At 37.2% G+C, this 121896-nt stretch overlaps 2 protein-coding genes across 4 annotated transcripts in view; both read left to right on the top strand.

Annotated features, from left to right (window-relative positions):
- Window positions 1-8444: 8444 nt before the first annotated feature.
- LOC124232985 (kelch-like protein 5) lies at window positions 8445-83157 on the top strand. Of its 3 annotated transcripts, XM_046649966.1 has the most exons (12): window positions 10368-10473; window positions 30010-30481; window positions 43533-43715; window positions 46567-46703; window positions 47248-47444; window positions 51551-51763; window positions 59471-59657; window positions 65785-66009; window positions 69442-69604; window positions 75995-76207; window positions 77766-77937; window positions 81805-83157. In XM_046649966.1, the coding sequence occupies exons 2-12, from the start codon at window positions 30099-30101 to the stop codon at window positions 81859-81861; spliced, it is 2130 nt and encodes a 709-aa protein (XP_046505922.1). In that variant the 5' UTR covers window positions 10368-10473; window positions 30010-30098; the 3' UTR covers window positions 81862-83157. The 3 variants fall into 3 exon arrangements, with proteins under 3 accessions (XP_046505923.1, XP_046505924.1, XP_046505922.1); XM_046649967.1 differs by lacking the exons at window positions 10368-10473; window positions 30010-30481 and adding an exon at window positions 8445-8488; XM_046649968.1 differs by lacking the exon at window positions 30010-30481 and having other exon boundaries at window positions 10206-10473.
- A 37512-nt stretch (window positions 83158-120669) lies between these two features.
- LOC124232939 (WD repeat-containing protein 19) overlaps window positions 120670-121896 on the top strand; it is a 91726-nt gene continuing 90499 nt past the window's right edge. The window contains exon 1 of the mRNA XM_046649884.1: window positions 120670-120756. Coding sequence (XP_046505840.1) covers window positions 120751-120756 — 6 coding nt within the window. The 5' untranslated portion in view covers window positions 120670-120750. The remainder of the gene's footprint in view (window positions 120757-121896) is intronic.

The following is a 121896-nucleotide window of genomic DNA, read 5'->3' as shown; positions in this document are numbered from 1 at the left end:
GGAGGCAGGGAACAAGGTCATGCTGTGACTATATTGTGAATATAAATTAACCATCTTTTCTTCTGATTGGGTGCAGTGATTTGATAGACAGATGGGAATCATGGGTTAAGAGATCTTAGGACCCGGCCGTAAGAACAGTCAAAAGGGGAGCAGGACTTTAAACATAAGACTTATTTTATAAACACCATCAAGGGTCTCTTTGAGGAAAAGAGGTATTGATGAGAGTCATGGCCTGTGCCACTTGCTGTGGACTGAGACATATTGGAACATAGGTCAGACAGCATCTTCAGTAGAGATGCTGGTGGGGAGGAGTGGCAGACCCTGTTCCCTAATTCTTCCCCATCTTACAAGTGTCACTAAGTGGTCAGTAGACCTTCTATGCCCCATTTTGAGCCTGTTTTGATTCCCTCAGACATTCTAACTCCTATTTAGGAATACAAACATTCCAACCATAATTTTACCAATGGAGATGAAATTAATCAAGAAAGTTTTTACCTGATGTAACACCATTAAGTCTGTTTAATTCCTTGATCTATTTTCTTAAAAAGGCAGTTAAACCACTTCTATATTTTTCCACTTCAATTTTAATCTTACTGAAATTAGTGTTGTTAGTATCTATTCCTTTCTATGAACAACAATGCTTTGTTTCATTTATTAATTCTTTTGTCCAAATCAAATTTTACTGATTTGTAAGTTTTATTTTTGGTAGTATTTCTTGCTCTTGCAGACCTGCTTCTCCCCTCCCCACTTCATACCCTCTAATATGACCTCAGGCTGGTTATCCTATTCTTGAGCACCTGGAAGACAAACTTCCCTAGCAGCTCCAAGTGTCCTTTGTCGATGATGGGTTGACTCATGTTCTCTGAAGCTGGCTTCTCTGGTGCTATACAGATGGTGGATGTCAGGAGACCAGTCCAGGGACCCTAAATCCCAGGCCACTGCCTGGCTGCTCTGAGGATATAGGGGATCAGTATCTCACAGCTGGCCTGTAATCCACTTGCTGGACACGAGTGTGTCATCTCTGATTCAGCAAATCATGAAAAAATTGTGATATGCCCTCAGATATTTCAGGAATCTTTTACTGTCCACAATTGTCCTACTATGTATTAATCTAATTTTTATAAAAACTTTTGGTCATTCTGCCTACAGTTACTAACCGCTTAAACTGTTAGCAAAACAACAGCCAGCGACAAATTCCAACTCTCTCCTTGGTCAAATCCTCCAAGATTCAATGGCAAGGTCTAAAATTAAAGGGTCAAAATATCTTTCTTTTTCTGACTGTCAAAATTCACCCACTAAAATGTCTTATAACTGAAATTGCTACACAAAGTATATCATTAAATACTTGCATTTTACACGCCAGGAATCACTAAAATTTAAGAATTCAGCTGCAGTTTCTTGTAGATAATTCAACTTAAAATGAGCATGCCTTAGAATCAATAAACACAGGTTGTGCTAACTCTTGATCTTATTTAGTTTTTAATTTTATTTTGAACATAGAATTGAAGCAACAGAAAAGTTGGAAACAGACAAGCCTAGAGGAGCCGTGCGCCTAGTGGTGTGTAAGAAACAGTGCTTTATTGAATGTTTTCCATGGATCGTTCCAGTCAATCCTCAGCAACCCTATGGAGGAGTTGCTATTGTTATTCCGATTTTATAGGCAAAGAATATACTGTATAGAGAAATCAAGTAATGTGCTCAAAAGCGAATTGTTAGGAAACTGGAAAGCTGGGCTTCAAACCCAGAGAGTCTGACGGCAGACTTAATGCTCTCAACCACCATGCTAGACCTCCAGCCTAGGACTGTGTGAGAACGTTTGTCAAGAAGGGTCACTTGGAAAATAATAATAATAGCAAACAGAAATATAGCCCTTACTGTGTGCCAGACACTGCTCAAAACCAAGGTTTCTCGGGGCTGGCCCTGTGGCCGAGTGGTTAAGTCTGTGCGCTCCGCTGCAGGCAGCCCAGTGTTTCATTGGTTCGAATCCTGGGCACGGACATGGCACTGCTCATCAAACCACGCTGAGGCAGCGTCCCACATGCTACAGCTAGAAGGACCCACAACGAAGAATATACAACTATATACTGGGGGGCTTTGGGGAGAAAAAGGAAAAAATAAAATCTTAAAAAAAAAAAACAAAAAACAAGTTTTCTCACTGGTGACACTACTGACATTCTGGACTGGCTAATCCTTTGCAGAGGGCTGTCCAGTGCATCCTGCAATGTTGAGCAGCAGATGTGAGTAGCAACCGTCCCCAGACCAGTTATGACAACAAAAAAAATGTCTCCAGACATTACCAGATGTCCCTGGGGGCGGGCAAAATGACTCCCAGTTGAGAACCACTGCAGTAAACACTTCACTTACATTAAGTCATTTAATCCTCATAACAAGCCTATGAGAGTTGCTATCATTGTTTCCATGTTACTCACTTCAGATCAGTTCTATTCTGGGTAATCTAGTCATCCAGAAAGTGAATTCAAAAGATAATTCATAATCTGGATCAGCCTAATTACTTCTAATTGTGTTACTTGCAGATAAACCACCTACTTTGGCGATACAGCAATGCTTGGGTTAACACATTTTGTGGGGGAAAATAATCTCTTATTAACCAAGTTGGCCTAAGTACGGAGAGGGTTTGGGGACGTTCCAATGTCCTGATTCCTTTTGCAGTTTGTTCAACAAATATTTGCTGAACACCTATGCAATGTCAGGCAGCGTTCTGACCCTGGAGACGAAGCAGCAAAGGAGGCCAAGTCCTTGGCCTCACATTCTAGTGGGGGTGTGCATCCCAGTGACAGACAATCATCAAATAATGTCAATAGTTTATTTTCAGATAATGTTAAGTGTTAATGATATGCTAACAGAGAGTTGGGCAGGGCACATGTTGGTTTAAATAAGGATGTTAAAGAAAGCCTTGTATGATTCCATTTATATGACACTAGGCAGAAGGCGAAACTCAAGGGACAGAAAACACATCAATGTTGCCAGAGGCTGGAGGTAGAGGGAGGGGCTGACTACAAGGGGGCAGGAGGGAATTTTGAGGGTGATGGCAATGTTCTATGTCTCAATCATATCTTCATGATAGTGGTGGTTACACAACAGTATACATTAGCCAAGACTAGAGCTGTACACTAAAAAGGGTGGATTTTACTACATGTAAATTGTAACTCAGTAAACATGATTCTCTCTCTCTACACAGGCTTTTTGCTGTTTTAGAAACAGACATTATTGAGAAAGGGGCTGGGATGTTGTTTCTGAAGCTGAGAGTATGGGCCAGGCCTTGAAGTTCATTGAAGAGAAATCCAGAGACAACTTCAGGTCAGGCCGGCAGGAGGCCACAGCATTGCCTCTGCTTGCCTTGTTACCCTCAGTGGCTGTGGTGAGGTTGTTGCAAAGAAACCCAGGGCATGAGGGCACACAGATGGTCACCATAGGCAGCCGGATAAGCCATGCCAACCTTGGAAGTACAGCTGGCTCCTCAGAGAACCAGAAAAGGTGCTCAGCATTGCTTAGACTACAGGCTGTGGTTTACTCACCTGCCTTCTTTTTGTTCACCTGCTCTCTGGGGAAGACCTGGTTTGATCTGCCACCGTGTTTAGAACACTCAAGACTGAGCAGAGTTCACCAGAGGCCTTCACACAGGCTTCCTCAGAGGTGTCTGACCTTCTCATGCCCAGCCCATACATGGCTGCTTTGCCTACATTGTTCCCACCCCAATCATCTGTGGCAGGAAAGAGTCTGTTTTCACTAACAAAACCCACTGCACTGAGATAGCAGCCTATGCAGCAGGAAAGAATCTGTTGGGGCCACTTCCCTTAAAAGGATTATGAGGCAGCCTTTTCTGCGCAGCCAGTACACTCAGAGAGGGGAGGCAAGAAGGCAAAACCATTCAGAACGGACTCCTAGGACTGCTGGTAGTATTTCAGCCTCTGGGAAGTTTCTGGCAACGAAGTTGACAGTGAAATGCATTATCATGTTAATTACATATATAAAGAGACAGAGAAGCACACTTAAAACCTTCTTCATGATGCTAGAGTATAACAACCTCTGACTCTTTAGGAAACAGAGTAAAATCAATTGCTCAGTCTGAAAGTATTAGGTTCGATAGATCCAGTCTCAGATAAAGAGAACTGTCTGCAACAAGAGGGCATTTCCCTGTCAAATTATGAATGCATTTCATTTTCCTTTCCCCTGTCCCCAAGAAAATCAAGAAATAGTATTACTTAGACTCAGAAGAGTCCTCTTGTTGCAGTCAGTTCTTTTTATCTGAGACTAGACGTATTGGACCTATTACTTTCAGACTGAGCAATTGATTTTTCTCTACTTCCTGAAGAGTCAAAGGTTGCTATATTCTGGCATCATGAAGACTGTTTCTATTGTGCTTTTCTGTCTCTTTATATGTGTAATCTATAAGTAATACTATTTCTTGATTTTCTTGGGGATGGAGGGGAAGAGAATGAAATGCTTGTCTTCTTGCCTCTTTGTATTGCTTAGACCACTGCCTCTGAGAATGTCTTCAAATGTGTACAGCGCGCGCCACCTTCTATTCACCCACTGATTTTGAATCTCAGGTCAGCTGCTTGTTACTCAGCCAGAATCTTTCCTCAAGAATTCCGTGCTAAGTATAGTCACTGAATACAGAATGCAACTGTGAACGCAGACGGATGTGTGCTTTTAAAAAGATGAACAAAATGGAGGAGGAAGAGGAAGCATGATATTGATAAGAACTTTTCAGTTTACATATCTGTGTAATTCATCTTTGTTTATTCTCTCCCCCATGACAAGTAGCACAGTGTCTTCTATGCTGTAGGTCTTTTTGTAATATCTTGTGAGTGTTGCTGAATGAATATGCCATAAGCAAATTATCAGCACAGTGACAAACCTAAATGCTTAACCTTGTATAGTGGTTAGCAACTTATTCTCTGAGAACATTAAAATGGAAGCCAGATGGAGTGATTCTTGTGTGTTAGACAGTGAATCAGGAAGTAATATATCCAGATATGAAGATGCATCCTGGAACATTTTTTAACTCATAAGAAATCAACATTAATTAGCAGTCTTGGAACTTTTATTTTTAAAAAGTAAAACAAGTATATTGAGATGCAGGAGGAATTTTTTTTTAATGCATGGAAATAAATACAAGTCCTTTGTGTTCATTCCCTTGCCTTGTAAGTTTATGGAATCCTAAATTAAGGACCTTCTAAAGTTTCATGAAACTGGTAGTATAACACTATAAATTAGAGGAAAGGTCCTGTCTGTTATGTTATAGTGCTCAGGGGGGAAAATGGCCATACTCTAATAAGTTGCTACTTCTCAAGACTTCACAGGCAAGGGGTGTTTTCTCATTCATTTATTCAACAAATATTTATGAGTGCCTACCATCATAGATCTCTCAGCAAGTCAGGGAGACAGACAAGCTAGCCAACGTTCACAGGCCATCAAGTTCCTACTACAACAGAGGGTCACACAGGGTATTGAAGGTGAGCAAAATACACCAAGCCAAAATATGGCTCTTTGTCATAAAGATTATTTTAGGCTGATTATTTTTAAGAAACAGCAGACACAGGAAAAGCTCTGAAAACCAAGTAGAAGCTACCCTTTTAAAAGAGACATTTAAATTTATAAGGGAAATTTCCATAGTAAGGATGTCTTCCTCTTGTACCAAGAAGAAGAGGATGAATAAATCTCTAGAAACTTGTCAATGGAGAAGGCAATTGACTTAAATCTGCACAACAACCATACCCTTGTTTACTGTGCTTTGCCTGGTAACCTCCCATAACTGGCACCCCCCACTCTCCTACACCCTGTAGCCAACATCTTCTGTCTTTAGCTGGTAATAACATTTAAGGTGGTGACTTGGGCCATTTGGAGGAGTTACTCAGTTTTCCTGGGTATCTCCCATGTATATAGGAGATATACATGTTATTAAACTTTTCTTTGTTTTTCTCCTATTAATATGTCTTTTATTACAGGAGTGTCTCAACCAAGAACCTAGAAGGGTAGAAGAAAAATTATTTTTCTTCCCCTACAGTATTATGGGAAAACAGAGGAGAAACATGCTCAGCCTGGAGAGTTGAGGGTAAAGACTGCCAGAGGGCAGTGACTCTGGAGTTGAGTTTTGAGGTACTTAGGCAAGCAGAGATTGGAAAGACAAGGCATTCTAGATGAAGGAAACAAACTTAAAGATATAATTGTGGGAGAAATGATACATTCTGGGCACTGCAAAACATTCAGAATGGGCAGAGACCTGGAGAGGAAGAGAGGGGTTAGATTATGAAGGATCTTACATCCATGCAAAGAATTTTGAACTTTATCTTGATGCGGGGGAGACTGGAAGGAAATGTTGAAGGTTGTTTTTCAAAAACCTTTTTTTCCCATCAGAGAGTATGGCCTGATTGTAGGAGGCCTACTTATGAATGGGTGGATGCAAACATGTGCATGAAAGAATGCATATTCCGCCCCAGGTCCCCAGCACTGTGGAGCGCAGTTCTGGGGACTGAAAGGAGTGGCCAGACAGTGGGATGGGAATGACCTTTCCTCTAAGAGTAAAGAGAGACCCACCTAAAGAAGGAGCTCATACATTGTGTCAGTCCCCGAAGTCCTGTGATTGTACTGGGACTATGCCATGTCCCTCTGGCCAGAAGTAAGAATTGAACAGGAATAGAAGTGAAGCTTTTAGCCTTGGTTGTGAGCGGGACAAGCCTGATGGCTCCCATGTGAAAGAGGAAAAAATGACCTTAACCATGCAGAGAAAAGAAGGCAGCCAACAGGGAAGGAAATGAGGCAGATCACCTGTAAATTTATAGCTGCCCTTTGGGGTGGAAGTTTGTTCCTGGAAGGATGGAAACTGTGGGAGAGGAGCTAAACAAATGAATGGAGTTATGGGTGTTGCTTATATTTTCCATACTAACTTCATTTTTACCACTTGGGATTTTAGTAAAGCTCATTTTGAAAATTCTAGACTGGCTTGACTGTGGTAAAGAAGGCCAAGGAAACTTTTCTTGGGGGTGGGGAGGGGAATGGAAACAAGTTAAAAGAGGGAATGAACTACCCTAAGGAACCAAGAGAAACCAGAGTGAGAATCTGAGGTGAACTTCAGGGGGACAAATTTTGGGTTGAGATTGCTTGGCCACCTATTTCTCCCAACCTGGAGATTCTCCTTCCAGGGATATCATCTGCTCATACCTTTTAAAGCTCTGTATTTTAATAGAAGGCTGTTTCACATCAAAACATGGATAGCAGTGGTACTGTTACAAGTAGTCCTAAATCCTCTGAAAGAGATCTCGTTCCTGGGATCTAGATTTTAAACACAGACACTGTGTATAATGATATTTAAGCCTTTAATCCTTTCCCACCCATACAACTTGTAATCAGGGCAGAAGATGAAAAGTCAAATCATTTCTTTATTAAAGGCATCTACACGCTAAGATTAAGTTCTATTTGCTATCAGTACTGTCCTTTAACCAGATGGGAACATTAATTGTTAACCTCATCACCATGATTATCAACTAAATCATTTGAGCACTCACAGAGGACGTTGTATTAGCACCATCTATCAAGTTACTAGCAGAGTTAATCAAATTTTAGGTTCAATTATTCCATTTCTAATCCCTGCTATATTGTTTCATCTCAGGAAAAAATATTAAGAGTTTGACCACATTTATTGATCCATCATTACTCTCTGATTCTATGGATCCATTTATGAGCCAAGTTGTAAGATCTCAGCATAAATTCTTAGGTCTGAATGCTTCTTCAAATCTTGTTCCTTAGTGTATTGCCAGAATGAGACATTAAAAATGGCCATTTCAAATTCTAATTTTAAATAGGGTAAAACTGGGTTGTATTTTAGACCTTGTTAATATGTCTAAGTCATATAACTCAGTTATAAGATAAGTTGCACCAAAGCCCTTTGGCCATTACAAGAGGGAATACAAGCTATCTTTCTTATATTAAGTCATTCATTCATTCAAAAAATGTTTGAGTATCTACTATGTGACGGACATAGTAAGTAACAGACAGTGGAGATGTAATGGTAAACTAAACAGGCAAGGTTCTGTTCTCATGGAGCTTACGTTCTAGTGGGAGTAGAAAGACAGATACATGTCAGTTTGCACTAAGGAGTGAGAAATGAGGAGACGAAGGGGCTGTGGTTTGCAGGTTTACACAGGATAGTCAGGAAAGGTCATATGAAGGAAAAGTGAGACAGTTGTGTGAATAGCTAAGAGCCTTCCAGACAGAGGGACATGCAAAGGCGTCACTGCCAAGTGCCTGGTGTGTTGGCAGAAGAGGAAGGAGTCCAGTGTGGGGAGAAGCCTGAGAGGAAGCATGGCAGGAGTTGAGGACAGCAGCAGGGCGTCAGATCATGAGAGATATCTGATTTGATTTGCTTTTGGGGGGTAGTGGAGCAAAGAAACTGAAAATACAGATTAGTCATTAAAGAGAATACATTTCAGGACAGAATGGACAACATAGTCAACATGAAAAAAAGGTGAGGCTATATGGGAATTCCTCTTTCTTAAATTATGATTCTTTTTTTACTGCAATTGCAATCTGATTTGATTGCAATACTTTTCTAGTCTTTCTCACTATAAACCCAAAGTAAAAAGACAACTAAAATTCCAAAACTGAACAACAAATAACTATGAGAGAAAAAAAAAAACTATGAGAAGAATGTCATTTGCTGTTAATGTGCACAAATGTTAACACTGAAAAATAGTTCCAAATTCTAAAAATTCAGAATATGGGTTTACACAACTGTCTTTTGTACTTAAAGACAATGCTACTAAAGTAATTTTTATCTGTGCATGTAGGTTTGATGGCAAAGGGGGAGTAGGAAGACTTTTCCACAGTGGCTCTGATAAAAATTTTATCCTGTGCTTTGTGGTTGGAGCCCTCACTGGCAGATTTTGTGATGTATCACTTTTCTGGTTGTAACAGTTTTAAATGGCGCATCCGCTTCCCTTTGAACTAGCAGTCCATGTCAATGCTTCATTGTTTCACATTATGTTGCTTTTCCTAACCACTTCCCCAAGTGGGAGTGTACTAAATAGATCCCTAAATAGATCCAACCACCCCAGGCTGCAGCCACAATTTGGCTGTTATTCTGTTAGTGATTTGATCCATCAGTTTTCTGGACCACTTGCTTGCATTGGATTTTCATTGTGGAGACACGTTGAAGATCTCCTGAGCAAATAAATATCATTTGGGGGGAATGACCACTTTCAACGCTCACAGACAGGAGCAGCACTTAATCTGCAAATAATGCAAATTTGCATTACTTTGAGAACGGAAAGGAGATGGACATTTCGTTTACACATCACTCTGAGCCAAACTAAAGAAACCCTTCCCTCTCTATCCACCATGAGCTCTACGAGGGCAGTGACCTTAGCCGTTTTGCTTAGCCGTTTTGCTCGACTGGTTATGAGTTAACATTTGTAAAGAGCCTTAGATTTGTGTTTGGCATATAGGAGCTGAATAAATTAGTTATTGTTATTCTCACCACCTAGCATATACTAGAAGTTTAATATAGAAGTTGGCCTTTAATACTAGAAGTTGGCCTGAGGAATGAATAAGGAACCTACTTTTGTGGAATTACTATTATTCCACCATTGGAAAACAGCGATTATGGCCACGGAGTTAAGGATCATAACTGCTATGGCACAAACACACTACGTGGAGCACAAGAATTATCAGATTGTTGCAAGCGGAAGGGTTGCAGGGGCTGGAGAAGAAAGGCAACTCTTGGTGAGTTCCCCCAAAGCTCTAGGACAATACAGCCCTGTTCTCCAAAGAATCAAAAATCACAGGCCCGCTCTCTGATCGCCTTCCAGCCCCGCAGAGGGACCTCTTCCTAAACTTCCGCCCCCAGGAATTTCCCTGATCAAGGGGCGGGGAACAACCGGAATCTTTGTCAGGTCCGCCGCAGCCCGCCCCCTCCCCTAGAGCCCCGCCCAGCCTGACCTCCCCCTCCCCCCACGAACTCCCCTCCCCTCTCCTCCCCTTCCTCTTTCCCTCTTTCCCTCTTCCCCCTGCCCTGCCCAGGCCGTCGGCGCGCAACGCACTGGGGGGAAGAGAAACCGCCATCCGGGCTGCGGCGGCGGCGGTCTCCCGGGGCGCCCGGCCCGGCGCGGAGGGGGCGGGGCCTGGCCGCAGGGGGCGGGGCGGGCGGCCGCTCGCGCCGCGCCGGGACTGACTGACGAGCCGGTCCCCGACCCCCACCCGCTCGCCCGCCCGCCCCCTCCGGGGTTGCCCGACGAGTTTGTGTCCCGCGGCCTGGTGCAGCCTGACGGAGGGGGAGCGGCCCGCTGCGGGCCGGCCGGCCCCGGGGGTGAGGCTACCGGGAAGGGTTTGGGGGCGCCCGAGGGGCCGAGCATCCTTCGCCTCCGCGCGTCGGCCCCCGCCCCCCGCCTGCCCTCCTCACGCCTGGCCGCCCCTCCCCGCCTTGACCCCCGGCCGCCTCCGGAGCCCGACGCGGTAAGTGCGACTTCCTCCTCGGCGTCGGGGAGGGGGCGGCGGCGGGCTGGCCGCGCCACCAGGCCGCCTCCCCGCCCCCACGCCGCCCCCTGCCGGGCCCTCCGCCAGGCGGCTCCCGGGCACCTCCGCCGGGAGGGCCGGGCCGAGCGGGGGCCTCCGCGCCGCGCGCGGGGCTCGAACCCGGGGCCGGCCTGCCCGCCGCGCAGCCCTCGAGTCGGGCGAAGTTGTGCCCGAGGCGCGTGCGGCCGCCTCGAGGCGTGGCTGTCGTCCCGAAGCGTTGCTGCTTCCCCGTGCTCATCTGCTAATAAAACAAACTGGAAAACATTCGGGATTTTTTTTTTCATTGTTACCCGCAGGCCGTCAGAATCTTAAGTTTTTATTTTAAATAATTGCCTCCCCCTCGGAGTGTGGAGCCTCAGAAAGGGACTTGATTTCGATACAAACTGGCGCTTTCGTTGCAACTTTTTCATTTAGGCGTTTCAGTGCCTGCTCTGGGACCAAAAGCTGACGAAGAAAGTTTGCTGTATCAAAGAGTAAAGCATTACTGCCATCTTTATTATCGTTCCATTTGATTTTTGAAAATACTTTTGAATAGTTGATATGTCACAAAATTCAAAAGGTGCAAATAGGCATTGTATAAAGGATACCATAAGTTCAAAAGGGATATACAAAGTCTCCCCACCCACCCCTGCACTCCCAAGCCAACCAATATTACCAGTTTTTTGTGCATCCTTCTGGAGGTTATGGATACGCAAGTGCCCTTGCTTCTTTCTTTAAAAAATGAAACGTGTCTATTAAGTGCCTAGCAGTTACTGGTACCCAATAAATGGTAATTCTCCTTCCGTTTAGAAAACAGTTTATGTCTTTTTGGTTATTAGACCACTGAAGAAACAATGACTTTTTTCCTCGTGTTAAGCATTTGCAGATTTGACTTGTGAATACATGTTCTGTTAGCTTGTCTTAATTATGTGAATAGTTTTACACAAAGGTGAATACACTGATATTTCTGGGTAATGGGGCAGTTAGGGAGAAATCGCTATGAAATTGTAAGAAGATAGGACTTAATAAATACAATATATAGTTCCAAAAATGATTTGAAGCAACTTAGTGTCCATATAGTACAATAGGGTAAAGCAAAACTAAATGAGGAAATTGAGACAGAGCAGGAAATAAAAAGAATACAAAGTCAAGAGGAAACATAATACCAGTGCCAGTATGAGATCCTGTGCTAGAAATGAGTCGCAGTTTTGGCTCTGGGGCTTCCTAGCAGCCAGGGAAAAAAAGAGAGAGATAGGAACAAAGTAAGTTTCAGTGTGATTCTATTCCAAGATAAAAACAAACCAGTTCTTCTGCCTAAACGAGGCATTTTCTAGTAATGAGGCCTGGGAGGAACATTTTCTCATGGGCCCCTAATAAAAAGGGGGATTGTGTGATGCAGTGGACAACATCTTTAAAATATCCCTATGTAAAATTATGAATTTTGGACAACAATGTTCTTCAATATAGGGCAATAATAAAACTCTAAAGAGAAGTTCTCTGAAGCCTTGCCTGGATCCATTCATAACCATGTAGAGTTACCTACAGCGGTATTTCCAAAACTGTGTTCTAAGAAGTAAGAAATCAGTAGTTTATTTCTTGAAATAAGATTCTGAGCTCAAATAAGTTTGAGAGAGCTGGGTTAAATTTCACTAGTTTTTCACTCAATTTCTTGGCTAATGTTCAATTTTACTCTTTTAAAGGGGGATATATTTTGTGACCTTTTCCAAACTTATTTGACTATAGAACACAAGTTGAGAACCACTAAATCGATAGAAATGAATGAGTTGCCAATCCTTTTGGCAGTTCTTCAGGAGTAGCTCTTATAACTGAGGTTTGATAAGAATTGGAGAGCAAAGAGTTTGAGGTTAGCTGATATGGTAAGAACCAAAGTGAAGATAATCTAAAAGTCAGAATTATATACATACTATACATCAAAGGAAAAGGTTACTTTCCCCCTGAGTTCTTTCCTGGTTCTTCATTGTTTTGCCAGTTGCCTGCGGGACCAAGTGATCTCTAGGAATTCCTTCCCTTCTGTGCTTCAGGGTACTCAGGGTCTTGAATTAGACTATATTTAGGCAAGTAGAATTCCTTAAAGAATGAGTCTAATTATTCTTAGATGTAACTATGTGATTATCGTGTTCTTTTTGTCACAATGTTGATACTATTAATTTACTATCAAATCCTGAAATTCTGTAGATGTAAGAGACCCTAGAAAGCATGGTACATAGTGGAAAGGGCAAGGGATTTGAAGAGAGAAAATCTGGGATTGTGCCACTAAAGTACAAGGTTGTTTCCACCAAGTTTGTGAACCTCTCTGAATCTGTTTCCTTATGTGTAAAATTAAAATGATGACAGCACACGATTCAGTCAATAGATGTTGAAAGTCTAATAGGTACTGGGTAGTAGAAAAACAGCTTTAAGGGCACAAATGAAATAATGTATCAAGAATGTTTTAGTCTCAATATTTTCCATTCCTGAGTGCAGATGGCAAGAGTTTGGAGGGCAAGGAATATCACCTTATCCAAATGTATTTGGTCCCTGAGTTTTGGATAGGAAATAGAGTTGAGAGAATGAGGAATTGGTCCAAAAATTTATCTGACTCCATTCAGTTCCTATGTTTGGGATTTGAGAATTTGGATAATGAAGGATGCTTCTGTAAGAAAGTATTCTATAGAGTGCTATACAAAAGTTACCATTCTGAAGACAAATTGAGGGCCAGAGCTATTCATCCTTTTCACCCCATTTATGACAGAGGGGTTTGCTAAGTGTAGCAGGTAGGGTAAATTATGTTGTACCAAAGACCCTCACATCTTAGTGGTTTAAGACAACAAAGGTTTATTTCTTAGTCACACTACATGTGCAATTAGCGTCAACAGGAGAGCTCTGTTCCAGGTAGGCCTTTGGAGCCCCAGGTTGTCAGAGGCTCCATCTGGATGCATACTTCCACAATTGTTAGGGCACGGGAAAGGATGTGATGAGTCACACATTGGCATTAAGGCTTCTACCTGGAAGTCACACAGGTAACTTCTGCTGCGGTTTCATTGACCAAACAAGTCATATGACTGCACCCAACTTCAAGGAGGCAGGGAAATGCAGTTCTATCAGGTGCACAGAGGGAGGAGAACTGGAATAGTTTATGAACACTCTTAAATCCAAATTATGTTTTTCAGTATTTAGAGAATAGAAAATAGCAATTTTTTGTGTATGTATGTTTAATCATAGAATTATGCTAGTGAGAATTGTAAAGAACATCTTTTATTAATTGGAAATGAAATGTTTTTGAAAACTCCACAATTAGACATGCTATTTTGACCAAGTGGATTTCATTCTTTTTGAATTATAGGTCAATTCAATAAACATTTGTTAAATGTGATGTATATAAGGCACTGTGTTAGATCCTGTGCGAATAAAAAGATGAATGGGGAGTTTACAACCCCAATAGAAAATAGCTATAACTGAGTTCTCTCTCTTTCCCTTTCCCTTTCCCACGTCATTAACAGACTCTTTCGGTATGATAAACCCTGATTATGTCTATACCCTGTTACACTTTGCCCCTAACCACCTTTTTTGGTTTTAGGGACTTTTTGGTGATAAATTACTTTAAACTATCTTAAACAAAAAAGAGTGTTTTGTTAGAAGAGGGATATAGCTTTGTGTCACAGAGTCCGGGGGTGGGAGTGCAGCTGAGTCTCCGAGGCACTTGGCGTCAATAACAAAGTGAGGAGCTGGGCTGCTTTCCCTCTCCAGGTCTGTATGATTTCCTGCCAGGGTCTCTCTGCACATACACTCCATTCCTCTTTTTCTCTGACTGGTTGACTGGTTTTCTCTGTTTTGCTATTAAATGAGTGCTTTAGCCTAAGAGTTCACACACTTAAAGGAAACTAAGTAGAGCCTTTAGCAATTCCAGAAGACCTAAGTTTTTTCTAAGTACCGCATCTTGGTTAGTTCTTAAATTAACCACTGTCAGAGTTTGGAAATAGTGGAGTTGGCCCTGAAGAATAAGAAGTTAGAGTAATTGACAACTTTGTAATAGAGAAAGGAGGCAGTTCTCTAATAGTTTGGGACTGAAGAAACCTGGGATGCCATTGAAAATTCTACTACACAATTAACATCAGTTTGCAGATTCTAGTGGGATGAGCAGATTAGGATAATCCATGAGAAGGTTGAACTGGAGCTGACTTGTAGCAACAATACCCCCTCCCTGAACACTGAAAACGCGTGTCCATTGTAATCCTTCCATCCATCCCTTCTCCCTCTCCCAAGATACAGATTACTCAATTGTCTAAACTTTATAACATCTGCTTTTGATGCTGGTACAGGGCTCCCTGGCTTCTCCTCATGCCTAATAATGCAGGAAGAAGGGAGCATTTAATATACTGCCTTGCTCTGTTCTTTTCTACTATCCAAATTGGTCTAGACACTCTATCTGGACATTTTACACTTTAATATGCTATTGCCATATCTCTCCACCAACTTAACCTATTTTTATTCTCAGTATATTTCCATTCTTTTTCTGTAAGCTGTGTATACTTAGCTTTTTTTAGCAAAATTTTCTTGCTTTCTTTACCTATGCAATATCTCCTTTCTTTCTGGTTGAAAAATATCCATAGCTTCACCTCAGCAGATGGCTGAAGGAATGGACAATGGGGAGGTAGTATATGTTACCTGGAAGAGGGGATCCCCAGAAAAAGAAAACGACAGAGGAAGGTGAGTAAAAGCTGTGTATAAGATTAGGTGGGATTTCTCAGGGATGTATGTGAGGCTAAAAGAGCAGACAAAAGGCAGAAGGGATTTGTTCTACAAGTTGTAGAACATCTGGAATGTCATTCTAAGACCTTCTTATACTCTTGCTGCTGTGCAAAATGAACAGCTCTTCTTAGGGTCAACTAAACGTTCAGACTCACAAAACTACCAAAGGCTTGTTTACTCAGAAGGCTATCAGACAGGAAGCGCAGCTTGCCAGCAAGGCAGCATGAAATGTTCCTCAGCAGTGGCTGTGATCCTCACAGCAGGCCCTATTAACAGTCATATAGCCATCTGGGAGACATTGCTCCAAGTGAAAGCTCAGGTGCAAGGAGATAAAGTTCACATCAGGTAGGTGTAGGAGCTGCCTTGGCTTAAAAAATCTCATGTCCCACAGGAGACAATATCTGTTGTCCAACTCCTTAGACTGAGCTGCTAGGGTCCCTGCAATGGATAAGCCAACTACAAGAGCCATCACACTCAGGGAAGTCAAAGCTATGGCTTCCTATAAGGTGTATATATTTCATTTATAGTTCTTCTGAGTCCAGATGGAAGTTTACTAATCATTTTTACTATAAGCAATGTTGCCTAGTAACATAGTTGACATACCTACTTCTGTTAGATTGCCAGAGGAACAGAGCTAAGAGAGTTAACTGAAGGTTAAATGCAGAAGGGAAAAAGATTTTAACTCTACTCTCACTAGTATTATCCACAGTGCCTGCCATAATTCTTTCCATTTGGGAAGTATTCAAAAATATTCATTTTGCTTCCTTTGATGTATTGTGTTTTAACTTTTTATGATGGAAAAAATATGAAATAGGCAGAGAGGTTGAAAGGAAGGTAAGGCTGGAAAGCTAAGCCAGGCTTGAAAGGACTACTGATTGTTAAAAACACTGAGTTCTATCTAAAGATCTTGGCTTTTATTTATCTTGTAGGTGATCAAAAACAAAAAAATAAAAGTTTTCAATAAGAGTGATTTGGTCCAGAATTGTACTGGGAAGGTTGCTTTGGCTGTAGTGTGGAGAATGGATTAGACGAGATTTAAATTTGAGCCTGGTTAGTTCATTTCTACTTAATATTTGCCTTTCTTTGAGGAGATATTTCTCTGATAAGCAGAAAGAAAGAAGACCCTATTCTGTGCTCTCCAGGAATTTAGAACTGCTGGATAGGTTCAGCACTGTCCTTTGCAGGCCCCTGAAACTTTGCCCTCAATTTGTCAACACCGCTGCCTTGCTGGGAACCTGGGAGATAGGAGGGACTACTCGGAACTGCCTCCTAAGAAGACTGGATTAACACTAATAGTTCTAACCTTCCCTGGTCTCCCCTGATCCCCATTCGACTCACTAGCATGCCTTATTTTGCTTTTGGCTGGAGTTAAGTTATAGAACAGTCTTTTAGTGGTTTTTTTTTTTTTCTCAGTCTAGTTGCAGGGCAAGCCAGAGAGTTTCTTTAAAGGTTGACTGGTTTAATTAACATTTGTAGTGATTACTATTTCTTGTTACGAGCAGCTGAGAAGCAGAGTGCTTCACATTTTTCTCCTCTCTGTTGCTTACTTTGTCTTTTACTACCCTTTCCTTATCCAACTTTCACTGTACAGTTTATAAAACAGATGGGTCCTGCAGCAGAATCAAGTTGATTTGTGATTGGCTCATTATGTGTTCAGAGAACCCAGGCAATTTTGCTTGATTATATCTGTGTCTAGAGAGTACTGATTACTTTTTTCTCCTCCATCATCAAAAAGCCACACAGAAGACAAACACTTACTGGATTTGGTTCAGGTCAGTAAAAGACAAAATTATGGTTATCCGGATTATTACTTCTTATGGCACGTAAGACAGTTGGGTGTCTCAGCACATGCCACACATAAAGGATCAGACAGGAATTTAGCAGTGGTTTGCCATCATCCTTATGGTATTACAGTTTTCATCCTTGTGCCACAGCAAATATATACTTGAGTTCACAAAATATAAGAAGTGGGTGGCAAGGAAATCTTTCTTTTTTTTACCTGTCGTCAAGTCGAAGGGCTATTTTAAAAAGTAAATATTTTGTTATAATCGTGCAGTGGTCTTCATTGTATCAACTGTGATAACTTTTATAGATAAGTTAGGGGATAAAAAGGCCATGTATTATTAATTTAGCTGATTTTTAAAATCTTGCTTGCACTGCTACCAGATAGTAGTACCAATAGGCAGTTGAGGGATGAAAAGATATTTTTGATGTTAATGTGGGTCAGCACTTTGCTCTATAAAAAATAGTGACAGAAACTGGGAGGGAGCCAAGTAAGGAGCAATCTGTGAGGCACTTGTACTTGGTGACTAAATGCCATTTTGACATTTAATTGCAATTATGATGAACTTAACAGTATTTTTGTTATGTTAAGAATGATATGTTCTTTAAGTACTCTGTTTTTTTTTCTTTTTTAGTGCCTTATTTGCTTTTAGTTAGGTGAGATCGTATTGGTAAAGGATTTAAGTCTGCTCTGCTACTCTCTCCTAGATATCTAACTTTGTACAAATCAACTATTTGTACAGTAGTTGTACAAATATTGCAAATAAGAATTTGCAGATTGCAAATGAGAATATTTTAAAAGCTAGAAGCAGTGTGGTATGCTTGAAAGTATATGGCCTTTAGAGTCTGTCCTGGATTCAGATTGAACCCTGCTACTCACCAGATAGATGTAACCTCACTTCACTTCAGTGTCCTCATCTGTAATAGGGACAGGGGAATGACCCCTGTTTGCCAGAGTTTTTGTGAAAACTAAATGTCCCATTCAGTGTCAAGTATTTCACATATTATTGTGCACATTCAGGCACTCAGGAAATAATAGCTGCTGTTACAAATTCAGATCTTTACTCAATACTTGCACATGCTACTTCCTTAATCCCATTTTACTGAAGATCAAGAAGGTGAAGTGATTTGCCCAAATTATACAGCAAGCTGGTGAGTGGCTTAGCTATTGACTCAGGCTCTTTCTGCTACATCACTTAGGGCACCATTAACAAGTGATAATGTGGGAAAATAACAGCAGAAGAACCCTCGACCGACTACCTGTGAACTGACTCATAACTTTAGCCTGCTGCACTCTCTTCCCTCTGTAAAATGTACTTACTGATCCCAAGGGCCGACTGAATGCTCATGGCCCAGTGGGCTGCTCCATAGTAGACCTGCACACCCCTGTGCTTACCTGTTGAGTTGCGTACTTACCAAAAGTTGGTTTTGTCTATTCACAAGCCTGTTTTTAACAGTTATGCTTGTTATAATAACTATAAAACATTAATGGACATGTAAATTAATGAGAGTATAAGGAAAAGAGAATTCTTTCTTTGAAAATTAAGTTGAATGCTTTGGCACATCTCAAAATAATGAGTTATTTAACAAATTTGCTATCAAATTTGATGAAGGCTGGATAACTGTAAAAGACAGGAGGGGAAGCCATCAAAGTCTAAAGCTGTGCCTGTCAAAGTCCATGGACCAGCTAACTGGTCTTTAGACTATTCATGGTTCTCAGGGAAATAAGGAACTCACACCGGAATGTAAATTAACTACGTCACTAAGCGCACTGTTTGGTTCAGCTGACTTTTTTTTGTGGTGAGACTTTCTCCTCGAAGGAAACAGTGTATTAATTTATATTCTGCCACAGCTATTTGTCTCCTGGTGGACAGGCCACTGGCCTAACTGATTCTGTATTCACATTCTTTCGGAAGTGCTTTTAAGTTGTCTCTCCATTTATAGAAACCACAGAGGAAATCATAGATGGTGGATCATTGTGGGCACGGCTTATGCAAGAAAGAGGGCCCAAACTCAGTAGAAGTCTCATATCAAATATATGGCATTAACCTTATATGAAAAGATTTGTGAGGGAATATGCATTTATGTGTTTAAGTTAAAATAAAATCTTTAGGGATATATAAATATAATTTTTATGATTACTGATGTTTTTGTTTCATGGACCAGCTATAGGTTTCATCTGACAAGGGGGATTTTACTATACTCAGAGTTCCAGTTTGACTGGAAATATATCTTTGACCTCTACAGCTATCATAGCATCCTATGCATGCTGCTGTATATCTTTACCATGCTGTAGTGCAATTTTTCTTAAATTTCTTTTTTGGTAAGGAAGATTGGCCCTGAGCTAACATCTGTGCCCATCTTCCTCTATTTTGTATGTGGGATGCCACCACAGCATGGCTTGATGAGCTGTGCCTAGGCCAATGCCAGGGATCCAAACGCATGAACCCCGGGCCACTGAAGCAGAACCTGCAAACTTAACCACTATGCCACTGGGCAGACCCTGCAATTTTTAAATTGAGTGTCAGCTGTTGTATTAGAAGTGCCTCAAAAGCCATAGTCCTTTCTGTAACCTTCATAGAGTTTCCAGTCCAGGGGAGCAGGCAGACATTATGTAAGTAATTTCAATGAGATTATTGAGTTATCTGAGCACGTAGTTTGTGATGCTGTGTGGTCATATAGCAAGGAGACATAATTTAGTTTAAAGGTCAAGATTTACCCCGCTTACTTTTTTCACCTTGATCTTATATAAGAATATATCACAGTGCTTTTAGAATATGCAAATAAATAAAACCGCTGTATTAGATGGCTTTTACCATGAACTTGTACTTCAATTTTCATTGTATATCAGAGTTCTCGACTGCTGACTTTTCAATCTACTATATAGCTTACAAAACTAGGTCTCTTAGCTTGTTACAGCTGAATTTAAAGTTGATATTTATTTTTAATTTTTGTTTACTGATTAAATCAGAGATATTTCCTGATTATTTCTAACAAAGTATGAGATTTAACATTGTGCTAGAAACCTAATTTTGGATTTCAAAGTGTAGTCTAAGTTTTTTTTCATTACAAAAGAAGTTTTGATGCCCTGTGTTTGTGGTAACTGGTAGGAAGAATGCAAAGATAACCAGTGTTAACAACCTAGGATTCATCTATCCACGCTTTAAATTTCTGATCTTTTAAATAGATTGGTTTTTAACTATAAGCTAGGTATGGCTTTAGACCCCTATTCCTAGCTATTTGGTTGCTAGATACACAATTTAAGCCAAATTTGTCTAAGGCTACATCCAATCCTTTTGAAACTGTATCCTCCTTACTTCCTTATTTGTGTTAATCTTACCATTCCTCTTCCAGCTACCCAGGTTTGAAAATGCTGTCATCTTTGACTTCTTCCTGTCCATTTGCCACAGACATTGTGTAAGGTCTGTCTCTGAAATATCTTTAACATCTATCCCCCTTCAGATCTCTTTGCTCCCAGCCAAGGTTAAACTATACCTCTCACCTTGAAGAGTTTTCTAACTGGTTTCCCTACTGATAGTATCTTCCTTTACAAATCCATTCTTCACTGTTACCAAATTAATTTTTTTGAGGTATACCTCTAAATCCTCAACTCAAGAACCTCATCTTCTCCCAAATGAAGGACATACTTACTTCTTGATAATTCAGTACGGGTTTCATTCAAGACTCTCTTCTGCTAGATTTTAAGATCTTTCGAATCAAGGGCTGTGCCATTAATTTATTCCTTTATTCTTTGACTTAAATTCATTAAATATTTGAATGCTCTTCACTATAGAGGTTGTTAGGAATATAGTGGTCCCTGCCCTGATGGATTTTACTGCCTATTTTCTCACTTTTGTGTTCTTTCTGCACCTAGTGATTCTGTGTGCAGCAGAGTAGAACCCTGCCTGGTTTTTTTGCACCATCCTCTCACTTTCCAGTGTTTAATCAGACAATGCTCTGCTGCTATTCATAGGGTTTTCATGGCCAGTTTTTTCAGAAGTGTGACCAGGTCCTTCTTCCTAGTCTGTAAGTCTGGAAACTCCACTGAAACCTGTCCACCTTAACTGACTCTGCTGGTACCAGTGGCATAGCTTTCAGTATCACAGCAACATGCAGCCACCAGAAGTGGTGTAATTCCCGGACCGGGATATGAACCCCAGCCATGGGAGTGAGAGCACTGGATCTCATCCCCTAGACCACTAGGGCTGGCTTCTTTTTGCATACAGCACAAACATTTGTTGAATTTACATAAATCCAGGATTGTTTTGCATAACATCTGTTGCCAATCTTCCTCTTTTTTTGTGTGTGTGCTTTGAGCAAGATTGGTCCTTTTTTGCTTTGAGCAAGATTAGAGCTAACATCTGTGCTAGTCTTCCTCTATTTCGTGTGTGGGTCACCACCACAGCATGGCTGACGAGTGGTGTGGCTCCACACCTGGGATCTGAACCTATGAACTCAGACTGCTGAAGCCGAGTGAGCCAAACTTAACCAGTGCACCATGGGGCCAGCCCCTATAATGTTTGCTTTTTATGAGGTTGGAGAGGAGGTACAGAATATCTGATGTATTTCTGGAATTAAAGTAAAAGTAACTCTCTAATTTTTTCTAATCTGGGTAAATAAATAACATATTTTCTGCCAGCATACGTTTTTAAATGTTAGTGGAATTTAAATGTCAGTGAATTTTGTTAGTTTTCAAATTTTTAAAATAAGCCAAATTCTGATAAAAGATCTAATTATCTAATTTGATGAAGTTTTAAAAGTATCCCAGAACCACCAAACTTTAAAGGATTCTTTAAAATCATGTGTTGTAACTCATTCTTTTTATAGTTGAGGACAAACTTAGGGAGGTGAAGTGCTGCTGGGTTAGCACATTAAAATTAATTCTTGATGTGTTTTGTGCAATACATGTCACACACTTAAAGCTATAGGAATGGGTCCATTAAAATTGATTACTCATAAAACAAATACTGTTGTCTTAAAAACTGTATGTGAGGAGAGGTTTGTATAATAATGATTACCTGGATAAAGCAGTTACTGGATAACTGTGATTTAAATTGAGTGAAGCCGTAGCTTTAAAAGCCACGCTATTGGAGTGAGCCCATCTGCTGTCTATCTTAATGACATTTCGGCGTTGCTATTGTAATACCAAATAGTGTCATCTTTTAAATTCACAAACTACCATTTGAGCAGATTTGAAGCAGAAATTGCATGTGGATTCCTTAATTACATTTTGAAAAATGTATTCATAATTGCCACTTATCTATTTTGAATATCATGTGAGCTTTTGTATCTCAAATTTAACTTTAAGTAAGCCAAATTTATTAAAATAAAGGAGCGGTACAGAATATAATTTGATAATCATTTTGAAGAAAGTGTCGTGTCAGTTTGAAAAGACATCTGCTGTTTAGCCATTAGATTTTAAAGTGATAAAAATTTTATGCCTGAGGAATGAAATAGAAAACAGAAATTCTTAGAGTAACATATGGTAATTTTTCTCTTAAGTTGAAAAAATACCGAAAAGGTTTTATTACCAGAGGTAAATGTTTTCCTAATATGTTTTTAATATTAGATTCTTAATTTTATTTTATAACTTAAAAAATGTACAGTTTAAGTATATCTTTTTTATTATTGCTCTATAACTGTAGGATTCATTCATTCATTAGAGAAATATTTATTGAGCACCTACTGTCTGCCAGGTACTGTCCTAATTGCTGGGGCTACAGCAATGAACGAAACAAGGTTCTGCTGGAGCTTACTTTGTAGTGAGGATAAAGACAACAAATAAGTGAATAAACATCTAATATGCCAGGTGGTGGTAAGTGCTTGAAAAAAATTAAGAGGTTCAGGAGATAGAGAATGATGAGGGATCTCATTTCTATAGAGCAGTCAGTGAAAACCATTTTGACAGTTTAACAATGTAATGACTTTAATATGGATTGATCTTTTATCAGTCATTACCCTAGGAAGTACTTCTCATCAGAGCTGGATAAATTTTTGAGCAAAACAATTTTATATGGTTTAGCAAAAGTTGATGGGACAGAAGAAAAAAGTGTTATTTAAACAAATTCTGAATTTCATGTCGTGAAAGCATTAATGCTTAAGCTTACTGCATATTTTTCACAAAGAAAGTATTTGGACCAAGAAAACAGTTAAAGCTGGGAAATATTTCTGTAAACCCCTTTCTAAAATGGGGGCTATAACAAGCTACTGTAGCAATAGATAATTTTTTAACGTGTTTTGTTAGAATGAAGATTTTCCCCCCGAAGTAGCCATGCTTGGATGGGCTTAACCTTTGGCAAAATTATTAGAGACCTAGCTATAAGGGATTTTGAGCAAATTCTGCCTTTGAGGAATATTTTCCAACTTGGCTTACTTAACTTCCTCTGTCAGCATTTCCCTTGTGGAAGTATTCAATTTGACATTTAAAATTTTTGTAGCAATGCTGACCTTTTATTTTTCTACTCTTTTATTTTATTTAAATATTCCATTTTATTATGACTGTTATTTTATTCTCTAAGTTCTAATTTGCTTTTCTTTGATTATGCTTTCTTGAAGATAATAGAGTATAGTGACAGATTTTTAAAGATCTAGTTCTTTATCATTTTATTTCTTAATTCTTAGTTTTTCCTCTAATCTTTATTATTTCATGACTCCTTTTAGAAGGCTGATTTGATTTTCAATTTGAGTAGACTGCTTAGTGGATATCTTTTCTTTCCTTTTTAAATAATCGGTGCCTTTAGCAAGTTATAAATCTTACAGTAGAGGAAGTATCCCTCGTAGGATGACTATCCAAGCCGTCCACTGTGCTTATGGGCCTCCCTTTTCCTTTTATCAAAGCCTTCACTTTCTTGTTCGAGTGCTTCCTTCTGCAATCATCAATCTCTCCTTTCTGCTGCATCATTCTCATCGTTCTAATAGGTTCCATGTTTTTAAAAATCAACACACAAGTAAGCAAAACAAATGCATTGCCTCGATCCCTTAACTCCTCCAGCTACAATCCTATTCCACAGCCTCACTATTCAGCGGAATTTTCTGAAGGAGTTGTCTGTACATGCTCTCTTTCATTTCTCATCTTCTGTTAACTGTTAACCCACTAATCTGACTTTGGAACCCCTCCCTTTACTGAAACTGTTCCTATCTGGTTTGGTAAAATTTTTGTGTTGCCAACTCCAGTGGACGTTTTTTTTGCCCACGGTACCTGACCTCTTATTTGATATTGTGACCATGCCTTTTGCCGTGAAACACTTCATCCCTTGACTTGCCTGACACCCTACCCTGCTGATTTTCCTCTACTTCAGTAGTTGTTCCTTCTCAGTCTCCTTTGGTGGCTTCTCTACTACTGGACTTCTATCTATTAGAGTTCCTTGGAGCTTGGATCTGAGCTCCAGGAACATTTATCCAACTATCTGACATTTCCACTTTGATGTCTCAAAAGTACCTCTAACTTAACTAGAAATGCACACTAATTAAAAAAACATTGTAACTAATGAAGAAGTGTGATAAAATGACTGGATATAAGATAAATGTACTCAGTACTTTTATCATAATGGCAATAGACATGTGGAAATGAAACCAGAAAACGTTACTACGTTTACAAAAGTGACAAAAAAAGAAAGAAAAGTAAAGAACACAATAAAAATTTAATAAGGCACAGGACCTATAGTCAAAAGATTTTAAAATCTTATTGATGAACAAACTAAAAAACATATATGCTTGGATGTGAAGCCTTAATATCATAAAATGCCAATCATCTCAAAATTAATATACAACTTAAATGCCGTTCCAATTAGAATCTCAGTAGAGTTGGGGCTTTTTGTTGAGAGGATTGGGTAGTATTATTTTAAGTATAAATAAAAGAGTAAATATCCAAACTTAGCCTTAAAAATTATTTTGAAAGAAGATGTTTGAGACAGGAACTTGCTTAAACAAATATTAGATATATTATAAATATCCTATAGTTAAAACTGTAATATTGGCATAAAAAATAGGCCATGGAACAGAATAAGCATCCTGAAATTGATCTCTGTAAGTATGGGAAGCTAATTCATAATAAAAATAATACCTCAATTTAGTAGGAAAAGGGTGGTTTATATTAAAGTTATATTGATAATAGAGGGCTCATATTAGAAATATAAAGAACTCCTACAAATCGAGAAAATAGACAAGTTTAATAGGAAGAAAGAGCGAGAAACCTAAACAAAGGACTTTTCACAAAGAGGATATCCAAATGACAGATAAACATAAAAAGTTACTCAACCATGATAATAATCAGAAAAATGTAAAGAAACCAAATGGGATACCACTACAGACCTATCAGCATGACTAAAACTAGACTGATGACCAGTGTTGGCTGCATGTGGAGTAATTGGAATTCTCATATGCTGCTTGTAAGGAGTATAAATTGAAAACAACAATCAAAGCTGAACATATGCGTATCTTATGATCTAGCAGTTTCATTTGTGGGTCTATATATATAACAGGAATGCATGTACATGTACACCAGACAACATGTATGAGAATGTTCATAGCAATGTTATTTGCAAAAGTCTAAAACTAGAAACAACTCAAATGTCTGTCAATAGAATGCATTTTGATAGTTGTGTATTATACAGTGCAATACTATATAGCCGTAAAAACCATCAGGTGCTACAGACAACAATACAGATTAATATCAAAACAATCGTGAAAAAAATACATTTATATGAAGTTCAAAAGCAGCTAAAATTAATTTGTGCTAAGGATGATGGTTACCTTTGAGAAGGGGCATGAGGGAGACTTCTTGAGTGCTGGTAATATTCCTTTTCTTAACCTGGGTGGGGTTCATAATTCATTGAGCTCTCCACTTGCGGTTTGCACGCTTTTCTAATATATGTCAAACTTTAAAATGTTTTTAAAGGTGCAGGCACTAGTTGCTATTCATTTGGAAAATAGAAAAATTATTTGCAAAAACAAGATGGATTAGGAGTTAATATCTATAATATACAAAGAGCTTCTAGTTAGTGCTAAGGAAAAGATAAACAGCTCAAGAGAAAAATAGGCAAAGAGTATAAATGAGTAGTTCAGAAAACTCTAAGTCAATATGGTCAATTAACCTATGAAAATATGCTCAAGCTCAGTAGTTATCTCTGGTTAAAAGAATGATAATACTCGTTGACTGTTGAGCCTATGAAGATAGATGAGAAAGGTACACTCACTTTACTTTTGAAAATGTGAGCCTTAGGAAAGTAAACTATTCAAATTTAAAATACATATACCTTCAAGCCAGCAACTCCACTCCTGGGAATAAATTCCATAGACATAAAAGCCCCACAAGGATGTTTTTTTCAATATTATTTTAATAGGATAAAAAAAACAAAACCCTGAAATCAACCTGAATGCTCATTAACAAGGAGATAATTTAATAAATTGTTTTACAACTATAAAATATTATGCAACTGTTAAAACAATCATTATTAGTTTATATTTCTGTGTGTGTGTATAAAGTTAGGTGAAAAAAGCAAAATGCCAAAAAGATGTATACAATGTGATCTCTCTTTTATAAAACAATAACAAAAATTACTATGTTTGTATGTGATTTTATAAACATGAAGAAAAATATGAAAGACTACACCAAGCTGTCAACGTGGATTACTGGGTAGAATGAGTGGAAGTGGATTGACAAAATAAAGGTCTTAGTGAAAAAAACATGCAGTATCATTTCACTGAAACAAAAGGTGGTTATGCTTTTTTTTGTATATAAATGCGTATGTATGTGTGCATGTAACTAAACTCATAATCATGACAGCAATGGTTAAATGCTGCTATTTGGCCTTTGCCAACCCAAGATCCTGGTATCCCTTTAGAATCAAGGAGCCTATTTCAGTGGCTAATCTCCCATCTGCATCTCTAGCCTCCTCAGAACAGCTACTGCATTAAAGAGGTTCATATTTAATGTATATCTTAATATCTTGGTAAAAGGGGTCTTTGGGCCCCCTTGGGAGTGCAGGCATGGTTTGACATTTTAACATTCTTTGGATTTCTTCTCTATATTATATTGAGAAATGTTTGGCATCTCAGTGGCCTTTAAGGAAGTCCATTCTTGAGTTCAGGCTTCAATTAGTCAACTAAACAACAAAAGCAGTTAAAATCACTTCTAGCTATTGGAGCTAGCACATTGTAACTAGAATCTCTGATAATTGCTCTCACATTGATAGATTGAATCCAATTTAAAATTATATTTATATAAAATTGTATTTATCAAAATTTATTCATTTAGGGGCCGGCCCGGTGGTGCAGAAGTTAAGTTTGCATGTTCAGCTTCAGCAGCCCGGGGTTTGCCAGTTCGGATCCCAGGTGTGGACATGGCATGGCGTGGCAAGCCATGGTGTGGCATGCATCCCACGTATAAAGTAGAGGAAGATGGGCACAGATGTTAGCTCAGGGCCAGCCTTCCTCAGCAAAAAGAGGAGGATTGGCCGCAGTTAGCTCAGGGCTAATCTTCCTCAAAAAAAAAAAAAAAATTATTCATTTATAATGTTCATTTAATTATCCCTATGTCTGCCAGAGTGCAAGTTTAAAACCTCTTGAAAGAAAGGTTTGTTATTTACCTTTCTTTCTTTTGTGGGGCCTTGTACATATAAATGCTTGGTAAATACTTATTTGAATGAAGACATCAAAGATCATTATGAACTACCACAGTGGCAGTTCTTCATTGTGTGGGTCTGTACTATGCATTGCAAGATGTTTACCAACTCTGGCCCCTGCCCATTCAACTCCTATAGCACTCTCTGGTCATTCCAACCACTAAAAGTCTACCACCACCACCACTCCTGCAACTTCCAGACGCCTTCTTGGCTTCTGGTGTGGGAGTGGACCGTTGGTGCTACCCTTGTTGAGAACCACAAGGCTAGAGTAATTGGAGAAGTCTTTCTACAGGTAGTAGTGACTATGCTAAACCTTGAAGGATGAGTAGGATTTTAGAACCAGAGAAATTGGAACACAAACAACATATAAAAGAGGGAGTGACATAATGTAGATTCTGTCTTAACTGATGAAGCAATGTGTCTGTGTTGGAAAATAGAAATAAAGTTGGATAGGTAGAGTGGAGTTAGAAGCGAGTTGATAAGAAGGAGTCTGACAGAGGTGAGAGGAGAGGGAAAAGTGTCATTTCACTCTCTAACGCACCTGCGTACAACTGCCAGATTGATTTTTTAAAGCATTGCCCTGTTCAACCGTCCACTTAATATTGCCTGCTAGACTTTACATCTGTAAAGCTTTGTGCTCAAGGAGTTTTATCTCATTATTTTCATCTGACTTTCTCTTACTACTCCTTAAAATTAATTAGGTATGTCTGGCTGGCTGATCAAACTTATTTCCCCTTCTTTCTTTGTCAATGTGCTCACTTCATGCTTTTTAAAGTATCTTTCTTCCTTTATAAAATCTGTCATCATTCTGTCTACATGACTTCTTTCCATTCTTAGAAGACTTCCCCCTAATGAAACTGGCCCATGCCACGCCACAGCATCTTGATATCTCCTTTCTCTTTCTTATGGTATTTGTGATTTGTCCTATAGTATTTAGCACAAAATTATATGTGGCTTTTTGTGCCTCTCATTCTTGTTTCTCTAAATTTGTATTCTTCTAAAGAGCTGTGTGAGGTTAAGTATATATGCCTCACAATATTTTTTATTTTTGTAAACCTCCAAAGCAGCTTTTTTTTTTTGGTCAGTTGATAATAGTCATTCTCTTTTGAGTGGAATATTTGATATAGCATTAGATATTGAGCACCCTGAAAACTCAAAAGTCTGTATTTGCAGATCACAAAATGTTAATATTGCAACCTTATGATGTTTCTTATATTTGAGTTGTCGAATATTTTTTGCTGCAGTAACTAGACATTATTTTTGAGGGTGGGAACCAAGCTGTATTTATCTGTGTCCCCTACAATGCCTAGTAGAGTGTCTTGCTCACAATAACTACTCAACATTTTACAATTTGATTGATTTTTATTTGCCTTATCAATTTGCCTTAACTGTAATCATGTTCAGGGCATCGTTTTGTTTTGCTGACAATAGAGGGCACCATTAGAAATAGTCCTATCCCAGCCCGTGGTAGCTTTCTTGAGCCACACTTTCCTTTTTCTAAGTAGTGTGTTACAGAAATTTGGATATTATACTAAATCAAAGTGGCCTAGTCCTAATTATAGAGCCATATTGGCTTCAGGTTATTTAGCTGAAAAAGAGTAAGTACTGTTGTATTTTGATCCTTTGTAGTTTTCAAACTTTTTCTTCTCCTTATTCTTTTCCTTATCCTTTGCTCAAATGAAATCTTACCCAGGATCTTAACTATATTAATTAAATGCAGTCCTTTCCTGAAGGGAGAAGATAGAAGTGGAAAGCAACAAACAGAAGCCTCACCTTTGTACTCTGCCTTCCTCTTCATCCCCCATCCCAAGAGCACAGCTTCAAAATCACTATAACTCATTCAATTAAAAACTACATTTTAAAAAACATCATTTTGTAATATCTTATTTAGGAACTTAGTATAAAAATAGAAACATTTTAGTTTTACAGTGATTTTTAAGTACAAAGGAAAATGCTCTGGAATAAATTTCTTGTTTCAGCAATAAAAGAGTTAATACACTAAGCAGCAGAGACTGAGATACTGCAACGGATAGTGCTTTCTGTCTCTGTCATTTGTGGTTTAAGAAAAGGGGGTGGTGTTCTGCATTTGAAAGGACTTTAATGAATGCTGTCAGTGTTTGTGAGAGCTAATGGTCAGTATGGGAAAGGAGAGCAGGGGAAAGTGGTCCAGCTGCTTCAGGATAGGTGGATGAGAGTTTGCTCTGATTGAATGGAATGTTCCACCGTGTTTCATCTTTATTCATTATCCTTTGTTCTTTATAATCTGGTATATTGGTATAAAAGTAAATGTAGCTATATATGCGAATGTGATTTATTTTCCTTTCAATCTGTTTATTGTGTACAGCAGGGCATATACTTGTCTTGGTTGGATGCACAAATCTGTGTGCAGTGCTTTTTGCCCGTTGCCTAGACGATCACTTGGTTTCTCTGAGGATGTCTGGTTCTCGTAAAGAGTTTGATGTGAAGCAGATTTTGAAAATCAGATGGAGGTGGTTTGGCCATCAAGCGTCATCTCCTAATTCTACAGTTGACAGCCAGCAGGGAGAATTTTGGAATCGAGGACAGACTGGAGCAAACGGTGGGAGAAAGTTTTTAGATCCATGTAGCCTACAATTGCCTTTGGCTTCAATTGGTTACCGAAGGTCCAGCCAACTGGATTTTCAGAATTCACCTTCTTGGCCAATGGCATCCACCTCTGAAGTCCCTGCGTTTGAGTTTACAGCAGAAGATTGTGGCGGTGCACATTGGCTGGATAGACCAGAAGTGGATGATGGCACTAGTGAAGAAGAAAATGAATCTGATTCCAGTTCATGCAGGTTGATTATTTTCTTACTGTTAGAAATGGGGTGTGGGGGTATATTCTCTATAATGTTTTAAAATAATTTAGTATTATTATTTAAAATCTATGAATATATCATATACATACATACATAAAAATATATAGTTACATACATGTATATAATATCTTGGTATACATTTGTGGTACTTTTGCTAGGCTTTTTAAAAATATTCTAATATTAATTTTAATTCCGTTTAATTATAAAGTCAACAAATAGCATTCATTTTGAAATATCTTCTGTTCCATATATAGATCTGGCTCTGCCTGGAAAATAATATATAGTAGCAATTTTATGCATCATTGCCTCGCAGTTTCCTTCATTGAATTACCTTTCATAGTCATAGCAAAACTATAGAAGACATTTCTATAGTATAAAATTTTTTATGACATTTTAGTTTGCAACAGATTATAGAGTCATTTTTAAATTTTAATGAAAATGAAAAATTTTACAAGGAGATGTACATTATAGTTCTCCATATTTTTTTATACCATTGTAGTTGTCAGTAATATTTTTCTTATGATGATTTCTTTGTCCTATGTTGCAGCTCTCCAGATTAATACGGAGAATACAGTAACATGTCTCTTTCTAAAGACGACAGCTAGTAATTTCTGTTACCTGCACTTCACTGAAAATTATGCTATTTAGAGAAAGAAGGGACATTCCTTCAGGAGAGTTTAAGGGATCACAGAGGGACTAGATGTGGTCAACTGGTGAAAAGGGGGTAAGAAGGGAAAATTAGTTTGAGGAGAGAAAATAAAGAAAAAATTGGTAATTTCATAATGACTTTATCCATCTTTACCCTTGGAACCTGGCTTTATCTTTGAAATGGATATTCTTATTCATCAGTTTAAACTACTGTAGCATATTATGTAATAAGTTAGAACATGAAAGTCACCTGATTTATCTATACTCAAAAATATTTCAAAATATTTAAAGGTACAAATAGCTTACTAGTTGTCTAGCTTATCATTTGTCTAGTTTGATTGCTGGATTCTTTTTCTTTTAAAATTTCTTTGCAGGTTTTAATAACATTTGTAATTTGTATTTGGTTATTATTAATAGAGGCATCATAAGAGATGGAGACAAAATGAGTTCATATATTCAAGTATATCTTACTTGGGGATGTTTACCACCTTCTCCTCTTCTAACCTTCAGAACATGGAATTCTGAACTGTGGTGTTGGAATAATAATAAATATAGACCAGTCATCTATAATCATTTGTGTAATGGAGAGAGGGGAATATCTTTACATAGGTAGCTAGTATATTTAACTTAAAATTTTTCAAACTAGTTCATGACCTGGCATTGTCTAAAGGGAATAAGAGCCACTAATTTTAAGTGGAGATTAATTGAGTTAATGTGGTTTCATTATTTTCTTTGGAGACTTGTTACCATAAAGAGAATGATTTATCTAGTAAAAGGTTCAGGGTTTATCATTTTTGTAGGAAACCAAAGAGTACTCATATTTCCATTTGAAAATCAATATGATGTATTGAGAATATTTTAACAAAATTAGAAAAACAAAACATTCATTTATTTACTAGCATAAGTTATAAAAATGTTAACATGTATCTACTACCTGGAGAGATTATATATGTATATATGAGTATAAAATTTATATACATGTAAAATCTTGGAAAGGTTATACGTACGTTGGTCACTATAATTTACAAAGGTAGTTTGCATAGCTGGTGATTACTGTAATTAAGTTAATCTATTCTTTAGTATCCATATTGAAATAGCATCTTGGTGGGATATTCATTATGCAAGAAAAAGACTGCCCTTTTTTGACTGAGAGATTGCTATGTGCATACTTCAAAAAATGGACATTTTTATTTATAGGAAATATAAAATTAAGAAAACTATATTTTTAAAAATCTAAAATAAATATAGTTGTTTTAAAAATGCTAGTCAAGATTAATAAGGTAAATAATAAGATGGGAGTAAACAGTTAGCATCTGCAGTGACCAAACTATTCCTAAAATATTATTTCAAAGGTAAAATGTACTTAAAATGTCTCTGATTTTTAGATATGAGGGGAAATGTGTCCAAGCGATTTAACATTCCAAATGGTTTGAAATTTCTATCTTAACATCTTATTGCAAAAAAGGGAAAAACAAGCATTCTAGATTTTAGAAATGTCATTTGTGTGTTCATTTTTTTCTAGATTAAATATATCTAATTCTTACATCTTCTTTCAATCCTCCAGCTCTGAATCTTTGATCTTTGTCATAATGATACATTTATTTGCCCCCAGCTTTTTGATTAAGTGAACAGTCTCTCTAGGGGATTGCCATTCTACTGTAAACAAATCAAAAACTATCACTGTTAATGTCAAAAGAAGCTACACTGACATTTGTCAAATTTTTGTATATAACTTGAGAACAGTTCTTTTTCTTATATAAAACCTGCAAGTAATAAAATAAGTAGTATGCTCAAATAAAATAAAGTTTTATTTGACTGTATTATAGATTGATATCTTAAAATATTAAAGACATAATGGGGAAATACATATGATATACAGAGAATTTTTGTTTAAGCAGACGTAATATTTACATAGATCTTAGAACTTAGACTGAAATTTTGAGTTATTAGAAAAAGGGGAAGACAACTGAGTGGTTTTACATACACAGAATCATAACACCTACAGTGGGTCTCCACAATTTAAAGCAGAAGTTAAGTTAAAAGGCATCGTATGTTGCTAATATGTTTGATCACTTGTATTCTAACTGGGAGAAATGTCTGCCTGAGCCTTAGACTTCTGGTAATTTCTGCTGTCACTCATCTAGGTAATTTAAGTTTCTTGTCTTTTAACTTTGATCTTGGGTCTGTAGCTAGCCACTTTTTCTCCTTGGGAATCATCTAAGTCATCTTTGTCGTCTAATCATCTAAGTCATTACTTTGGTATTTAAATGCAAACTTTTGGTTTTTTACACTATGAAGAATTTTAGACCCCAAGTAACAGAGTTGTTACCTTTTATGTGAGCAATGGGTTCCTAAGACCTTAATTCAGGATGATTCTTACCAAGACCAGCAAAGTTTACATGGTGGCCCGCATGTGACCATAGTCTAAACACAGTTTACACTTCCGTTGATTTGCCAACTTTGAAATAATTTAATTTTTGACATGTTAGGGGAAATTTCATTATTTCAAACTTTGTTTATAAAGTTAGAGTTTAATATTTTATATGTAAGACTATTTTTTAGTCATTATGTATAAAATATTACTGTACTTTAAAAATATTCAAAAATAATAATAGCTCATTCTGACTGGATGCTCACTATCTGTGAGGCCCTGTTCTAGCATTTTAGTATATTAACTCATTTAGTCTTCACAACAAATTTCTGAGTTAGAGTGCTACTATTACTATTATAATTTTACAGATGAGGCCAGGGAGGCACAGAAAGGCTAAGTAACTTGCTCAAGGTTAGTAAGTGAAATAAACTGCATTAAAAAAATAAACTTTATGTTTTTACAAGAGTTTTAGATTCACAGGAAAATTATGAAGGTAGTATAGTGAATTTCTATGTACTCCACACCTAGTTTCCCCTATTATTAATACCTTTCATTAGTATAGTGCATCTGTTACTATTAATGAACCAATATTGATACATTCTTAAGTAAAGTCCATAGTTTATTCAGATTTTTAAAATTTCTACCCAGTGTCCTTTTTCTGTTGAAGAATCCTATCCAGGACACCACATTACATTTAGCCATACTGTCTCTTTACGCTCCTCTGGGCTCTGACGTTTCTCAGGCTTCACTTGTTTTGATGACCTTGGCAATCTTACTCAATTAGAATTTTTCTGATGTTTTTCTCATGATTAGACTGGGGCTATGAATTTTGGGGAGGAAGACCACAAAGATAAAGTGCCATTTATATCACATCACATCATCACTGTTGATACTAACCTCGATCGCTTGAAAATAGCTACATTGTGAACCCAAACAGTTAAAATGTAGATTTCATCCTCACATAGCAGTAGGCAGTTCTCTGTGACTACTCATTTAACCCCTGAGTTCAACTTGGATTTACATAATAGTTAATGATTTATTCTAACCAGTTTCACCTTCTCTCCTCAGCTAATTTTCTTAGCCTGGTTCTTGAAAATGCCAAACCTGGCTGGCTTACAGGTATAGTCTTTTGACACAGCCACAACTCTTTATCTAGTTATCTAAAGCACCTTATTGGTTGCTGGCTACTCTGTTTCAAGCAGGTATCCTTGAACTCTTCTATTCCTTGGTCAGTTGATTTGCTATTCTTTGACTCATCTTAAAGGCATTTAGTTCCCCCTCCTATCCCAGCAAGAGGTTATCTTCATAATATTACATTTTCTCTCAAGTGCTGTTTCCTTTTTCTTGACCCTCTTTATGTTGTCTCTACATCTCCTTGTTTGAACCAGTCTCTTAATTCTAGTTCAGTTTGAAATTAAAATATTCTGCATTTCCTCATGAAAAAAATTTTGTTTCCAGAGATGACAAAGAAGTTCAGCTATAGTGTACTTATATCTTGGAAGTATGTATTGCATTTCCTCCCTCACATATGTATGCCCAAGTCATATGGATTCCCTGACATAAGCTGTGGAACCTCTCCTCAGAAAACACTGTGTGTGTGTGTAGATGTGTATGTTAAATATTTTATATACAGTTCAAGGAGTTCATGAACCCCCTAAAGCCTACCTGTGTGCTGTATCAATCAGAGTTCTTAGTTTTAAGCAACTGAAATTGGCTGATTTAAACAGAGTAGGAGTTTAGTTCTCAGACCTGCTGGGAAAGCTGAAAAATCAGCTTATAAAAAGGGATAGGCATTACAGTTGCGCAACTGGCCTTTATAACTCCAGTTTTTTAAGGCAGAAGAAGCTGTCTTTATGTCACTTATTGCTTATATTTTATTTTTATCCATTTGGAGCTGGATAGTGAGGTATTATATCTTTAGAATTAGATATATTAGGCATGAAAACAATGACGCACACTCATACCACATAAACACTCATATGCCCAAAGCCATATAATTTGGTCATTTAACTTTAGGGAGTATATTAGTAGGGAATAGGCTAAGATGACATAACAAAGAGATTCAGAAATATGGTGGCTAAAATAAGAGAAGTTTATATCTTTATCAGCTAACAAATGGGCAAATGGTCCAGGGCAGATAGGTAGGTCTGCTTCTCAAGTTCACTCAGAGACCCAGATTCCTTCCAAATTGTTACTCCATCCTGTAGGGTGTTATCCTTTCTTTATGGTCAAAGTCTGCTCAGCTCCCCTTCTGCATTCTAGCCTGTGGAAAGGACCAAAGAAAGAAAAGGGGGAACATTAAGCAAATAACACAAGTTGCATATATTAGTTCTGCTCACATTCCATTGTTGAAAACTTAGTCACATGGCCATGACTAGTTGCAAGGGAGGCTTAGAAATGTAGTCTCTACCTGAGTAGCCATGTACCCAGCTAAAAGTCGTTACTGTGGTAGAAGTAAAGAATGGTTTTGGCATCACGATCAACAGGGTGCAAGAGATGAAGACAGCTGAATAGAACTCCTTAGAATTCTTTGGATCTAATTTTTTAATTAATTTTTTTCTGTATTACATAATATTTTACCACAGAGACATCAGAAAATAGAGATAAGGAAAAATGGAAATATAAAACTCACTAATTACCCTGCCATCACAAAATAACAACCATTAACAATTTGGGAAAGTGTCCTTCAAGTATGTTTTTCTATACATATATAATAAAAAGATGTGTTTTTAGAATAAAAATCTGAAGCTTATTGTGCATACTGTTTTATAACCTGCTTTTTTGCCCTAATGTAAATACTAAAATTAGGACTCTCTTGTTTGCCAAAACAGAAGCCCAACTCAAACTGACTTAAGCAAAAACTAGAAATTTGGTTCACGTAAATAAATTAAAAGTCCAAACATGATGTAATATACACAGAAATTGAAATATAATGGTGTACACTTGAAATTTATATAATGTTATAAACCAATGTTACCGCAATAAAAAATAAAGTCCAAGGATAGAGCCTGGCTTTAGACATGGCCTTATCCAGATACTTAACACCAGGAATCTATTTTTCTCCCTCTAGATTCTGTTTTCCTTTGTGATGGCATTGTCTCAGCAGGCTGTCAGTGTGGTAGCAAAAAAGCCACTAGCAGCTCCAAGTTTACTTTTTATCAGTTTAGCAACCTCAATGGAAAGAAAGTGACTCTTTTCCAAGAGTGCCAAGTAGCATCATGAAATGGACTGTGATTGGCCTTATTTGGATCATGTGTCCACTGTAGCCAGTCATTATTGCAGGAGATTTGATACTCTTATTGGCCACGCCCAAGTCCCTTGCTCACCTTTCCCCAGGGGGAGGATTCAACTCCACCCAAGCCATATGGACTGAGGCAGGGAATGTGTGGTTTCCCAAAAGGTAGAGATGGGTCTGTTCCCATAAGAAGGAATCCTGGATAGGCAAAAAACAATTAATGTCCACTAAAACAGCTTTCCACATCATTAAATGTTCTCTTATATCTTTTTAAATGGCAGAGCATTCTCCCATATGCACATATATGTCTTGTTTATTTAACCAATATTCTATTTTTCTTTTTTGGAATTTAGATTGTTTCCAGTACTTTTCTGTTAGAAATAACCCGTCATAAACCCTCCCTGTAGCTAGGTCTCGTAGGTACAGATGATTGTTTCCTTTGGATAAAGTGTCAAGGGTGTGCACACTTATAGGGTTTTTGATTTGTATTCTCAGAGTCATTTCAGGACTATTACTACTATTCCAATTCTCACCAGCATTGTATAAGAGTGCCCAAGGCCCTTCCCCTTCACTGGTTGTTATTCAAGAGAATGTGATTCTTATAAACTACATTTAACTCTCTTTACCCCAGATATTCTGGCCACCCCAGATATTCTGGCCACGGTACTAGGAAAAAAACCCTTAAATTTCAAAATCAAAAAATATTTCTCTTGAGAAGGGAAAAGGTGAAGGTATTCTTTTTCATCACCTCTTGTCATTTCTTTTTATACGCTTGCCTTTTCCTTTCCTTAAAGGGGACAACCCCAACTCCCCTTCCTCTTCACTCATCTAAACTCTAAGATCTCACCTGCTACTTGTTGCCTTTCCAAATACTAGCCCAGACTGATCTTTCCTTTCTCTATGTTTCACCAGCCCTTACACTCCAATTGGGGATGTACAAGATGATCTGTTGGAGAAAGGGTAAAAAATATATATATACACACACCTACTTATTAAAACTTCTATTTATATTTTATCTTTTAAATATCTATTTTTTCTGTGTTTTATAGTATAATAATTCTACAATGGTATATATGTTTTATAAGTTAGTAAATATCTGTATAATTGGGCATATGCTTAAAAGCATGCTGAAATGGGTTTGCATAAAAAAATTTAGAGACTGCTAGCCTATACTAAGCAATTTACATTCTTATTTTACATTTATGATTTTGAATATTTGTAAAAGATGCCAAGAGATTCATGATATAGTAATTTGCACTTTTGCAAAAGCCTGAATTCTGAATGCCAGAAGCTATGAGGCAGCTGGCTAGGAATAAATCACTTACCTAGGGAGTGAGCCAAACAGACTATTTAGAGTTTCAATGCAGCTTTATTTTCTACTCAAAACCGTATACTACCGTATAATTCTTGTAAAGTGATTTTTAAAACTTCTTTTGAAAAATTACTCCATTAAGGAAGCCTAATGCAAGTTCTGGTGATGAAAGTGAAGAAATCTAAGTAGTTTATAATAAAAAAGTAATATTGATCATGGTGCATATTGTGTGCATATGCACATGTGCATATGCATGTGAAATCTGAGGAACTGCAAGTGTTAGGCGGTGTTGTTGTTTAATTTTTTCCAGTTTATGAAACTCCATTCTTCAAATTCCAAGTCCCTTCACTAAAGAATCATATCTTTCTTTGCGTCCCCACAGTTTCTAACAACTGGTGCAACGTTGCATGTTAGGACTTACTCTGTAAATAGTTGATGAATTGATTTGTTTGATACTTGCCTCTTCCCCATGTTTAGGTGTTTTTCTGACTTACAAATACAGTTGCCTACTGCAGAAGGACAATAAGCTAAAAATTAAATGTTTCCCTGTAGCCTGGAAATATTCAGCAATGTAGAGTTCATTACTGCGAACATCTATTAAAAAAGATTTGAATGATGTCGTGCAATTCTTTGAAATGTGGTTTACCATCTTAGTAACATCAGATAAATAAAACTAAGCAGAGATGTCAGATGTATTTCCTCTGTTATCTTGTAAAAGATCAAGTAGAAATCACAGAGAAATATATTTTAAATACTCCATAAATAGCCTATTCCCAGATGTTTGTGTTGTGGGTTAGGATGTCTAACGTTTAATAAAGGCCATGTTAATTAGCAAGTATGAAATTTAGTTATAAAAATTAATAATGCTGGGGATCTTTTTTTGTTTTTTTAGGAAGATTAGCCCTGAGCTAACATCTGCTGCCAATCCTCCTCTTTTTGCTGAGGAAGACTGGCCCTGAACTAATATCCATGCCCATCTTCCTCTACTTTTTATATGGGATGCCTACCACAGCATGGCTTGCCAAGCATTGCCATGTCTGCACCCTGGATCCAAAACGGGGAACCCCGGGCCACCGAAGCAGAATGTGCGCACTTAACTGCTGCACCACCGGGCCGGCCCTAGGGATCATTTTTTTAAAAAGAGAAACATCATATAAAGACAAAGCCTTCCCATCAGTCATTGAAAAGCAAGGTTCTACTAACAATAGCTTACCTTGATTGTGTATTTATTCTATGCTAGGGGTATGCATTCATTTTTTCATTTAATAATCTTCCCATGAGAGATCCTCTAAAAGAAAGTGCTACGTATTGCTTATTCCTGTCTTGCTATTGGAAAAGGTATGGTTCAGAGAAGTTAAATAACTTGTCTAGAATGATACGTAGTGACAGAGTTGAATCAGCATTATGTGATAGAACTTTCTGCATTGATAGAAATGTTCTATATCTGCACCATCCAGTTTGGCAGCCACCAGCCCCATGGGGCTGTTGAGCGTTTGAAATATGATTAGTCCAACTAAATAACTGAACTTTTACTTTCTTTCATTTTAATTAAAATATCCCCATGGACATAGTGGCTACTGTATTGGACAGCATGGCTCTAAAACCTTCCTAAAATGCTCTTAATCACTACACTGTACCTCTCCAGTTCAACCCTCCAAACCAAAACACATAATAGGAAATGAAATAGTAAGGAAGTATTAACATTGTAAATTACGCAGAGCCAGAATATTAAAAGCATTTAATTAACCAGGGATAGAGATGTGATCTCTGTCCCGCGGAAACCTAAGAGACTCTTGCTCTCTCACATCTAGCTAAGGGGCAGTCACATAGCAGTAGACTTTTATCTAAGATCCTTAGTTCTAACATCTTTTTTCTGTTAAGATGTCCTCATTCATACTGTGCTGTCGTTCTCCCTTCACACCCCTAGTCCTTGCACTCACTAATGCCTTGGGGTAAAGGCAAGCAAGAATTTCCATTCCTTTGTGGTGGGTGGTTTGACCAATACTCTGAATGCCTTCTGATCCTGACTTTGTAACTGGCTGCCTATATGTCCTTGGTTGATCACTTTGGCCATTTTGGGCCTCAAATTTTCTTATCTGCAAAATAAGGGAGTTGAATTAAATGATTGCATAGATTGCTTCTAGATGTAAAAATTCTGTATATAGTTGTTCTAATATCTAAGGTCCTGTACTTGTATGAATATGCAGTAAATTCTTTTTTTCTCATTAAATTCTTACATTATTTATATGTGCGAAGTCCCAAATTTCTTAAAAATCAAACAAAACAAGAAATGCTAGAAAGCTGTGCAGCTGTTCAAGTCTGAGTAGCTCTGTTCTTTCCTCTTTCCTGTTCTTTTTGTGAGCGGATGGCTTCGCTTTTCCAGAGGCTACAAGTCAGATCCTTCCTTTGGAGCAGTGGAAGTGATTGCTGTACCCAGAAATGTCAGTGAATTAATTATCACATTGAAATAATATGTTTTTTAACATGGCATATTCTTAGCATGTTTTCAGTAATGGCAATTGAAGCCTAGAAAGCAAATCAAGAAGTTTGAAGTGTTATTTTAGAAGCATAAATTGTCGTTTTGTTAATATGTATGTATATAAACAATTTTGGTGTTTTACGTTTATGCTCATTTTGAAAATAAATATTCCATTAAGTTCTACTAGTTCATTTAAAATATTTTATTCAAAGAAATTCAGTTTATTCAAAGAAATTCAGGAGTAAAGTATCTATTGTGGAAATCAATGTTTTGAACCTGTAAGTTCATCACATGCTGATTTGTGTACTGTGTCCATCTCTTGCCTAAAGTGCACTCCAGTGGTCTTCAGCCTGTGATACCTGTTAGCATCGCCCATAGGACTTTTAAAAGATACTGTGTTCAAGTCTCCCCTCAGGCCTACTGGTTCAATCTTAGGGAAGAAGACCTTGAACACAGATGCTGACATGCTCCCAGGTTATCCTCATTCATGCCAGAGGTTGAAGAACTAAACACCCTGAACCTTCCTGACAAGAAAAGAGATAGTCTGTTTATTAATTGAGCTTATACCAACATCAAATCTAGCTTGTAATAGCTTAGTGATGATAGTATTATAAAGTTCTGTTGTTCTTTCAAAATTTAACATTGATTAGCATTTAGGTTTGGATGATGGCAATCCATTACTCAAAAAACATTCAACTAACTCATTGCCTAGTCATTACTGAGAATTTAATATAAAGTATCAGAAATGTGATACAAAATATGGGAACCCTAAGAAAAAAGTATTTGATTTATTTACCTTGCTTTATCTTGTTCCTGAAAGAATTTGTGGCTTATAAAAATTAAATGTTCTAGGGGCCGGCCTAGTGGCGCAGCGGTTAAGTGCACATGTTCTGCTTTGGTGGCCTGGGGTTCACTGGTTCAGATCCCGGGTGCGGACATGGCACTCCTTGGCAAGTCATGCCGTGGTAGGCGTCCCACATATAAAGTAGAGGAAGATGGGCATGGATGTGAGCTCAGGGCCAGTCTTCCTCAGCAAAAAGAGAAGATGTTAGCTCAGGGCTAATCTTCCTCAAAATAAATAAATAAATAAATAAATAAATAAAATTAGATGTTCTAATGTTGTCTCATCATTGGATCACTAATACTAAATCATTTGTCAGTATTTTGAAAATATAAAACTTCAATTATTGAAAAATGTTTTTAATCTTCAAATTGTGATTAATCAAAGCCAATGTTATTTGTTTTTGCTTGTATTTCCTCCTGATTTTAAAATAGTTTCCAGCTCTCGTTTACTTATATAAGCAACATATAGTTACATATTACTCAATACATTTTTATATTAATGATCTTAATGTCAAGTTAAGTATATTATACTGGATTTTCCAAGTCATTTCACCAATAATATTAATAGTGTACAATACATTTCTTCTAGATAATATATATTTTTCTTCTGTTATCATTACTGACAATTAGTTTTCAAGAACATGTTTTCAGGGCTTAGATTGCTATGGCACTGAAAATGCATTGGGCTGGGCTGGGAGGATTTAGGTAGAGATATGTATTAGTCACGGCACTGCTAACCTCCTAGAAACTGATAAATCTCAATCCACTATGAGAGGTCTTGTGAGTATAGTATATGTGAGTGTTCTTACTTGAGTGACCTTCCATGTGCGCATTTCATCTCTTCTTTCATCTAAAACCTCAGTCCTCTCCATTCAACTTGTGGATAGAGAAGGAACAGGGAAGGCATACTTTTGGCCACTTTAGCCTGGAGGTGACACAGTTCATTTCCTTCATAAGACCACACCTGCCTGTGGGAGAGGCTGGGAAAAAAAGTCTAGCTACATTCTCAGGAGAAAAAGAAAAAGAGTTTTGGTGAACACACAGCAATCTCTACAGCAGCCCTATTTCTGCCGTTAACGACCTCCTAGGGCTCCTGGCAAGGCACTTAATCTCCTTGGCTTCAGTTCCCTTTACTTTAAAAGCAGAAGATCCAATGACTTTTTCTTCTTTGATAAGGTTATTACCAAATAAGGTTATTAGATATTTATATTAAGAAAATTCTCTTAAGGTATAGTGAGGCTTGATTCAACAAAGCATTTGTCAGAATCATAACATCCTTACAAGTAGATCAGATGAGAAATGAGAACTAAGTTATGGCACAGTTGGTGGTATTGTGGTTAACTGCATAACTAACAGAGGTTTATCATTTGATTCAGGTAATCTTGGAGAAGAGATCTTGGGGGATGGGGAGGGGAGGGATGGATTTAGGATTTTATTCTTAGTCCTAATCTTTTCACTTTTTCATCATTTGCATCATAAAGCATATGAAAACCTAGAACTCGTGTTCTTCAAATAATTTGGAAATTTCAAAAAATTTTTAGATAACTGAATTAGGCTATCAAATTCCTTTAACCTGTGATATAAGCTATAGGTTACCTGAGCTTTTAAAGATTGGCCAGAGAATCAAATGAATTATTTATAACACTGCTTTTATGACAATATATTGTGTATTCTAAACAGTTATCTTAAAGTGAACTGTAGAACATACCCCATTTTTAACTAAAGGAGGCCTTGGATTTATATCTCCAAAATAGTTTAATTACCTCCTGCCTTCAAAAAATGTTCTCTTATACCCTTAAATATAATGTTAGGAGATATGGCTATCAATATGAATATAGTTTGGCTCTTTTTCAGCAGAGATGTTGTATTGACCAGAGAAGAGACTTCAAACACATATATTACAAAGAATCTGTGTAGCTCTTAACTAACAGCTGTCACATTCACTCACAATGTTTGCAAGATGCACATATGATCTGCGCCATCATTGATTTTAAAAGGCAAAAATGATGAATGATTATACATTAATATTGACTGGTAGCATTGATTACTTCTATTTCCTTTGAAGGCTTTGAGAGACTTGATAGGAAAGATCTTTTTAATGTGACAGTGATATTTCAAAATGTGTGTTCTCTTTCTTTTCAGGACTTCCAACAGTAGTCAGACATTATCATCCTGCCATACTATGGAGCCATGTTCATCAGATGAATTTTTCCAGGCCCTTAATCATGCTGAGCAAACGTTTAAAAAGATGGAAAACTATTTGAGACATAAACAGTTGTGTGATGTAATTCTAGTTGCTGGTGATCGCAGAATTCCTGCTCATAGGTAATTGTTTTCTAAGTATCTCTATGTGTGAAATATTTCCTTGATAATTTAGTTATGTATGTTGAGGTAACTCATTCCAACTGACTGTTAGGATGGAATGTTTTGGGGAAGGGGGATATTTCATGGAATTTTTGCAAAGAAAACAGTGTGTATGTAATTATTACACATTCAATGACCCCAAAAGTGTCACTTGCCCTCTGGAGAAGCACAAAAACAAACACTCGCCTCAGATCAGTCAGCATTGTTTGGTATAGATTTCAGTTACTATAAGCAGCTTTCACCCCGCCTAATTCTGCCGATTAGAGAACTTTAAATAAACTTAGTGGAAATTAGAGCTGTGAGTATTTAGAAGCAAAAAAGCTGGTGGAATGGAGTGGCAAAACTGTTAAGAGTTTTAAAATAGGCACATCTATCCTGGACTCTGTTTGCTGACCTCCAGGAAACATGAAAAGTTCTGGTGCTAGGAAACAAAAGCCATTAACATAAATGAAATATTATTTCTTGAAGTAAGAAAAGGAAAAGAGAGCTGTTTAATAAAGAACAATTCATTATTTTTCTTCTAATAATTCCATATTCAATTATTCAATGTTAATCACCATTATGATCCCAAAGGTTTTTTTATGCCTTTCAAACCTAATTAACACTCTCTCCCAAAGGTTTTGTTAAACCCTCCAAAGCGGAAGTAAAATCAGGAAGAATGGGCTTGGTCTTATAGTTTTCAGTGACTCAGTCAGCATGCATTTATTGAGATGCCACTATATACTATGACAAAAAGTCTGCCTATGAGCATGGGTTTGTTAGAAAAGATATTTCAACCTGAATTTCTTAGAGGCCTCTCCAATTCTGTATTTCTAAAACAGAATTAATTACTTTACCTGCCATGCTTATGCAAGCCATTACCGTCTCACTTAGGTTGCCAGTGCAAGCAGCTCCTAACCTGTCTCCTTGCTTTCCCTCTTTTCCCCTACATTCTGTTTTCTACACAGCTGCCCAAAGGATCCTTTAAAATAGAACTCACATCCAGGCACTCCTCTCATCAAGCTTTTCAGTGACTCCACATGCCACTGAGTGGGAAAGCCCCAGTCCTCACAGTGGCCTGTGTGATCCAGCCTGCCATTACCTCTTTCACATTCTGTCCTACTGCTCTCCTTGCTCACTCTTCTTGAGCCACACAGACCCTCTTGTCGTTCCTTGTATGTGCCAGGCATGCTGCTCCTGCCTTTGGGTTTTTGCATTGGCTGCTCCTTCTGCCCAAATGCTGTTCCCAGATACCTGTAGGACTAATTCCACCTCCTTCAAGTCTTTGCCCACATGTCACCTTCCGGTGAGACCACCTATTTAAACCCTCCCCTCACACCCCATTTGCCCTTACCCTGCTTTTTTCCCCATGGCACTTACCACTTTTTAACGTACTATAGAATTTTCTTGTGCTGTGCATTATCTGTCTCCCTTCACTCTAGAATGTAAGACTCCGTGAGAGAAGGGATCTTTTGACTGTTTTTTACACCAGTATATCTCAAGTATCTACAACAGAATCCAGTACTTATTAGGTGCACGTTAATATTTGTTGAGTGAATAAATGAATGAACAGGCAGTTCTCAGGAGAAGAAAGCTGAATGGCAATAAACGTTTGAAAAGATATTCATCCTCACCAACTACCAGGTGAATGAAAATTAAAACAACAATGAGATACCATTTAACATGTTGCAGATGGCCAAAAATTTTAACAATATTGTCGGGTACTGTTAACTCTTATGCAGTGCTGGTGGGGCCTAAATTGGCATGTCACTTTGGAGAGCAATTTGGCAAACCTTAGGACTCAGCAAGCACTCCTGGGGAGGGAGGAGAATGGAACGAGAGAGGGAGCTTCGACTATTGTCTGAATCCTAATTTCTCTTTCTTTTAAAAAGATGAATGAAGTAAATCTATATAAGTGTGCTGACATGGAAATATCTTCAAGATATATTATCAAATGAAAAATGCATGTTTCAAAATATATATATATTTATAACCTATTTTTGTTTGTATGTGACTATCAAAATCTGGACAGAGTCATAGCTAATATATAATCGTGTATTATTGTAACTAAATATTATAGTGTGATCACAAAAACATTATAATTTTATAACAAAATACAAACATGATAATATATTATAATAAAAAATTATGAAAATTAAAAATAACTGCTAAAACCATTCTCAAATATCTCCCATATATTCACTACTTCTACAATTAAACTTTTAAAAATAACTTGTTATTTTCAAAAGTGATAAACAGAAAATATAGGGCTAACCCACTGGTGGCATAGTGGTTAAGTTCGCATGCTCCACTTCGGTGGCCCAGAGTTCACGGGTTTGGATCTTGGGCACAGATCTACACACTGCTCATCAAACCATGCTGTGACAGCATCCCACATACAAAGTAGAGGAAGATTGGCACAGATGTTAGCTCAGGGCCGATCTTCCTCACCAAAAAAAAAAAAGAAAAGAAAAGTGATAAACAGAAAATAACTTTTACATTTTTTTCCTTTTTTAAATATAATCAATTTAATGCTGTGGACTTGTAGCTTTTTTTCTCAGTCTTATAAAGTGGTACTTGAGTGGTGAATGGGTAAATCATTTACCTCAGCAGAAAATTTTCAGTAATGGTAATTTATTATTCAAAGGAAGGAACTAGAGCATAAAGCAATTTGTCAAACTTAAAATGCGTTTCCCAGTGCCATGTACTTTTTATGGGTGACGAAGCTAAAAAAAAGAGAGAGAGAGACAGAGAGAGAGAAGCAGCAGCATTTATTAATCAACATCAACTTTAATATGGTCATTGATTTTTTTTCCTTCTAATATGCTCTCAGATTGGTGCTCTCCTCTGTCTCAGATTATTTTGCTGCCATGTTTACTAATGATGTCAGGGAAGCAAGACAAGAAGAAATAAAAATGGAAGGTGTAGAACCGAATTCACTATGGTCCTTGATTCAGTATGCATATACAGGTAATAAATCTGAAAATGTAAATTTGAAACCTCTTAGATTTATGTTATGTTATTAGATTTCAGATTTCTCCTTTTAATAAAGCCTGCCTCAGCTAATAGTTAATTCTGTTATTGTAATCACCACCCCTGGTGATACCTATATAGGTTAAAATCTCTATATTACGACCTTTAAAATCATTATCATAATTAAGGTTTTGAATGATATTTTAAATGTTAATATAATAACTAGAGGAATTGTATAATGTTTTAAAATTATTGCATTTAAAATTTGAAAGTTCTGTATAAGATATGTTACTAATTAAGGCATTCTTTAAAGATTCTGAAAATAAGTTATTAGTATTTTATGTTAGTAGAAGTCACAAAAAGTTAATATTTTTTTCATACTTAGTACTTTTTTTTTTCTTTTTAGAATGTCTTTAAATCATCTAGGTCTGGAACACATGTAATGAGCTCTTATTTAGAATTACTACTGTTAACACCAATTATTTTATAAACTAAGATTAATATAATTTCATAGTTAATGGAATTTCTTTTTCTCATTAAGGCCGCCTTGAATTAAAAGAAGATAATATTGAGTGCCTGTTGTCTACAGCCTGCCTTCTTCAGCTTTCACAGGTTGTGGAAGCATGCTGTAAGTTTTTAATGAAACAGCTTCACCCATCCAACTGTCTTGGAATCCGTTCTTTTGCTGATGCCCAAGGTTGTACAGATTTGCATAAAGTGGCTCACAATTATACTATGGTATGTATTTTTTGAAAAGCATGAAGGCATATGCTCTTTCCTTCTTCCTTATTGTTGCGGCTTATCTACATGTTGCTATTTTCCCATGGCATGCTATTTTCACATGTCTATCTTCACATACCTGAAGGATAATGGATCAGATTGATCTAGACAGCAAGAACATAAGGGCATGCTGAAGGCATATTGTTAGGACCAGCCTCCACAGTCTTAATAGTAGAGGGATTCAGGAAAGGGAGAGTGTGTGTGGATTTTTAAGGAGTGACCATCTTGCTACATTACAGATGGGCCATGACTGAAGACTATTGCTTTAAATACTTCAATTAGGAATACAGCTTCTAAGAGAAAAAGGAGTGTGAACATTCACATACACGCATACAGTTACCCATATTACTAATTTTATCAACATTTAGGAGATTTTTTTTGTCTACCTCTCCTCCACCCCCCAACCTTCCATTGAGTTTGTTTGTCTGCAAAGGGATTGATAAGTTCTTTAGGAATCTTTCACTAGAGAAATAGAGATTTGGAAAAATTATAAGAATAAATGTTTACAACTATTGGGAAGATTAATTCTACCTATTTCATGAGCTTGATGTGAGGACTAAATGAGCTAGAAGTTTAGCACTTTAGAACAGTGATTGACACGTAGTATACCCAGTCAATAAATGATATCATCATTGTCACCATCATCATAGAGGTTACTCTGTTCAACACAGGAGGGATTTATGTGAGTGAACAAAAGCACTCATACAAAAGCAGAGGCTTTATGATTTGTTTTTCTCCCTGTAGTGTAATCACTCCTCAGAAATGTTTGTTTATGATGGTCAAAGTGCTTCAAGTGATAAAATGGACATTGTATGACAGGGCAATACTGTACAGACCCAGCGTGGTACTAGATTAGCATCTTTTAAATTAAGTTCTTTGAAAGGACTTTTTCCCCCTGTCTTTATCCTTCCTTGTAGATTTCTCATTTTAACCTCAAGTTCAACTACCTTTTGGAATAAGATGAATATAAGTAAAATAAAGCTGGATTTTTTTCCCCTTGGTAATCAGTTCATAATTTAAGTAATATCTCTTTCCTAGGAAGGAGTTTTATTCCCATGAAAATATTTGTATGCAGTTAGGTCACTCTTAGTGTTTACAGTAAGGGCACAATTGCTGCATTAAGGCTTAGACATAAATTAAATTAGCTTAATGTTTTTAAAGCTATTTTCATAGCCAATTAGTTGTGGTAGTTTTTTTTTTTTCTTCTCAAGGCCATTATTTGACATTATTCAGTTTCAACAGAGACACGAAATTGAATTCTAATAACAATAAGTAGTTTACAGGCAGATTGTGTGATTTGAATTGTTGCTATGGGAACTGAATGACAATGTATAGCAAAGTTCAATCTTTGATTTAGATAAATCCCTCAGTAATTTCATTTGCTTAAGAACTATTCCAAAGGGGGACAGGCCATAATGCTAGGAGGTGTTTGGTAGCACGATAGCTGTTTGTATCATAAAATGGATTTAAAATATGAAGTAAGCATAACGCCGCACAGTGAATTCAATTGTCACAATCACTAAATGGCGCATGTACTTGGGATGTTTGCTCATCCTGCATGAATACAAGTAGGAAAGGATGAGGAGGTCCTTCTTGTAATCCCAAAGTCTGGAAACTCTTGTTCTTGTTTTGACTGCCACTGAATGTGACCTGGAGGAAGTCATTTAACCTCTACAAGAGTCTAAGACTGGTTATATCATTACAAATATTTAATGTCTTTATGGATTTATAAAAAATACATAAACATTTAATTTAAAATTTTTTAATTTTGTTTCTTGATTAGAAAACTTATAAAAACATTGAATTCTGCTACAATACATGCTTCAAAACCAAATTAATACTTTTGGAAGGCACTTTGTGTTCAACCTTGAGTTCAGTAGTATTTCCATAAGTTGTTGAAAAATTTGGTTTTCACTTAATATGAATTATTCTTACTAGAATTTTACTGCAATTATTACTAGAATGGAATGGGCATTGTTCTGAAATAGATATATCAACAAATAAACAATTAATCAAATGAATATTTATTTAATAGTCCTTTTCTCATTGGTGAAATGCAATTAATAACATTTAAAAGTCTGGCGATAGTTACATCAGTGTTGTGACTGTGTTGATAATACTATACACTATACCTTTGAGCAATTAGAAATATATATTATTTTGATTTCTTCTGAATCTCACCTAATGTTATATAATAAATATCTTTCCATGTATCTATTTGATCTTTGTCGTTGAAAATTGTTTTAATAATATATATATGTTTTCCTGTGAGGAAGATTGTTGCTGAGCTAACATCCATGCCAATCTTCCTCTATTTTGTATGTGGGATGCTACCACAGCATGGCTTAATGAGCAGCGTATAGGTCCATGCCCAGGATCTGAACCAGCAAAGCCCAAGCCACCAGAGCAGAGCACACAAACTTAACCACTACACGACCAGGCTAGCCTCTGTCCTTGAAATTTTTAATGTCTGCTTAATAGTCCATTGAGTTACAACCCCCTATAATTCTCATTTTTTACTATTTTAAAAAAATGATATTTTTTATCATTATAAATAATAATACAGAGAAGCATCTGCTTTTTTTTCCCTTTTATGAATTATTTATAAGGATTAAACTACTAGTGGGATAGCTAGGTTGAGAGCTTCAACATTTTTATAGTTCTTGTTATGTGTTATCAGATCATTTTATAATGTCAGTATACAACTGAGTAGAAGAGTTTGCTCCAAGCCATTCCCACATTGAGGTTTTATTAAAATATATTCCCAAAAATGATAATCAGTCATTTAAAATAGATTCATTTTGACATCTTTAACAAATTATGATGAATTGAAGCAATTGAATTTAGTTAATTATTCATGTATGGTTTTCCTCTTAAGAATTTCTGCAAAAAGAAATATCAATCCAAGATATATTTTAGATCAGTACCTAACTTAGGTTACTGCAGACTATATGGAAAATAGAATTCTCATTTTAATATGGAAGATAATTATTGATAGTCCTTATCTCTAGCTCTAATTTAAACAGCCTTAGCTATTTTACTAAAATTCTGTATGCTGAGACAGCCATAGCACATTAGGAAGTGTAAGAAAGACAGTAAGGGACAGTATGTCTAGCATTTGCATTTATATTATAACTATGTAAACAATGCCTGCATTAAGACTTGTAACCTTGCACACCAGAAAGTAAGTTTACTTTCTCTTCAGATTGTTTAGCGTGATAGCCTACTAAAGGTTATTATGTCACATCTTAAGGGCATTTCTCTCTCCCATTTAAAATTATAAGGGACGTGATTCTAGTATGTGGCCAGGACTGAGTCATCTTCAGTCTAAGCTCCTGGAGTCCCAGTGCATGGGTCAACACTTTTGCTTTGGCTCTTTTTCCTATGAGACCTAAAGAACTTTGCATGCAAATCATATTAGAAGAGATTAAAGTTTTCGAAATGGACTTGAATCCTGGGTGATCTTATAGATAACATTAAACCCTTTTAAAGACCAGTTTGGTTCTAGGATAGGCCTAAGGACGTGTTCTCTTCCCAGGAAGAGTCTGAGAAGACTTCTTTGGTCCAAAATGGTTTTGGGAAATCTAGCCAACCTGGAGGCCGTTTCTGGGTAAGAGAAATAACTTCATGGCTCACCCAGGTATTTGGCTCCACTGTTGGTCAAATTCTTCTGCAACCACACATCTAAACTAACTTCTGATGTTAGAGTATCATACATCTCGGTGTCTAATTCACTTTTTCTATCTTCCTTTGAAAGACTTGTCAACACTATTCCCTAACTTGGGCAAGCAATACCTACAAGTCCCAGGTCCAGTTTAAAAATGTAATAAATGATATCACACTTTAATTTTACTTATATAGAAATAAAAAGTTTAACAACATAATTGTAGTTTAAAGGTTATTTTCTACTGTTTTTTTTCCCTAGCAAGCAGTAACACATTGTAAGAAAGGCCTAAAGTATAAACTGTTTTGGCATCTAATTAAAAAAACTTTTAGTTTCTTTGAAATAAATTGTGATGGCCAAAAGGAACAATATTGTTTATAAGCTATTTTTTTCCCTCTAGGAGCATTTCATGGAAGTCATTCGAAATCAAGAATTTGTATTATTACCAGCCAGTGAAATTGCAAAGCTCTTGGCCAGTGATGACATGAACATTCCTAATGAAGAGACAATATTGAATGCCCTTCTTACCTGGGTCCGTCATGATTTGGAACAAAGACGGAAAGATCTCAGTAAACTTTTGGCTTATATTAGGCTACCTCTTCTTGCACCACAGGTAAACTATTTTTGATTATTTAAAACCTATATCATAGTTGCAACATTTGAGTATTCACTTTATGCTAATTATATTAATATGTACTTGCCTATAGCTTTTTTTCCTTTGAGTATTGTATCCAATTAGGTAATTTTACATATATTCCTATGAAATGTGTAGGTGAAAAGATAGCGAACTAAAAAAATTCTGCTTATGTTTTCATCCCAGGAGGTCTGGCTACTTAAATTGCACAATTAAGTAGCATTGTTGATTTGGTGTGAGTAATTTTATTTGACTCAGATACAAACCTATCCTAGCAATTAGAAGAGAATTAGTGAAACTACTAATAAAAAGATTATTGGACTCTAGGAACCAGAAAATTTAGATTAATTCATTTGTCACATGTTTACTAAGTATCCACTAAATGCTGGATTTGGGTGATATATAAATTAATAAGACATGATAATAGTTTCAGCTCTGACATTTTAAAACTCTGTGGCTTGACATGTTCACACACCTCAGTTTCTTCATCTGTCAAGTGGAGATAACATCCTCTCTATCTCACAGTATTATTATGCAGATCAGAAAACAATTCTGTGAAATAAAATATGCTATAAATAATAATGGCATGATTCTTATCATTATTTTAGAATTGAGAGATATCTACTTGCTGTACTCAGGGCAATCACTCATAACATATTTACATGTATAGTTTCCTCTTTTTACACTTTTGACTGGAATATACAAAAATTCCTTCTGCCTACTTTGCTGCTTATCTTGAGGCCTTGAATGGAGAAAGAGGCCTTGAAAGCAGAGAAAGAATGAACTGTTACTGCTCAAGGTCAGACTTTTTTGTTGTTGTTTAAAGTGCCATACATTTTATTTTATTTGTATTTATCTTGAGAATGATGTATTCTTTCCAGGTATTGTGAGTGAAAGTTACTGTTGGCTCTCTACCTTCCAGAGACAAAAATCAGTGCCGATGCTTTATAAGAAAGACCTTCCTCTTCAGAGGGAGAATGTTGTAGGAGTTCATGGGAGTGAAACTGCGTGAACTGAGAACAATTCAGGAAAAATAACATTATACAGTATTTCTCCTGAAATCAGATTCTAAAAGAGAGTTATATTTTTACTGATATCTAGCAGAATTTTTTTCTTATCCTTTTCTAGGTGAAAGAAAATAAAATCTGAAAAATTCCAGTGGACTTTGAAAATAATCTGTGCAATTAAGTAACCTGACAGTTTACTTCAGTCCTGCAGTTTCGAATATTTATGATACTATATTTGCATGACTCTCAGAGACCTTTAGATTTTCTGTTACCTGGGATACTGCTGATAATCATAGCCATAAGGTCCTAGAATCAAAAGGCACTTTGGAGATCATTTAGTCTAACACCTGTTGTACGAATGAAGCAGACTTCAAAAGTAAAACCATACGTTCAAAATCACAAAGTGATTGCATGAATTCCTGTCCTTCTGCGTCGTAGTTTTATTCGGCTTTGCTTCTTAGCAAACATCATAGAGCTAATAAAAGACAGAGGTAGGACTTGAACCCAAGTAAAGTCCTATGCCTTTTCCACTGAACCATCCTGCCTCTTATTATGTATAAAATCGCTAGGTGAGGGGAAGAATATCAAGTGGAGGAAGAGAGAGATTACAAAATAAATCAGTGATTACAATAAAATGAGATGAAGGCTGTGATAGATATCTGAACATGGCATTATGAAAATAGTTAGAGTAGCCCACCCAAACTGATGATGGGGAAGTGAGGAGAACTTTCTGAAGTGTCACTCGATCTGCATCATGGGTTAGCTACCCCAAACAGGGAGACGATATCCTAGAAGAGATAGGAGATTGTACCTAGTTATAGAATCGTGAGCAAATATATCATGTTCTGGAATCTGAAGATAGCTTGCATGACTAGAGTGCAGACATAAAAGGGCAGTGTTGAGAGATGAGGTCTGAGAGGAAAACAGATGGATCATGAAGAATTCTACTCATGCCAAGGAGTTTGCATTTTATTCTAAACACAGTGAGGAAACACTAAAGGATTTTAAATAGGGGATGACAATTATTATTTTATTTTAGAAAGATTATACAACTGCCTTGTAGAGAATGGATTGGAGGCGTCAAAGTAGAAACCCATTAGGAAGGCTATTGGATTCAGGCAACTGAATTAGGCAATCTCCGGCAGTGGAGGTAGAGAAATTACCAGGCTCAGGGACTATTTAGGAGGTAGAATTCGTACAGCTTAATGACCATTTGAATGGTGAGGGTAAAAAAAGAGGGGTCCAGGATGATCCTAACTTGTGCACCTAGGTTAATGAAGGTGCTGTCAGTTAAGACAGAGAATACAGATGAAGAGCTGATTTTGAGGTTGGGGAATGAAGTGGAAGAATCATGTTCCCAGAGCTTCTTGACACCTTTAATCCTCTTAGAGACTAGGAAGTTTCAAAAACTACTTATTTAGATTGTTGAAGCCAAAAGGAAGAGAATGACATTGGCTAAAGAGAACACAAGAGCCCTAGGAGTAGAACCCCAGAAATACTAATATTTAGTGGTAGTTCCCAAACCTGCCTAAATAATTGGAGTGCTGTGAAAAAGAGGCTTCAAGTTTAAGATGGAGGAATTTTAACCTCGTCAGATGCTACAGAGAAGACAAATAAGATAAGGACAGAAAATCCACTCGATTAGTCCAGTGTTTCTCAAAGTGTGATCCCCAATTGTAGGATTAGCACCACTTCAGTTGTTCAAAATGAATCTTATTAGACCCCACTCTACACCTACTGAGTCTGAAACTCTGGGGGTGGAGCCTAGCAAGCTATATTTTATTAAGCCCTCAGGCAGATCTGATGCACACCAAGTTTGAGAACCACTGCCTTAGCCCGATGAGTAGCGGTGATGGAAGCCACATTGCCCTGTATAATTTAAACTATTTGCTTCATCACTCTGAGCAATTTTTTCTCTTTTTTCTTTTCTACAATGATAATACTCTGTTGCACTGTTGCAACATTTAGAGATACTACAGGGGTTTTTTTCCTTGCTAAAAAGTGAAGGACAAGTTTGCAGAATTAGAGTTACCCAGTGACAAAGTTTTGAGGTAGACTCCAAAATCATCAAGAAAATATTGGATTGTATTCTGAATGTTTTATTTTAAAAAATAGGATAAGGGGGCTTCAGGGTAGGTGAAATGGGTGAAGGGGTTCAAAAGATACAACCAGTTATAAAATAAATAAGTCCTGGGGATGTAATGCACAGCATGGTGGCTATAGTTGATAGCACTGTATTGTATATTTGAAGGTTGAGAGGAGAGTAGATCTTAAAAGTTCCCATTGCAAGAAAAAAATTGTAACTATGTGGTGTTGGATGTTAAGTAGACTTATTGTGGTGATAATTTCACAATATATACATATATCGAATCATTATGTTGTACACCTGAAGCTAGTATATGTCAATTTTATCTCAATTAAAAAAAATTTTAAGATAGGAAAATATAATTATTTAATTGTCAAATTATAAATGAGTAATATTAAAAATTGCGAATGGGTCCAATTACCTAGAGAATTTACTTTTGTGAACTAGTTCCTTTCTCAGTGAGGTTTTACCCTACTCTGTTAATATGAAACATTCTAGTTAGCCTAACTAGAAGGGGTTCAACTTCCATATGGTAATTTTATTGTAGTGTCTCCCACAGTAGATCCTTAAAATGTAGGAAATAATATATATAATTGTAATACTCTACCAAATGATCATTTTAGTGTAGCTTTTTTTTTTTAAACTCTGAATAATCCAGAAGGCAAGTATTTGTGGTCATTTTATTTTACCTTTGAAAGCATTCCAAATTTTTCCATTTGATCAAATATTAAACAATGTGGATAGAAATAGCAGGACATATATACATTATTTAAAAGATTTTGACACCTAAATTTTTAATGTCACTAACGGTTAGCCTGTGTTACAAGTATCTTGGTCTTCACTATTCTCTTCTCAATCCTCGTTATTGTTTTCTACTAAAGGTAATAAATATTAAAAGAGTCAGGATTTACCTTTAGCATTCTTTTAACTTACAAGTTTTTGATACTAAAACATTTTTTAAAGCCTATAGAATTCATAAATCATTCACATTGTGCTTTTTCCTTTAAGTCGTATTTGGGTGTACAGCTTTAGAGAAATGTCATATGGTGAACAAGTATGTGAGTGAAGATAAAAATTTACAAATTGAAAATGTTTCTTCTATTTTCTAAATGCTTTCATTTTAATAATTTTCCCTTTTTTATGCCAGAGAAGACACATAGTATTCACTTAAAATGCAGAGTATACAAGAGTCTGTATTTTGTACTTCTTTCAGTGCCTTATGAATGATTTTCCAAATTATATCTGGTACTTTCCATTTGATTAATCTGATACTTGAATTAATGGCTTCATGTTTTCTTTTATTACTTTCATCTCTCTACTTAAATATAATTAATCCCATTTATTCATAAATTATAGAGACTGTCAACATGATAAGAAATATATTTTACTTCAAATTGCAGTAACTATTGTCTCCCAAGACTTGACTTTCTACAATTTTTTTCACATTTATTTTTATTTGGAAAAAACTAAAGTAATTATATATAACAGTAGTAATATAAACATTAAGATTAATCTAAATGAGCCAACTCAATGCATATTCATTAATGGTTTCTATAGCAAGTATAACTATATTTTGTGCACATAGAAAAAATATGGAATAATTAATACCAGAATTTACACTCTGGCATAGATCCTGAGACTTATGTCTTAATTTAGCTTTCTTGCCTTTGGCATGCTGTTCTTGGTTTCCAAATGTCACAAACTTTTGCAGTGACTTTTGTTAGAGACTCTTCTTTCTCTTCCATTATCAAAACATGAATATTTTCTCAACATTATTAGTCATCAAGGAAATGCAGAGTAAAACCACACTTATTGCCCACTCAAGTACCTAAAATAAAAGGAGATAGTAACAATTGTTGGTGAGAATGTGGAGAAACAGGAACACTCATATATTGGTCGTGGGAATGTAAAATGGTACAGCCACTTTGTAAAAAAGTTTGGCAGTTTCTTAAAAACTTAATGTAAATTTACTGTATGACCAACAATTCTAATGTTAGGTATCTACCCAAGAGAAATGAAAACATATATCCACATAAATATTTGCACACAAATGTTCTTAGCAGCTTTATTCATAATAGGCAAAAACTGGAAACAATCTAAGTGTCCATCAACTGGTAAATGGATAGGCAAAATGTGGTAGATCCATACAGTGGAATATTATTCAACAATAAAAAGAAATGAAGTACTGAAACATGCTACACATGGATGAACCTCAAAAACATGCTAAATGAAAAAACAAGACACAAGAGACCACATACTGTGTGATTCCATTTATATGAAATATTTAATAACAGGCAAATCTACAGAAACAGATTAGCACTTGGGACAGGAAATGGGAACAGAGATGAACAGTAAACAGGTATGTGGGATCTAAGTGGGGTGATGAAAATGTTCCGAAACTGTTTTATGGTAAACACTTTGGGAACTGTTTGCACAACTTGGTAAATTTACTAAATGGTTGCACAACTTGGTAAATTTACTAAAAAAACATTGAACTGTGTACTTGAAATAGTGAGTTATATGATATATAAAGTATACCTTATATTATCAAATACAATTCTGCAGTGTATCAAAAGGATAATACACTATCACCAGGAAGGTCTTTTTCGAGGAATATGAGAATGGTTGAGTATCAGGAAATCTATCAAGGTAATTATAATATCAGTAACTTAAAGGAGAAAAGACCATATGACCATATTCAATAGATGTATAAAGGGTATTTGGGAAAAAATTAGAACCATTCTTAATTTTAAAACTCTAAAATAAAATAGGGAGAGAAGGACACAACCTAAATATAGTAAAGATGGATTACTAAATGCTCCAGCAACTATTATCCTAAATAGTGAAGCACTAAAACTGTCGAGTCAGACCAGAAACACAGACGCTCTGTATCACTCTAATTATTTCACTTAGCTTTGAAAGTTTTGGCAATTGCAATAATAAAATGAAAATGAAATAATTGGCACACATATTAGAAAAAAGATGTCAACTATCCATATTTGGGGATGATTATGATTGTATCCCTAACAGCTAGAGTTTTATAAGGGAATGTGGTAAAGTGGTAGGTTATAATTCAAGTATAAGCAAATTTTTCTCTCCTCCAGCAAAACATATGCAAAATGGAAATTTAAAAATCCGTTGCCAATAGCAATAAAAATAATAAAATCTGTAGGAATATATTTAATAAAAGAAAGACATAAGACCTATATGAAGAAAGCTGTACAACAAATGGAAAGGCTTCTTGGACAGAAAGACTTAATATCATAAAAATGTAAATTCTCCCCAAATAAATAAATAAATTTAATGTAGTTCCTATTAGAGTAACAAGGGGATCAAGGTGGTGAAGGGGAATTAGGTAAATTTATCTTAAGTTTATATGAAAAGTAAATATTCAAAATTAGCCAAGAAAACTATGAAAATGAATAGTGAGGGTAGATTTGTATCAGATAATCAGAATATGCTATAAAGACACTGTAGTAAAATGTGGTATTAGAATAGGAGTAGACAGATCAACAGAACAGAATAAAGAATCAAAAAACAGATCCGTATGTCCTGAGATCTACTTGTGAAAATGTAATATATGACCAAGGTTCATTTCAGTTGGAAATGAAGGGGATTATTTAATAAATGATTTGGGTACAGAACTGGCTATCCATCTGGAAGAAAATGAAAGTATTCTTCAACTTATACTCTGTTTAAAAATTAATTTCACATGGATCCTTAACCTAAATGAAAGAAATTACAGCAATAAAGGAGTAGGGAGGGGGATGGAGAAGCAAGCACAAAAGGAAGAGAAATGTATTTTTTAAACAGTAGGGTGTAACTATATTTATGCATTTATATAAAATTACATAAGTAAAATAGGATTTAGTGAAGCACAAGGGATTTTAAATCTTTTAGAATAATCACCATTTAGAGTTCTTTGCCCCTTAAGAAATTGGTCGGTTTTGTTTTTGCTGTTGTTTGAGCAGTTTGGAGAGGTCAGGTAAATGCAGTATAATTAGTCAACTCCTCATAATTATTCTTCTTCAGTTAAAATTATTTCTAATTTAAAAAGTAAAAGGATTTATTTTAGAAAATCTGGAAAATATAAAAAAAAGATTATTAAAAAAGCATATTTTGAGCCAGCCCTGATGGCCTGGTGGTTAAAGTTCAGCGCACTCCACTTCAGCAGCCCAGGCTTGGTTCCCGGGTGCAAAACCACACCACTCATCTGTCAGTAGCCATGCTGTGGCAGTGGCTCACATAGAAGAACCAGAAGGACTTACAACTAGAATACAACTATGTACTGGGGCTTTGGGGAGGGGGAAAAAAAAGAGAGAAGTATTGGCAACAGATTTTAACTGGGCGAATCTTTCCCAGGAAAAACACAAGCACCTTTCCCCACTACCTAGAGATAAGCACTATTAAGATTTTAGAGCATACCACTTATCCTCAGTTTTTGTTTTTCAATGAAATTTAAAATATAAATCTTATATTTTAGTTAAAAATAGGTGTCCAGACTTGGATTTTCTTTTACATGATATCATTTCCATTTGTGAACTTACTACTTTTCTTAGTCATTCAGTGTACATACTCACTATTCTTTTCTAGTTCCTGGCTGACATGGAAAATAATGCACTTTTTCGGGATGATATAGAATGTCAGAAACTTATTATGGAAGCAATGAAGTATCATTTATTACCAGAGAGACGACCCATGTTACAAAGTCCTAGGACAAAACCAAGGAAGTCAACTGTTGGTACATTATTTGCAGTTGGAGGAATGGATTCAACAAAAGGTATTAAATAATCTTTTATTTTGGGGGAACAGAAAAAAAAGAAATTTTAATTAGTAATATACATGATCAAAGAGCTCTTTGGAGAAATGTTTGGTTCCAGAACTGGGTAGGAAAAGCACAAGATAAGCCTAGAACATCTTCTAGTGCCAGAAAGTAGGGAAATGCTCAAAGAATGACAGAGACAGGTCAAGGGAGACAGGAGGCAGTTTGTAAGGGCTACCACTGTCCAAATCTGGGATAATGTCAGCATCAAAATTAATAATAGTAAAAGATTATAACCTATTAAATCAATAACTATTCATGAGTCCAAACTGATACAAATATAAAGGGAGAAGGGAAAGCTCTTCCTTACAGTAGAATGCCAACTGATAAATACATAAGCAAAGATGGGATTAGAGAAATTACCATTTGGCAACCATCATAATAATAACTAATTCAGTCAGGAGTCATCAATAGATGCTGCAATTAGAGGATGAAAGTTTGAGAACAGGATATTTAGCCTCAAAGTAGCTCCCAACCACTTGCTTCTTAGTTACAAAGGGTGAAATAGTATCCTTTAGGTGGAGAAATTTGGCCCACAGCACCTTAATCAAATAATCAAAGATAACCTTGCCAATAATGAAATCAACCAGCAGCATGTGCCTCTTATGTGATGCACCGAGAGGAACTCAGCTGCACGTCTGTGGTATTCTTGCTAAAAGTGTATATTCTGAATTTATTCATGAGGAAAAGACAAACAAATCCAAGCTGAGAGACATTCTACTAAATGACTTGTCTGTAGTATTCTAAAATGTCAATGTCAAGAAACACAAACAAGAGTTAGGAATTGTTTCAGATTACAGGAGACTAAAGAGACATGACAGCTGTTATAATGTACCATCTGGATTTTCTTTTGCTGTAAAGGACATAATTGAGACAAATGACAAAATCCAAGTAAAGTCTGTAGATTAGATAACAGCATTGTATAAATGTAATTTCCAGATTTTGATGATTGTATTATAGTTTTGTAAGAGAATTCCTTGTTTTGAGAAAGATACACTGAAGTATTTAGGGATACAGGGACATCACTTCTGCAGCTTACTCTTAAACAGTTCGGAAGAAAATTCATACATACATACATACATACATAGAAAGCAAATGTAGTAAAACATACACATTTGGGAAATCTGGGTCAAGGGTACTGGGGAATTCTGGTTGTTTTTTTTTTTAAGATTGGCCCTGAGCTAACATCTGTTGCCAATCTTCCTCTTTTTTTTTCCCCCCTGCCCAAAGTCCCCCAGTACATAGTTGTATATTCTAGTTGTAGGTCTTTCTAGTTCTGGTATGTGGAACACCGCCTCAGCCTGGCTTGATGAGCAGTGCTAGGTCCATGGCCAGGATCTGAACCGTGGAAACCCTGAGCCGCCTAAGTGGAGCGCACCAACTTAACCACTTGGCCATGGGGATGGGGACCGGGGGGCCCTGGGGAATTCTTTGTACCATTCTTGCAACAGTTGTTAGAATAGTAACAATAATAGCATCAAACACCATATAGTACCTACTAGATGCCAGGTATTGTGCTAGAAGCTTTCTGCGTATTAATTTTAAGTATACATTGATCGCTCCTTCCTCTGAATTCCCAGACTAATAGTCTGCAATTCCTTGACGATACCTCTCTGACTTGTGGCTACCTCTCTGGTCTCACTCAGCTCATCTACTTCTCCCCTCATGCCTTCTGTTCCAGCCCCATTGACTTCCTCATTCATTTAACATGCCAAACATTATCCCACGTCAGGGATATTGTATTAGTTGTTCCCTGTCACTGGAATGCTCTGCTCCCTGATACCAGAATGCGTAGCAGAAATTGTTCCCTCAGATCTCCTCTCAAATGTCAGTTTATCACAGAGGACTTCTATAACCATTCAGTAGCAACCTCTTGCCCATCACTTTCTAATCTTTTGCTTACCTCTTTCTCTCTCCTTACTCCGCTTCATAGTTCTTCATAGCACCTGATACATTTGTTTATGTCTGTCTACCTCTTTCCCCCAGAATAAGCTCCAGGAAAGCAAGGATTTTGTTTTGTTCGCTAATATATTCCCAGAGCCTAAAACAGTGTCTTGCACATAAACAGCATCATTTGTCAAGTGAATGAAGATTGTCCTCTGCCTCTCTTGAATTGCTTGTATGGCAAAAGCACTTGATGCATTAATCACATCTAAAGGCATCTCTTCTATATGACATCTCTAAGGAATATAAAAATACCAGCTCTAGTTGAAAATCTTGTATTGTTATTTAACTTTTAGTTTCATTGAAACAAAGATATAGATACAGATACAGATATAGATGGATAGTATCCCGTATAACATAGGGCTTAAGTTCTAAATATAGGCTTAATGACTGAGTAGTACAGAAATACATAAAGTAAGATAACTGATTAGAGTTATTGTATAAATATTTGAAAACTTTTGGAGATCTCCACGGTCCATATAATCAATCTGCAAATACTTGTTAAGTATCTACCAAGTGCCTGGAACTGGTGCTTGGCTTTGTAGTCGTTACTAGCACTTCTTCCTCTCTTTCTTTTCCTCTGCTTTGCAAAGCTGTAACTGTTATCTCTGTATTAATTATACTCTCTCACTTTGATTTTCTTTCCATATTTCCAACTTGTATAAAATGTCTATTTGATGTTGAGCTTTCACCTCAAGCTTCATGTGTCTGAATCTTCTCTGCCCTTGTCTCCCAGACTTGAGGACTTGGAATTGGAATTCAGTGTTCTTCAGTGGACAGCTCTGGCTCACATAAGCAGATAAGGAATTTATGAGAAGGCTATTGAGAAATGGGCAGGAGCTATGTCCACTGTCCCAGCTTCTTTATAATTCCTGCTTTTGATTTTAAATCCTAGGTGCAAGTATCCATTTGACTAGCTTTGGGTCACTCCTGGACCCTGGGCCCTAAATTTCCAGAACAAAGAGGATAAATATCTGTCTTTTCAGCTTCCTGGGAGATGGGTTCCTGCATCTCATCGAGGCTCATATACATACAATGGAAAATTGCCCAAGCCTGAGAAAGGAACTCAGACACTAAGTACCCAACGTAAACAATACATGGCTACTGTCTGTTTCTCTCTGTTTCTCTCTCTCTCTATCTCTTTCAGACCTTAAATTCTGACAGTCACCAAGTGACTTCTTTCACAAAGGTCTTATTCTTCCAAATTTCCATTGCTATCTTTCTAATTCCTGTTAGCCTCCTATCAGCTCACATATTTTGACAGGTTAACTTAGTGGGAATAGCATTAATTATGTTTTTAATATGTGCCAGGAATTATGCTAAACACTTGACCTTTATTATTTCATTTCATCTTCATAACAACTCTCAGAGCAGATGGTTATTATTTCCCTTTTTTATACATGAGGATGCTGAGACGTAGAGAAGTAGCTTTCCCACAATCACACAACTAATTAATGATAGAATCAGGATTCAAACAGGCATTTTGACTCTGGAGACTATACTCTCTGCTCTGTTAGCTCTTCTTTTAAAGTGCCATTACTCTGCTCGAAAACTCCAGCAATCTTTACTCCTTACCACATAAGAAGTAAATTCCTCTTTCTAGGTTTCAAGACTTTCTGTAATCTGGCCTTTGTGGCTTGACCAACTTTATTTCTGAGTCTTTCTTAATAATACTCTGACTTTCTATCTATTCAAGCTATCTTCCCAGGCCTTAACTTATCTTATTCCCAATGTCTTTAATAATGAAGAGTAATTTGCATTAGTTGGATGGTAATCTGATCATTGGTTCTTGGTCCCTTCATATATGCATTTAGTATACAGCCCAACAAATACACTGGTAATGGTTCTAAACAGTCACTAAGAAAATGTTGGAATTTATTCATGCTTACTTTTTTTTCTTGGTGAGGAAGATTGGCCTTGAGCTAATATCTATTGCCAATCTTTCTCTTTTTGCTTGGGGAAAATTGTCACTGAGCTAATGTCTGTGCCAGTCTTCCTCTATTTTATATGTGGGACACCGCCACAGCATGGCTTGATGAGCGGTGTGTAGGTCCACATCCAGGATCCAAACCCGCAAACTCCAGGCTGCTGAAGCAGAGCACATGAATTTAACCACTGTGCCACCAGGCTAGCCCCTGTGCTTACTTTTTTTAAAGGTTAATCCTTCAGTATAAATTAGGGAAGTTCCAAGCTTTTACATAGAATTTTGCAATTATTAGGATTTTGTTATTTTTGGATTTTTTTTAAGATATATGTTTCAGACTATGTTTTAACATTTTATGTTTTAAGAATTACGTTTGATATTAACAAAATAATTTTTAGTTACCAATTCATAAGATTATGATACTGCTTAGTGCACTAGATCTAAAAGAAATAATTTAAAATTCAAATGAAAAGAATATGCCTTAGATTCATTAGAGAGGAGAGATGGTTAGCATTGCCTTTTTATTTGAGGAAGGAAGAAGTTTTTAAAATCAAATTTAGAGTGATGAATCAAGTATACTATTACATAAAATAATCTGAATATGAGTAAAATCTCATTATAAAAATTATAAAGAAAGATTATTCAAATTCAAAAATATTTTTGAACAGCTACTATGTACGAGGGAGTCTATTTATGATGCTGTAGAATACAGAGAAGGAAAAAGACTTGGTATTTATCCCAGATAACTTAAAATTTTTGTAGGGTGAATAAATAATAAAAACTATAATATATGAGAAAATATAATATTCTATATCTATAACAAACTATTTCTCAAATTTAGGAGATTAACACTAGTATTTAGTGCTGTGGTGACCTAACTGTAACAAATACTTTAGAATAAATGTTTGTCCTAATTTTAAGTCTTTAAGAATAGCTCTGACTGCATGTTGTATTAGAAGCTTAGAAGACAGAGATAAAGGAGACACTAATTCAACTCTTAATAACTGAGGGGTTGGGTTGGTTTTCTGGGGTTTTTTTAGAGAGGTGGAGCTTTTTTTTTTCCTAAGTCCACTGGTCTCATCTCATAAAGAGAACAAAAGAGTTCCTTGAATCTTCCAATTCTTAAAAAAATGTAGACACCATCAGGCAGTTACTCCTAAACTTCCTACATTCATAGTTGCCAAAGCACATGGTCCACACTTATGCTCTTGTCCTGGTTGCAATAGAACATGTATGTACCCCTCTCTCCTCCCGTGAAATCCAGCCCCTCGCCTGTGCTCTGCTTCTGCCCTTTTCCGCCTCCTCCAGAGCCACACACTTTTAATTAGGGTCCCTTCATCTCCTGTCTTTTCAGCTCCTTTTTTTTTTCTCCCCAGAGCCCCAGTACATAGTTGTTATCCTAGTTGTAGGTCATTCTAGTTCCTCTATGTGGGACGCTGCCACAGCATGGCTTGATGAGCAGTGCATAGTTCCGCGCCCAGGCTCCAAACCAGTGAACCCCGAGCAGCGAAAGCAGAGCTCGTGAACTTAACCACTTGACCACAGGGCCGACACCTATTTTCAGCTTCTTTCCTCACAATTAGATCTTTCCCATTAACATTTAAGCAAACTTAAGTTTTTGCAATTTTAAAAGCAAAGCAAAACACGACCTTCCTCAACTCACCTAGTAATTCCTATCTCTTCCCCTTTTATAGCCAAACTTCTCAGAAGAATTAGCTATGCTCACTATCTCCATTTCCTCACCTCCCAATCCTGTCTCAATCATTCAAACAAGGGAATTCTCCCTAAAGTCATCAATGACCTCTGTGTAGCGAAATCCAGTAATGCTTTTTAGTCTTCATCTTACTTGATCTTCTCAGTAGCATTTGATACTGTTAGTAGTCCTACCTGCTATAAAATTTTTCCTCTGGCTTCTATGACACTGAACTACCTTGCTTTTCCTCCCACTTCTGGCTGTTGCTTCTCAGCCTCCTTTGACAGATAATCCTTTCTCACTTGACCTTTTTTTTTTCCTCACTTGACCTTTTAATACTAGATCCTGGTGTATGCCAGATGAGGTCAGGGATATAAGCAGGGCCCAGATCATGCAAGGGCTTATTGGAATATAATAAAAGTATTATTCTCAATGCAAATAAAATTATACTTTTGTATATATAATTTCACAAATTAATCATGGTGAAATTTTTATTTGTATAACTTCTATATATTACTATTAAGGAGCAACAAGCATTGAAAAGTATGATCTTCGTACAAATATGTGGACTCCTGTAGCAAATATGAATGGGAGGAGGCTGCAGTTTGGTGTTGCAGTGTTAGATGACAAACTGTATGTGGTTGGAGGAAGAGACGGGCTGAAGACTTTGAACACTGTAGAATGCTACAACCCCAAAACAAAAACTTGGAGTGTAATGCCTCCTATGTCCACACACAGGCATGGCCTTGGTGAGTATAACTGTGCAGATTCGCTCCTAATATTATATATTAGGCTTCCACAGCATTCTTACATTCTATACAAGGCAGAAGAAGACTAGTGTGGCAGCTGCTGAGTCAGCAACAGTCAGTCACCAAACATTCCTTCATATGCTCCTTGTTAACTGACAAGTGGAAGCAGAGAAAATAAGTGTATACATAAAGGTGGCAGCAACCAGCGCAAGTAAAAACATGGATATTTAAGGATTTTAGTGTAGCGTGATGGACTGACAAACCTTTTTAAATATGTGTTTTGTGTTGACAATTAATGGTATCTAACCTAACTGAAATGCTTATTTAAAAATCTTTAGCATTATTGTTTTTCATCTATATCTCCTGGTTTTCAAGCAGAAATGAGTAAAAACCCAGAAAAACTTTGAAGTGGCACAGAGAATGTCCTGATATTCCTGAAAAATAGACTTTTCTTTCTTTCATTCAATGATTTGCTGAGCAGACATTGATTAGCACGTACTCTGTGCCATGCTCTTTGCTCTGTAGGTATACAAAGATGAGGAAGACACTATATTTACCTTTAAGGAACTGACGGCTCACTCTGAGAGGAGAGAATTTAGGGATCTTGATCAGATGACCTCTCTTTTCTCATAGGAGAAAGAATAAGTGAAATAGAAAGAATTGTTTGATGAGAGTGAAGGAAGTGGAATTAAAATTAGATGGGGCTTGAAATGTTTCTGTATCACCCAGCTTTTGCTACATAACCAACCACTCCAAAACTTAGAGGCTTAAAACAACAACCGTTTATTTAGCTCATGGATCTGTGGCTCATCTGGATTGTTCTTCTGGTCTGAGCTGCCTGAGATGATTTCTGCTGGTTTTCTCATGAATCTTTGGTGGGCTGGCAGGTTGGCTGGGTGATGTGGGATGGCCTCATTCACATGTGTGGTGGTGAGCAGGTGTTGGCCTGGGCAACAGAGGCAGCTGGGCCAAATGCCTCTAATCTTTCAGCAGGCTAGTCCAGGCTTCTTCACATATTGGCAGTCACCGAGTTTCAAAAACAGCAAGAGAGGGCAAGCCCCAGTGTACCAACACTTGGAACTTCTGGTCGCATCATGTTTGCTAATGTCCCACTGGCCAAAATAAGTCACATGGGCAAGCCCAGATTCAAAGAGTACAGAAAAAGACTCCTCCTCTTGATGGGAGGAGCTACAGTGTCACGCTGAAAATGGGCATGCATTCAGGTATAGGAAGAATTTGTGAGTGTCTTGTCAATTTATCACAGTTTGGAAAAGGTTTAAAATAGTTTCAGTAAAGAATTTGATAGGTTGTCAAATTAAAAGATGGATGAGTAGCAGAGAGGATAGTTAAGTTTAGATAGCATAGCTCTGTACTATACTCGATTTATTAATACTGTGCACCAGAATGCTGGCTGCCCCAAAAAGCCAGTAGCCAGTAAGGAAAATTATCTGGGCATAAAGATTAATGTGGTAGTGGGTACAGCAAAAGATCCAAGAGACAAGAGATTCTACTAGTTACATTTAGGTTTCAATGAAAGATGATCTTAAATGTCAAGTTTGGTAAGAAAGTATAACCAGAGGGTTAGGGCTAAGGGACTGAGAGAGGAGCTTAAAATTAACTATATGAAATTTAACAAAGAAAACAATAAAACATTACTCTTGAGTTTGTAAAATTAACTCTTACAGAGGCACAGAATAGGAAGACATATCTTAACAGCAGCATGAGAAAGACTTATAAATTGGGGTTGACCCTAAAACCCAGGGTCCATAGTGTGATCCAACTGCATACTTCCTCCCACCATGGGGAAAAGAAACTTAATTCTAACTTAAGGTACATTCTTATAGATATAGTACATAGAATGAGAATGCCCATGATTCAGCGATGTTTTGTGCAGATTCAATTGTGCATGGAACACTATCATTAGTTCTCGGCACCACACAAAAGACTTTATTGAACTGCAGCAAGTTCAAAGGAGAATGATCATATAGTTCAAGTTCAGTTTTTATTTCAAATGTTTGTGTCATTCAAAACACCCTTTTTCTTACTAATTTACCTTATAATAAATGAATGTTATAAATTTGAGCTTATAAAAAATTTTTACTGAAGAAACACTCCTTTTATCTCTTTATATGTGAGAATTATATATAGATTTCATTTGAAAAAGTGGTTTTGCTGCTAAAATTTCTTTTCAAAGCTATTGTTTAAGGAGTTGAACTAGATGGATTCAATTTTTCTTCCAGCCTTCTCCCTAATTACACACATACATATGCACACACACATAATTGAATATATACTATATATAATTGGAGCTATAGATAAATGTGTGTGTGTGTGTGTGTGTGTTATCCAATATCCAATACTGAGTGGAATGATATGTTGGTTTGGAATGATGAATATTTATATCTCATCTGGCCGTGATTTCACAAATTAAAATATATTTGTATCACAAAATTTGTACTTTGGCCCTCAAGTAATACATATTTGTATTTTGTCTGGCTATGATCATGTCGCACCTCTTCTAAAAACCCTCTACTGGCTCTCCATCTCATTTGGAATAAAATACCAAGTCCTTACAATACACCTGACCACCCTGCATGATCTGGCTTCACACTCTCCTTCATCTCCCCTTCACTCACCCTGCTCAACCAAACTGGCCTCCTTGCTGTACCAAAGACAAATTAAGCATGCCTCAGGGCCTTTGTACATACTGTTCCTTACCTCACCTTCTCTTCCCTCAGATATCTCCATGTCTGGTTTCCTAACTTCATTCACCTTTTTTTTGCTCAAATGTCACCTTATCAGAAATGTCTTCCCTGATCCTCTCTACCCTTTTATTCTGTTGCATTTTTCTTATTAGCACTTATCAATACCTGAAATATATTTTGTGTCTGTTTCCTGACTAAAATGTTAGATCCATGGGGGCAGAGCCCTTATCTGTTATGTTCTATTAAGTGCATGGCTCTTGGTAGAAACTCAATAGATGTTTGTTGAATAAATGAACAAATGAATCTGGCTCCGATCCCTGATGATGAATCTCATCAATAGATTATGGAGCAAATCTAACTCCTATAGTAAAATCTCATGAATGTGAATTAATAGGGGGAAAGGAATAAAAATGCTTTTTCAAATATCTCTTAACTTCGTATTATTGAAAGATGTTTTAAATATGGCAATATGTGCATCTTGTGTAGTTTTTAATAACTTTCTACTGTTGGATGTCAAAATACTGCCTCTAAAACTTTTAAGACCAGAGCTACAGCGCTATTTCTCCCCTTCACTCCCCAACCTGCTTACCAAGAAGAGCTGTGAGGAAGCCAGATGTCTATATCATAAATTTTTGCTTAGAAAATTTGCATATTTAAGATTCATTGTACTTATTTTTCAATTAAAATGTGATTTTTAAGGCATTACTTCTTTCCCGTCTCCCTGTAGGTGTGGCCGTATTGGAAGGTCCCATGTATGCAGTAGGAGGGCATGACGGCTGGAGCTATCTGAATACGGTGGAAAGATGGGACCCTCAGGCTCGCCAGTGGAATTTCGTTGCCACCATGTCCACCCCGAGGAGCACAGTAGGTGTGGCAGTACTAAGTGGAAAGTAAGAAAATATTTAAAGTTCCATTTAAAACACAATAAACTGAATTTATTAAGCTGTATCGCATCTAAATTAAAGATAGACATAAATAAATCATGAAAGAGAAATCCTTTGAGCAATATAAAGACGCTTCTAAAATAATCCCTTTATAGAGTAGTTCTAACTGGAAATAGCTCAACATTAAGTTAGGCTTTCATTCTAATGTACAGATATTATAAATGTCTAGTTATCATTCTGAGTGAAGAAACTTTATGTAAATATTCAATATGGTAAAAAAATCTGGTGGTTTATATAGCTTTAAAAGTATATGATCTTTTATAATCTGTGTATGACTCCACTCATATGAGGAATTTAAAACTATGGACCAAGAACAGTTTAGTGGATACCAGGGGAAAGGTGGGGTGGGGGGTGGGCACAAAGGGTGAAGTGGTGCACCTACAACATGACTGACAAACAATTGAAATTTCACAAGATTGTAACCTATCAATAACTCAATAAAAAAAAATTTAAAAAAAAAAAAAGTATATGATCTTTTAAAAGTAGTATAGTCTCTCTCAGTGTTTCCCTAAAGAATTCCTTCCATCTCTTCTACTGATTTATCTTTGCTTGCACTTCTTTCTTGTCTCTGTAAACTGCTGAAAACTGGGATGGATTTAAAAGAGGCGCTATCACTTTCCCTTGCCTGCTCTAGATAGAGTAAACAGATTTGAGTAAAGCCATCACCAATAGCTCTTGGTGACTCAGAAACTGAATACCTACCTTTTTCAGGCCTTCTTCCATAAAATGAAGGCCTATATGCTTATTAAATAAAAGTTGTTTGTTGCACACCTTTACTCACTTAAAGTGCTTTATCATCATTTCCCGAAAGATGAAGGAATCAAGCTTAAACTATAGAAACTCAAAATTATTTGTAGAATTATTATTTTTTTAATGAGAAAATATTAGTAAAATTTTTATATTTTGTGACCTGAGATCTTGTTTCCCCAGGACCTCTTAGTTACATCCTACTTTTTGTTATTTATTAGCATTATTACAAGTGATAAAATAGAGAAATAGAGACCCACTTTTTTTTTTATTAAGATTATGATAGTTAACAACCTTGTGAAATTACAGTTGTACATCATTATTAGTCATGTTGTAGGTACACCACTTCACCCCTAGTTCCCTCCCCCCACCCCCCCTTTCCCCTGTTAACCACTGATCAGTTCTCTTTGTCTATATGTTAATTACCACCTATGAGTGGAGTCATACAGAGTTCGTCTTTCTCTGTCTGGCTTATTTCACTCAACATAATACCCTCAAGGTCTATCCATGTTGTTCTGAATGGGACGACTTTGTCCTTTTTTATGGCTGAGTAGTATTCCATTGTATATATATATATATATATATACCATATGTTCTTTATCCAATAATCAGTTGCTGGGCATTTAGGTTGGTTCCCTGACTTGACTATTGTGAATAATGCTGCGATGAACATAGGGGTGCATGGGACTTTTGTAATTGCTGATTTCAGGTTCTTAGGATAGATACCCAGCAGTGGGATGGCTGGGTCATAAGGTATTTCTATTTTTAACTTTTTGAGAAATCGCCATACTGTTTTCCATAGTGGCTGCACCAGTTTGCATTCCCACCAACAGTGTATGAGGGTTCCTTTTTCTCCACAGCCTCTCCAACATTTGTCACTCTTGGTTTTGGATAATTTTGCCATTCTAACAGGTGTAAGGTATCTTAGTGTAGTTTTGATTTGCATTTCCCTGATGATTAGTGATGATGAGCATTGAGACCCACTTTTTAAATGTATCTGATCTCCATACTCCTCCCCTCATTTGTTTTAGCTAAAGAAATAACTGTAAAATTCATTACTACCTATCTTTCCTAATTCTTTGGTAGAGAGTCAGCCACCAAAGAATATAGTAAGTGAAAAAAAGAAGAAAATTAAACCACATTTTTGTGGTTTTTACTCTTTGGTTTAAGCTTTTGGGGTTAGTTCATTGGACTATTTCTTGTGTGGTGGCATATTTCCTAACCCTTATTTCTGGCTAGAAATATGTGTTTCTAATAGAGGACCAAAGAATAACTGCCTTCTCTAAAACCTGATTTCCAGACCTATGGTAGCCTGGACTTCTGGTCATAGAAGTATCTTACTTTCTTACCTTTTCTTATCTCTAATGAGAAATAAATATTTCAGTCTTTAATCTACCTAAAGTACAATTTATTGAGTATAATTCTGAGGCAACCTAATAATCATATCAGAAGCTTATCTACTAAATATTAAGACATTTGATTTTGAAAGTATGATATATCAACATTGTGATTGTAACTGGTTTATTGGGATATCTCCCAAACTGGTCACTTCGCCCCTAACCTTAACTCTCTCCCTTTCATCCTTCATTTTGGAGACTAGCCTGATGTTCTCCCTAAAATACAAATAGGACCATGTCACTTTCCTGCTTAAAATCTTTCAATAGCTTATCTGACCAAGCCTCCTTTATGACTTGCGTCTGTCCACCTTTCTAGACTCTTCTCTCTCCTCTACCTGTGCATATTACATTGCAGCAGAACTAATCTGTTTGTGAAAAATTCGTTTTGTTTCACACTCCTGTTATCTTTTAACCCATACCATCTGTCTTAGAATGCTGTTTCCTCCACTTTCCTACGTGGTAAACTCAACATCCTTGAAACTTGCTCAAAAATCACCTCTGGAAAACCTTCTCCAATCCCCACTCCCATCTCCTCATTCCCCTACACTCATTCTTCATTCCATCCTCTGCATTTTCACCATGCATAATTTGTGTGTAATTGTATTGCAGCATATACCACTCTCCTATTGTAGTTGTTTGCTGATCCATCTCCTATAGTAGATCATGGTCTTGAGTGGCCTGGTCCAACTTTTTGTTCCTTACACCTAGCACAGTACCCAGCACATAATCTGAGGTGTGCAATCTTATTGAAGAATGTCATGGTACCACTCAGATGCAGTGGTACTTTAATCATCCCAAGAAAAGGATGTGTTAATCCATCAACCAGCATTTTTCTAAGCTTGCTTTAAAATAAAGTGGCAATGTTTCAAAATATTTTGTCAGTTTCCATTTTTAGGTATATATCCAGAATCTGGAAAAAATAGAATTTATGTTGTTAGTTGAAAAAAAAAAGTATGCAGTTGATTGAAAAAAATTAATTGTGCGTCTCCTCTCTACTACTCCTTTGTGATTTAGAACACATCATTTCTTTGTGCCTTAATTTTTTTAATCCATAAAATGAATAACTGGAATAACTCCTATTTTTGTTATTTTAATTTATTTTACAGTGCTTCCTAGTGCAAGATATAGTTATTTGTTTAGGGAAGAACTGTTTCAAAGTTTTATGAGTTATATTCTATATCTTAAAAATTTCAAAGTATTGAGCCAGCCCCAATGACCTAGTAGTTAAAGTTCGGTGCACTCCACTTCAGCATCCCAGGTTCACTTCCCTGGCACGGAACCACACCACTCATCTGTCAGTAGCCATGCTGTGACAGCAGCTCACATAGAAGAACCAGTAGACCCTACAACTATGTACTGAGGCTTTGAGGGGGAGTGGGGAAAGAAGAAAAAAGGAGGAAGATTGCAATAGATGTCAGCTTAGGGTGAATCTTCCCTTGCCCAAAACAAAAAAAAATTCAAAGTGTTAAAATTTTTTTTCTACCATGTTTGACAGAAAGATGCTTTATTTAGACTTCCAATTGCTCAGGCTACTTTAAAGCCACTGGCTGGCAGATATTTTTGGCAGTAGAATCTCCCTTGCAAATGATGTCTTACAAAAACTTCAGTACTTAAGGCAAATGGAAGTTCAAGTTTATTATAAATTTATTTTAAATTTACTGCAAGTTTGAGTTTATAACTCTTACTGTAAAGATCAGTGTAGAAGAATGTCTCTTTTAAAGAACACCCAGATTATTTGTATGTTTTGTTTTGATTGCCCAGTATGAAGAGAATATTTATTAAAGAGGCTGAAAACGGTAACAGTTATTTTAACTACTAGAGCAATTTAATTGAAATCTCAGGAAACTCTTCACTTAAATTGCTCAAGTAATTTGAAAGTAGTAGAATTTTTTTTTTCCTAAGTTGAATCTCAAATAATATCTACCAACCATTTTGCATTCTTTATCATAATTTTAAAAAGTCAGGCAAAACCTAAATCTTATTTTAAAATATATAGTATGATACTATGGCAATTTGACATAATATTTCTCTCTTTATTGTAATTGATATTGTTACGGGAAAGAGAGGTGAGTTCTGAATCTTGCATGACATTTATTTGAGCCAGGTGATATTTTTGAAAATTAAAACTTGAATTTCAAATGAACTATTTTGGGGACCCTCTCAAGTCTTCCACAGAATGCTATTCTTAGAATACAACTTAAAAACCATTGCTTTAGATAATGATTCTTCAGAAAGTGTTACCAGCACACTTTAGCCCTTAATATTATCTCAGTATAAGTGTTGTTTGTATACTTAAGATCTAAAAATGCCATTTTCTAAAAGAATACAATAGAGACAGAATTCATTTTTCCCCTTAAACACTTATACCATGTTTACCATGTGTCAGGCACTGTTGGAAGTCATACGTTAAGTTTGAGCATTAATAATCCTATGAGGCAGGGCTTACAGATTTTATGAATGATGAAATTCAGGCAGGTGGAGGTTAAATAAGTGTCCACAGTCACAACCAGTAAATGGTGGAACCAGGATTCAAACCCACAGAGCCTGGTTCCAGAGTCCATGCTCTTAATTATTGTCCTACACCACTTTTCACAGCAGAGATCCTCATTTCACTGTGAAGAGGGTAGGGTACCTTGAAACCTATTCTCTGTGAGTCTATGTGTGTATCTATGTGTTTGTGTGTGTAAGCATGTATATTTTTATTGATATTTTCTAGGTGTTGATGCCTTCTAATATTTTGTGATCCGTATTCAGATAATTATTCTACCAAGTATTAGTTAAAGATGAGAACAGTTTAATATTAAGAACTGTAACACAAAAAAGTGGTTTTTAGCAGATAAAAAATTTTAGCAGATTGAAGTTTCAAATAAATTTCAGTTTCCAAACTATTAGTAAAGTTTAAGTTTAGAACAAGATATTGCCACAACTGTATGTTGCTATTTAAGACATGGTCATCTTATTTAAGGACCAACTTGAGTGGCATAGTATACTTGAAATTATGAATTGAAATTATGACGTCTACCTTTAAAATATGTATATTTACCCAAATACAAATGCTTAGAGTTTTAATGGGCAGGAATTTGGCATAGTTCAAATACTATTTCTTGAAAAAAAAATTAAATATTAACTAAGACATGCATAAATTCAAAATGTGTGACCTTTTGTACAAGCAATAAACTGAATTACTACTCTTTTAAAAAATCTAATAGAAGAACATCTATAAAGGGCTTCACAAGTGAATAGTTAGTACAAGAAGATTTTGTGCTTAGTAAAAAATATTCAAATGTTCAAATATTTAAAGTATTTTATCTATATCTTAAGTTCAGAGTAAAAGACTTTTAAATTAGTGCAGTATATTAACTGATAATGAATTAAAATTGATCTACTAGGCACCATTTAGGACATTAACGTAGCATATTTATTTGAGATAGCTTACAGTATCCTTTTCTGCAGTAATTTAATGAAGGATCACTGTTTGTATACATTTTAATTTATATACCATTCTTTCAAGCTATCCTTTTATTCTCCTATTTCACTATTACAAGTACATCCCAGTTGACTGTTGACGGTACAACTGCTCATTAATATAACTACGTGTCCTAATTCTGCTTTTTGCCAGGTGACCCCATGCAACTCCCTTAATATCCCTGAGCCCCAGTTTCTTCACCTGTGAAATAGGGATGCAAATGGTTTCTGATAGCATCATTATGATGATTAAATTAATTCAGGCAAAGTTCCTAAACTGTGGTAGGTGTTCAGAGAAGCTGTTTCTTTCGTTTATAACCAAATCCTATCTTAGCTATTTAAGAAATAAGTCATGGTATACTTATATACCGTATGTTACCTATCCTAAGTCGCATTTTAACATCTCTAAAATTGTGATGCATCTTATAATCAACGGTGACTTGATTGGCAAACAGATGGCAGCTATGAAATAGTTGTCATTGCTTTTATGTGAGTTTGTTTTCTTTTTTGTGTATACACAGAGTGATATGTGATGTATACACATGTATGATACATACATGTGTCATTTAATTGATAGTACATCTTTCTTAATGGCACATAAACTCACAGTGTGTCTTGTAATTGATGGCACCTTAAATTCAATGAAATACCATAAGAATAACCTCTTTGTCTTAAGCATGATAAGAGCACTGTTTCTTATTTGTCATTCTGTTTGTTCTTTTTACAGACTTTATGCAGTTGGTGGTCGTGATGGAAGTTCTTGTCTCAAATCAGTAGAATGTTTTGATCCTCATACTAACAAATGGACGCTCTGTGCACAAATGTCAAAAAGGAGAGGGGGAGTAGGGGTGACCACCTGGAATGGATTGCTGTATGCTATCGGAGGACACGATGCTCCCGCATCCAACCTGACTTCTAGACTCTCAGACTGCGTAGAGAGGTAATTTCCTGTGAAGGAAAACTAGGAATCAAAGAACAAATATAAGCCTCTGACACTTCCAGACAAAGGAAGAACTCTTTACTGAGCATCTGCCGCATGTGAGGCAGTTCCTTAGGAGCTTTGTAAATGTTGGGTTGTCTGTTCTGGCCCTTTCTCAGTCTGTCTGCTAACAGCCTACTCAGATTCTTCTCTCATCATATTACTTCCTACTTAAACTTTACCTTAGAATTGGTTATATAATTCATTAATTGGATCATATGACCAACATTTATTGTGTACCTATTTTGTACTGGACACCGTACCTAATAAGAAAAGAAAGGGAGTTTGATGAATTTCAGAGAGAATGAATTAGAAGCTAGAGGCTAAATAAGAAGTGAAAAGGATGAGGACATTTCTAACACATTTTTATATAAGTGAAATAATACGAAATAAAACAGAAGGCTAAGAAGGCTTAAAAGCTTAAATGAGCCATCCAAACTGGCCTTAGAAACTCAAGGATGGGGCAGGTAAAGAGCCTAACCTCGGTGGAGGATTGGACAATACTTTAGGCTCCCATGTGTTGTGTTCAATCTAATTCAAGGAATGGAGAAAATTGAATGGGTTTAGGAGGGAGAGTCAATAGGCGCATTTCTAAACACTCTAGGGCAGAAAGGAATATGTGCATTCAGGAAGCTGAAAGGCAGTCACTGTAGCTGGAGAACAAAGAGTGATGGAGAGAGTGGCAGGAAAGGAGGAGGAGTGGGGTGGAGGTAGGGGCAGATCTTATAGAGTCTTGAGGCCTTATTGAAGATTTCAGATCTTAAAGAGCAATGAGAAGTTAATGAGTGTGTGTGTGTGTGTGTATTATTTATCAATTATAAATGACTAGAAGAAGAAGAAAAAGTGAAATGAAAGTTTGTTGATGACAATGAGTGCTTTTTGTGAAATAATAAGCAGAACTGGTTGGTGTTTTTGGAGAAAATAGGAAAGTGACACCTGCATTTCACGTGTGTTGGGGGAAAAAATAATTCTGATTATTCTTATTACCTGTTATAATCCAGGAAAGGAAATGGAAGTCTTTATTCGCTTTGCCCCAGGAATTACAGGCTCAGTGTAGTACTGCACCCAGTGAAATTTGCTCATTGATACAAGAGGTGTTAGAAGCAATACAGGTCATCTTAGTATGATGTATCTGCTCTTAGATAGACAACTTCGGGCAGTTCTAGTTAACATACTTTATGAAAGGAACGAGAGGTCCAAAAATAGACAGCTACAATGATTGAAGCTGTAAGTCTTACATAGAGGTTCACATATGGATTTCCTCAAATTTTCAAAAGTAGGCAATCTAAAACCTTAAAACAGTTTTCATTATTTACGTTAACTCTTTTGAATAGTTTAAGGGAATCTGCATTATAAGTTAAAAGTTTTCAGGAAAATATTGATATTTTTCTCTAAAATATGTTCAAATATGCTTTATATAGCAGATAATAAGACAAAAGATAGGCTTAAAGAACAAAACTATTTTTATGTAAAATTTTGTGAGAACAATGTCAGCTCCAGTTCCAAAATTTTCTTTCAGATATGATCCTAAAACAGATATGTGGACTGCAGTGGCATCTATGAGCATTAGCAGAGATGCAGTGGGGGTCTGCTTACTTGGTGATAAATTATATGCTGTTGGAGGGTATGATGGACAGACTTACCTTAATACAGTGGAGGCTTATGATCCCCAGACAAATGAGTGGACCCAGGTATGGCATTTCATTTTTCATTATTACACTTACTCTGTTTTTGTTGAAACAATTCTATTGGTAAAACAGATCCTCTCAATTTTGTCTTATATCAAAGTATATAGCATAAACATGATAAAGTCATCTCTTAATTAAATATAAGAAGACCAGGGAATGTTTGATTCTATAATATAATTAAAATCCAAAATTATCTTTAAAGTATAAGTTATTATTATAGAAAAATTATTATTAGTTGGTCTGCCACCGTTTTCTTGCTGGGAATTGATGAGATATTGATTGAGCTGTAGGAGCAGACCACAAGAGGGCTATAACAAAGGGAGAAGAGATTGTGGAAGACAAGAAACAAAGATAGTTGACCAATCATTTTTAAATACTTGAGCCACTGATATTTGGGAACAGATCAAATGTCTGATCATAACCTAATAAAGATGGCAACACTAAATTATATTAACAAGTAAGAAACTTGACCTGGCAAGCTTAATAACAGGAAAAATTCCAACGACGTCTGTTTCTGGGAGGGCCTAGCACTTGCAGGAATGGTCTTTTGAGATCTTTCTTTCCATCATGACCAAGAACAGAATCAGGAATTTTGTGCCTCAATTCAGTATCTGGTACGTAAAAGACACTCAAGTGTTTAACTGAGCCAAAGTTTTCCTACAAGAAGCAATGGTAAGTACTGTCAAGAAAACAAAACTTATGAGAAGCCCCACTGAACTTAACTTCTTAGGTAGGTGGAGTCTGCCTGTGTAAGGGGAGAACCCACAGTGTGGAGCAGCTGGTGTGAGGTGTCCCATGGGATAGGCAGTGAGTGGTATAGGAAATCAAAGAGAAAGAAAGAAAATGGTTGTTGAAAGGGCTTCAGTGAGAAAGAAGAGGGATTTAAGCTAAGACTTAATGAAGTGATCCAATTCAAAAAGGTAGAAAGAAAGGGGAAATTGTGTGAGAAAACATAAGAGAAATGTCACTGAAGCGGAAATACGCAGGCTGTATTGAGGAAGTGTGGCTGGTTACAAGGATTCGTGCTTGAGAAGAGTAGGAGTTCTCACTGGAGAGGAAGGTTGGGGTCAGGATAGAGGTCTGCGAAGGCCAGGCTGGAGTTTAGTCATGAGAAGCCAGTGGAGACTTTAGCCAAGAGAGTGACAGAGTAGTAGAAAGTTCATGTGGCAGCACTGGGGACAGGGTGAGCTGGGTTAGAGGCAAGGGGAGTGAAGGCTGGATACGTGGACAACATTTGGAAGATTGCTTCAGTTGCGAGGCTTGAGGTGTCAACTATGTAGATGGATTCAGGAGAGTGACCAAGTCCCGTCTATTCCTTCTTTCTACCCTTCCTGGGTTGGATTGAGAGGTGCAGCTTCCGAAGAAAACAGCGAAGGATGATCTGAGAGTGCCTTAGAAGCTAATGGAATAGAGCCGTTAAAGAGAGGAGAGAAGTTCAACAGTATAAGGAAGATTGGATAGATTGTTTTTATTCTTGAAGTTGTGAGGACCTTTGAGAATGTGATGGAAGCAGAAGCCACCACGCAGTGTAAACAGTAAAGAGAATAAAAGTAAATGTGGGAGCTGCAGGAGCGTGCTATTTTAAAATAATGATGATAGAAATTTAACATTTACTGAGCACAGTTTACGTACCAGGCTCTGTGCTAACACTTTAAAGAACTTATTTAATCCTCCCAACAGCACTTTAAGGTAAATACTATTATTTCCCCACTATATGGGATAAAGAATCTGAGTACAGAGAGGTTAAATAGCTGACCCAAGGTCACACAGCAAATAAACGGGGGAGTTAGAATTTGAGCCAAAGATTTTTTTCACAACAGAGATGAAAACAAGAGATTAGAGGGAGATTCCAGATGCTAGAAAGAGAGCAAAATTGAAGAGCACTTTTCCTGGAAGAAGACTTGAGAGCAAAGACAGGTCCTTCTCAGACTGGAGGAAAGATCTTATCCCCCAAGTTTGGAAGAAAAGATGAGAATATGCATGTAGAAAGGTAGAGGGAGTTTTTAAGTGATGAGGAGGATAGGAAAAGAGACTTTTAGTGTGACCTTGATCTTGTTTCCTAATTAAGTGAGATCTCTTGGTGGAGGGAAGAAGGCGTAATTTGAGAGCTAGAGTTAAAGCAGCAGGATTTCATTAGAAGTTATGTGATTCTCTACCATCAGCCTCCCCCCATGGCAGAAGTAGTTGTGAATGATAACCCAAGAGCCCAAAAGGGAAGAATCTCTTTTTCTGAGTTGTATTTGATTTGAACCCTTAGGCTAGTTATAAAGAAATCTATTGGCCAGTATTTGAGACTTCTTATTACAGATAATTAATACTTTATGCTGAGTCACTGCGTATCAACATTAATAACTGTAACCATATAGCTATTTTGTTCGCATGCCACCTCTATTACTATTTTAAGGCGCCTAAATGTGAACTCATAGTATCTGGAAAATTAATGTTTTCCTTTCCAATGTTCCAACAAATGGATGAGAGGACATTTGTACAGGGAATGAAATGAGATTACAACGTCTTAAGCCTCCACCCACCCCCACTACCAACCTTGACCCAAAGCAGGAGGTGACTGCATTGTATTCAATAAATTCTCTAAGCTAAAGTTTCTAGCTGGTTGTCATGAAAACATCAGCTATTCACAAGGTAGAGACTTAGTGTCTTGGCTGTTTTGAGAAAAGCTGCTAATTACAAACAGACGTTTTGATTTAAATGACTTAGTAATTAAGTATTAGAGTAAGCTCCTAGAATACTGTAAGTGATATGGTTTTAAAATAGGTTAATTGTTCAAGAAGAAATAACAGTGATCAAAACAACTGATTCAGATGGAGAACAACTGAGAATTCTCTTTTAATTGAAGTCTGATGTGTTCTTAAAATCCACTCATTGGTCTGTGGGGAGGTCAAACTGATTAGGAAGTCATTTTGATATCATGTATTCAACAAAAACACTTTATTACATACGCCCAAATACATAGTTATAAAGCAAACTCTCTTGGTAACTTTGTATTAGTCACCCTCCCCAAATGCTAATGTTTTAATTCTCCTGGTCCAAATGCATAGATTCTTACTGTGCTCAAAGTAGTTCTTCTTTAAAAACTATCCTTGTCCACACTTTCATTTCCACTATGAATTGCCCAGAGTCTAGGGTACATAAAAAAAAAAAAGACAATAAGTAAAACAGTTAAGAATTATTTTTTATCTATAATTAAGATTATATGCCTTCCTCTAGTACCCCACACTTCTATCTCACTGTCACAGAATTTATTCTCAAGTTTGTTTCCATTCGTAGGGAGTTAGATGGGTGGTATTTAATGTTTATTTACTCTGCTAAAAAGCAGTAGAATGGATTTAGACTTTTCAGCCATGCACAGAGAAGGCAGTCAACAAATGTAAAGTTACTGGTTCCCCTGGAACAACATCATAGGCCCGCAGTGTGTTGTGTGTTCTGTCCCTGAGACAGCACATCTTTTGCAGGCCCTCTCTAGATGATACTTGATATTGTCTCCATATTGGTTACAAAGTTACTTTAAGCATTCAGTGTTTCCTCATATCCCTATTGTGTATCATTTTGGCTAAAATATAGTGTTTCATGTAGACCAATTCCTGAACCATTAAAAAAAATCCCCTTTAAGTAGAAGTAAATACTACGTAATCATGCGATATATCCAGAACAATTTAGTCTATGAAACTTTGACCTCAGAAGGGGAGTCTCGAGGATGAGACCAGACCAGCGGTAAGGCTAGGACAGCAGGGGCTCGCGGCCACAGCTCTTTACCAACAAGTGCAGACTATTTCAGTGTTTCACCAGCTGGTGTGGTATTATCACCATTTTTACCGACAAACCCAACAGATATGTCTTTTTGTTTCTTTTTAGGTTGCTCCACTGTGCCTAGGAAGAGCTGGGGCTTGCGTTGTGACTGTAAAATTATAATGTAGTACTCTGTTTTCTAAATGAAGATATCCTCTTCCTTTATGAATTTAGTACAATTATTCTACTATCAATGGATGCATTTTTAGGAAATTTGCACTACCATATTCCTGGGCACAAAGTGCCTGATCTCAAAGAGAAGATGTTAAAATAAGGGAGGATGAACCAGGATTAAATACTCACATTTCCTAGTAAATGAAAACTACAGCTGGTGGATTGTGAACATACATTCCTGATATAAAATATGAGGACATATGCACTTTCAAACTCAACCTAGTGTTAACTGGGAATTTCATTTCCTAATAATCAAGCACATTTTACTCACATTATCCAGATTTCTTTTATTACAGCGCAAATACACCAGAGAAAACTTGTAACATTTTGCTTTGTAACTTTATCATACATGAGTTACAGTAATTTTTGTTTATTTGTTTGCTTGTTTATTTAACCACAACCACTATTTTAATGACATACTAAAGACTATGCTATTTAGTTTTTTCAGAAATAGCTGCATTATATGTGCTTTGGTTGTGGATTTTATTTCTAAAATTGGCTTAGTGCAATGCATAAAGAAAAACATTAAAGAGTTAAATCAATAATGATGAAAAGAAAACGATATGATCTTTGGGGTCCATTTAAATATTCATCCGATTACATCTAGATTCACCAAGAACTCCGTGTTATGATATTCTCAAATTGGAATTGAAACATGGTGTTTTGCATTAAATTTAAGATATGCAAATTTACGTAGAGAAAATAAATGTTATATACCCTATAATGTTCTTTCACCTAACTAGTATTTAAGTATATGGATTTGTTTTCTTTTATAAAAGGTGTTTTGATTTTGTCTTTTGATATTGATAAAACTTTGGATATTCTATGTTCTCATGTCTGTTTGCCTCCCCTGCCTTGTTTCTTATGTTTTGCCACCGTTAGTGACCCTTTGTGTTTCTTTGTAATCAAATAGTTTGGCGGGAATGGGCTTATTGAATGTTTGAAAAATAAGTTTAGTGTTTATTACCAAAAGTTTTGTACATTTGTAAACTCTAATTACATAAGTGAATGTTAATACTCCTCTCAGTGAATTGTTTCTTATTTGCAAAAATGCATTGGGCAGTAACATTTTATGATAAATCCTTTAAGGTATAAGTCATTAACTTATATCTTGGTATTAAATGAGTATAAACTAAATTCTCGTCTTTTAAAATACAATGTTATAGTTAATGTGTTTTTACATTTTATATCAAGGAGGCCTTTTGAGTTGCTTTCTTTAAAAATTAAAACCTTTTTTTGAGCTGATTTTGAATGCTTATGAAATGTTTCTACCTTGGAAACCAGGAAACTGAGTACCTCTATTCCCAAAACAAATCCTGTAGTCATTTTACTGGTGTGGCCACGAAGAAAATAATAGTGATAGTGACAAACACATTAATATTTCAAATATTCGCTATATTATGGATAGGAATTCAATTATTTCCCTGACAAGAGGGATCAGCTGTGAAGTATATTTATGTATTTAGGGGAAAAGAGAGAAGAGGAAAAGATAGAACAAACAAAATTTCAGAAGCAGAGACACGTCAGTACATCGTGCCTTCTCTGGAGGCCCAGACCTGTCATTTGAAAGGAAGTACTTATACTGTGATCACTCCTCTGAACACTTATCACGCATTCGCTGGTCTCTGTGCCCACAGTGGAGCCAGACTCATGCTTTAGGGGATTCATTAGAAGAACATTTCCTTCCTTTGATTTTCTACCCTGATAGAAAGTCTCTCCCATGCAGTTTTGTAGTCAATAGGATCTGCTCTCCTGGATACTAGTAACGAAAACCATTTCTTTTCTAGTAACAGAGTGCTCACTAAAACATTCATTCCTCTCCTAAACTGGGGTCTTATAAATCTAGAGGAAAATATGGCTCTTCCGTGTGTCTGTCGTCCAACACTGCTGCCTTGACTTTTACTATTAGCCTCTCCATCCAGATGTCTAGCTAGCTGCTGTTTATTTTAACCCCAATTTATGACCCCCTAATGAAAAATAATAGTATTTGCTAATAATTATTGAATGCTTATTATAAACTAGGAACCAAGTTTTTTGCATGCATTAATGCACTTAATCTTCACAACAACCTCATGAGGTAGGTTCTACTATTATTCCCCTTTATACAGATGAGGAAACTGGGGCACAGAGAGGTTAACTCCAAGATTATATATAGCAAGTAAGTGGCAGAGCAGGGATTCACACACAGGCAGTCTGGCTCAGGGGTCCACACTCTTATCATTCCTGCTTCTGGGTAGAAAAAGAGAGTTTTATTTTATGTGAGGAATAATTTGTTTTAATAAAGAGAAAAATGAAGAAGTTTTATGTTTTTTAGAAGTAAAATTTATACCAGTCACACACCTATTGGAAAATTTTTGTTCCTTAGTATTGGGGGGAAATTTTGTTTAAATCTGTTATAGAATTTTATACACATTTTGCTTTAGAAAAGTAAATGCAAGAAAACATGATATACATTTCAAGTTTTATAAATATTAGATAAATTGCTTGGTATTTTGGGTGACTAAACCATAAACAAATTTATTCATCAAAAATAAGCTTTATTACCAACAAATTCAGCAACCTGTATGAAATGGACAAATTCCTAAAAAGACAAAAGTTACTAAAACTAACTCAAGAAGAAATAAAAAACCTGGACAGTCCTATAACAAGTAAAAATATTGAATCAGTAATCAGAAACCTCCCAAGAAAGAAAGTCTAGGACCAGATGGGTTCACTGGTGAATTCTACCAAGATTTAAACAAGAATTAAACCAATGCTTCCTAAACTCTTCCAAAAAATAAAATAGAAGAAAAGGGAACTCTTCCTAATTAATCCTATAAAGCCAGCATTACCTTGATACCAAAACCAAAAAGAATGAATGGGGGAAAAAATAACAACATGATCATCTCAATATTGAAAAGAAAAAGCATTTGACAAAATCCAACAGCCTTTCATGGTAAAAACACTCAGCAAACTAGGAAGAAAAGGGCATTTCCTCAACCTGTTAAAAGACATTCATTAAAAACCCATAGCAAACAACATACTAAATGGTGAAAGATTGAAAGCTTTCCCCCTCAGATTAGGAAAAAGCACACTCTTACCACTGCTGTTCAACATTGTGCTAGAAGTTCTAGCCAGAGCAATTAGGCAAGAAAAAGAAATAAAAAGAATCCTGATTAGGAAGGAAGAAGTAAGACTATATTTGCAGATGATATATATTAAAAATTCTAAAGAATCCACAAAAAAATTATTAGAGCAAATAAGCAAATTCAGTAATGTTGCAGAATACAATATCAACACACAAAAGTCAGTTGTATTTCTATACGCTAGCAAAAACAATCTGAGAAGGAACTTAGGAAAAAAATTCTATTTGCAATAGTGTTGAGAATAAAATACTTGGGAATAAATTTAACCAAGGAGGTACAAGGTTTATATGCTGAAAGTTACAAAATATTGCTGAAAGAAATTAAAGATGAGCTAAATAAATGGAAAGACAGCTCATGTTCTTGGGTTGGAATACTTAATAATGTTAGGATGGTAATACTCCCCAAATTAGTCTACAGATTCAATGCAATCTCTATCAAAATCCTAATGGACGTTTTTTTTGCAGAAATGGAAAAGCTGATCCTAAAAGTCATAGGGAATTGTAAGGGATCCAAAAGATCCAATCTTGAAAAAGAACAAAGTTGGAGGACTCATTTCCTGATTTCAAAATTCATTACAAAGCTACAGTAATCAAAACAATGTGGTACTGATATAAACATGTAGACCAACAGCAAAAAATAGAAAGTCCAAAAATAAACTCTAGTCAATACATGTGGTCAATTGATTTTCAACAAGTATGCCAAGATCATTCAATGGAGAAAGAATATTATCTTCAACAAGTGGTGCTGGAACAACTGGATATTCACATGCATAAGAATGAAGTTGGACCCTTCCTTCACAACATATATAAATATTAACCCAAAATAGGTCAAAGACCTAAATATAAGAGCTAAAACCATAAAACTCTGAGAAGAAAACATTGGCATAAATCTTCATGACCTTGGATTTGGCAATGGTTTCTTAGATGTGACACAAAAAGCACAAGCAACAAAAGAAAAGATAGATAAATTGGACTTCATCAAAATAAAAAGCTTCTGTGCATCGAAAGACAGTATCAAGAAAGTGAAAAGCCAACCACAGAATAGGAGAAAATATTTGCAAATTATATATCTGGTAAGGGTCTAGTATCCAGGACATATAAGGAACTCCTCAAGAACAAAAAGATGAACAGCCCAATTTAAAAATGGGCAACGGACTTGAGTAGATATTTCTCCAGTGAAGATATACAAATGACCAACAAGCACATAAGATGCTCAACATCATTAGTCATTAGGGAAATGCAAATCAAAACCACAATGAGGGGCTGGCCCCGTGGCCGAGTGGTTAAGTTTGTGCGCTCCACTGCAGCGGCCCAGGGTTTTACTGGCTCAGATCCTGGGCGCAGACATGGCACCACTCAGGCCACGCTGAGGTGGCATCCCACGTGCCGCAACTAGAAGGACCCACAACTAAAATATACAACTATATACTGAGGGGATTTGGGGAGAAAGAAAAGAAGATTGGCAACAGTTGTTAGCTCAGGTGCCAATCTTTAAAAAAGAAAAAAGAAAAAGTGTTTGCTTTATTTAAAAAAAAAAAACACACAATGAGCTACATTTCATACCCACTAGAATGACTATAATTTTAAAAATAGAAAATAAGTGTTGGAGAGATATGGACAAATTGGAATCTTTATTCATTACTGGTGGCAATGTAAAAGGGTGCAGCTACTGTGGAAATCAGTTTGGCGGTTCCTCAATAAGTTAAACATAGAATTACCTTATGACCCAGCAATTCCACTCCTGGGTGTATACCCTCAAAAAAACTAAAACTGAGAACAGGTGTGCAAACAAAATTTGCCTATGAATATTCATAGCAGCATTATTCATAGTAGCCAAAAGGTGGAAACAACCCAAATGTCCATCAGCTCATGAATGATAAACAGATTGTAGTATATGCATATAATGGAATATTTTTCAGCCATGAAAGGAAATGAAGTGCCGATACATTCTACAACATGGATGAGCCTTGAAAACATTATGGTAAGTAAAAGAAGCCGGACACAAAAGGCCACATATTGTATGATTCCATTTATATGAAATATCAAAAATAGGCAAATCCAGAGACAGAAAGCTGTTTTAATGGTGGCCAGGGTTTGGGAGGAAGAGGGCGCAGGGAATGACGGCTTAATGAGTAGAGGGTGATGAAAATGTTTTGGAACTAATTAGTGGTTACACAACATGGTGAAGGTGCTAAATGTCACTTATGGCAAATTTTATGTATATTTTACAGCAATAAAAACCTTTTTAGGTACATTACAAATTGTTGTTTAAATGTCATAACAATAACAATTCTATATATATCACTAGGATTAAAACTCTGTATATTCATCTCAAAGAGAATTTTTAAGTGGAATTTGCAAATAAATTAATTTTAAAATCTAACAAAAAGGCTCTTTAGATCTTAATTATAATCTCAGAAAAGAAGTGAGAAACATTGACAAACATAAGGGAAGATTTGATTGGGAGCTCTTCGCCAGTGCTTGGTATACAACAGGCATTCCATAAATGTTAAAAGTCAAAATAGATATCTTTTCATAAACTCTGTATAATGTCTGGAATTGTTGATAATGACTTCTACTCAGGAAAATATTCAGTAAAATGATACATAATTTTACCATAACTGGATTATAAATCCCCACGTAATATTTTCCTTCTATTTCATTATTTAATTAGAGTAAAAAAAAATTAAATGCCATGAAAAATCAAAGCCTACTTTTGGCATTTTCATCCCTCTGCATCTCAGATACCTTCCATAGATTTTTAAGAACGCACCATTCCTCCCAACAAACATTCTGTCCTTACTCCTAAGGCCTAAGGAAGTATCATGCTTATTTTGTATCTCCCTGGGCCTGCGCAACTCTGACATCTTACGAATCTCTTGAAGAAATGCAGTATGAATTGATGGGTATCAGCATCATGACCAGTCCTTACTGCCCCCCCTTTCCCCCAGCCCTGGGTAATTCTCTCCTTTGGGCCAGTGAAGTGCATCTAGAGAGTGAGGCCCCGGAAGCCTGGAACCACATTCGGTCCCCTAGCACTCTGCCCAGTCTCAAGTTGGTTGCATTTAATAACATTTCTTTTTGGATAATGAACAATTATATTTAATTGAAGTATTTTTAAATAGTTTTATATTGTTGAATGAATATTACTTGTATAATACTTTTGTGCCTAAAAAAAGAACTAATGTAAGTTGGCTTAATGACTCAGCGACCGTTTGGTTATGCTGCAAGTGATGGCATGCTCAAGGTATTAAAGTTATCCTGACTATACTATGTTTCCAAATTAGTCAGATTGTTTATATTTTTCTGAAAAAATTTTGCTCAGAAAACGTCTCTTGTCACTTCTTAAGATAGTGAAAACATTCTACTTGAAATTAAGAAGTAGTATTCAACTAAATTCTAAAAATAGTTTTCTTTAGAGTTATGCATCTTTATAAATCTAAAATACATGCTAAACTGAGCAGTTCAATAGAGACACAGATGGAGTAAATTTTGTGGAAGGAAAGAGGCCCGTGCTTAAGCGGTAGCTGGAGTGATGAGGTTAGCTAGAAGCTGTCATTCAAAGAGCTATCTCTATGTCATCGACAAGAATAGCTGTGTGGTGTGAGAACTTCAGAGAAAGAAATGCTGGGTAGTAAGTTTGGAAAGCTGACCTACTTACCTGTCTGATTCTGTATCAGAAACTCAGTAACAAAGCTGCAGAGAAGGACTGGGGAATGAGTTAATCCAGTTGAGATCCATTTATCTCAGAAACTTCCTGATCGATAAGGTGCTGAGCAAAGCAGTAGGCAGACTAAAACCTTATACCATAATAGATCGTAAAACAAAGGAGGGGAAAGAATGTTCGTTCCTTAAGGACACGTACTGGGGTATATTTTTGTATCCCCTGCAGCACATAGCATTTTATCCACTGTTATACCTTCACACAATAGGCTGTCACTAATTATTTGCTGAATGTAAATATGAAACAGACTTAGTCTTTAAGGTAAATCATCTCAGGTATGGAAACGCAGATTTACAGTATCACAGATTCTGAAGCTGAACAAAGAGAGTTCATGAGGTTTCCTTATTCGCATATTGCAAGGGGGTTATGAAATTAGGAGAGGGGTGGAAAGCATGAGCATGGAAGTGGGAAAACCAGAATCTGTTCAGGAAGTAAGGAGCAGCCCCGGCTGTCTGCAGCATCAGATATGTGCAGAGGAATGGAGGGAAATGTCAGCTAATGTATTGTTTTATGCAAATTAAGGATGACAGTTACCCCTTCTGTCTGTACATTACTCCAAAATAACATGAAGAAGCTCCAGATGGTCGTAATGACTGCCAGGGATGCAGTCTGCACACAGGCCTCTATATACTCCGTCTACCTGCTGACCTTATTTAAGTAGCCATATGGACCTCTTACAGCTAAAATATATTAACTAAATGGTCTATTTCCTCATCCCCCAGTAACTACTACAGATTTTCAAATGTCATGGACATTTTACTCAATATTTGAGTGGTAGGGAAATTTTATAATAATTTCTCTACATGGCATAAATCCTTCGTAATAAGAAATAGTCATTGCAAAGTTTGTACTAGATGATTGTTCAGGTGCGTTCGAGCTCCAGTACTCAATAATGTGGGCTGAATATCATCTGACCATCTCGACATTCACGCCCACCAGATATGACATTTGGGGATATCCATCCCAGCCAGAACCCAGAATGCTACAGGAGATATCACCCCATAGCTTGCACTACCTAGTCCTGTGATTTTCAACCATGGCATCACATGAGGACTACTTGAAGAACTTTAAAAATACCTTAATGCCTGGACTCCACCCTAGATATGACCTCTCAGGATGTCAGTCCCAGCCAGAACCCAGGTGATGCTAACGTGCAGCCACACCTGAGAACCATTACTTAGGCCAATCTCACACAAGGGTGGCTTACACTACCCCCAGACTGTGTCTCCACCTTACCAACTTCTTCAAGTCAAGGTCCTCTGTGTCTGAGTGTTTGTGTCCCCCTCAAAATTCATTTGTTGAAATCTTATCACCCAAAAGTTATGGTCTTAGTGGGTGGGAAGTGCTTAAGTTATGAGGGTGGAACCCTTTTGAATGGGATTAGTGTCTTATAAAAGAGGCTCCAGAGAGATCCTTAGGCCCTTCCACCGTGTGAAGATACACTGAGAAGTCTGTGACCAGAAGAGGGCCCTCACTCAACCATACTGGCACCCCAATCTCAGACTTCCAGCCTCCAGGATTGTGAGCAATACATTTCATCTGTTTATAAGCCACTCAGTCTGTAGCTATTTGTTATAGCAGCTGAACAGTGTTATACCTGGAGCACACTTTTCAAGCATCCTCAGGCACTTTCAGGAGAGCCATTTATTCACATAATTATGAGATTCCAAATCATTTTTATCTTCTCAAGTTCCCTGAGGACCACTCCAAGATAATATTTTGCTAGCTTTATTTAGCATGTGCAAGATACACAATTTATTTTAAAACAACATAACATTTAGAGGTTTTCACTAATTTAGATGAGCTTTTCCCAAGTCATGCCAAATCAGTGAGGCTGTATAGCATTTTTGTAGAGGAAATGGAATCTTTTTAACAAAGTTATTCAAGAAGCTATTTGTGATGGTCTAAAATGAAAAATGACTCTTAAAAACACGGATAACTCAGAGCAGAGTTTCATTTCTGTGTAATATGGTTGAGTAGGTTATTCAGATGAATCATCCTGCTTAGAACAACCAAAAATTCCAAATAAAATATATATTTTCTTAAAGCCTTGAGGAGCACACAAAATCCTAAGGATTAGGACAAAAAATCTAAGTGAAAGGAGAAAGGTGGGTGGAGCACTGAAGCTCATTTACCCCAAGGGCATTCGCCAAACCCAGGAACTTTCCCTTTGGTCTTGTTGGTCTCCGAGGGCATGGGACAAAGAAGTCACAACCCCAGACATGCCAAGGTGGAAAGACTCTACTTGTATAAAGTGCTACAGCTTCAAAGGAAATGGCAAACCAAAAGAATGCCTACCTCATTCCCCATTATCAGGAGACTGAAGAAAAAGACAGAAAATGCCTTGGAATCTCGGACAGCATGTGACTACAAGCCAGCCCCACTGTAAAGCTGCAGCCCAGATTTATATTACATAAAGGAATAAAAAGTCTGAATAGTCCTATAATCATTTAAAGAAAATCTTCCACACAAAGAAAACTCCGGGCCCAGATATTTTCACTGGCAATTTCTACCAGTTACAGAAGACTACTTTTCCGAAGCGTATTTAAACAAAATATTAAGTGTCCAGGAAATTAATTTCAGAAAAATGACATGAGAGAAATGCCCTATCTACACAATTTCAATAAAATATTTCTCTAATTCATAAGTGTTTTTTGGGGCCGGCCCCATGGCCAAGTGTTTTAAGTTTGCGCGCTCCGCTTCGGTGGCCCAGGGTTTCGCTGGTTCGAATCCTGGGTGCGGACATGGCACTGCTCATCAGGCCATGCTAAGGCAGCATCCCACATGCCACAACTAGAAGGACCCACAACTAAAAATATATATATATATATATATATATATATATATGCACAACTATGTACCAGGGGGCTTTGGGGAGAAAAAAGGAAAAATAAAATCTTTAAAAATACATATATATATATATTTCTCTCATTCATATGATCTTCAGCAATGCTAAAATTTGCTAATTTCATTAACCTAAGCAATTTTGTAATTATTCAAAATATAGTGAAAGATATTTCTTCTCTAATTCTATCTAGTCTTCTATTTTGCTCACTTTTTTTTTTTTAAAGATTGGCCCTGAGCTAACATCTGTTGCCAATATTTTTTTTTTCCTTCTTCTCCCCAAAGCCCCCAAGTATATAACTGTATATTCTAGTTGCAGGTCCATTCTAGTTGTGCTATGTGGGACACCACCTCAGCATGGCTTGAGGAGCAGAGCCAGGTCCACGCCCAGGATCTAAACTGGGAAAACCCTGGGCCGCCAAAGCAGAGAGTGTGAACTTAACCACTCGACCATGGGGTTGGTCCCTTGCTCACTATATGGATTGCCATTGGCATAATCATGTTATATAATGTTTGAGCATTTCAGAAAGCATTGCAAAACCTACAAAATATCAGCTGATAGTTTCCTTAAGGGACTCAAAATCTCAGTACATCCATGATTGCATAATGATAAGTCCTTTGATCACAATAAAACAATGACTTAATTAAGATTAAACATTTTAATAGTCATCATTTTAAAATTATTCTCTCCTGTTGGTAATAAAAATTATTTAGGTCAACTTTTCTTTGTCTTATCCAGTAGAAATTTTAGATTATGGGCTTCCTGATTACATGGAAGTATAAAAAATTATACTGATTCATAATTCTGGGTTGCTTACTGACACTGCAGTTAATGCTATTTAGCACATTGTCATTTTTTCTATTAATTACATCGTGCTTTAATATTTGAGCTAAAGATATTTTTGTACCTAATTATCTACATATAATAAATAATGGCTATATATAAATAATGACTATATAAATAATAACTAAATAAATATGACTATAGACTCTTAGGGAGCCAGGTGGAACTGTTCAATGAAGGCCCCTAATAAAATATGACAAGTACTATTGCAATAAGGAATATGTCTAAAATTAAGATTTTATGTCTGATGAGGCAAAGTTCCACAAATGGGTCACTTTTTGAAGGCCAAAGATAAAGAAAAATGGCCAATACAAGATTATACCTCAGGACTCTAGGTCAAGAGACTAAAGGCAGAGGACCTATAGTTCTGAGGTCAACAAACTACAGCCCACAAATTTGCCTTCTGTTTGTTTTTGTAAATAAAGTTTTATTGGAACACAGATGTGCCCATTGTTTACATGTTGTCTATGGCTGCTATTGTGCTATGACAACAAATTTGAGTAGTTGTGACAGAAATCATCTTTTTCTTGACATTTACAGAAAAAGTTTGCCAACCTGTGCATAGAGGATCATTCTTCTATCACCTAGGAGATGAGGCCTCTGAGAGGAAGAAAATGAGGAAAACAACTGCATAACAAAGAAAATGGTAAATCAAGGTTGAGCTTCCAATAGCAAGAAAGTGGTTGCAAGGAGATGGAGAGAAGATGAAAGACTGAGGAATGAGGCCTTAAACTCACTATCTCAGGCCTCCCCGCTGGTTTCTGATGAAGTCTTCTCTGAGCCTGAAGACAATTAGGAACTCTCTTAGTTGTTGAAGCTTCTAAATGAAATTAGCTTAAAAGCTAATGTTTTATTAAATTGCCTCAGATTTGGTCATTTGTTCAGTGAAATATAGGGAGATTGGTTCCACTTGATTATGTGGCAGATACTGTGCTAAGCACTTCATAGATGTGTTAATTCAATTAGTCTTTACAATAGCTCTATGAAGTCGATATTATTCCCACTTAATGGTTTGGAAACTAGCTAGTAAATGAGCCAAATTTAAAAACCAACCAGATCTGTTTGACCTTAGAGCCTTTTAAAAAATTTTTGCAAGATTGCCACATGGAGGTAAGTTTTAGCTGTCTTGGTTGCTTAGGATATGATACATATTTGATGCCAAGGTCAGATATTGTGACAGTGCCCTCATCACATCTGTGCATTTTAAGTTTTCACTTTAATGAACAGGAATAGGCAATGTAATTCTGCCTATTATGTGCATGAATGCATACATACACACATACAAATAAGCCTTTAATAAGTGCCTTTCTGTGGTGAGAGGACGAAAGAAGGGCATTTTAGTAAGGATGGCATATTTAATGTCCTGGGTACAGAGAAGGATTGTTGCTGTCAGTAGAGTGAAGAGCAGAGATGCTGAGTAGAGCAGTAATGAATGGAAATGAGAGGATAAGCCATTAGTAGAAAGTCATAAATCCATTACTGGAAGTTTAATGTAATTTAAGAGAGACAAATGCTTCAAAATTCTAAGGATGGGAGGAAGATGATTTTGTAGCTGTGATGTATCAGTCAGGGTCCAATCAGGAGACACAAACCACACAATAAGTTGAACCGGGAAGGTTTGATATAAAAAATTATGTCCTATAACAGAGGATTGGACTTAAGAGGGATCAGCTGGCTATCAAGGTCTGGGACTGACTTCTGCCCTACTTGCAATCTAGTAAATTAGCCTGTTATTGTTTCATGGATGCTGGCAGAAGACATGAAACTCTTGGATCAGAGACAAAGGACTTTATTACTCAAGGCACAGAGAGAAGTGTGATTATCATGTTTGGGTCATTCCCTTTGCCCCTCAAGTGCCACATGAAGGATCCTAGTTGGGGAATCCACTGAGCTTGGGGAACCCTCTGCTTTTATAGTAAGTAGTAGGCAACCCTGCTCTTTGCCCTCAAAGTTTCTCACTACACACAACTCTGAGAAGTGGCAGGATGCTCAGGGACTGTAGCAGATTGCCTCTCCCCTTCCTCTTGCAATGTCTCCAGCACTTAACATGATGCCAGTTGGAAAAGGAGAAAAAGGCCCATCTCTACTTTCACAGAGCAGGTCATGAAAATTTGATTTGGAGATGAGAAGGAATAAATTAGAAACTGGCATATATGACTATCAGTAGTACCAGGCACAGCTGAATTAAGATATGGTTTGAAAATATAGAATAAAAGGAAGAGGTAATTCGATGCATTTTAACAAATCTGTGCTTGTGTGTGTGTGGTGTGTGTGTGTGTGTGTGTGTGTGTAGTCTCCACTGTGTGCTGAGAGCTAAGAATCTAAAAGACATTGTCCCTAACCTTTTAGGAAACTTAAGAAGCTCACAGGCTGGTGGGGCACAGACAACTAACCATAAAATAATGTCCTAAGCAGTCTTTTATATCCATGATTTCCTTTAAAAGGGAAAAAGATATAACTTACAGTGAAAGAAATAAAACAGAAAAATTATATGCTGTGTGCTTCTGAATATTTCCATTTATTTGAAATTCAAAAAGAGGCAACACTAATCTATGGAACAGAGGTCAGAATAGTTATTAATTTTAAAGGAGTAATGACTAGAAGCGGACAGGAGTATGTTTTGCGGTGATGGGATGTTAGACATCTTGATCTAGCAGTGGTGAGTTAGGTGTATAAATATGTAAAAATGTACACTTAAAATTCGTGCACTGAATTTAAGCTATATCTCAATATTAAAAATAAATGTGTAGCACCTAATTTTCTTCTTCCATGATCTTGATTCCCTGGCCCAGCCCCAATTAAACTTCAGCTTCAGAAATTCCACAGAAACATGGAGGTAAATCTCATGTTGCCAACTAGAGGTTGATTGGGCGAGGGAAAGGGGTGTTGTCTTCCTTTCCTGCGTGAACCAACAGTAACAGTAAAAACCTATCTGGCAATCTGAGACTGTGTCATACCAGCCTATGGACCCTTCCCTGGAGAAATGAAAAAAATGTGCTCAATAAATAATGGAAGAAAAAGGAAAAGAAAGAAAAGAAAATGGCCAAGAAAAAAAAGGTTTACAGGGGATATCATGGAGTTGAAGAAAAAAGGGGAAAATAAAGAATAGGGAACAAAATAGCAAGCTTTACATGGCTTGTGAAAGTAAAACCAACAGCCCTTGAAAAAGGCACATTGTTTACCAATAATGTCAGCCCAAAGTACCATCTGATTTTGTTGCTATGACAATTTAAAACTAGGTAAGAGAACCAGAATGACCCAGTGTAGAATGAATCTGAATAAAAACATATATTGTATTTAAATAATTTAAAATTTATTTTTAGAAAATCATTTGCTTTCCCTGATAATGAAATCTGAAGCCATTAGGTGGAGCACAGCAAGGAGGGCATCTGCAGTGAAGTTGAGAGAAGCCATGGTGGCCCAGTGTGGGACACTGGAGTCCATGTGGGATGGGGAGGGTGTCCTGTGGAGAAGAGGGTGGCCTGGGGTAGGGTGTCAGACCCCAAGCATGGGGTGGGGGGAGCACTGGGGGAGCAGCCCGGCATGGGCTGTCAGAGCCTGAGTGGAGTGAGGGAGATATCCACACCAGAAGGCAGCCTAACACTAGAAAGTCAGAGCCTGAGCAGCCTGAGGAAGGTATCCACCATGGGGACAGTCTGGAAAGGGGAGTCAGAGGTCAGCAGCGACGGGCGGGCATCTGGGCAGAGCAGGAGTGGAGGCACAGATTGGACAGTGTTTGCATACAAGGCTGTGATGTGATTTATAATAAGAAATATATGTTTGGTCTTCATCCCTGTTTCTGTCAAAGAGCTCCTAAAACCCTTGCAATTTCCTAAGCAGGGAAAGCAGCAAACATGCCTTTTTTTTATGTGAATGAGGTGACTTTTGGAAAGCACCTGAGGATGGGGGCTGGCTGCCAGTGGAGCCGTCCATGTGATTCGAGGGTTGGAAATTTCAGCCCCACCGGCCTGACCTCCAGGAAGGGAAGAGGGGCTGGAGATTGAGTCAATCACCAATGGTCAATGATTTAATCAATCATCCCTGTATAATGAAGCCTTTATGAAAACCAGAAAGGACAGGCGTTTGGAGAGCTTTCAGGTTGGTGAACACATGGAGATTTGGAGAGAGTGGCAGGCTCAGAGAGAGCGTGGAAGCCCTGAGCTCTTTCCCCAAATCTAAGTTTATGCATCTCTTCCATCTGGCTGTTCCTGAGTTATATCCTTTTATAGTAAACTGCTGATCTGGTAAGTAACATGTTTCTATAAGCCACTTTAGCGAATTAATCAAAGCCAAGGAGGGAGTTGTTGGAACCGGCAATCTATAGCCAATGGGTCAGAAACACAGGGTGGCCATACCTGGGCTTGCGACTGGAGTCTGAAGTGGGTCAGGTGGGTGAGGGGCTGTCTTGTGGGACTGAGCCCTTAATCTGTGGGACCTGACGGTATCTCCAGAAAAACAGTGTCAGAATTGAGTTGAATTGTAGGACGCCCAACTGTTGTCGGAAAATTGCTTGGTGGTGTGGAAAATCCCTCAGACATCAGAATTGGTCCTAGAACTGTTAAAGGAGATTGACCAAATTAGTAATATATTAAAGATAAGAAAAGACAAGATTCTCACTGCTGAAAAAGGGAGTTATAAATACAGAAAAGAAAGAAATTGTATTGAACCCTGTGGTATTGAACTGGGATTGGACATATCAGTGAAAACCCACAGTTTTAAAGATAGATAGATAGATACAGACAGACAGATAGGACAGACAGACAGACAGAGAAATATTCCCTAGCTCCGCCCACAGAAAGAGTCTGGGAATAACAGTGATCACACCTCGTGTCCAGATCTTGGCTTCTAAATACCATTTTCTATTAAAAGGAATTAAAGCTCCTTGGAGAAATGGCTGGTTCCAGAGTTGGGGCAGGAAAAACACAAGGTGAACCTGGAACATCTTATTGTGCCAGAAAACAAGGTTGTACTCAAAGAATGATGGAGACACGACAAAAGGACACAGAAGCCAGCTGTAAGGGGCTTCCGCTGGCCAAACTGGAGCCAAATTTAAGCATAAAAATAAACAAGAGTAATGAACTACCACCTTTCGAATAAAACAGGAGCCCATACAGATAAAAATAAATAAGTAAGCTGAAAGTTTGATGAGTAACAAGATAGTCACATAGTTTTAACGTATCTCCCCAAATATTCATTTGTTACAAAGGGCAAAGAGTAACTACAGTTGAGAAGGCTGACAGACACCACTGTAGTCAGGCAGTCAAAGCAAACATCATCAATAATGGGACAAATCAAATGATACCGACCCTAATATCAGTTTCCCCACATTAAACCCAGCATATATGGGGTTAAAACCAAAACACTCATTCCCTGCTTACTCTCTGGCTTCCTGGCTCCAGAATCCACTATCCTCCATGGAGACAGACACTGTCAAGGACAAGCACCTGGACTATCTCCAACCTGCAAAGAGATACGGGCTGGTGGGAAAGCTGCTGACCAGCAAGGTCACGGGCTCCCTCCTCTCTGCAAACAGTCTCAAGGCCAAAGACAGGCTGGTGGGAAAGCTCCAACCAGCAAGGCCACATGCTCCCCCTCCCCTACCTAAAACCCCAAATAAAAACCCTTCCCTTTTAGCTTTTCAGGGAGTTTGGGATTTCAGCATTAGCTGCCCTCTCTCCTTGCTCAGCGCTGTGCAAAAATAAAATTCCTACTTTCTTCCACTACACCCGGTGTCAGAGATTGGCTTGCTGCGCAACGGGTGAGCGAACTCACTTCAGGTTCCGTAACAAAAAATCTTTACCACGTGATAGGACGTGATGAGAAGAATACAGCATCACGTCTGTGATATTCCTGCGAAAGATGCATAACCTGAATCTAATCAGGAGAAAATATCAGACAAACTAAAATTGAGGGTCATTCTACGAAATAAATAGCCTGGAATTTTCAACTGTGTTGAGGCATGAGAGTTAAGGAAAGACTGAGTAACTGCACCAGATTCAGACTAAAGAAACGTGACAAACTAAAGGCAATGTATTATCCTGGAGTGAATTCTTTCACTGTAAAAGACGTTATAGAAACAACTGGCAAATCTTGAATGGTTCTGCGCGTTAGATGACAGTAGTGTATCAGTGTTAACTCCCTGATTTTTATGGTCGTGTTGTGGTTTTGTAGATAAGTGTCTTTGTGGGAATTACAAAGTATTCTGGGGTGAAGGGTCATCATGCTGGCAACTTACTCTCAAACAGTTCAGGAAAAAAAGTTACTTTTCTATAACTCTCTGATTGTTTCAAAGTTTGGTAAAATGGTGAAAAAAAATTAGTCCCATTTTTAGGTTTGAAACATCCTCTCTGTGTTCTAGCTTTCCTCCTTCCAGTTTTCCACAGAGCAAATTTCTTGCCTTCCTCAGATGCATGGGAAACATTAGTGCAATTGAAAATAATTGTCAACAAATAAATATTGTAAACTGCACATCTGATCTCAGAATTGCCAATGACAGCTTCTCCACATATTACTCCATCAATATGAGAGAGATTTTTATGAAAATGCTCCATATTTGTGATATTGCAAATGAAGCAGACAAAATTCAGCTTTCTATGTCTTCCTTTCAAGAAATTCTTAGAAGGGAATTGAGACCCTTCCCTATGGATAAGAGAGAAGAGAAAGTGAATGGAGGCGTGGAAGGAAATGCTGAAACCTGTGAAATGAACATTTTCATGAATTTAAGGTGATATTTACCTTAAAATATCTTGCTAGTGATGAGCCAAGTTGGAGGGAAAAGCTGATTTTTCAGGTAGTTACAATTTCCAGGGGTGAGGAAAAGTAAACAGGAGACAGAGAAGGTGAAAAGCACAGAACTTAGGTTTAAACTTTGAGAAAAATCAAGAGAACCAGGAACAGGTTAATTTACGCTGACTTCTCCGTTTCCCAGCCTCTTCTACCTTGCCCCTTCCAAATATGCCAGTATCCCTGACCTACACGAAACGCTCCATCCTTTCATTCTCTCCTGTGTTATTTTTGTTGGGTGTTGAGGCTGGCAGCAGCCACAGTTTGACTACAGGAAGTTTTTAATACCACTGAATCGTGAGAGATTTATACCTCATTTAGAAGTCAGCGGGCAGACAGAAACTATTACATTTTCTTCTTTCATAAGTCTTTCTTTGAAAATATTGTTTTCGTGATTCTTTTAACCAAAGTACCCTACAAAAAATTGTTTTCATCCCTGAGTCATACCGCTCACAACCATCTCCACCTTTCTGTTATGCTCACATACTGTGAGATTGCAAATTACACAGAATGAGTTGCTTTCAGCAACATCGAAATCAATGCAGAGGAATTAGAAAAATAAAATATCTGAGTCTTAAGAGAAATCTAAAATACAGTGTATCTAAGCTCTACGTGTTAAGAGAAGAATTTCCTTTCTCTCCTCCTTTACAAATTTCTCTTATTTAGGGGAAATGTGGGAGACTTCATTTGAGAAATTCAGTATTTCTGAAAATGAATATTTTCTTCTCTTAAAAGTGTGTGTATACTCTGGAAAATAGTTTGGCAGTTCCTTTCAAAACTAAAAATAGACTTACTATACTATCCAGCAGTGGCACTCTTGGGTATTTATCATGGAGAAATGAAGACTTATTTTCACACAGGAACTTGTACACAAATGTTCATAAAAGCTTTATTCATAATAGCCCCAAAGTGGAAATTACTCAAATACCCTGCACTTGGTGAATGGTTAAAAAAACTGTGGTATTCCATACCATGGAACACTACTCAGCAATAAAAAGGAATGAACTTTGGATGCATGCAACAATTTAGATGAACCTCCTAAAGGAAATCATGCTGAGTTAAAAAAGCCTGTCCCCAAAGATACATACTCTGTGGTTCCATTTGCCTAACATTCAAGAAATAACATAATTATAGAGATGAAGAACAGACTGGTGGTTGCCAGAGGTTAGAGGCGGTGGAAGAAGGGAGAAATATGGCTAATAAGGGATATCACAAGATAGTCTTGTGATGTTACAGTTGAGTGTCTTGATTGTGCTGGTAGTTACACAAGGCCACACACATGATAAAATTGGCTACAGCTCTACACACACACACACACACACACACACAAGTGCATCTGTAACTGGTGAAATCTGAATAAACTCTATGGATGGTACCAACGTTGATTTCTTGGTGTTGATATTGTACTATAGTTATGTAAGATGTTAACATTATGGGAGGCTGGGGGAAGGGTACTTGGGAATTCCTTGTACATTTCTTTGAAACCTCCTATAAATCTATAATTATTTCAAAATAAAAAGTTATTTCAAAGCCTATGTACAACCATTAAATCTTTACATTTAATATGCTTTTCTTGAAAGTACGAAGACTAGCAGGGAAGCAGGGGAGGGAATTGCTAGCTTTTAGGTGTGTATGGCAATTCACTTCCTATGTATTGCCATGGCAATATGGCAGCATTTGCTGTGAACAGCATATTACTTACATGTTAACCAGGAAGATGAAAATGTGTTCTGTGTTCAGGGTTAGCCTTAGAGTTTAAAGGACCTGATGTGGGGCCAGCCCGGTGGTGTAGCAGTTAAGTTCACATGTTCTGCTTCAGTGGCCTGGGGTTTGCCAGTTTGGATCCCGGGTATGGACCTAAGCACTGCTTGTCAGGCCATGCTGTGGCAGGTGTCCTACATATAAAGTAGAGGAAGATGGGCAGGGATGTTAGCTCAGGGCCAGTCTTCCTCAGCAAAAAAGAGGAGGACTGGTGGCAGATGTTAGCTCAGGGCTAATCTTCCTCAAAAAAAAAGAAAAAATTAAATAAATAAAAGACCTGATATAAGACCTCAGCCTGTGTTATACCTGCTGGCCTCCTGAGGATACAGGTATCAGCAAGAAGATATATAAGGGCAGGTCTTGGGCCTCTGACCACTTCTCCCCCAGTGTGTTTATCTGACCTGTGTGTTTATCCCAGAATGTTGCAGTTTAACAGTTACATGACTTGCCCACCATTTTCACTCTTTCTGAAGATTGTTCCTCAAACAATAACAGCTTTTTCCTATGTTCCAAATATATCCCATCTCTTGGTATTTTTAAATACCGTAAGAGTGTCTTTATATCTTCTTTTTTTTTAAGAAAAATTCACATTTCTGGTGTGTTTTCAAGAAAAAACTTGAAGTCTGCAGCTACTTAAGACAATATTCACATCTCTCAACATCACTACTCTGATTTTTCCTATTCTGTTCTTGTTTCCTTAATTTCCTCCCCACCCTTTGGCATGCTGTTCCTCTGCCTTTTTAGAGAAAGGAGTATGTTCAATTGTTCAGCCTTAGAGGGCAGGGCCAGAAGTTCTGAAATCACTAACACAAATTATTGGGACAAGATATCCTTTGATCCCTGCATGATCCCCAGTGAAGACCTAAACACCTAGTTTCACATAAATTCAAATCTCCTGACACGCTATATTCTTAGGTATATTCAGAGTATGCGTAAGTCACAGCTTCTACCTAAAGCTATTTATGAGACAAACAAAAGAGCCGGACCACACGATTAAGCAGATTCAATAGTTGTTTTATAATAAGCTTTAACCTGATTTTCAGGAAAGTTAGTTTTGTGTTATGAAGAAAATCACATTAAATGTAAAGATTTCATGTTTGTGCATAGATTTTTTTAATTGAGGCAAAATTCAGTTATAAAAATAAAGTTAACCATTTTAAAGTGAACAATTCAGTAGCATTTAGTATATTCATAACGTTGTGCAACCACCACTCTGTCTAGTTCCAAAACATTTTCACCAGCCCAAAGGAAAACCCCACAGCCATTAAGCAGCTACTCCCCATTCTTGCTTCCCCCAGCTCCTGGAAATCACCAATCTGGCATTCTATCTCTGTGGATTTACCTATTCTGGATGTTTCATATATTTGTTCATATAAATAGAAATATTCTATTGATATAAATAGAATCATATAATATATTAGGTTTCCTTCACTCAGAATATTTTCAATATTTATCCATGTTGTAGCATAAAATGTATCTACACTTCATTCCTTTTTGTGGCTGAATAACATTCCATTTATGTGTATAACACAATTTGTTTGTCCATTCCAGACATTTGGGTTGTTTCCACCTTTTGGCTAGTGTGAATAGTGCTGCTATGAACACACGTGTACAAGTATTTGTTTGAGTCCCTGTTTTCAATTCTTTCGGCTATATACCTAGGAGTGGAATTGCTGGATCACATGGTAATTCTGTGTTTAACTTTTTGAGGGACCATCAAACTGGTTTCCAAAGCAACAGAGACGTTTTACATTCCTGTGCACACTTTTTTTAAGAGAAAAGGCTAAAAGGCTATTCAACTTCAGAAACGAAACGGGCTTTCCATCTGCTTCCTTGCATCTGGCATACTCTAGAATAAATCAGTGGTTCTCAACTCTGGCTGCACACCACAAAGAGTTAAAAAAAAAAAAAAAAAGTAAAGAAAGAAAGGATAGAGCCAGGCTCTATCTCTAGAAATTCTGTTTCAATAAATCTGAGTTGAACCTGAGCCACCTCAAGTGACCCCCAACTAATTCTAATGACAGCCGGGATTGAGAACTATATGAACTCAGGGGAAGTAATGCAAAACTTTTCCCCTGGAACACAGGAATCATTAAATTGTCATGGACCCAGAACTAATTTTAATTTCTTAATTTCCATGTGTCTGCATCTAGAATCCAATCCAGCACAGAACTGGACAAAAATAACTTGCTTAATGTTGAATATCCAATTTTATTTTAAGCTTAAAATTAATCACATAAGTAGCAATTAATAATTTTAGATGACATTGATATTTTTAGCTACTGATGTTAGCTAGGAAACCAAAGAGAAATGTGTTCAATTTAGGATCCCCTGATCAGATACTGTTTTTGAACACACTATCTTTCCCTGGTTGGTAATTGTTATGCTCATTAGACTTCCTTTCCATATAATATTGGTAGGAAGTTATTTATTATTTACTCAGCGGCCATCATTTTAAAGTTTGGAAGTCTAAACAATAAATTGAAGGCAAAAACATAAGATGACCAAACAATTCTAGCATTTACTGAAAGTATAGTGTGCAATAAAAAACTCTCTATATTTATATCTGTTTATTTTTAAAATCTAAATTTCCTAGTTCCCTTCTTTGTACTTAGTATTAAATGTCATGATTTTCCACCCCCGATCCCATGCTGTTGCCCTCTCTCTTCACCCTGGGAGCTCTCCCTTCTCTCTCTCTCTCTTTGGAAAAACATTTTTCTGAAGTTAGAACAAATTATGGTATTCATTTTTTTCACTATCCTTTGAACAAACTTCATGCAGTCTTTACCAGTTTTTATAGCAGAGTCTGACAAATATTACTTTTTCATAATGCCATACTTTTCCAAATAAATTAGAGGTTTCTGAAGATTGCTATGACAGATATTTATTTATACTTATATAAGCAATCAATTTTAAGTTGTAAAGTTAAAAAAATAGCTCTGTTCCCTCTAGAATTAGCTCCCCCCACAGGTTGCGTAATGGCTTGACTAACTCTTCACGAGTCTCTCTCAAACAACCGAACACCAGATCCTTTCCCAGGTTAATCATGTTCCTGGTTCTTAAATTTTAGAATGGGAAGCTGGGTTTCCCTTTTTTCCCAAATATTATATTACAAAAGATTTTGTATTCATACAAGGACACAAGCATGTCCAAAAGATACAAATATTTCCAGAACAGCACAAAAATGTTTTTATTAATTTCCAAGCTCCATTATATATAAGAAAAGTGAAGGTGATAATTATTGCTACAATGGCAATCATGTATACGGGTATCAAATTAACAAGTTGTACACCTTAAATTTACACAATGTTTCATGTCAAATATATTTCAATTTAAAAAAAAGGTGAAGCTGAGAAAGTTAGGTACATAGTATAAGTTACTAAGTGGTTATTACTGGGTTCAAATCACCTTGTGTACATCTTCCACTGGATCTTTTTTTTTTTTTTTTACATCTTCCACTGTATCTTTTTATCTCTAAATATCCAGAAAACTAACCATTAATTAGGATCCCTGATTTATATAAAATAATAATACCAAATGCTTCTCATAGCTTAAAGATAATTGAAAAGTGAGTTTCAGGAGGCATATCCTAGGAAAAGATTTGTTACTTTGTAAATGTAACATAAAAAAGAATACAGACTGTTTTTAGTATAACACATATGACAAAAACTTAAGGGGATTTAGGAAACAATTATCTAGAGATCAGCGGCCTCAAAGTGCAATCCACAGATAGGCATAATCAGCATCACCTGGGAACATGTTAGACCTGCTCCAGATCCATCCCACAACCACTAAATCAGAGACTCTGGGGGTGGGGCAAAGCAATCCGGGGTTCACCAGGCCCTCCAGGTGATTCTAACACACACTAAAGGCATCAGACACACACTAAAGTTACAGAACTGATGAGCTAAATGACTCAGTCTGAAAAGCAGTGGAAGGGAGTTGAAGAAGAAAGAGTTGACTTACCTGGTATGGAAAAACTAAAGATCCCTTTTATTAGCGTTGCGTGCTTTTCTATTGCTCAGTACTGAGCAGCCTAATAAATGTGTTGTACTTATTTGACCTAAATAAATGTGTTAAATACACACCCACACCATAATTATAAATACATAGTAAAATAGGTATACATAGGGGCAAAAACTAGAAGGAAATACACTTTTAAAAAACTAATATATGTTGATAGTGGGATTTTCTGTTTTCTTTCTTTTCTCTTTCTTTTAAATAACTTAATTCTCCCTAAAATCAAATGAGGTTGGTATTGTTATTCCCATTTTAGATTTAGGAGCAGAAATTCCAAAGAAGTAATTTGCCAAAGGTCAAGGAACTAGTAAGTGCTGTGACCTCTGTTTAAACTGGGAGTTTATAACGAAGTTCAATTCGCAGTCCTTAAGAGAATCATCGCATTTTACAATAAAAAAAATTTAAATATATAAACACATATTATGAGGCAATGCACAAAAATAAAATTGTTTGAAAAATCCAGATATGGTGCTCAATATTCAAATTTAAAGGTTAAATGTGTAATGGCCATTATCTATGAGCTTTGTTTAGTTACTAGGTTATTGCAATGTTAGAAGAATTTTTATGTTCACAAGCATGAAAAATTTCTCGGCCTATTTCTTGAAAACACATTAAATTGACCATATTATTATGTAATTTTCATCAAACTTGAGGTGAAAGTAAGTATTAAAAATGAAAAGCTAAGATAGCACAATTTTATAATACAATGAAAAAGATAATGATGGACACAATATATCAACAAGTTCTACCATTCCTGCAAAAAATTCCTTTGGTAGACAAAGGATTATTGATTGGGAAATATTAATCATAAGGGAAATGATTTAGAGAAGAGAAAGATATAAGATTAGTTAATGAAAACAGAATGAGTAAAGACAGTGAAAATCGGGGAATTATGCAAGTTACCAAGACTTTCTAGGAAAAAAAAATACCCAAAAAAACCAGACAAGATAAGGAGGAGACCAAAGCAGAATATCTGCATTCATGCCACCCTCAAATGGTGGGCCAAGAGTATAGTAGTAGTTTGATAAAATGGAAAGATTTCTTTTGAGACTGAATTGAGTGACTGTAAGTTGCTCTGGCTATAGGACTCCCTCGTGAGCATAATAAAAATACATGTGGTATAGCAAGCTCTACCCTGAGTGAATGTCAGGAGAAGAGTTTGGACTGAGTTTAGTAAAAAAGACCTCCATTTTATACCACATATAAAAATAAATTCTAGTGATGTCAGCAATATGTCTCTCCCCCATTGAACTACAACTAAATGGACATTCATTGATCAACAGAGGATACTCACAGAGAACTTCAGGATACCTGAGACCCATGCTGCTATACATCAGAAGGTGGATGGACTATCCCCAGGGAGGAAGTGGAGATAGGTGAGAACTCTCTAGCCCTGAGATAGCCTAGTACCTGTGAGCAACTGCTATCCCAGCTAAAGTGCTCGTAGCACCACTGCGGCCCAGAGGGTAGGTGTGCACCTCAGCACAACTGTGGAAACAGGTGACTGCAGCCCTCAGCCCCTGCGTGATCACTCTCTCAACTAATGGGGGAGTCCACAATCCCACCCACAGTCCCAGGGAGTGACACAGGCTCAGACCTTGTGGGGAGGTCCCACCCACCAAGCACAACAGCTAGTACAACCTAGGACCAGACAGCAGCAGAGCTGCGAGTCCAGGCAAACAAGCTCCTGGCTGCCTTGAAAGCCCATAACACTGCTGCAGTCCCTAAGGGGGGAAGTGTGTCTAGATGGGCCTGTGGGAGCATGTGGCAGCAACCCGGAGCCCCCATGTGATTGTTCCCACAGTTAGTGAGAGACCCCACAGAGCTGCTCCAATACCAAAGAGTGGCCCAGGCTTGGACAGGAAGAGCTGACAGGAATCCTGGTGGGAGCAGATTACAAAGCTCCTACCCCTTCCCCCCAGTGGCAGCAAGTGGATGCTGTGACTAAATTCTATCTCTATGCAGGGACACAAACCCATGCTATAAAGCAGTATGAAAAAATATTTTAAATTTCCAGAATGGAAGGGAAATGACAATTATGCAGAAATCAATCCTGAAGACACAGAAATCTATAACTTAAATGACAAAGAATTAAAAATATCTATCATTAAAAAACTCAATGAGTTAAAAGAGAATACAGATAGACAACTGAATGAGTTCAGGAGCTACATCACAAAAGAGCTTGAAACTATAAAGAAGAACCAATCAGAAATGTTGGAGATGAAAAACAATGGAGGAGATGTAGAAAAATCTGGACTCCCTGAACAGTAGGGCTGACATTATGGAGGGCAGAATTAGCAGTCTGGAGGGCAGGAATATAGAAATGCTTCAGATAGAGGAAGAGAGAGAAGTGAGACTAAAAAGAAATGAGGACGCTCTCTGAGAAATATCCGACTCAATTAGGAAATGCAACATAAGGATTATAGGTATCCCAGAGGGAGAAGAGAAGGAGAATGGAGCAGAAAGCTTGTTCAAAGAAATAATAGCTGAGAACTTCCCAAACCTCGGGAGGGAGCTGGAAATCCATGCGACAGAAGCCAATAGATCTCCAAACTTTATCAGTGTAAAAAGACCAACTCCAAGGCACATAGTAGTAAAGCTGGCAAAAGCCAATGACAAAGAAAAAATATTAAGGGCAGCAAGGCAGAAGAAAATAACCTGCAAAGGAACTCCTATCAGGCTGTCAGCAGATTTCTCAGCAGAAACCTTACAGGCTAGGAGAGAGTCGAATGATATATTCAAAATTCTGAGACAAAAACTTTCAGCCAAGAATACTCTATCCAGTGAAAATATCCTTCAAATATGATGGAGAAATAAAAGCTTTGCCACATAAACAAAAGTTAAGGGAGTTCATTGTCTAAAGACACCCCCACCCCAGACATACACACAAGCAGACACACAAGAAATCCTCAGGAAGCCCCTCATACCTGAAAAAAAAAGGAAAGGGGTTACAAAACCCTGAGCAAGGAGCTGAGTAGACAGACAAAATCAGAAGATTGCAGCTCTCTATCAGAACAGGTTAGCAAATGCTTAATTATAACATTGAAGATAAAGGGAAGGAAAACACTAAGAATAAGTATAATCTTGTCATTTTAACCACAAACTCACAACACAAGATGAAATAAGATGTGACAATAACAACTTAGAAGGGGAAGAGGAGAGGGATGGAACTGGCCTAGTCTAAGGAACTAAGAGGCTATCAGAAAATGGACTATCTCATCTATGAGATTTTATATACAAACCTCATGGCAACCACTAAACAAATAATTAGAACAGAGACATAAATTACAAGTAAGTAGAAAACTAAGAAAATCAGCATAGAAAACTACCTAACTGAATTGGTAGTCTGAAATACGTGGGATAAGAAACAAAGGAAATGCAGGAGAACCAGAAAACATTAAGGCCCCATATTTCAATAATCACTCTGAATGTAAATGGATTAAATTCTCTAATCAAAAGACACAGAGTGGCAGGATGAATTAAAAAACAAGACACAACAATGTGCTGCCTCCAGGAAACACATCTTAGCCCCAAAGACAAACACAGACTCAGAGTGTAGGGATGGAAGATGATACTCCAAGCTAATGGTGAACAAAAGAAAGTAGGTGTTGCATTACTTATATCAAAGTAGACTTCAAGATAAAACAGGTAAAGAGAGACAAAGAGGGGCAGTATATAATGATAAAAGGGACCCTCCATCAAGAAGATATAACACTTATATATGCACCCAACACAGGAGCACCAAAGTACATAAAGCAACTATTAACAAACCTAAAAGGATATATTAACAACAATACAATAATAGTAAGGGACCTCAACACCCCACTTACACCAATGGATAGATCATCCAGAAAGAAATTCAACAAGGAAATTGTAGAATTAAATGAAAAACTAGACCAGATAGACTTAATAGATACATATAAAACACTCCATCCAAAAACAGTAGGTTACACATTCTTCTTAAGTGTACATGGAACATTTTCAAGGATAGACCATACGTGGGGAAACAAAGCAAGCCTCAAAAAATTTAAGGGGACTGAAATAATATCAAGCATCTTTTCCAGCCATAATGCTATGAAACTAGAAATCAATTACAAGGAAATATCTGGGAAAGGGGCAAAGATGTGGAAATTAAACAACAAACTACTAAATGACCAATGGATCATTGAAGAAATCAAAGGAGAAATCAAATATTATCTTGAGACAAATGAAAATGAAAACACATCATACCAACTCATTTGGGATGCAGCAAAAGCAGTCCTAAGAGGGAAATTCATTGCAATACAGCGTCACCTCAACAAAGAAGAAAAATCTCAAATATGCAATCTCAAACTACACCTAACAGAATTAGAAAAAGAAGAACAAACAAAGCCCAAAGTCTGTAGAAGGAGGGAAATAATGAAAAGTAGAGCAGAAATAAATAAAATTGAAACAAAAAAGACAGTGGAAAGGATCGATGAAACAAAGAGCTGGTTCATTGAGAAGATAAACAAAATTGACAAACCCTTACCCAGGCTCACTAAGAAAAAGAGAGAGAAGACTCAAATAAATAAAATTAGAAATGAAAGGGGAGAAATTATAAGATACCACAGAAATACAAAAGATTATAAGAGAATACTATGAAAAACTATGTGCCAACACATTGGACAACCTAGAAGAAATGGATAAATGTGCCAACACACTGGACAACCTAGAAGAAATGGATAAATCCTTAGACTCATACAACCTCCCAAAACTGAATCAAGAAGAAATAGAGAACCTGAATAGACCAATCACAGGGAATCAAAACCTCCCCCAAAAATAAAAGTCAAGAACCAGATGGCTTCTCTGGAGAATTCTACCAAAAATTCAAAGAAGATTTAATACCTATCCTTCTCAAACTATTCCAGAAAACTGAGGAAGGTGGAACACTTACTAATACATTCCAGGAAGCCAACATCACCGTGATACCAAAGCCAGGCAAGGACAACACAAAGAAGGAAAATTACAGGTCAATATCACTGATGAACATAGACGCAAAAATCCTCTACAAAATATTGGCAAACGGAATACAGCAATACATTAAAAAGATCATACATCATGATCAAGTGGGATTTATACAAGGGACACAGAGATGGTTCAACACCTGCAAATTAAGCAATGTGATTGATACACCACATTAACAAAACCAGGAACAAAAACCATATGATCATATCAATAGATGCAGAGAAAGCACTCGACAAGATCCAACATCTATTTATGATAAAAATGCTCAATAAAATGGGTATAGAAGGAAAATACTTCAATATAATAAAGACCATATAGGACAAACCCACTGCCAACATCATACTCAATGGGAAAAAACTGAAAGCCATCCCTCTGAGAACAGGAACTAGACAAGGTGCCCACTCTCCCCACTCTTATTCAACATAGTACTGCAGTTTTGGCCAAGCAATTAGGCAAGAAAAAGAAATAAAAGGAATCCAAATAGGCAATGAAGAAGTGTAACTCTCGCTGTTTGCAGATGACATGATTTTACAAATAGAAAGCACTAAAGAATCCATTGGAAAGCTATTAGAAATAATCAACAATTACAGCAAAGTTCAGCGTACAAAATCAACTTACAAAAATCAGTAGCATTTCTATGCTCTAATAATGAACTAACAGAAAGAGAACTCAAGAACACAATCTCATTCACAATTGCAACAAAAAGAATAAAATATCTTGGAATAAATTTAACCAAGGAAATGAAATAACTATACAATGAAAAGTACAAGACTTTACCAAAAGAAATTGATGACGACATGAAGAAATAGAAAGACATTCCATGCACATGGATTTGAAGAATAAACATGGTTAAAATGTCCATACTACCTAAAGAAATCTACAGATTCAATGCAATCCCAATCAGAAACCCAATGACATACTTCACAGAAACAGAACAAAGAATCCTAAAATTCATATGGGGCAACAAAAGACCCTGAATTGCTAAAGCAATCCTGAGAAAAAAGAACAAAGCTGGAGGCATCACAATCCCTGAATTAAAAATATACTGCAAAGTTAGAGGGCTCAAAACAGCATGGTATTGGTACAAAAACAGGCACACAGATCAATGGAACAGAATTGAAAGCCTACAAATAAAACCACACATCTATGGACGGCCAATCTTTAACAAAGGAGCTGAGATCATACAATGGAGAAAGGAAAGTCTCTTCAACAAATGGTGTTTGGAAAACTGGACAGTCACATGGAAAAGAATGAAAGTAGATCATTCTTTTATGCCATTCACAAAAATAAAATCAAAATGGATCAAAGACTTGAAGGTAGGATCTGAAACCATAAAACTTCTAGAAGAAAATACAGGCAGTACACTCTTTGACACCAGTCTGAAAAGGATCTTCTTGGACAAGAGAAACAAAAGAAAAATAAACAAGTGAGACTTCCTCAGACTAAAGAGCTTCTACAAGGCAAGGGAAACCAGAATTGAAAAGAAAATAAAACTCACCAACTGGGAAAAAAATTGCAAATTATATATTAGACAAAGAGTTAATCTCCATAATATATAAAGGACACACACAACTCAACAACAAAAAATCAAACAACTGGGCAGAGGATATGAGCAGACATTTCTCCAAAGAATATATACAGATGGCAAATAGGCACATGAAAAGATGCCCAACATCACTAATCATCAGGGAAATACAAATGAAAACTACACTAACCCACAACTTGAAGGACCTGCAACTAAGATATACAACTGTGTACGGGGGAGGTTTGGGGAGATAAAGCAGAAAAAAAAATAAAAAGATAAAAAAACTACACTAAGATATCACCTTACACCCGTGAGAATGGCTATAATAACCAAGACAAAAAATAACAAATGTTGGAGAGGTTGTGGAGAAAAGTGAACCCTCATACACTGCTGGTGGAAATGCAAACTGGTTCAGCCACTATGAAAAATAGTATGGAGATTTCTCAAAAAACTAAAAATAGAAATACCATATGACCCAGCTATCCCACTACTGGGTATCTATCCTAAGAACATGAAATCAGCAATTCAAAGAGACTTATGCACCCCTATGTTCATTGCAGCTTTATTCACAATAGCCAAGACGTGGAAGCAGCCCAAGTGCCCATCAACTGATGACTGGATGAAGAAGATATGTTATATATATACAATGGAATACTACTCAGCCATAAAAAATGACAAAATCATCCCATTCGCAACAAGATGGATGGCCTTTGAGGGTATTATGTTAAGTGAAATAAGCCAGATAGAGAAAAACAAACACTGCGTGATTTCACTCATATGTGGAAGATAAACTAAGACATGGACAAGGAGAAGTATTTAGTGGTTACCAGGGGAAGGGGTGTAGGGGGTGGGGACAGAGGATGAAGGGGCGCACCTATAAGGGGACTGACAAATAATAATGTATAACTGAAAGTTCACAATGTTGTAAGCTATTACAACCTCAATAAATAAATAAATAGATAAATAAATAAATAAAATAAGTGGGACTGAAAAAAAAAACTCAGAGAGTAGGGGCCCAAGAATTTGGCATTTCTAATAAGTGCCCGGGTGATCTAGTCCTGCTGGTCTGGGCACCACTCTGTGAGAACCATTGCCCTAGAAAATAATCTTTTAACCTCTCTCACTTGTTATTACCCTCCCTATCCACCCACATTTGCAGTGTGGCACAGGGAAAGATTGTGCACCTGTATTTCTTAATTTGATCTTCATTCTACCATAAAATTTCCGAGCAACCCATAGAAACTATGCATGAACTATAGAGAAGCAGAAGGAAAATGGGGTGATGATGGTGTGTTCCTCATACCCCACGGTCCATGCCTAGCTGCTGAATCTGCCGCCCCTTCTCCATGTGCTCAGGGAAGGAGTGGTGTGGGTTTCTTTCTGCCCAATTCTTCTCAGTAGACCGCAACCAACCAAAAAAACCAGAGATGGGGGGAAAAAGACAATGTTGTGATAGCAAACACTACTGATATTCCAGAATTTATTACAGCAGAATTTTCTGTGTAACTGTAAACAGATACAATTCATCTTAAGTCTTTTATCATCATGTGTCAATGAGAATGTGTTTACATTGTATATGTATATTTGTATTTTACACAGACAGCAGTCCAGGCCACCTGACGTGTTCAATAACTAAAGGCAAGCATAAGAATGTGAGGGATTGCATTACACAGGTGACTTTAGGAACAAAAATTAAAAACTAAGTGTAATTGTAATGTGCAAATTTTCTCCACTGCCCCACATAAGAGCCATCTCCATCATACATATAAACATAATCTAAAAACCCATGTCACACAATATGCAGTCCCGAAGGCTCAGAACATTAAGAGTGCTACAATGTGGCAAATAACTTTAAAAAATTCTATATGCTAAAGTCTTAAATGTAAAAAATTAAAATTAAAAAATCATTCAAGAAAGTCTATAAGCAGAGGAGAACTTCAAAACCAAGACTAGGACCAAGTAGCTATTTTTAAAAAAGATATTTTTAACCATACAAGAATATGCAAAAGAGCTCCTACAAACTGACAAAAAAAAAAAGAGACAAACACCCTATAAAATTAGTTAGCGAATATTAAGTAAGAGTACGTTCAAATAGCCAACAAATATATGAAAAATGTTCAAATTTATTAGCACTTAGAGAAATGTAAGTTAAAGTGACGATGAATATCACGTGAAGTGATATCTCATTGTAGTTTTGATTTGCATTTTCCCTGATGACTAATGATGTTGAGCAACTTTGTATGAGTTTCTTAGCCCTTCATATATCTTTGGAGAAATGTCTATTCAAATCACTTGCCAATTTTAATGGGGTTATTTGTCTTTTGTTATTGAGTTGTAAGATTTCTTTATATACTTGGGATATGAGTCTCTTTTCAGATATATGACTTGCAAATACTTTCCTTCAGGTCATAGGCTGTCTTTTCACTTTCATGATGGCGTCCTTTGAGGGACAAAAGTTTTTAATTTTATGAAATCAAATTTATCTATTTTTTCTTTTGCCATTTGTGGTGTTGGTGTTGTGAGATAATGCAAAACATGTATTGGCTCTTCCCCCCAATCCTGGTACAGAGCTCCTGAAACCCTTGTCATTTCCTAAGTGATAAGAGCACTAGGAGCATTTTGTTGTTCTTGTTGTAATATTTTGGTCTTTGACCCCAGTTCCTGACACACTGCTTTTGAAATCCTTGTTATATCCTGGGTGATAGGCGTGTTTTTCGCTGTAATGAGGCAACTCTGGGTGGACTCCTGGGCTCCTGGATGAAGACCGGTCACCTGAAAGACCCAGGCATGATTACAAGCTTGGAATTTTCAGCCCCACCCCACATTCTCTTGAGAAGGGAGAAGGGCTGAAAATGGAGTTAATGATCATGCCTATGTGATGAAGCCTCCATAAAAATCCCAAAAGTATGGGGTTTGGAAAGCTTCCAGGTTGGTGAACACATTCACACATCCAAAGGGTGACGTACCCCAACTCCATGGGGACAGAAGCTCCTGCTCTCGGAACCCTCCCAGTCCTCATCCTATGTATCTCCTCATTTGGCTGTTCATCTGTATCCTTTGTCATATCCTTTAATAAACATCAAGCAAATGTTTCCCTGAGTTCTGTCAGCCAAATTAATCGAACCTGAGGAGGAAGTCATGGGAACCTCTGATTTGTAGCCAAATCGGACAGAAGTTGTGATTAACCTGTGGACATACTATTGTAATTGGCATCTGAAATCGGGTAGGAGCAGTCTTCTGGGACCTAGCCCTTGTGGAATCTGACACTATTTCCAGGTAGATAGTGTTAGAATTGAGTTAAACTGTAGGACACCCAGCTGGTGTGGCAGAGAATTGCCTGGTGTGGGGAAAAACCCACACACATTTGGTGTGTAGTAGCAGTGGAGTGAAGTGTTCTGTATGAGTAGTAAAGGAGACGCAGGAAAGAAAGACATAGTAGGGAAGAACCAGGTTTTTCCCTACATGGGAAGTGGAAGACTGAGGTTTTTCCAACTCAGGTGTCATATCCAAGAAACAATTGCTTAAACCAAAGTTACAAATTCCTACATTATCTTTATCTTCTAAGAATTTTATAGTTTTAACTCTTACATTTAGGTCTTTAATTCATTTGAGTTAATTTTTGTATAGTCTGTGAGGTAGCGGTCCAGTTTCATTTTTTGCATGGATAGCCAGTTATCCCAACACCATTTTTTTTTTTTTTTGCTTTTTCTCCCCAAATCCCCCCAGCACATAGTTGTATATTTCAGTGTGGCTCCTTCTAGTTGTGGTATGTGGGATGCCACCTCAACATGGCCTTCTGAGCGGTGCCTCGTCCACACCCAGGATCCAAACTGGCGAAACCCTGGGCGTCTGAAGTGTAGCACTAGAACTTAGCCACTAGGCCACAGGGCCGGCCCCCAACCCCATTTGTTAAAAACACGATTCTTTTCCCCATTGGGTTGCCGTGACAACCTTGTCAAAAATCAATTGGCCACAGATGCATAGTTTTATTTCCAGACTCTCAATTCTATTCCATTGATCTATATATGTATCCTTATGCCAATACCACATTGTTCTGGTTGCTGTATCTTTGCACAAGCTTTGAAATAAAAAATGTGAATCCTCCAACTTTGTTCTTATTTTTCAAGATTGTTTTGTATATTCTGGCTCCCTTGAAATTCCCTTTGAATTTTAGGATCAGCTTCTCAATTTCTCCAAAAAAAGATAGCTGGGATTTTAAATAGATATTGTATTGAATCTGTACATTAATTTGGGGAGTATTGCTATCTTAACAATATTAAACCTCTGATCTCTGAATGTGGTATGTCTTTACATTTATTTTCTTAATTTTTTTAAATAAGTTTTATGATTTTTCAGTGTACAAATCTTTTATTTATTTTTAAAAATTTATTACTCTGTATTTTTATTTTGGATGCTATTACACATGGAATTTCTTTGAAATTTCACTTTGGGATTGTTCATTTCTAGTGTAGAGAACTGCAATTGATTTTTGTATGTTGATTTTGTATCCTGCAACCTCGCTCAAAGTATAATAGTTTCTAGTGGATTCCTTGGAATTTTCTGCATAAAGATGATGATATGTGCAAATAGAGTTTTACTTCTTCCTCTCCATCTGGATGGCCTTCATTTCTTTTTCTTCCCTAATTCCCCTGGGTACAACCCATAGTACAATGTTAAGTATAAATGGCAAGAGTGACATCTTTTTTTTTCCTCCAAGCTTAGGGGAAAGGCATTCAGTTTTTCATCATTAAGTATGATATTAGCTATACGGGTTTTTTTTTCCTAGATAACCTTTCTCAGTTTGAGGGAGTTACTTTCCAATTCCTAGTTTATTGAGTGTTTTTTATCATGAATAGGTGTTGAATTTTTAAGGGTAAGTGATTTAGTCAAGTTCTTTTTCTGTGCCTATTAATGTGATCATGCATTTTTGGACCTTTATTCTATTAATATTGTGCATTACATTAATTGACTTTCAGACACTGACCTATCCTTTCATTCCTGGAATAAATTTCGTTTGTCATAATGTGTACTCATTTGTCATAATGTGTGCACTGGATTTGGTTTGCTGGTCACTTTCATTTTTGAAAGATCTTTTTTCTGAGTACGGAATTCTAGATAGACAGTGTTTTTTCTTTCACTACTTTCAATATATTGTTCCACAGTCTTCTGGCTTACACTATTTCCAACAAGAAGTCTGCTCATTTTCTTTCTTTGCTCCTCTATGCATATGTCTTTTTAATCTGGCTGCTTTTAAGATTTTCTCTCTTCACAGGTTTTAAATAATTTTTCAGTTTTTTTCATGTTTCTTGTGCTTAGTGTTCACTGAGTTTTTGAATCTGTAGGGTTATAGTTTTCATGACATCTGGAAATTTTTTCAACCTTTGATTTTTCAAATATTTTTTCTATTCCTCCACCCCCAACTCCTTCTGGGACTCCAATTACACATATATTAGGCTATCTGAAGTTGTCCCACAATGCCATGATGCTCTATACATTATTCAGTGGTTGACTGTTTTATTTGGGGGGGGGGGTGGCGCATGAGGGGCTGTTTATGTTGCTATGTCTTGAAGTTTACTAATCTTTGCTCCTGCTGAGATGGTTTATTGGATCCATAAGTCCATGCCTAATCTCTTTAGCAAATAACTGTCCATCCACACCATTGGCTCTGTTTTCAGAGCATGCCATTTGGACAGCCTAAAAATTTTCCAAATAACCAGCTACTGGTTCTTTCATGCTTAGCAGTTCACTCCTCAGCTTATCTCCATCCCCTCACACTTTACGATAAGCAGCAAGGAGAAACCAGGCTGTGCCTTCAATGCTTTGGTTGAAATCTCCTTAGCTAAACATCAAGTTCATCACTTACAAGTTCTGGTTTCCAGCCAACACAATACAATTCAGGCAAGTTCTCTGCCACTGTATAATAAGGATTGATTTTCTTACAATGTCCAATCACATGTTCCTTATTTCCATCTGAGGTCTCACCAGAAGCATGTTTAACACTAATATTTTGGGCTGGGCCAGTGGTGTAGCCATTAAGTTCGCATGTTCCGCTTTGGTGGCCCAGAGTTCGCCAGTTTGGATCCTGGGTGTGGACATGGCACTGCTTGGCAAGCCATGCTGTGGTAGGCATCCCACATATAAAGTAGAGTAAGATGGGCACAGATGTTAGCTCAGGGCCACTCTTCCTTAGCAAAAAGAGGAGGATTGGCAGCAGATGTTAGCACAGGGCTAATCTTCCTCAAAAAAAAAAAACCCACTAATATTTCTAGCAACATTCTGTTATGACAATGTATGTACTCTCTAAGACAACAGAAAATTTATATACAGCTCTCCTTTCTGAGCTCTCACCAGAAACACCTTTAACGTCTACATTCCAATCAATAATGTCTTCCAGGCAATTGAGACTTTTACTATCTAGAAACTCAGAATTTCTTCCAGCCTCTATCCATCACCCAATTCCAAAGCCATGTCCACATCTTCAGGTATTTTTTACAGTAGCACCCTTTTTCCTGGTACTGAAATCTGCATTAGTTTCCTAGGGCTGCTGTAACAAAGTACCTAAAACAAGGTGGCTTGAAACAACAGAAATTTATTGTCTTGAAGTTCTGGAGGCTAGAAGTGCGACTTCTAGGCATTCAATTGGACCATGCTCCTTCTGAAACTTCTGGGGGGAAATTCTTTCTTGCCTCTTCCTAGCTCTGGTGTGGCTGTCAATCCTTGGCATTCCTTGGATGCAGCTATGTCACTCCAATCTCTGCCTCTATTGCCACATGGCATTCTCCCTGTGTGTCTGTGTCCAAATTTCCCTCTTCTTATAAAAACAAACTCATATTGAATTAGGGCCCATGCAAATGACCTCATCTTAATTTACTGTATCTTCAAATACTCTATTTCCAAACAAGGCCATATTCAGAAGCACTGTGGGTTAGGACATCAACATACCTTTTTTGGGAGGGGTCACAATTCAACCTATAATATCAGTGTAACCAAAATCTATTTTTTTTAAGATCGACAAAATTGACAAATATTTAGCCAGACTCACCAGGAAAATGAGAAAAGACTCAAATTAGTAATATCAGGACTAAAAAAGGAGACATCACTATTGACCTTACAGAAATAAAAAAGAGTATAAAGGAATAGTATGAACAACATATGCCAACAAATTGGATAACCTAGATGAAAAGGACAAATTCCTGAAAAGACACAAACTGTGAAAACTGATCCAAAAAGAAATGGAAAAGTTGAATAAACCCGTAACAAGAGATGGAATTTGTAACTAAAACAACTTCCCACCAAAAAAAGCTCAATAAATCTGATTGACTAATATCTCTCAATAAATTGACTTCTTTCAACTTCTCATATCTATCCTTACTCTATCACTTTACGTTAACTTCCTCTTCTGAGGCAAACCCAATAGTCTTAAAATAATAGCTACTTTGAACCTCTTGAAATGCTTCTTTCTGGTTTGCAGGACTCTAAACTCTCCTGATTTTCATATTTATAGCCTAATTTCATTTCTCTATAGGTAAACTTGCCCTGAAGGGTAGCAGAATATGCCACCCCAAAATATGGCACTTGGCATAAGGATTACTTCGAGATAAAGGCACTTAAAAAAAAGACAGCAGGTGTAAAAGGGCGTTCTAATCTCCCCTTTTCTTCCTGAAAAAGGAGATTAAAAAATCCCAGGTGAAAAATGTCCTCCCTGTGCCAGATGGAAAGTAACATTATCATCAAGGATAAGAGGTTGAAACTGAGAGAATTCTGCACAAACAGATCTTGTTAAAATGATTATCATCCTTTAGCCTCCCTTACTTCTTACTTCTTGACAACTGCCTCTCTTTGCTCAACCTAATATAAAAGCATGGAGATTTCACTATTTCTTTGGGCCATTTTCTTATGAGGGCTCCCACTGTCACATAATACATATATTTGTATGCTTTTCTCCTGTTAATCTGTTTTATGTTAGCTTAATTCTCAGGCCCAGCGGAAAAACCCCAAGAGGGCGGAGGTAAAATTTTGCCTCCCCTACATCCCCTAAAACTAAAAAGCACCATTCACTCTGTTTCAAATATTACTGGACAATTCCTAAATTTCTGCTTCTCTAACCTTTTCCTCTTTTACCCAATCACCTATTAAAGACATCTCTTTAATTTTACACTTTGATTAGACAAAATACTTTTTTTAATTCACACTTTAATTTCAGTGTGCAGGTCTTGCACCTGAACTTAAACATCTAAAGGTACAAAATATATTCTCAGCAGAAACCAGTTTTTAACTCTAGTATCCCTTGAATGGTTGCAGAGTAATCTTTCAGTAAAAATTTAAGAAATTCCTAATGAAAAACCCCAGTGCAAGGGAACAGTACCCTACTTAAGAATCCAGAAACATTCACCATTAGCTGTTTTAAATCATCATTTAATTTTCTCTAAGCCAATCAGATTCCTACCCAATGTTGAAAAGAGAAAGGCGTTTCAAAACTTTCAGACACTTGGGCAAAAGATGCACTTTCATAGTCTAAATAATGAAGCACAAATACATGGCAGGGGACGATACCTGGGCAAAAGCTGCCAGGTCCAAAGTCTAAAGAGAAGAAATTAGAGCTCCTTTTCCTGTCCACTTTAGCTGGTCCATTTAGCTGGCATGTTAAGGCCTTGAAAAAAACTGCCTCGCATATATCATCCCTTCCAGCCCAGAACCTGAAGATAAAAAAGAGAGATGACATACAGGCTCACGCAAAAGTCTTGCGTGGACTTTATAAGAGTATTCGTCCCATGAGCCAATTCCCGCCTCCTTCTACAGAACACGCAGCGCCTTTTTTTCTTGAACTACTTGGCAACCCCTCTGGACAGCTTTGGCTTTTTAGTAACCCAGAGGGGAGAGAGCGAGGGAGGGGCTTTACGCAGGCGCCTTTCTGAGCTCACAGAGCCCGCCTCCCGCGGGCGAGTCTCCAGGTCTCATCCAATCAGAGCCCAACCAGGAAGCCGGGGCGCAGCAAGGCCTCGCGAAGCTCAGCATCCCCCGGCCTAGCTCCGCTGGCATCACGTGACAACAGTCCACGCCTCCCGCCCTCCCCCGCGGCGTACCCCGCGGGCTCCTCCCTCAGCTGACGCTCGCTGATTGGTCGCTGCTCGCGCGGTCTCCTGGGTGACGGGAACGCGGTAGCCTTCTAGGAGGAGACCCGGTGCGCCTGCGCACTTACTAGGTCGTGCGGCCGCTGGACCCTTGAGATGAAGGTAAATAACTTACAAACCCTGGGGGGGCGGGAAGATGCGACCACCGGCCCCTCCGTTAGCCCGCCGAGCGTGGCGTTGAGGATAGGGCCTTGTGAACCCCCTCACTCCTCCAGAGTGCGTGAGGAGTGGGGAAGAGAGCAGGGTGACCAGGGAGGGAAAGAGCTGGGGCGAAGTTGAAGGAAGGAGGGAAAAGGAAAGAAGATGGGAGAAGAGGAGAAGGCGGAGAGGGAGGCCTCTCATTTCTGGGACGGCGATCGAAGTTGAAGCGGTGCTGCAAGAGGGAACCCCGCCACGGCAGGAAATGAGCAGACTGGATGTAGAGACCCCGAACTTCGCCCGGCGGAAAGAACGGGTCGTGTGAATGCCCCCGGAGTGTCACAGTGACGTTGACTTGATCGGGTGTCAGGAGCTGCCACATTAATGCAGCTAGACCCCTGGCAAGTCGCGCAACTGTCCAGCGCCCTAAAAAGAGTGAAAAGCCTCCGAAAGAATAATCTCACATTGTATTGCCTGTGACTGGTGCAATTTACAGATCACCTGGTGGCGAAAGTACATTATTTTCGAAGAAGTCTGCACCCGCACGCGCTGTTCTTAAACGCTCAAGAGCATCATCAGAGTCCGCACGCACGGTTTCTAGGCTTGGGCTTCTCGTGAACCCCCGCACTCTCCCATCGCAGGCTTCAGCTCTTTCACCCTTCCGCTTTTCCACAGCAATACTCCTCTGTCCTGATCTGGCAAAAAAAAAAAAAAAAAAAAAAAAAAAAAATGGAAAGCTCAATTTAAAAATTATTTTATATGTCCTAATGCGTCCTCATGGCTGTTAGTGTGGAAATTGAATTGACTGACCAGTAATCATAACTCACATGGCTAAAGCTCTTCACAATTTATGAAGTATCAGAAGTGAGGAGATATCATTATTCCTGGTTTATCGTTGAGAAGTCTCTGCTTGAGGCAATTTAAGCGACTTGTTTTAAGCCTGCAGCTAATAAGTAAAAAGTAAAATTTAAACCTTGGTTTTCTAGTTGTGAAGCTAGCACCTTTTCCACCGCACTGTATGGTGGAGCATCTATCTATATAGCTCCTTTGAAGGAAAATAATATGTAAGATCACAGCCAGAGGAGGTCTACATGAAGCTAATGA

The sequence above is a fragment of the Equus quagga genome, unplaced genomic scaffold (genome assembly GCF_021613505.1).
Source record: "Equus quagga isolate Etosha38 unplaced genomic scaffold, UCLA_HA_Equagga_1.0 146_RagTag, whole genome shotgun sequence".
In the NCBI taxonomy this organism is placed as follows: Eukaryota; Metazoa; Chordata; class Mammalia; order Perissodactyla; family Equidae; genus Equus; species Equus quagga.
The sequence above is the reverse complement of the archived record's forward strand: the minus strand, read 5'-3'. Positions and strand labels throughout refer to the sequence as shown.

Coding starts and splice junctions, on each gene's coding strand:
- LOC124232985 (XM_046649966.1), top strand. CDS start 30,099: ATGTCTGGTTCTCGTAAAGAGTTTGATGTGAAGCAGATTTTGAAAATC. Junction 51,764..59,470: donor TACCTCTTCTTGCACCACAG/GTAAACTATTTT, acceptor ATTCTTTTCTAG/TTCCTGGCTGACATGGAAAA. Junction 69,605..75,994: donor GTGGCAGTACTAAGTGGAAA/GTAAGAAAATAT, acceptor TTCTTTTTACAG/ACTTTATGCAGTTGGTGGTC.